At 38.0% G+C, this 144179-nt stretch overlaps 4 protein-coding genes, 1 long non-coding RNA gene and 1 pseudogene across 6 annotated transcripts in view; 4 read left to right on the forward strand and 2 right to left on the reverse strand.

Moving 5' to 3' along the window:
- LOC143037559 (uncharacterized) overlaps positions 1-1171 on the reverse strand; it is a 7034-nt gene extending 5863 nt beyond the window's left edge. Inside the window, exons 1-2 of the mRNA XM_076205982.1 lie at positions 1040-1171; positions 1-739 (exon numbers count right to left, since the gene is read on the reverse strand). The exon at positions 1-739 is cut by the window's left edge and continues 5863 nt beyond it. Of these exons, the coding sequence (XP_076062097.1) occupies positions 1-722 (722 nt within the window). The 5' untranslated portion in view covers positions 723-739; positions 1040-1171. The remainder of the gene's footprint in view (positions 740-1039) is intronic.
- Positions 1172-6094: 4923 nt separating this feature from the next.
- Positions 6095-33051, reverse strand: LOC143037558 (uncharacterized). Its single transcript, XM_076205981.1, has 2 exons — positions 32910-33051; positions 6095-11337 (listed from the first exon to the last, which is right to left on the reverse strand). The coding sequence occupies exon 2, from the start codon at positions 11331-11333 to the stop codon at positions 7590-7592; it is 3744 nt and encodes a 1247-aa protein (XP_076062096.1). The 5' UTR covers positions 11334-11337; positions 32910-33051; the 3' UTR covers positions 6095-7589.
- A 413-nt stretch (positions 33052-33464) lies between these two features.
- LOC143037560 (uncharacterized) lies at positions 33465-43978 on the forward strand. The gene is made up of 2 exons (XM_076205983.1): positions 33465-33680; positions 41305-43978. The coding sequence occupies exons 1-2, from the start codon at positions 33675-33677 to the stop codon at positions 42967-42969; spliced, it is 1671 nt and encodes a 556-aa protein (XP_076062098.1). The 5' UTR covers positions 33465-33674; the 3' UTR covers positions 42970-43978.
- A 7009-nt stretch (positions 43979-50987) lies between these two features.
- On the forward strand, positions 50988-68577 carry LOC143037561 (uncharacterized). Of its 2 annotated transcripts, XM_076205985.1 has the most exons (3): positions 50988-51690; positions 51957-52257; positions 66069-68577. In XM_076205985.1, the coding sequence occupies exons 2-3, from the start codon at positions 52252-52254 to the stop codon at positions 67731-67733; spliced, it is 1671 nt and encodes a 556-aa protein (XP_076062100.1). In that variant the 5' UTR covers positions 50988-51690; positions 51957-52251; the 3' UTR covers positions 67734-68577. The 2 variants fall into 2 exon arrangements, with proteins under 2 accessions (XP_076062100.1, XP_076062101.1); XM_076205986.1 differs by having other exon boundaries at positions 50988-52257.
- Positions 68578-92988: 24411 nt separating this feature from the next.
- Positions 92989-118830, forward strand: LOC143037376 (uncharacterized; annotated as a pseudogene).
- Positions 118831-138649: 19819 nt separating this feature from the next.
- Positions 138650-144179, forward strand: part of LOC143037563 (uncharacterized) — a 6284-nt gene continuing 754 nt past the window's right edge. Inside the window, exon 1 of the long non-coding RNA XR_012967479.1 lies at positions 138650-138728. This is a non-coding gene — a long non-coding RNA (uncharacterized LOC143037563). The remainder of the gene's footprint in view (positions 138729-144179) is intronic.

A 144179-nucleotide genomic window follows, 5' to 3' on the forward strand; every position in this document is an offset into this window, starting at 1 on the left:
AGACCATTGGAGAACAAACAGTCTTTTACTGAACTATCTAGATCACGATGTTGATAATTATTATGGACGCGGGGGATTTCATGGTCTTTTTGAGTACCACAGACTCTGCTTGGAAAGCTTCCAGAGGAGATTTCCTTTTGTTGTGGAAACGGACCTTGTTGTAATATTGGTGTACACATGGCAACGTTGTGGGCAATGTCCACACTTCGTCTTAAGAGGCAAAAAGATTCCTGAAGGTCACGACATATAATACTATTTTCTCCAAAGAAAACAGTCTTTTTGAAGTTTTTGGAAATATCATGGCCATACTCAATCAACTGGTTTTCCTTACCACATCGGAAACTCTCTATTAGCCTTTTCTCTACAGTATTCATCTCACCCGGGTTCGTAAAGAAATAAGCCCTTAACAAGAGGTGACCCACAAATCCATGGACATTTTGAACCACACCGCTTTCTGTTTCAACTGTATCTATTTTGACCGGTTTTAGATAACTCATCATAATCACATTGTCAACAACCGGACTTGGGATATTGGTGAACCATGGCGCTCTCATCAGCTCAGGGTTGTAGCAAATCATTTTCTTTATTTCATGATTCCGGTAGACTTGAAATTGAGAACCACTGTTTTCAGTCAATTTGGGCAATTGTGGGATCCGTTCCCAATGGGTGTTGAGAATCTTGTCATGTGCCATCTTTTGATTGGATAATAGGAAGACCTCCATGCTTGCAGGAGACAGGCCTGAAAATGATATAAGAGAATTAGACGTAAGTTCAAGGACGATCTCGAAAAATGACACCCACCACTGGGCGACTATTTGACACACACACACACAAACACACGCAAGCAATACTGGGTAATCCTCGACTCCCAAATCGAATATTGGAACGACGGTATGTGCGATATTTATAATTTAAAAAATATATTTCAAGGTGAACGCTTTCACCTTCCTTCCCACGGGGCAGGTGATAGCTGCATATATTAACATCTAAGCACGAACCAACCCAAACGATTGATTGGTACCAAAGTCGAATCACTCACGCGACGCGGAAGTATTATGTCGACCGCGAAAACATCACGGGAGTTATCTTGGGTAGTTTGGCCAACTGCGTCTTCATGAGGCTTGGATATATCCCCAAGTAGTCTGGAGGCTTGGATATATCCCCAGGTAGTCTGGAGGAAATACTAAACAGAATAATGCGAAAGTGGCGGTTTGTTTTCGTCCGCGCGGTCAGGAGGTGTACTTACTGAGAAGTGGTGATCGCCCGCCTCAGGGTGAAAATTTTGGGTTAAGTATATCAGTTTCTATTATTGTGGACAAATTCGCGCCGCTGTTGTGGAACGTGCTCACTTTTACAAATATGGATGTTGGAGGGGCATAGAGATAATGTGTGTGTGTGCGTGTGTATATATATATATATATATGGAGATAAACTCTCCTACTGGGATTCGAACCCTTGCCTGGGCGGCTTGCTTTTTACAAGACGAAGGTCGTACCATCGTGCTACCACGACCCTACAAAAAGGAACGACTTAGGGTCGTGGTAGCACAATGGTACGTCCTTCGTCTTATAAAAGGCAAACCGCTCAGGCGAAGGTTCGAATCCCAGTGGGAGAGTTTACCTCCAAATGTCATGACACAAAAACAAATATACATATATATATATATATATATATATATAAACTATAACAAAATGGGGAGGTTCATGCCATTCTCCTTCAGTAGCTGTCTCGTTGCGGATCAAGAAAACAAAGATATAACATAAAATAGATTACTTTTGGTTATCGGCAAATGGTTTTACCGATATTCTCTTCCCCCACGCTGCTGCGACCAACGTGACATCTAAGTTCTTTACTTCCAAGAACTCTTATCGAGGACCTTATCTTCCTTATCGAGTTGGTGTACAAGTATGCCCGCGACTTTATTTTTTTTTTAACTTGTGTGCCTCCTTTCGACTCCACCACCTCCCCCAAGCTGATTAAACTCAGGTTGTTACATGGTCGCGTCACCGAATTGAACACAGTAACTACCTTCACTTCGGCGACTCTTCTTACGCAGTACTTGTAGTCCACAAGCCTGACACGCCTCACCCATTACCCCCTTTTGATACCGAAGGAGGCCTTATCTCCCCTCCCATACCATTTGGTACTTGATCTTTCACACTGGCTGACCGCCAGGTTACTTTATTCACCTTGGCGACACCTCTTTTAATAGCGGTTAGGATAATTTACCTTCGTCAACTGTCGTCAGATCATCTAGTCATGAACACGTCATGTGAATTCTGCTGAAATCAGGCGCTTTGCCTTGCGCATAGTCATCAACTGGTGGTCTATGCTAGTTCAATAAAGCGCGATCCGAACTGATTTGACAGTGCAGTGGTACCTCTTTAGACTACTAATTCAGCTGTCCGAGTTCGAATCTCGCCCAGGGCTAAAAGTTGATCAATTTCTAAATAGCCCAAACTACGATAGACTGAGGTCGAAACAAGTCAAATTAGAGATAAATAATTATTTCTACCGTCCCCTGGTTATGTATGGAAACTGCATACTTGAAATAATATCATAGATTAGAATTCTTAAACTAGCAAACCGCAAGGCCCTGTTCACACTAGCGGTTTCAACCGCCGCGGTTCAATTACATTGTAACCAAATGGAGTCGTTCACACAACTGCGCAGTTTTTCCCTGACTATGCGGTACCGCAGCCGCGGTTCAAACCGCTAGTGTGAATAGGCCTTAGTCACAGTTTCCCATAACTGAAGTATATTTTCATTTCCCTTTTTTTCTAATCTATTTCAACCTATAGTAAAGTAACATTTTCAAACATCGATAAACATCTCGAGGCCGTCGTTCATATGCCCAAAAAAGTGCTGAGGACACATTATCTTGTTCTATACCCTATGCACTGAGATCTGGCCGTTAGGGCGGACCACTGGGAGTTCCCCTGTGGTGCCACATATGATTATCTTATAGTTTTATTTTATTATATAATTCTATTTTATAATTTTATAATGTTGCCTCATATGATTATATTATAATTTTTTGTCACACACCACCACTGAGATAAAAATCAAAGGTTTCGTTTCTTTCAGTGTAGATATGGCATATGTGCATGCGAGAGCGACGTTGCCACTACATCTAATCTCTGGCCCCGCCCCCCTCACACTGCATTCAGAAAACATTGCATCCACACGCACGTTTTCGCCATGGATGCCCATATGTGGCAACACCGGGAAATATCCTAGCCACGCCTTAATGGCCAATTCTCCTTGCGCTGACTATAGTAATTTACCTAATTCTATAAACCTAATGTCTGGCATGATGAAACTTGGATCTTCTCTTGCATAATTCCTCATCTTAAATTAAGCTTTCTGCTACCTCTCCTTCCTCTGGAACTAATTAAGATAATTAACTATATACTAGGTACCCTTTTGATAACAAAGTGATTTGGTCTAGTTTTGGTACGGTTAATCCATCTGCATCCCCTTTCATACTAAGTGGTACTTAAACTTCTATACAGACACCCCAACATCAATGGCTAAGTGTGTGTGTACCTACGATCATAGTTTAAACAAATTGTATACTGTCAGTGTACCTATGTATCGTTAATCTTTTGTTATCATTTACATATAGGGTTGCCAACCTTCCTTTATTTCAAAGGACAGTCCTTTATTCAGCACTGTTTGTCCCTGTCCTTTATTGAAATGACACTTTTTGTCCTTTATTTTGAAATTGTTGGATGGTAGTTCAATTTCCTGCTCTCAAAATGTGATGATTGCAAAAGCATTTACTTCTTGTAAGAGTGCAGACTCTGTCAACTCTGGATTCTGCACAATACAAAATGCACAGAGCAACAGACTGCAGACCAGGGTGTAAAATTAGCCTCATTTTATGTATAACTCAATTTTCCATTAAAAGAAAAGGCACTCATTTTGGGAAAACCATAAAATAGTAAACTATGTTACTAAATATGAGAAAAAAGAAAAGAAAAACAATAGAGAAAGAAAGGAGGTGCTATTGGACGTTTAGAAAGGCAATACGCCTATCAACTGAACTTAAGAACCAAAACAAATATGGTGTATTATACAACAATGTAATGATGAGACCCTTCACAAAATCGAGCCAAAATTTGTTATAAACACCAGAAGAATAGTGAAATCTATGAGAAAACATGTAATAGTAGTGCCAATATTTCATGTTATTAACAGATATTTGAAAAACAGAATAGATTTCGATGAAATTCAACATTTGGCAAATTATCAAATCCTTCTTAAGCCATTCATTTCCCAAATTTTCAGAAATTTGTTGTAGTAGAACATTTGAAGCTAGAAGAAAAGCTTAAAGATGGATGAACTTGTTGATGAAGTAGTATTAATTCAAGGACACTTTAACACTATCAAAAGCTCTGAACCCTTCATAAGCTCAAAAACAACAACCAGAAAATGGTATTTTATTTTTAAATCTATGGACTGTAAATGTATCAATGTTTTCAAAATAGTTTCTTTTGTACTATAAATTCCTGGAACATCATCTTATTGTGAGACTTTTTAGTTTAATGTCATTTAAATGGCGATATGATAGGAAATGATGCTCTGTTGAATTAAGAATGAGCTTCTCATACATTTTAACATAAAAGATAGTTGTTTGGAATTTGCTAAAAACTGCAAAGATGATACAAATTTTCTGAAGGCAGCAAAAAGCCAGGGCAATTATAGTTTTAAAGATTAGAATCCTTTGATCAAGGTAAAATGTCTTCTCATTCTTGTTTTTGTATTTTCATTTAGGTAATAGAAATGTAATTTTGAACTGCATTTAATATTGGCATCTATTAGGATCTATAGCCACTTAAATAAATATATAAATATCAAAAAAGTTTTTATGCCCTATTGTAGCTTAACAGAGTTGGCAACCCTATTTCCTCTGGTTCTCTCGCCCAGGATGATTACAACTGTTGAACTGCCGCAAGAGATCCTGTTCAATATGAGATAAACTATCGCGCAGTATGATGATTCAATGATGCATCACAATACTCGCGTTATAAAATACAGTTACAGCTGTATTACTCGTTCTCTTTCACTCTGTATATTAATAATCACCGAAAATATTATCAAGCCAGTTCACGGATTAAGGGGATCACTCAGCTACAAAATATAATCAAGATGACGACGCTGGCATCCTTACATACATTTGCGCCTCATGACGTCATCATATGGAAGGGGTTAAGGTGGGGGGGGGGGGGCTTCCTCTGTCGGTTTTGGGCGATTCACCAAGGTTACCATCTATTTCATTGACAATTTTGTCTGCCTCTTAGAATTTAGTTAATTTAAGGTTACATCTCAAACTTCAACGAAAGTTCATTTTCTTTATTAATTGGAAAATTTAGTATACAGTACAAAATAATAATCACATCAAGAAATACAAAAACAGCAGTTTCTATGTGCTTGTGTTTACCCAGAGAAAATTTTGATGAACTGTAAGGACCATATTTAAATTTTCAAAGCACCTCTATGGATGAGTGAATAGACACACAATATTAATGTTATACATTTTTGCTGCAGGAACAGTGGCACAAAAAAAAAAAAAAAAAAAAAAAAAAAAAAAAAAAAAAAATGAAAAGTTACATGATGACAAGTTGGCCAACTTCAAATATCTGTTTCCCTTCTACAATCCTTGAGACTCCAATGATGGACATTGGCCCCTGAGTCCAGCAACTCCTCACTATTAAACGACAATAATGGAACTTGTGTATACAAAAATAACTGAACATGCTAGTGTCCTTCAACTGTTATGGAGGAAAACTGTTGTATACAATACTACCAATTATCACTGCAATTATTAATAAGATATGAAAACTGAGTTGATGCAAAGAAACGGAATGGCTTTCAAACGAGACTGAAATTAGTTCCTTAAAATTACCAAGTTTGAGCATCGGGTCCTGGAATTTATTCCACCAAATTTCTGCTGTTACAAACACAATCCCACCAAATGGGGACCTTACTAGATCTATGGTGATTATGCATAAAAATTAAAACAATGATATAATTATGATAAAATAAATGAAAACACAGGCCTGAAAGACTTCCAAGTGTAGTATTGAAGAGAGAGAGAGAGAGAGAGAGAGAGAGAGAGAGAGAGAGAGAGAGAGAGAGAGAGAGAGAGAAAGAGAGAGGAAAAAAAAAAATAAATACATTATTACAATCTCAAGATACCCACCCTAAACTGGCAATCCCACATGATTATTGATAAAATAATAATGGTATACTGCAATGAAGTGTTTGGAATGTTTAGATAACATATTGTCATAGGAAATTACAAGCCAACTCTTATCCGACAACAGTATGTCTCCAACATCTACACTATAAATGTGATGTCATCTTATCCTAATAATGATGGCACTTCTGCCTTAGTTCCTTCATTAATACCACAGCTCTTTTTTATTATTTATATACCAAGGGCCCCCTTTGTATGGGAGGTATCCAACCCTCATAGTACATCCACAGCATGGCTAAACTTCATTGGCTCCCCTCTCCCCTCTTGTGCGTAACTAAAATTCACTGATAATAAAATCTTTCCCCAAATACTGTTAGGCAGACTCCAGATACCCTATAATGACATCTATAGAATCTTTGGTAAAGTATGGAGTCATACGGGGCAAGGATAGGACCGATTGTATGTATATCCATGCAAGGGATCCTTGGAATGAAATGCACAGCACAGGACGAGAAAACAGATCTAAGACACCACACGGAACAGTAACACTGATGCATATTTACATATCAATGCACTTCCTTTTGTACATTGGTAAAATCAATGTTACCGGTATTAATAAGGCACCCCTGTGTACTATAATAATGATAATTGACTACTTATATATATATATATATATATATATATATATATATATATATATATCCAGCTAGAGAAAAAACCCATTTAGATTTGGGCAACAGCTGACAGTCATCAAGAACTAAACTTATTGATACATACAGCACCCTGGAAGTATATGGTTATATATTAGGTGAAGTACATGCTAAACTAAACAGTTGTGTTCAAAAATGGTTAAGTTTTTGACTTGTACACACTAAATCACAACTTAATAATCACATTTTGAATATTACAAATGCATGAAAAGAAAGATTTAATTCATGCTTGATATCACCACTATTTGAATGGTTACCAATTTTTTTCTATCATTTGAATGTATACACAAAATGCACACTCTTAATTCATCGTCCACACAAATTATTATTTTCTAATAAAGAAAACTTTTGGCAAGCAATCTTGTACTGCAATGTGTGCAAGTTCATAAAACCCATTCAAAAGAGGTTCTTGACCAAGCACATAATGCATATTCATATAAAAATTACTCAGTCCTTCTAGTCTTCTCCATGAGTATGCACAACTACCAAGGCATTTTTGGTATTCCTATACCTATCACTTGATAATGGTTTGCAGGTTGAATCAGTGACAATTAGTGTGTAGATAGCAAGGAACACATGCAGTTGACTATGTAACTGTGATTATTTCCCTGATGAGCATTTACATTTATGTACTGACACAATTTTGTGGCTGACTGCAACAAATTACTTAGTGCTCATCTTTGTTGTGAATGTTTTGAATATACTAAATAATCACACACTATCTTGATTATATCACACAATTTGGGTTCCACCTCATTTGTAAGACAGTTCAGATACTCCACAACCCCCAGGCTGGAGTTGCTAATGTGGTCATTTACCAAGTTTTCAATAGCTTTGGCAGTATTGATTGTTAAAAGATTCTTGGCTTTGGGAAATGCACCTTCATATTCCCGTTTTGTGGAGAAGAGAATATCTTTAATATTTTGATTCTTTATTTTACCTGCAATATTACTTCTTGCAATGGCTTCCATTCCTTCCAAATTGTTCTTAAGTATATAATTATTCACTAGCAAGGCTACAACTGCATCTTTAAGCTGCATGGGAGAACCTGCCAATAAGAATTCAACCATTTCTTTGGACTGTTCATCTCTACCATTAACCTCACAGACTGCATTTTCAATAAGACACCAAAAAGAGGGATAGGTTATGGAGTCTGTTGTTTCAAGAATCTGGTGGACCACACGAGCCTTATCCCAAACCCGCTGACGTCTTTCTTCGATCTGTTCATTGTAAGGGCCTTTGTAGATCTTCTGAAGGGCTTTCATCTCCTCTTGCAGCTCCTGTACTGCACTAGCTTTCACATTGGCCACATAGAGTTCTTTCTGGATGGACTTCATGACATTGGTTTTGAGGGGGCCTAGGTCTTTGACAACCTTCCAACACTTCTTCCAACTCTTGTGGCTCGTCTTCCAATACACACGGTCAAGTTCCTTCTCACTCTCATCTGACAGCCCACAAAAGACAGAATTATTGAACTTCATGCAGTGCCTGGTGCTAATGCCATACTGGTTGAGGGCCTCAACCACAGGCGGCTTGCTCTGGTTGTCGGCAAATGTGATCAAGTTGACCACATGATCTGATACATCCTGGCCAAAGAGTGTCTTCAGGTGGTCCATGAGCAAGCGCTCTGAGGATGTCAGTCGCACCAGATGGGCTTGAACCACCAGGGCAATGGCGTGAATTTCAAGCTTCTTGTGTGCTGCATTGGCCAGGAATGTCTTGAGGGACTCCACATGGTCACGCACTTCGTTACCTGAAGAGTCATTCAACCCGGGAGTGTCGATCAGTGTCAGGGCTAGGTCCTCACTCTCCTTTTCCTTGATTACAAAGGAGTAGCCAGTGATATTCTCTGTGCTCTTGAAACCTCCAGTCTCAATAGCCTCATCAGACACCATCCACTTCTCCGAGTTGCTGTCGTCACCCTTAATGAAGTTGGCCACAGCGTTGACAAGACATGTCTTCCCGCTGCCCTTGGCCCCCAACAGCAAAACAGTTTTGTTTCTAATGGCAGCCGGAAATTCCCCGAAGCGCTTCCTCTTTATGCCACAGTTGTCATCCTTGGCTCTGCAACAGCTCGTTGGGGGTAGAGGCTTCAGAAACTTTACACTGCGCACTCTTTTGTTGTCTTGAGATGATTTAGGTTTCTTCTTGGATTGGGCTGAGCTGGTAGTTTGCAAAGCCTCCATCAAGGCAACACTTTGGTCTCGTGATGAATTGGCAGTCTTCTTGTCTGGAAGGGTCCTGTCAGTTTTGATACCCTGAGTTGGGTCAACAATCTCGGCAGCTTTGTCGTGAGATGAATTAGCTGCTTTCTTGTCTCCTGGAGTAGCTTCCATCAAGGCAACACTTTTGTCTTGTGATGAATTGGCAGTCTTCTTGTCTTGAAGAGTCCTCTCAGTTTTGATACCCTGAGTTGGGTCAACAATCTTGGCAGCTTTGTCGTGAGATGAATTGGCTGCTTTCTTGTCTCCTGGAGTCCTGTCAGTTTCATGAGTTCCTATCTTGTCATTTTTGTCTCGACATGAATCGGCTGTTTTCTTGTCCTGGGGAGTCCTGTCAGATCTGCTATCATGAGTTGAGTCAACAATCTTGGCAGTTTTGTCTTGATATGAACTGACTGTCTTATTGTCCTGGGGAGTTCTGTCAGTTTTGGTATTTTGAGTTGTGTCGACAGTCTTGGTATCCTGTGACAAGGTGACAGGTCTGGTGCCCTGGGCTGACATGGTAGTTTTTGTGTCCTCACCTGTGGTGGCATTTCTGTCATTTTGCTTTGATTGTGCAGTTTTGGTGTTTTGTGTTGAAGAGGTCTGCTTGATGAAATCTATGGTTGTATTTCTAGCCCTTGGAGTTGATGGGATAGTCTTGCATTGTGCTGATTTATCATCTCCAGTGTCAACTATCATGTTCTGGGGCACATTGGTGGCTTTTATGCTTGAAGATGAAATGGAGGGTTTGATATTCTGAGATGAAGTGCTGGTTTCAGTGTCTGTTTGTGTTCCCGGAGTTGTGGTGGCAGTTTGAATGTCTAAGGCTGAGGAACTAAGTGTACTGTAGTGCTGTGGCATGCCCGGAGAGGGGAGTGGACTCTTGGTGTCGGAGATTGTTTCAGTGAATGTGCCAGTCTTGGTGGGGTTTTGCAAAGGTTCACTGTTCTCATTTCTGTTGATGGGTGCTGGGATTCCCTTTGTGTCATTGTTAAAGGGTGTCGAGATAGAAATGACAGTGCTACATATTGTGGCTGAAATGAAGTGGGATGTAGCAGTGCTGACATTGTAGTGGGAACTGGAGTTGGGGCCATCTGGAATACTGTTGAAAACATGTTTGTTGTTGTGGACAACTGCTTCACTGGAAGGCTTTTCGAAAGATCTGTGGACAGCATCACTGGTTCCTAACTTTTCACGAAAATCTGTACCGGTTGCACAGGGGCTTTGTGACACTGGAGACATGCTCGCCTGTGGGTTCTGCAAGCCAGCAGAAGTGCCCTCTGCACTATTAGATTGGTCTTGTAGTTGGGTGTATTTGCAATACTGTGATAAACCAGAGCTTGTAGATCTTGAGGAGTAACCTGCTGCAGGCATTTGTTCATTAGTCCCTGTGGCATGCTTGGTATGATGGGATGGCTGAGAACTACTTCTAATAATTTCTGAACCTGATTCCTGCTGTTTTGTTTGAGTACCAGTAACAGGCTTCCCTGAATTTGGGTCTCCTTTAGATTGGGAACGTGTTACGGGACCTTCACGTGTCCGCTTGTCTGGATCATCTGAGATTTTCGGTCTCTTGGGAACTTGTAAATCTTTGAGGTGATCTCTGCAAATGGAGTTTGTCTCCGAGGTAACTGGGGGTCGTGTAATACGAGCTAAAATAGGCTCACAGTTGCTGTCATCTAAAATCCACTCCATTACACACTTAAAGGATTTACTCGTTATACATTTCTTCGTTACTTCTTTAAAAAAAATATACTTAGCAAAGTCATTATAATCATATAATGTTTCATAAATATGATACTTTTCCACTCTGGCAAATCTACTTTCAAGGCACTCTCTAACTGTTGAATTTGTTCTTCTGCCCCTATTGTGGACATGTGGAACAAAGAGTAAATATGCTGCAGGTCCAATAAGAACTTCATGAATGCGTGAATCAGCCTCAATTCCGATTCTTCTTTCTGTTACACGATAAACCAGCAACAACAGGAACTCATCCCTTGTCACATCCGGTATACTTTTAAACCATGGTGCCCTCCGAAGATCTGGGTTGAGACTTATCATTTCCTGCAGCTCTTTACTTCGAAAGCAGTGGAACTTCCTTTTTCCTTCGCCCTTCTCCGGTTTCCACTTGACATTGCCGGAATCCTGGAGACCTTCCAATCCACAGACCCATCCAGGCTCCACCTTCTGATCAGCCACCAGCAGAAGATCCATGATTCTACAAACCAAAAACACCCATGTTACTCATCCAAACAGGTTATTGTTTCAATCAAGACAAATGAATCTTTAGTCAAATAAATTTTCCTCCACTAGTAGCCTGTCATCATCATAAACTGTGAGTTCAATGTATAAAAGCAAATGAATTAAAAAAACAATGGAGAATTGTTGTGTTGTGTGGGTTTAAATTTCAAAACTGAAGATGAACACAGCCATAAGAAACATTATGAATTATGAAGATGAACAAATCATGCAAAGTGTATATGTTGTTTCATCATGGTCTTGTGATTGCCAAATATAGCCCTCCCAAATAAAAGTTCAAGCCCAAATCTATTAGCAATGCCTCTCACTCTTTCATACACACAAACTAGTTCAAGGTGGACTGTAATGGCATAAAGTATTGTGAAATTTTCCCAACCTGAGTGAGGTGAGAACTGGTATATGCAGTGATGGCAGTCCTTGATGCTAACCACTACCCTATGATGTGTAATTCTACCAATCTTAATATTTCCCCACTATCTTTCCCTGGAGATCTTGGGGGTCTTAAAAATAATAAATAAATAAATATATAAATATATAAATAAAATAAATAAATATTCCCACTGTAACCGATCATTTCAGTTATATGCACCCACACAACTGCACGAGTTGAGCATGTATGATCTTTATCTTATCAGTACAAGATGACACATTCTAATCTGCTAATGGTTTTCACTCACAGTAAGACAATGATTCGAGATTTAGGGATCATTTCCAACCTCTATCATCCCTGTCAAAATAAACATTATGTGTGAAGACGGAGGCTTTAAGGGTGCAAAGTTTTGCTGTTACATTTTTACCAAGTACATGGACTAAGGACTACCTAGCAGAAGCCACCTCCTAATGCGGGATAGTGTTTTTTTTTTTTTTAAGGGAACAACTGTAGTAGGAAAACAAAAATATTGTTGTGTATAAACAAGTGCTATTGCCACCAAGTATGCTTTTTCTAGGGGCTTAGGAGGAATGGGCAGGAGACTTAGCAGATTTTTCCACATATACCAATAAAAAACGGGGGAAATGGTCAGAGATACAGTGGTAGAGAAAGGCAGAAACACGGAACTTTTTTTTTCTTTTCGAGGAAGATAAATTTATATAAGATGTAATATGAGAAAATTAGCGAGGAAGCGATTTTCGGTTGAAGATGCATATGTGTTTGTGTACGGAGGCGTGATTTTGGTCGTGGAAGGAACAAATCCTACATGATGATAAATTCACTTCCTGTTGTGCTTGCTCCCTACATCGTAAAGGGAGAAGATGGGAGAAAAGAAAGCTTATGGTGAATATCATGGGCTATTGAGTGCATAGTCATAATAATGATAATACATAAGGATAGTTAGTATGAAGGGGAAGGGGTGAAGGGGGTGGGGGATAGGTGATGTGGCAAGAGTATGAATTGAGGGAATACCCGTGGTACACATATCTGAAAATAAATAGGAAGATCCAGGGGAATGGGTTACTGTAGCCTGAAGGTAATGTAATGAGGGAGCATTTGTCGACTCATCATCAACCCCACCCTCACACTTTTACCTTTTGTCCCTAAAGACAGAAACGCTGGTTATCAGGGAAAGATGTTACGCTCATACGAGGTTGCTTTTTTTTTTTCTTCTTCTATTTATCAAAATTTGATTTAGATTTGTTAGTGGTTTAGCTAGGTCATGTTCTCAATCAGGTGTGGTCAACCGATTGCTTGTCAACATCGGCCTATCTTCAATGCAAAAAGTTTCTCACATGCCACCCAAAATTGTTGGTAACATTGTTATTTATTATCTATTTAAGTACTGGAAGAACCTTATGTACAATACATACATACATACACACACACTTATGTCGGACAGACGGCGAGGATTGACGTCCTGAAGAAAAAATGAAATTTTCGTGGATCTCAACGCAAAGGAAGTACCTATTGTATTTGTAGGGAAGGGGATTGCTTGTGGTGTAGTGGGAAAGTGAGGAAAAAGGAGAAGGGGAACGATTACTGAGGGAAATGGAAGGAAATGAGGAAGGAGAGGACTTGGTCCAGGCAGGCAGACGCCATGACAACAAGCGCAGGCCAGAGCAATTTAGTGACGATGAAGGGACTAACAAAAATGTAAAGATTAGAAACATAGATAAGAGCAGCACAATAGAAGGCGAGGATAATAATTTCCATGGATTTAATGAGGAAGGAGAGGACTTGGTCCAGGTAGGCAGACGCCATGAAAACAAGCGCAGGCCAGAGCAATTTAGTGACAATGAAGGGACTAACAAAAATGTAAAGATTAGAAACATAGATAAGAGCAGCACAATAGAAGGCGAGGATAATAATTTCCATGGATTTAATGAGGGGGGGCGGCGGATACCAACCTCCCCCGACTGGCAAGACTAGAGGAAAAACTTGAACAAATGACCGAACATTGGGAGATTAGATTCGGTAGAATGTCAAACATTGCGCAAAGGGTTGAAAGATTGGAAGAACTAGAAAAGGCGAACAAAATCTTCACTAAATAGAAGAATTAAAAAGACAGTTAAAAGAAGTAAAAGAGGAGAATGAAGAGTTAAAGAGGAATAATAAAGACAACAAAGAGGCCATAGCTAAAGTGGCTAAGAGTTGGAGGACAATCCAAGAAAAATGTAAAGTTGCATGTACTGACATAATCAAACAGCAAATGAAAGAACAAACTGAAGACTCTATTAAAGTGATGAGACAGAAGGAGAATATAGTAAGAGACTTTGCAGATAAAAAGAAATGAATAATTATATTAGGAATGGAAGAGAAACACAACCCAGATAGAACCACAAGAATCAATGAGGAAAAAGTAAGCTGATTACTAGAATTAGTTCAGGAAGATGAACCTGAAATCATGAAACAAATTGAAGAGAAGTTTAGACTCGGAAAGTATAGTACAGATATGACCAGACCAATTAAGATTAAATTCAGGTCACAAACGATGGCAGAGAATATATTATCCAAAACAGGGAAAGTAGCAGCAAGTGAATCAATATAAAAAGGTATGGATAAAAAGGGAAATGAATAAAGAGGAGAGGAAAAAAATGAAGACAACAAGCTAAAGCAAAAAAATGAGAACAGAACAGTCAGAAAAAAAAAAGAGATTCTATTGAAGAGTATTGAATAAAATGAAAAAGTAAGGAAATTCGACATACAAGAGAAAAACAAAAGGGAAACAGAGAACACAATGGAAGTAACAGAAAACTAAGAGTGTTTTACACAAATATAGATGGATTAATAACAGGATTGAATGAGCTGAATGATTATCTGAAGGAAAAAGAACCGGACATAATGAGAATTGTAGAGACAAAATTAAAAGGTCCACTACCACCCAACAGTGGACATGATGCATATAATTATTGTATTAAAAACAGAGAGACAAAGCAAGGGGGTGGAGTTATGTTCCTGACTAAGAAGGATATAAATGTGAAGAGTGTCACATATGGAAAGAATACAGTAGAGATGAACATGATTATAGTGGAAGACAGAGATAAGAACAAAGTTTGTGATAAATTATATGCCTCCAAAACGTCTCGTGGGAAGAGTGAACATAAAAGTATGTTAGAGGACACAAAGATAACATTCAATAAGATAATGGAAGATGGAGGAAGAATAGTTATGATGGGCGACTTTTATTGCAAAGAAGTCTGCTGGGAAGAGATGACAGTAAAGGGTGGTGACGCCTTATGGGGAAATGTTCTACTAGAGATGATTATTGACCATACAATGACGCAGTGGATACAGGAGAACACTAGGTATAGAAATGAAGAACCATTGAGATTAGACCTAATAATCACATCTGACCCTAGAATAGTACAAAAGATTGAATATTAATCACCAATAAGTAAAAGTGACCATATACTGATTGAACTGGAACTGAGGAAAAATACATGAAAATAAATGAACAATATAGAAAAAGGAGGAATGATGTATGAAGAAAAAAACTTTGATAGATTAAGAGAATTCGTTCAAAAAGAAAACTGGGAAGGAATATACAAAGAAGAAACAACAGTGGAAGAGAAATGGAATATTTTGACAAAAAATTATAATAAAAAAAGGAGTGGAAAAGTATGTCCCAAGACAAAAACAAGAAAAAGAATATGTAAAGTGCTGGTACAACAAAAATAGGGAGTTAAAAGACAAAAGAGACAAAGCTTGGACCAAATTGAAGAGAGACAGAAGACCTGAAAAATGGAAAATATATACTTGTTATAAAAAATGAATATGTACAAGCATATATAATTTAATGTAGTTCCAACAGAAACTTTCGTTTATGGTTGCTGACCAGCAGGCATCACCATTTCTTTTATATAACGTTTTTTATGCTGTTACAAAAAGCGCGAGAAATTCCAATAAATGCTTTTGTTGGTGACATTTGTATAAAGGTTTAAGTTTTAATTCGTATAGCTGAACGTATATTTTGTTCACCAATGATATCATTATTTACGAAACATGAAAGAATATTTGAAATCATGGCTGAGGATTCACGTCACGTCGGTTTGTGTACTCTGTTGTACCAGTACTACTAGTGCATTCTGTGTCGTTGAAATACGGTCACAAGACTGAGTGAAACACAGTGGAGCGTTTCCTTTGTATTCACAATGTTTCGTACACTACGTACATTTTCATGTGACTTGGATACGAAAAGCAAGTTAATATATTGGTGACAAATATTGGGGGAGAGAGAAATGGAATGGGAGAGAAATATCAGTGCACTCAAGCCAACGTTTCCCAACATTTTCAGACACCACCTGTAGTCAGGTCTAAGCACTCCCCCTGATATCTTATCACTTGATGGACAAAGGAACGCATTTGTATGTACAGCTTCCTAGCAAACCCTATTATTGATTTCAGTACCCCAGTTTGGGAAACGCTGCTCTCAGCTATGATCGAGAATATCAACGAAGGATAAACACGTTTTTCAACCGAATATTCTAACGGGAATCTGCTGCCTACACACAAACACACACATTTATTCCAACAGCCAGAACCTTAGATTCAGCTTTAATAATTGCTTAACTATCCTTGTGTGTGTGTGTTGCACACTGCGACCTTGTGTGTGTGTGTGTGTGTGTGTGTGTGTGTGTTGCACAATGCGAGAAGTAAGTCTTACTTGGCAAGTTATAGATAAAGAATTCTGTGTATGTTGTATCATCCAATTTCCAAGAATCGAACCCTATCACCTACTTCAACAGGTTAATTCGCTCAAACATTCCATTACAACAAGGCTGATTTGGAGATAATGATGGCAAGGCTAATTTGGAGATAATATGCAACACAACAAGGTTATGTTGCATCGATGCGATGTGCATACAGTACACATACCACAAGTCTGCAGACGTTCCCAAAGCCTTGAATATTTGTATAATTAACGATTACACGATCATTTAAGGTGGCAAAGGGGGGATGAGGGAGGGAGGGGTGATGGGAGTGGAGTGGATGAGGAAGGATGTGGTAACTTTGGCTACTTCAATTGTAAGGGGGGCCTTCGGTATATCTATGTATTGTTTCTTCTTTTTTAAGTTTAAGCTGTCAACTCAATAGATAAATATATAAAAACAAGCAAAACGTAACACACAAATAGGCAAGCAGATAAACAAGTAAATGTAAATTATAAACAAAATTTCCGGTTGGCAACTGTTGACTCACCGACTAACGCTAACCAACGCTTGAAAACGTATTCGCATTTCGCACGAACCTCCCGTGTCTGAACTCGACTATACAATTTTTGGTGCTCTCAATTCACAATACATATCCACAGTAACAAATAATGACTCAACAAACTAAATTAACATACTTGTCCTTACCCATTTATAGAATAATAAAATTGCAGTAATGTGTGTGTGTGTGTATATATATATATATATATATATATATATATATATATATACATATATATATATATATACTCACATATATATATACATACATATACATATATATATATATATAATATATATATATATATACATACACACTGAATGGTCCCCAGTGCAAATACTAATATTTTTTTCAACCACATTAACTTTTACTTTTAATTCCATGTCATCACGAACGAGACTGACAATGCGCTCGTCGGAGACAGGCTTTACTTCGTATTTCCGTATGTCTCCGACGAGCGCATTGTCAGTCTCGTTCGTGATGCCATGGAATTAAAAGTGTTAATGTGGTAGAAAGAAAAAAAGAAAGAAAAAAAAAATATATATACATATATGTATGTATATATATATATTACATATACTCGAACGTATTGAATTGCGTCAAAGTCACGACCAAACACATCTTTAGTTTATGGCTCGTGGTTTTCCATTTGCTTATTCGGAGGAACTCGGGATGAATATACTTGCTGGACCAACTTTACATTTCTTTTTCCCGACTGAGAGAGAGAGCACTTTCATGTACCAGTCAATATTTCTACAAAATTTAAATTATTAAATCTATGCCACCACAATATTAACTTTTACATACTACACACACACACACACACACTTTCAACGAACGGACGGCTTGAAGAACGTTCTGAAGAAAAGTGCCGATTGTGGATCCCAACGCAAAGAGAAGTACCTTTTTGTATTTGCAGGGTGGGGGGAAATTGCTCGTGGGGCAGTAGGTAAGTAGGAAAAGAGGAGAAGGGGAGGGATTGCTGGGGAAATGGAAGGAAATGAGGATGTGGAGGACTTGGCCCAGGCAGACGGGCGTAAGGTCAACATGAAACGACCACCGGACCAGCTCAGTGATGACGAAATGGCAAATAAAAATGTAAAGATTAGAAGTATAGAGAGGAGCAATACAGTAGAAAGTGACGAGAATATGTTCCAGGGATTTAAAGAGGGTGGGGGGGACACAACCCCCCCCCCCGACTGATAAGACTAGAGGAGAGAGTTGATAAGGTGATCGAGGACTTGGAACGTAAGTTAGGTAATGTAGACTCCATTTTCCAGAGAATTGAAAGGTTGGAACAACTAGAGAAGGCTAACAGAAACTTAACTGAAGAAGTAGAGGACCTAAAAAGACAGTTAGGAAATGTAAAGGAGGAGAATGAGAAATTGAAGAAGAATAGTAATAAAAAAAAAGAGAAAATAGCTACAGAAGTTAAAAATTGGAGAATAACTCAAGAAGGGAATAAGGTTTCATTCACTGACATAGTCAAACAGCAATTGAAAGAACATAATGAAGACTCAGTTATTAAAGTGATGAGACAGAAGGAGAATATAGTAAGAGAATTAGCTGACAAAAAGAAATGTATAATTATATTAGGAATGGAAGAGAAACATAACCCAGATAGAACCGCAAGAATCAAGGAGGAAAATGAAAGAGTAAGCAGTTTATTAAAATTAGTCCAGGAAGATGAACCAGAAATTATAAAGGAAATTGAGGAAAAATTCAGACTCGGAAAATATAGTACAGATAAGACCAGACCAATTAAGATTAAATTCAGGTCACAAACAACAGCAGAGAAAATTATATCCAAGACAGGGAAACTAGCAACAAATGATCAATATAAAAAGGTATGGATAAAAAGAGAAATGAATAAGGAGGAAAGAGAGGCAGAAAAGCAGAAAAGAAGTGAAGCTAAGGCAAAAAACGAGGAAAGAACGGAGTCAGAGAAAGAGAGATTCTATTGGAGAGTAGTGAACATGAAAATAAAGCAGTTCGACATACTAAAGAAAAACATAAGGGAAACAGAGAACACAATGGAAGTGGCAGAAAACTAAGAGTGTCTTACACAAATATAGATGGATTGATAACAGGATTGAATGAACTGAATGATTATTTGAAAGAAAAAGAACCGGACATAATGGGAATTGTAGAAACAAAATTAAAAGGCCCACTACCACCCAACAGTGTAGGACATGATACATACAATTATTGGATTAGAAACAGAGAGAAAAAACAAGGGGGTGGAGTTGTGTTCCTGACTAAGAAGGATATAAACGTGAAAGGTGTCATATATGGAAAGAATACAGTAGAGATGATTATGATAGAAGTGGAAGACCGAGATAAGAAGAGCAGAAAATTTGTGATCAATTATGTGCCTCCGAAAACAGCCTCATGGGAAGAGAGTGAACATAAAAGTATGTTAGAGGACACAAAGATAGCATTAACTAAAATAATGGAAGACGGAGGAAGAATAGTTATGATGGGCGACTTTAATTGCAAAGAAATCTGCTGGGAAGAAATGACAGTAAAGAGTGGTGATGACTCATGGGGAAATGCTCTACTTGAGATGATTACTGACCATTCAATGATACAATGGATACAAGAGAACACTAGGTATAGAAATGAAGAACCATCGAGGCTAGACTTAATAATTACATCTGAACCTAGAATAGTGGACAAGATTGAATATAAAACACCAATAGGTAAAAGTGACCACATATTGATTGAACTGGAACTTAATGAAGAAAAATATATGAAAAGAAATGAACAATATAGAAAAGGAAGAATGATGTATGAAAAAACAAACTTTGATAAAATAAGAGAATTCTTCCAACAAGAAAACTGGGAAGAAATATACAAAGAAGAAACATCAGTGGAAGAGAAATGGAATATTTTGACAAAAATTTACAAAAAAGGAGTGGAAAAGTATGTCCCAAGACAAAAACAAGAAAAAGAATATGTAAAATGCTGGTACAACAAAAGTTGTAGGGAGTTAAAAGACAAAAGAGACAAAGCCTGGACCAGATGGAAAAAAAGACAGAAGACCTGAAAAATGGAAAATATATACTGGTTATAGAAATGAATATGTACTAAAGTGCAGAGAGGAAAAAAGAAAATATGAAAAAGATGTTATAGAAAAGTGTAAAGATCAACCAAAACTATTCTACAGATTTGTAAACAATAAACTGAAAAACAAACAAGACTTGGAGAAATTAAGACAAGGAGGAGTTGAATACACTGAGGAAATGGAAATGGCAGAAATTATGAACATTTTAAATCAGTGTTTACAAGGGAAAATATACAACCTGAAGAGATTGAGTGGAAGGAAAAAGTCCCCCCTATGGAAGAAATAGAAGTAACAAAGAATGAAATATTGACACACTTGGGTAATTTTGATGTCAGAAAATCGCATGGGCCAGATGAAATAGCAAACTGGATTCTGAAAGAATGCAGGAATGAACTGGCAGACAAAATACATAGCATAATAAGCAGTTCCTTAAAAGAAGGAAAAGTTCCAGAAGATTGGAAAAAAGCAAATATAGTACCTATATATAAAGGAGGAAATAAAGAAGAACCTACCATCTATAGACCAGTCTCTCTAACAAGTACAATAGCAAAAATATGTGAAAGAATTATCAAAAGTAGATGGGTAAAATACTTGGAAAAAAACAACGTACTAAATCCAAGGCAATTTGGATTCAGACAAGGACGATCATGCGTCACCAATTTAATATGTTTCTATTCAAGGCTAATAGATATAATACAAGAAAGAGATGGATGGGCTGATTGTGCATTTCTAGACCTAAAAAAAGCTTTTGACAAAGTACCACATAAGAAGTTGCTTAAGAAATTAGAATATGAAGGAGGAATACAAGGTAAATTGCTAAATTGGATGGAAGACTTTTAGCAAGAAAGAAAAATGAGAGTAGTGATAAGAGATCAGCACTCAAAATGGAATGAAGTAATAAGCGGTGTCCCGCAGGGAACAGTTCTGGCCCCAATAATGTTTGCTATATATATTAATGATATGGATGAAGGAATTGAAAGCTATATGAGCTTCTTTGCAGATGATGCAAAATTACTGAAAAGAGTGAAAACTGAAGAAGATTGTGAATCACTACAGAGAGATCTAAATAAAGTACAAGAATGGAGTAGGAAGTGGGAGATGAAGTTCAATACAAAAAAGTGTAGTATAATGGAATTTGGAAAAAGCAAAAACAGAATAACAGGATCATATAATTTGGGAGAAGAAGGAATAAAAAGAGTAGAAAATGAGAAGGACCTGGGAGTCATTGTTATGAATAATATGTCACCTGAGAAACATATAAATAAGATTTTTGGAGAAACTTATAATTTAGTAAGAACAATCAAAGTGGCATTTACATACCTGGATGAAGAAATGGTGAGGAAAATCCTAATCACCCTGATAAGACCAAGATTGGAATATGCAGCAACGATATGGTCACCAAGTACAAAAAAATGTATAAAAAAACTTGAAAGAATACAAAGAGCAATTACAAAACTGGCACCAACACTCTCAAAACTATCATATGAAGAGAGACTACAAAAACTTAAACTACAGACACTAGAGCAAAGAAGAGAGAGAGGAGATTTGATAGCTATTTACAGAATCATGAAAGGCATAGAAATTACTGATAGAGAGAATCTGATAAAATGGGATGACAGAAATACAAGAGGACACGGAAAGAAAATAAAAAAAAGACAACTATAGAAGAGATTTGAAAAAGAACAGCTTTCCTCACAGAGCAATAGACAGTTGGAACAAGTTAGATGAGAAAGTGGTGTGTGCAAAAACAATACATGAATTTAAAAATAGTTTAGATAAAATGAGATATGAAGACGGGACCCCACGAGCATAGCTCCCCTTCCCGTAAAATACAACTAGGTAAATACAACTAGGTAAATACATGGACGGAAACAAGAAATGAAATTGCAATATGGGAGTGAATGGACTCGTACACTATATACTGTATATATATATATATATATATATATATATATGTATATTTATGTGTGTATTTACCTAGTTGTACTTACCTAGTTGTATTTTACGGGAAGGGGAGCTATGCTCGTGGGGTCCCGTCTTCATATCTCATTTTATCTAAACTATTTTTAAATTCATGTATTGATTTTGCACACACCACTTTCTCATCTAACTTGTTCCAACTGTCTATTGCTCTGTGAGGAAAGCTGTTCTTTTTAAAATCTCTTCTATAGCTGTCTTTTTTTATTTTCTTTCCGTGTCCTCTTGTATTTCTGTCATCCCATTTTATCAGATTCTCTCTATCAGTAATTTCTATGCCTTTCATGATTCTGTAAATAGCTATCAAATCTCCTCTCTTTGCTCTAGTGTCTGTAGTTTAAGTTTTTGTAGTCTCTCTTCATATGATAGTTTTGAGAGTGTTGGTGCCAGTTTTGTAATTGCTCTTTGTATTCTTTCAAGTTTTTTTATACATTTTTTTGTACTTGGTGACCATATCGTTGCTGCATATTCCAATCTTGGTCTTATCAGGGTGATTAGGATTTTCCTCACCATTTCTTCATCCAGGTATGTAAATGCCACTTTGATTGTTCTTATTAAATTATAAGTTTCTCCAAAAATCTTATTTATCCCAGGTCCTTCTCATTTTCTACTTTTTTTATTCCTTCTTCTCCCAAATTATATGATCCTGTTATTCTGTTTTTGCTTTTTCCAAATTCCATTATACTACACTTTTTTGTATTGAACTCCATCTCCCACTTCCTACTCCATTCTTGTACTTTATTTAGATCTCTCTGTAGTGATTCACAATCTTCTTCAGTTTTCACTCTTTTCAGTAATTTTGCATCATCTGCAAAGAAGCTCATATAGCTTTCAATTCCTTCATCCATATCATTAATATATATAGCAAACATTATTGGGGCCAGAACTGTTCCCTGCGGGACACCGCTTATTACTTCATTCCATTTTGAGTGCTGATCTCTTATCACTACTCTCATTTGTCTTTCTTGCAAAAAGTCTTCCATCCAATTTAGCAATTTACCTTGTATTCCTCCTTCATATTCTAATTTCTTAAGCAACTTCTTATGTGGTACTTTGTCAAAAGCTTTTTTTAGGTCTAGAAATGCACAATCAGCCCATCCATCTCTTTCTTGTATTATATCTATTAGCCTTGAATAGAAACATATTAAATTGGTGACGCATGATCGTCCTTGTCTGAATCCAAATTGCCTTGGGTTTAGTACGTTGTTTTTTTCCAAGTATTTTTACCCATCTACTTTTGATAATTCTTTCACATATTTTTGCTATTGTACTTGTTAGAGAGACTGGTCTATAGTTGGTAGGTTCTTCTTTATTTCCTCCTTTATATATAGGTACTATATTTGCTTTTTTCCAATCTTCTGGAACTTTTCCTTCTTTTAAGGAACTGCTTATTATGCTATGTATTTTGTCTGCCAGTTCATTCCTGCATTCTTTCAGAATCCAGTTTGCTATTTCATCTGGCCCATGCGATTTTCTGACATCAAAATTACCCAAGTGTGTCAATATTTCATTCTTTGTTACTTCTATTTCTTCCATAGGGGGACTTTTTCCTTCCACTCAATCTCTTCAGGTTGTATATTTTCCCTTGTAAACACTGATTTAAAATGTTTGTTCATAATTTCTGCCATTTCCATTTCCTCAGTGTATTCAACTCCTCCTTGTCTTAATTTCTCTAAGTCTTGTTTGTTTTTCAGTTTATTGTTTACAAATCTGTAGAATAGTTTTGGTTGATCTTTACACTTTTCTATAACATCTTTTTCATATTTTCTTTTTTCCTCTCTGCACTTTTGTACATATTCATTTCTATAACCAGTATATATTTTCCATTTTTCAGGTCTTCTGTCTTTTTTCCATCTGTTCCAGGCTTTGTCTCTATTGTCCTTTAACTCCCTACAACTTTTGTTGTACCAGCATTTTACATATTCTTTTTCTTGTTTTTGTCTTGGGACATACTTTTCCACTCCTTTTTTGTAAATTTTTGTCAAAATATTCCATTTCTCTTCCACTGTTGTCTCTTCTTTGTATATTTCTTCCCAGTTTTCTTGTTGGAAGAATTCTCTTATTTTATCAAAGTTTGTTTTTTCATACATCATTCTTCCTTTTCTATATTGTTCATTTCTTTTCATATATTTTTCATTAAGTTCCAGTTCAATCAATATGTGGTCACTTTTACCTATTGGTGTTTATATTCAATCTTATATATTCTATTCTAGGGATGTAATTATTAAGTCTAGCCTCGATGGTTCTTCTTCATTTCTATACCTAGTGTTCTCTTGTATCCATTGTGTCATTGAATGGTCAGTAATCATCTCAAGTAGAGCATTTCCCCATGAGTCATCACCACTCTTTACTGTCATTTCTTCCCACAGATTTCTTTGCAATTAAAGTCGCCCATCATAACTATTCTTCCTCCGTCTTCCATTATTTTAGTTAATGCTATCTTTGTGTCCTCTAACATACTTTTATGTTCACTCTCCTCCCATGAGGCTGTTTTCGGAGGCACATAATTGATCACAAATTTTCTGCTCTTCTTATCTCGGTCTTCCACTTCTATCATAATCATCTCTACTGTATTCTTTCCATATATGACACCTTTCACGTTTATATCCCTCTTAGTCAGGAACATAACTCCACCCCCTTGTTTTTTCTCTCTGTTTCTAATCCAATAATTGTATGTATCATGTCCTACACTGTTGGGTGGTAGTGGGCCTTTTAATTTTGATTCTACAATTCCCATTATGTCCGGTTCTTTTTCTTTCAAATAATCATTCAGTTCATTCAATCCTGTTATCAATCCATCTATATTTGTGTAAGACACTCTTAGTTTTCTGCCACTTCCATTGTATTCTCTGTTTCCCTTATGTTTTTCTTTAGTATGTCGAACTGCTTTATTTTCATGTTCACTACTCTCCAATAGAATCTCTCTTTCTCTGACTCCGTTCTTTCCTCGTTTTTTGCCTTAGCTTCAATTCTTTTCTTCTTTTCTGCCTCTCTTTCCTCCTTATTCATTTCTCTTTTTATCCATACCTTTTTATATTGATCATTTGTTGCTAGTTTCCCTGTCTTGGATATAATTTTCTCTGCTGTTGTTTGTGACCTGAATTTAATCTTAATTGGTCTGGTCTTATCTGTACTATATTTTCCGAGTCTGAATTTTTCCTCAATTTCCTTTATAATTTCTGGTTCATCTTCCTGGACTAATTTTAATAAACTGCTTACTCTTTCATTTTCCTCCTTGATTCTTGCGGTTCTATCTGGGTTATGTTTCTCTTCCATTCCTAATATAATTATACATTTCTTTTTGTCAGCTAATTCTCTTACTATATTCTCCTTCTGTCTCATCACTTTAATAACTGAGTCTTCATTATGTTCTTTCAATTGTTTGACTATGTCAGTGAATGAAACCTTATTCCCTTCTTGAGTTATTCTCCAATTTTTAGCTTCTGTAGCTATTTTCTCTTTGTTTTCATTACTATTCTTCTTCAATTTCTCATTCTCCTCCTTTACATTTCCTAACTGTCTTTTTAGGTCCTCTATTTCTTCAGTTAAGTTTCTGTTAGCCTTCTCTAGTTGTTCCAACCTTTCAATTCTTTGAAAAATGGAGTCTACGTTACCTAACTTACGCTCCAAGTCCTCGATCACCTTATCAACTCTCTCCTCTAGTCTTATCAGTCGGGGGGGGGGGGGTTGTGTCCCCCCCACCCTCTTTAAATCCCTGGAACATATTCTCGTCACTTTCTTCTGTATTGCTCCTCTCTATACTTCTAATCTTTACATTTTTATTTGACATTTCGTCATCACTGAGCTGGTCCGGTGGTCTTTTCATGTTTACCTTACGCCCGTCTGCCTGGGCCAAGTCCACCACATCCTCATTTCCTTCCATTTCCCCAGCAATGCCTGCCCCGCTGGTCTTTCCTTACTTTCCCACGACCTCACGAGCAATTTCCCCCCCCCCGGCAAATACAAAAAGGCACTTCTCTTTGCGTTGTTATCAAAAATCATCACTTTTATTCACAGCGCTCTGCAAGCCGACCGTTCGCAGAAAGGGAGAATGTGTGTGTGTGTGGTTGTGTGTGTGTACACCATCATTCAATACACAACATATTTCACCAGAAACACATAAGCCACATCTCAAAATCATTGGTTGGGTGAAATGATAAATTGTCATATATATATATATATATATATATATATATATATATATATGTGTGTGTGTGTGTGTGTGTGTGTGTGTGTGTGCGTAAGAATCCTAGAGGTAAATGGATTAGGAAAAAATTGAGGATTTGAGGGAAGAAGAAAGCTTTGAGAGGACAATCTGGAGAAGTGTGGCCCGACTGACAGGCTGAAAGACCTATCTAGGAGCAGTATATATATATATATATATATATATATATATATATATATACACACACACACACATATATATATATATATATACACATATATATACATACATAAATATATATACATACACACATGCACACACACACTTTCAACGAACGGACGGCTTGAAGAACGTTCTGAAGAAAAGTGCCGATTGTGGATCCCAACGCAAAGAGAAGTACCTTTTTGTATTTACAGGGTGGGGGAAATTGCTCGTGGGGCAGTAGGTAAGTAGGAAAAGAGGAGAAGGGGAGGGATTGCTGGGGAAATGGAAGGAAATGAGGATGTGGAGGACTTGGCCCAAGCAGACAAGCGTAAGGTCAACATGAAACGACCACCGGACCAGCTCAGTGATGACGAAATGGCTAATAAAAATGTAAAGATTAGAAGTATAGAGAGGAGCAATACAGTAGAAAGTGACGAGAATATGTTCCAGGGATTTAAAGACTAGAGGAGAGAGTTGATAAGGTGATCGAGGACTTGGAACGTAAGTTAGGTAATGTTGACAGTATGATACGAAGAATTGAAAAATTGGAAGAACTAGAGAGTGCGAACAAAAACTTAACTAAGGAAATTGAAGAATTAAAACAACAGTTAAAAGAAGTAAAAGATGAGAATAAAGTCTTAAAGGAGAATAATATGGAGAACAAGGAGGGTTGGAAAAAAATTCATGAAAATAGCAAGGTTGCATTCACTGACATAATCAGACAGCAAATGAATGAACAAACTGAAAACTCAGTTATTAAAGTGATGAGACAGAAGGAGAATATAGTAAGAGACTTAGCAGACAAAAAGAAATGTATAATTATATTAGGAATGGAAGAGAAACATAACCCAGATAGAACCACAAGAATTAAAGAGGACAATGAAAAAGTAAGAAATTTACTAGAATTAGTTCAGGAAGATGAACCAGAAATAATGAAACAAATCAAAGAGAAATTCAGGCTAGGGAAATATAGTACAGACAAGACCAGACCAATCAAGATTAAATTCAGGTCACAAACTACGGCTGAGAATATCTTATCCAAAACAGGGAAACTAGCAACAAGTGAACAATATAAAAAGGTATGGATAAAAAGGGAAATGAATAAAGAGGAAAGAGAGGAAGAAAAACAGAAAAGACTTGAAGCAAAGGAAAAAAACGAGATAAGAACGGAGTCAGAAAAAGAGAGATTCTATTGGAGAGTAGTGAATATGAAACTGAGGAAAGTCGACATACAAGAGAAAAACAAAAGGGAAACAGAGAACACAATGGAAGTGACAGAAAACTAAGAGTGTCTTACACAAATATAGATGGATTAATAACAGGATTGAATGAACTGAATGATTATTTGAAAGAAAAAGAACCAGACATAATGGGAATTGTAGAAACAAAATTAAAAGGTCCACTACCACCCAACAGTGTAGGACATGATGCATATAATTATTGGATTAGAAACAGAGTGAAAAAGGAAGGGGGTGGAGTTATGTTCCTGACTAAGAAGGATATAAACGTGAAGGGTGTCACATATGGAAAGAATACAGTAGAAATGATAATGATGGAAGTAGAAGACAGAGATAAGAAGAACAGAAAGTTTGTGATAAATTATGTGCCCCCAAAAACAGCCTCATGGGAAGAGAGTGAACATAAAAGTATGTTAGAGGACACAAAGATAACATTAAACAAGATAATGGAAGAGGGAGGAAAAATAGTTATGATGGGCGACTTTAATTGCAAAGAAATCTGCTGGGAAGAAATGACAGTAAAGGGTGGAGACGGCTCATGGGGAAACGCTCTACTCGAGATGGTTACTGACCATACAATGACACAATGGATACAGGAGAACACTAGGTATAGAAATGAAGAAGAGCCATCGAAACTAGACCTAGTAATTACATCCGAACCTAGAATAGTGGACAAAATTGAATATAAAAACACCAATAAGTAAAAGTGACCACGTATTGATTGAACTGGAACTTAATGAAGAAAAATATATGAAAAGAAATGAACAATACAGAAAAGGAAGAATGATGTATGAAAAAACAAACTTTGATAAAATAAGAGAATTCTTTCAACAAGAAAACTGGGAAGAAATATACAAAGAAGAAACAACAGTAGAAGAGAAATGGAATATTTTGACAAAAATTTACAAAAAAGGAGTGGAAAAGTATGTCCCAAGACAAAAACAAGAAAAAGAATATGTAAAATGCTGGTACAACAAAAGCTGTAGGGAGTTAAAAGACAAAAGAGACAAAGCCTGGACCAGATGGAAAAAAGACAGAAGACCTGAAAAATGGAATATATATACCTGCTATAGAAATGAATATGTACAAATGTGCAGAGAAGAAAAGAGAAAATATGAAAAAGATATCATAGAAAAGTGTAAAGATCAACCGAAACTATTCTACAGATTTGTAAACAATAAACTGAAAAACAAACAAGACTTGGAGAAATTAAGACAGGAGGGAGTTGAATACACTGAGGAAATGGAAATGGCGGAAATTATGAACAAACATTTTAAATCAGTGTTTACAAGGGAGAACATACAACCTGAAGAGAACGAATGGAAAGAGAAAGTCCCCCCTATGGAAGAAATAAAAGTAACAAAGAATGAAATATTAACACACTTGAGTAATCTTGATGTCAGAAAATCGCATGGACCAGATGAAATAGCAAACTGGATACTAAAAGAATGCAGGAATGAACTGGCAGACAAAATACATAGCATACTAAATAGTTCCTTGAAAGAAGGAAAAGTTCCAGAAGACTGGAAAAAAGCAAACATAGTACCTATATACAAAGGAGGAAATAAAGAAGAACCTACCAACTATAGACCAGTCTCTCTAACAAGTACAATAGCAAAACTTTGTGAAAGAATTATCAAAAGTAGATGGGTAAAATGTTTAGAAAAAAAAAAGAAAAAAAAGTGTTAAATCCAAGGCAATTTGGATTCAGACAAGGACGATCATGCGTCACCAATTTAATATGTTTCTATTCAAGACTAATAGATATAATACAGGAAAGAGATGGATGGGCGGACTGTGCATTTTTAGATCTAAAGAAAGCTTTTGACAAAGTACCACATAAGAAGTTGCTTAAGAAATTAGAAACTGAAGGAGGAATACAGGGCAAGCTACTAAATTGGATGGAGGACTTTTTGCAAGAAAGAAAAATGAGAGTAGTGATAAGAAACCAGCACTCAAAATGGGATGAAGTAATAAGCGGTGTTCCGCAGGGAACAGTTCTGGCCCCAATAATGTTTGCTATATATATTAATGATATGGATGAAGGAATAGAAAGCTATATGAGCTTCTTTGCAGATGATGCAAAACTACTGAAAAGAGTGAAAACTGAAGAGGATTGTGAATCACTACAGAGAGATCTAAATAAAGTACAAGTATGGAGTAGGAAATGGGAGATGGAGTTCAATACAAAAAAGTGTAGTATAATGGAATTTGGAAAAAGCAAAAACAGAATAACAGGAGCATATAAATTGGGAGAAGAAGGAATAAAAAAAGTAGAAAATGAGAAGGACCTGGGAGTCATTGTTATGAATAATATGTCACCTGAGAAACATATAAATAAGATTTTTGGAGAGACTTATAATCTAATAAGAACGATCAAAGTTGCATTTACATACCTGGATGAAGAAATGGTGAAGAAAATCCTAATCACCCTGATAAGACCAAGATTGGAATATGCAGCAACGATATGGTCACCAAGTACAAAAAAATTTATAAAAAAACTTGAAAGAATACAAAGAGCAATTACAAAACTGGCACCAACACTCTCAAAACTATCATATGAAGAGAGACTAGAAAAACTTGAACTACAGACACTAGAGCAAAGAAGAGAGAGAGGAGATTTGATAGCTATTTACAGAATCATGAAAGGCATAGAAATTACTGATAGAGAGAATCTGATAAAATGGGATGACAGAAATACAAGAGGACACGGAAAGAAAATAAAAAAAGAAAGCTATAGAAGAGATTTGAAAAAGAACAGCTTTCCTCACAGAGTAATAGACAGTTGGAACAAGTTAGATGAGAAAGTGGTGTGTGCAAAAACAATACATGAATTTAAAAATAGTTTAGATAAAATGAGATATGAAGACGGGACCCCACGAGCAGAGCTCCCCTTCCCGTAAAATACGACTAGGTAAATACACACACACATATATATATATACACATAAACATATACATATATATATACATATATGTATACATATATATATATACACATCCGTCGAATGTGTATGCGGGAGGGTTTGTTGTCACATAATGAATTTGTGGTGGTAAGCCAGCCTCAACTGTCGCGCCTTGCTGCGGAGCTATGCCTCACTGCATTACGTCTGACCCAAGGAGTGTGTTTGGAATGACCCAGCTAAAATAGAAGGACAAGGAAATGATGAGCGTAATGATTTGACTCGGCCACCCTACCAAGAGGAGGAAAATGCGGGGCTACATTGGATTGAATACAATCGACCGACAGCGTACTATTCCAATAAGATAGATTTCTGCCGTGCAGCTCGGTACGGTTGGTATTCCTGCAGACTCCTGCTCCATACAGGCACAGCAAGTGTTCATATGTAAACTTCTCAAAGAGTAGTCATTCTACAACTTTAACAAGTATGTCAAAACTCGATAGGGTAAGAAAGTAATCACGTGGAACTGAAATAAAGGGAAATAAAATATCGGTTTATACATCCATAATCGATGTTTACAGCTGTTATAAAAAAAATATATATATTAAATACGCGTTCTCCTACACAACTTACACGATGATGCATTCCGATTTCACATAGAAAGACACAAATTAAATATTTTCTCAATATTTTGCGCCATGACGCTCGTTGCCGCTCCTTACAACTTATTCATTATTTACTTTGTTATGAGAAAGTATTCGTTTTACATCATTCTTACCAGAGATTATTTTTATGTAACGTGATTTTATAAATAATTTGTAGAGACTAGATTATTTGAGTGTACTCAAAAAGACAAGGAAAACTGATATATTTGTAAAACGAATCAATTATCATATTAATTAAATGATTAATAAGTTGGGATGGGTGGAAGGGGAAGGGGAAGGGGAGGGGGAGGGGGAGGAGGAGGAGCAAAGGAGCAAGCATCATCCCTCCCTCTCTCGCGTCAAGCGCAGACGCCACATTTGTTTAAAACTTTATATTTCATAATTGTCTTTCTATGTAAAATCTGAACGCACCATAGTGTTCAGGAGTTGTTTATCTAGAAGACACCTTGTTCTATTCTACCTTGAGTACTATAATTGCTGTAAATATAGATTACAAGTAAAGCTATGTATAAACCGATAATTTCTTTTATTGACTTCAACTCCACATTATTACTCAATCTCTTACTCTATCGATTTTGTAAATTTTTGTTAAAGTTGTAGAACGACTGCTCTTTCTAATGATTGGAACAAATATTCCCTATCTTATTAACAAAGTAGAGAAATATAAAATTTTCATAGGGTGATGAATTCGCGTATCGCTGGTGTGAGGAGTCATCTGCAGGGCTACCAACTGTAAAGAGCAGCACGGCAGAATTGAGTATAACTTCTTATTTGGATGGAGTTCAATGAATGTGAGCGAGATGTTTTGTATGAAAAAAAAATCGTCTGGTGGCAGTACACAAACAAATACTTGCATATGCAACACAAATTACAATATTTGTACTAAAATAGAACCACAGAAATCGAGACGGAGAACCAAGCGTTTTAGTCTATTACATTAAGATCTCGTAACCTTTTCAACGCTGTGACGTATTTCCCGGACGTGATTCCTCCCATATGTCAGAAACATGCAAACCTCGACACCGAATTGAAAATTGTGAGCATAAGGCAAGAGCGCGAGAAAGACGGGAAGAACAGAGGGTCAGGAAACGCAGTGGTGGATAAAGCACACAATGTATGAACATATACATACATACATATACATATATATATATACATACACACACACACACACACACACATATATATATATATATATATATATATATATATATATATATATATATATATATATATATATATATATATACACACATTACCACTGAGCCATCCTGTGTGTGTGTGTGTGTGTGTGTAAATAGTAACTCACGAAGATAATGTATACAACAAAAACATGAGATACATTATGACATGACAGGATATTTCGTATCACTTCATTTATCAAATTTCCTGTGGTTTTGTCGCGCGCGCACGCGCTCACACACAAAATGTGTAAATATAAATATGCCTGAAAACAACCCAAGATACTCCTCCCTTATCTATCATATCCCATTTTCGTCGATGTCTACTCATCCGAGCCTGTACCGCCAGATGCAGTGTCAAATACCAAGGTGATTATAAAATCGCCTGACGGCAGTCCACTGATACACTCTCTCTGGACACTTTCTGAATATCAATATCTTAATTTCTGGGCTTAACAATATTTAATACCTGTCAATATCAAACTTACTGTGAGCAGAAACTGATACGGGTTGTGCAGTAACAACAGATGAATGAGCACTGGCTCTACTGGTGACGTCAGTTGATTCTGACGTCCACACAAGGTAGAAATTTTTCGTACGAATGGTTGCTGCCTCCCCCTTCGATGTCTTTTGGAGCACTGATTGTGAATATGTGATTGTTTCCATGGTACGATTTCAGTTCGTCCAAAACGTTTTCGCTTGGCAAGTGTAGCCTCGCTCGGGGACCCGATGACTTCGCCTCCGCCAAGCATCCTGCGTTAGCCAATCAGGAGCGTGGACCGTATCGCCTGAGAACGTACAACGTACAGACGACGAGCACGACAGCCCTGAAACGAACAATATAGTCAAGCGTTTTGTAGATAAATAACATTTCCTTCTTACACAGTGTTTGTTTAAATGTGTTAATTGATTTGTTTGTTCATTAGATTATTTATCTATTCTATCAAAGACTTCGGGTCCAACGCTTTTCCGCTGACATGTGAGTGACGTCATGTCTGGCTCGACGTTTTGCAAAGCTCTACTTTTTGATTGGCTGAGCGGCGAGTAGCCGAACCAATCATGATCACGTTGGGAAGACAAACATGACGTTGTCCCGTCGTGTAGAACGAAAAGGACGTATTGTGGATTTGGGCCGGTGATATCCCGCTTCTGGAGTGTTAGAAAGCATTCGTTAAGAAGCCACGGTTCAGAACGGTTGGCATCATAGACTACAATTTGCCTACAATTGCGTTATTTGCTAAACTGTAAGCACCATGCCGGTAAGTCAATATTTATCATGTTAGTAGTGACGCAAATGTAACGCTGTGATACAATGTATTTTAACTTCGTGTAGTACGTTGACAATAGACCAACATTGTGAAACGTCTGTATTATAATTATTGTAGTGAACGTAAGGTAACTTAAATGAATTAAACATTTTGTCTGAGACTGAGAACACCAGCTTGGGAGAGATGCCTAGAGGTTGTGGAGTGATTAGATAGTGTATAAGAGAAAAGTAACGGTATTATAATCGTATAGTCTCAATAAATGCTACGTAACTGATTCGTAAGGGTATTAAGGTCTGAAAATTGATGATTATAAAATATTTGCATCAATCTAAAAAAAAGGAGGGGGAGGGAAAGCTCCCATACACACCCGTTCTGTTGCTTCGGTCCCCTCGCAACACGCGCACGCACGCACACAAACGGAAAAGTCTGAAATAAATGTTTATATGATATGTGTGTGTGTGTGTATCGCAAAAAATTCCCGTTGGACCATTGTTACTACTTGCAGTAGCACTACCAAAACGTTTTGGATGACAAAAAAAAAAAATTGTAGGTGTCGAAATTAATATAAGAGTATGTGGTAGTTCTTATGTTGAAAAGGTAGGGATATATATATTCGCGTGCACACAGTAAAAGCTTCACTTGCTAATTATTACGAGTTCGAGTCCCCGCCCAAAACTCATTATAACACTGCAAATACTCCGATCCTGTGGGCCATGATGTCTGTGAAGTTTGCAGGAGTGACATGGCAGACATTGGCGCAGTCATATGAATCGTGGAATGCAATGAACGAGGACTTGGGATGATGTATTATATAACATTATTTTGTTTCCGCCCGCCCTTAGCGTTTCATTGTAGGGCCGTCTGCATACCATCGGATAGATTAAAACACAAGTCAATTTGCTACAGCAATATGGAGAAATAGGGATTTCGCTCGTAAATTTCTACAGGGTTTTTCCATGCGATTTTTTATTGAAAAAAAGTATGTAAGAATGTGGCATATATTTTGCGTGTGTGTACAGTATATAATGCAATATTAAGCCTAAACGTTCACGTCTCCGTGATTATTTAGATATTAAATGTAAAGTAAGAACGTTTGGAAGGTGAAGAAAGCATAAACTTGGACGTCGTGCAGATGACGTCAGTTGTATATATCACGCGTGCCAACTGAAATTGTTGGAACGAGAAATCCCTTATACTAGGTGGATAAGGGAATCATATCACTTAAAATAAAGATAATGGAAATTTGTCAATTAAAATAAAGGGATAAAGGTCTGGGCAAAGATTTTTCCCCAAGCTGAAAAAGTATAGGCTCGTAAATGTCACTCAAAAACAACGTGCCGTTTCTGATTGATTACGCACTAGTTGTAACATCTATATGAACTATATGAAGTTAACCAATGAAAAAACTGCTGCCACACGAACAGTATAGTAGCTTCCTTCACAATCTTTATTTTATATATATATATATATGTGTGTGTGTGTATGTATATATATGTGTATATACATATATGTGTGTATATATATATATATGTATATACATATATATATGTGTGTGTGTGTGTGTGTATATATAATTTTCAGACTACTCAAATTCTTGATGTATATCATGTGTGTTCTTATGTATGTGTGGTACAGTTGCATTTGTGGCTGACATTCCCATTCTTATTTTGTTTAATTTTGTTTTACATAGAATTGTAACACCGCCTCAATCACATCTCCATTGTTATTAATGTCCACTAAATATGTTTTTTTCTCAGCAGAATGTCTCAGTCAAGTAAAGTGTTTGACAAATATTTTTCTCCCAAAACTATTAATTGTAATCTGTGCACTTGCAGTTGTCAAAGAAATTACAAAGGATTCCAAAATCGGAGCATGCAGACAGGAGACCTTTTGGTCCATATCTAGGTTGGATGCGGAAAAAATCATAATAAATGAATAGATAAAAACTAAAATGTAAATAAGACATATGAACGCATAGGCATAGTTGAATAATAAACAGGTAAATAGAAAATAATAAGTTGACATATAATTAAAAATAAATGAGAAACAGACAAATGATAACTAAATAAAAACAAATAAAATGAAATAGAGGAGAGTTAAAGTTTCACTCAACCAATGATTTTCTTATGTGGCTTATGTGTTTCTGGTGAGATATGTGTTGTACTGATTGATTGTGTACATCATTTTGTGTTGTTGTTGATAATAGACCTGTTTTGCAATGCGCATTACTCGATATAATGCTCCCCACAGGTCCCCCAAGGTCGTTGGGGAGGAGATGTAGCCATAATTTAATATATTACTTGAAAACTACGCATTTGTGAAGGGAATGATGTGCACCATCAATCAATACACAACATATCTCACCAGAAAGACATAGCCACATCAGAAATCATTCCAGAATCTTGCTTAGGTGTTTATCTTAATGATTCTTAAAGCTTCGAATTGAATTACATAACACTGCCTATGCAGGAAGTTTATTCCATTCATTAACTACATGGCAAAGTTGTTTCTACCCACTTCCAAATTTAATCAATTTTCGGATAGTTTGAGACCATTGTTTCTTGTCAGATTCTCATTCAATGTGAAAATTTTGTCACTTTAGATGTCAATTCCCTTTAGAATTTAAAAACCTGTATCAAGTCACCTCTGAGTCTACGCTTTTTTAGGGAAAACAGATTCATATGTTTTAGTTGATTTTTGTATGATTTATTTTTGATATTTGGAATCAGTTTTGTGGCTCGCCGTTGTACTTTTTCCAGTCTGTCAATGTCTTTAATGAGATTCGGTGACCATACGGAAAAAGCATATTTTAGTCACGCAAAAATGTTTCCTTCTGAATCCATTCTGGCTATCATTTATCAAACGGTTACTTTCTAAATGATGTTAGATAGCATCTCTGATAATAATTTCCATTAATTTTCCTATGATTGAAGTCGGACTTATAGGCCAATAGTTATTTGGTTTCATTTTGTCACCTTTTTTTAATATGGGAGTAACGTTAGTTAGCTTCCATTCTCTTGGGACATATCCGGATATGATGGATTTCTTGAAAATAATTATTTAATGGAACAACAATCTTATTTTTAATTTCCTTTAAGATTCTTGGATGCCAACCGTCAGGCCCAGGAGTTGTATTAACTTTGAGTTTCTCTATACACCTTTTAATTTTTTCTTTTGTTATATTTACCGTAGTGAGTATGTTTACCCTAGACTTTTAACAGGTTTCAGTTTGGAGTTAACTTTGTACAGAACCACACGTGTGTGTATATAAATGTATATATATGGAGGGAAATTTATATACCCTAAGTAGCTGTCCCATTGGACAAGTAGTTTGCGCATGGAATTGTGAGATTAAGTCAAGGTTTGAGTCCTGGTGAGGGAAGTCGTTTAGTAGCATGACGTGTGTTAACTTATGTCAAGCATTTCTTACCCATCCTTAAGTATGATTTTGGTTATAAATAATCAGTAATTCAGGAGAGTACCTCATAAGGACTTAAACTGAGATATTACATAATATTTTTTTGATATTTGGCTAGTGATTTTCAGATAGTTGAACAGTACTACATGAGATCACCCTTACTCCTTTTACTGACTGCGCAGTGAATGAAGTTTTCTGTAGGTCATTATTTGCCCATTATTAGTATGGTAAAGGAGCAATGATTGTTGGGTCCTATCTCCTATACTCTAAAAAATGCAAACTCTTCAGTACTCCTTACAATAGGAGGTAAGGAGTACCTCAGGTAAAATTACATTTATCCTACCACGCCTGAAGTTCATGGGTTTGAACTTGATTATATCCTTGATTTCTAGTTATATTTAGATTTGAACTCTTGTATTGTCTGAGCTTAAGCAATATCACTCCTAAAGTATTCTAGATATGCATTTATATGGAAAAAAAAAATTCTGCACATCCTTTAGACATGTCTTTAATTTGCTCCCATAACCTTTTACAAAGGCGGAGCATGCCGACAGGAGACCTTTTGATCCATATCTAGGTCGGATGCGAAAAAAAAATCATAATGATAAAATAATAAATAAAAATTATGATAATGTAAATAACAAATAAAATACATAAATAAATGCATAGGTATAGTTAAACAATAAACAAAGAGGTAAATAGTAAATAATAATAAATTGACATATAACTAATAATAAATAAAAATCAGACAGACAAATGATAACAAAACAAAAACAAATAATATAAGATAAATTATAATCATTACAGCATCTTACTTAGGTATTTATCTAAATGATTCTTAAAGCTTCGAATTGAACTACATTGCACTACCTGTGCAGGAAGTTTATTCCATTCATTAACTACACGGTTGGCAAAGTTGTTTCTACCTACTTCCAAATTAAATCTATTTCCGGACAGTTTGAGACCATTGTTTCTTGTCTGATTCTCATTCAATGTAAAAATTTGGTCACTTTTGATGTGGTCAATTCCCTTTAGAATTTTAAAAACCTGTATCAAGTCAACTCTGAGTCTACGCTTTTTTAGAGAAAACAGATTCATATGTTTTAGTCGATTTGATTTCGTATGATTTATTTTTGATATTTGGAATCAGTTTTGTGGCTCGCCGTTGTACTCTTTCCAATCTGTCAATGTCTTTAATGAGATTCGGTGACCATACGGAAACAGCATATTCCAAATGTGGACGAACTAACAATTTATATAGCTTGTTAATGAGTGATGGACTTTTGACATCAAAAGATCGCGCAATCAGTCCTAGAATCTTATTTGCTTTCTCAGAGGCTGAAATACACTGCTTGGATGATTTGAGGTCATTACTGATAATTACGCCGAGATCTTTTTCACTATCCGCTTTATTTAACGAATTTCCAAATAACTTGTAATCGTACTTACTGTTATTTTTACCTATGTGCATTACCTTGCATTTACTTGTGTTAAATTTCATTAGCCACTTCTCAGACCATTGCTGTAATTGATCTAAATCTTCTTGAATATCTAATTGGTTTGAGTGATCATTTGCCACTCCGCACAGTTTTGTATCATCAGCAAATTTTGAAACAGTAGATTTTTGTCCATGGTCTATATCATTTATATATACTATGAATAGAAGTGGCCCAAGAACGGAACCCTGAGGAACTCCACTTGCAACACTTTTCCATCCAGAAGTTTTCCCATTTAAAACAACTCTCTGTTTTCGACCCTTCAACCAATTACTAGTCCAACCCAATAGGCTACCACCTATTCCATGCAAAGCTAATTTAGTAAGTAGTCTTTCGTGTGGGACGGTATCAAAAGCTTTTGCAAAGTCTAGATATACTAAATCTATATTGTTTCTTTTGTCATAATTCAAGATAACTTGTGTTGTAGAATTCGAGTAAGTTAGTCACGCAAGAACGTTTTCGTCTGAAACCATGCTGGCTATCATTTATCAAACGGTTACTTTCTAAATTATGTTCCATAGCCTATCCCCAACTGAATGCTGTAATCGTATCACCTCTTTCTCTTCGATCTTTCAAAGTTGGCATACCCAGTGCTTTTAGTCTCTCCCCTAATGTACCTGTCTGGCTGCTGCCCTTTGCATTCTCTCGGTCTTGCTTATATTCTTTCCGCAATCTGGGAACCATACCATAGATGCATATTCCAGTCTTGGACGGATCAGGGTTTCGATTTCCCTCATATTTTCATCCATATAGTGAAATGCCACTTTGATCTTTTGCAGTAGTCTGCATATCTCGCAATGTTGTTGATTATCTATCAGGTGCCAGACATATTAACACTGAAATCTTTCTCTTGCTTTTGTAAATAATCTTCCCAAGGAGCAGATTATTTTACTTTATTTTCTTTTGTATATATATTGTATGCAAAACCAGTGTCTAGACCTTTTTGCAATTGTTTATGTCCCCATTTCTTCTCATGATTTTTTAAATAGTCAGTAAAATGTTGGCATAGCTTCTCCCTTCCATCATGCCAATGACAGACAAGAAACATTTGTGGAAGCACTGAACCTTGTGGTACTCTGCACAGCACTGCATTCCATATTGACATATCTTTAACTAATGTCCTCGCTTTCTCCATTTCTTCTCGTGATTTTTGCATCATCTGCAAACATATTGGCATAGCTTGTCCCTTCCATCATGCCAATAACAGACAAGAAACGTTGGTGCAAGCGCTGAACCCTGTGGTACTCTGCTAGTCACTGCATTCCATATTGACATATCCTTAACTACTGTCCTTGCTTTCTCTCCTTCCCTCAAATCTCTCACTATGTTAAGCGAGTCCTGTTTGTGTTTCCACCCACAAGTCTTTGGCACATGTTTGTTCACTCCTAGGTTGTTAATGTCGAGTAAATTTTCCCTTTTCCTCCCTGTGGTATTCATGAATTCCTACCAGTTTGCTTCTTCAAAGGATCTTTTCAACCCTAAGTAATTGCTTTCCTTAAACTGAGTCTCCCATATCTGTGTGATTCATTCCTTCACTTTATTTCCTCATCCATCCTGCTATTGCATGGTCACTTTTTCCCTATGGGGCAAAGGAAGTTCAATGAACTGATAATGTGTATTCTCCATTGTTATATTTAACATGGTATTTCCCGCCAGGAAACTGCTTTGCTGCCTGCTTTCTATTCCTCCCAATTAACCTCACTGCAATTAAGATATCCAATAAACATTTTTCTTTTGGAAAAGACTGTATGCATTAAGATTTAATGATATTCTGCTTCATTCCAATTTCTTGTCTTGGGGGGGTTACATGTGCCACCATGAAGTCTTTTATTCTGCCCTCTAGTGCAAAATTTTAGGTGAATTGCTTCAGTGTTGCCGTTACTCAGATTCGCTTCTTCCACCTTAGTCACTTCCCTCCACAAACATTACCCCTCCACCCAATTTATCTTTGTCACTTCCCTATAGTCCCAACTGTAGGTCAACATTTCTTTGGATTTTGTTTCCACAGACACAAAAAATGAAGGCTCTATCTTCAACCTAGTCAATAGTAAACCATCAACATTGGCATATACTACTCCATTTGATTTTTTTTTTTTTTTTTTTTTTTTTTTTTTTTTTTTTTTTTTTTTTTTTTTTTTTTTTTTTTTTTTTTTTTTTTTTTTTTTTTCCTTTTCTGTACTCCCATAATTTTTGTTTTAGTTTCTTGTGTTTGTATTTGGTGTGGGTGATTATAAATTTACCCCAATACGATGACGCCTACGTAGGCGTCATGAGGAACGCATATACAAGGATGCGGGAGTCTGCGTCTCACTATTTTGTAGTTGAATCACCCTCATATTCTGTGAACTGGTATGACCAAGTTTTCTGTGGTTCTTAATATTAAGAGTGAAAGAGAACAAGTAATACAGCTGTAACTACAAATTTTATAATGCTAGTATTGGGATGCATCTTCGGATCATCGTACATCAGACAGCTGATGCTAAAGCGAGAATTTGACTCCTATTGAAGAGGTTAATGTTATGACCCCATTAAAGAGAGCCCACATGCACTCTTGTTGCTTAATTTTATTCTTATCAGTTCTCTCCTTCAGTTTCATATATTGACTTACCTGAAAGAGAGCATTTCTTCATTCATTTGATTATTTCCCATTTCTATCCCTAGGTTTAAGTGTTTAATTTATTCAGGTATTCGTCTTTTACAGATATCAAGATCTATCGCCTCGGACCTTAAGGAGAAGGCTTGCCAAGAGTACACTGTGCCCTATGGAGAAATTGAGGGACTGGATATCCTAAAGTTGGAGATGAGGACGGATCACAAGGATGACAAACACAAAGTACAAAAGCTGTCACTCGGACATCCAAGCAACCGACCCACAAAGGTCATCCTTCTTGTGGGGGCCACTGGAACAGGCAAGACGACTCTAATCAATGCAATGGTCAACTACATCTTTGGGGTGGACTTCAGAGACAACTTCCGGTTTATTCTCATCGACGACAAGGATTCTCCCAAGAGGTCCCAGGCCGAGAGCCAGACAGACTTCATCACTGCCTACATTTTCCATCACCAGCCGGGGATGCCCTTTGATTACAGCTATGTCCTGATAGACAGCCCGGGGTTCGGGGACACCCGCGGGATCCAGCGAGATCGGGATATGATGCGACAGCTACAGACCTTCCTGGAGGAGGACTACGGCATCGATCAGGTCGATGGCATCGGCTTTGTCACGCCTTCGTCTGCTGCAAGACTAACGCAAACGCAGAGGTACGTCTTCGACGGCCTCTCCTCAATGTTTGGGAAGAATGTGAAGAGCAACATCTACGTTATGGCCACCTTTGCTGATGCCAAGAATCCACCAGTCCTGGAGGCCCTTAAGGAAGCTAAAGTGGAATACGAGGGCTTCTACAAGTTCAACAACAGTGCCGTGTATGCCGACAACAATGTCCACGGGTCGGATTCCGACGAAGACTCTGATTCTGATGACGAAGATTCTGGCTACATCAGCAAACTTTTCTGGGAAATGGGCATTCGTAGTATGAACAACTTCTTCATCAAGCTGGGAAAAACGTCCCCAGTCAGTCTTCAAATGACCAAAGACGTTCTGGAAGAGAGGAATCGGCTGCAGATGTGCGTTGTGGGTCTTCAAAACCAGATTCATCTGGGTTTGGGCAAATTGGCTAACCTGGAGCAGGAGAGGGACATGATGGCGCGTCTCGATGACGACATGACTGGCAGCAAGGACTATGAGGAGGAGATCGAAGTCCCCAAAATACACAAGATTGACTTAAGTAAGAGAGAACACGTCACGAACTGCATCAAGTGTAACATGACGTGCCACTACCCTTGTTACATCCCAGAAGACAGTAACAAGATGAACTGTGCGGCCATGAGAGACGGCTCTTGTACTGTCTGCCCCTCCAATTGTCACTGGGATGTTCACAAGAACATGGGATTTCGCTTTGAGACAACTTATGTGAAAGAGAAGAGGACCGTCCAAGAACTCCTGGACCGCTACGAGAAAGCCAAGTCTGGGAAGCAGAGCAAACAACAAGTAATCGCTGCCATCGAAACCGACATGGAAAACCTAGGGAAGAAACTCCTCCAGCTCATACGAGACGCTCAACAACATGTGGAGAAGTTGGAGGCCATTGCCCTCAAACCCAACCCGCTGTCCACGAAGGAGTACATCGACCTCATGATCGAGTCTGAGAAGTTGCAGAAGAAGTCCAAATGGGAAAAGAGGGTGGAAATGTTGACACATCTTAAAGAGGAAGTCGGGGTGCTCCAAGGACTTCGAGGAAAAGGTGCGGCCGCATCTGGTTCAGGGGAAGGGCTTATTCGCTTCTTCAAAGATCTCATGCACAATTAGCCATGTGGCAAATTCCATATCGAGTAATATTGTATACACGCCACCAACTCTGAGAACCCATGCACCAGCTGCATTTGTAGACTGCATAGAAGTGTTGATATGGTCTCGGTAGTGTTGGAGACGACCTTATCTGGGATTGAAGCTCACCGAAATTGAAATTCAAGTTCTGCAGAATGATTGGTCAAGTTGAAGGCATTTGTTTTGGAGAGCTTTGGACGACTAAGGTTGAAAATTTTTGTAAACGTAAACACATTAGGACATGGGAAGGTGGATCTGATAACACTGTTTTAGTGATACGACTTGTAACGTTGCTGAGTTCAATCATATCAAAATATTTTGAAAAATGTAATTGAAGTAACGCCATGAGTGCTACAAAAATGTTTATGTGTATAATCCGTACTCGCAGTCTCGTTGCTGTTCATCCAGGGAACAAAGTGTGTAGTTGGTGTGCAGTTCAGTTTCAGAATTGGTTGGGAAGTGTGTCTGATGGTGATCACTTTCGAAGGTTATCAAAAGTGGGCAGCCCTTACTATGCCAACTGTTTTCAATAGGCTGTGACACGCTTGGTGTGAGTAAAGATTGTGCTGTTCACTTTGAAAGAAAAAAATAAATAAAACGGGGAGAAAGAGAGAACACAAAAGAGGCCTGTCTCTAATGTCGGCCGCAGTGACTTTGATGCTGAGTTGGCCCAGCCTACAAGCCAGCATGTCTTTTACAGAGCATGTAAAATTTCAGTGGGTCCAATTGTTAGGATTATATAATATCAACATTGTAATCTTTGTTGTCAATTGTGATTGCTTTCACCGCCAAAACTAACCATTATTATCAACCTGATCCAGTCACCATTGTGAAGAAAGTGGTAGAATGTTAATTTGTCTTGTGTAAATTTTGGTAGAATGTTAGTTTGTCTTGTGTAAATTTTATAAAAAAAAAAAAATCTTTGGGCCTGTTTAGACAATATGTATTATACTATGTGATATGATTTATCAAAGATATAGGTTTATAAGAATTCTTGTATTATTGACCCCTCACCCAAGAAAAAAGGTATAAATCTAATTTCTTTATGAAGAATATGGTACAAGAAGGACGTGCTAATATGAAATTGGTAAAAGAAGAGGAAGAAACGATTGAGGTGATGAATGGATTATCTAAGAGATTGTGAATGCTGGCATGATAGGACAGCAACCAACACTGGTCCCCAGCCTGACAGATAATAAACCATAATTATGCGAAAAGACCAAAAGCACTGGGTACTTTAAAGACCTAAGAGAAAGAGGAGCTATGACATTAGTCAGGTTACAAAAGAGGATAGGTTGTATAGACAGAAGCACTGGGTACAGTAAAGACCTAAGAGAAAGAGGAGCTATGACATTACAAAAGAGGATAGGTTGTATAGACAAGTGATTTGATTATGGATGAAAGGGTTAGAAGTCATGAGAACAATTTTAAAAAGGCCAATTGTCTAAAGTATATGAAGATATGCAGTTTTCTATACAGATACATAAATAATATGGGGGGGGGGTCAAATAGCCCCTAGTGGAACAATACATGAATTCAAGTCTAGATATGATGACTGAAATTAAAGGATATAGTAAGTTGGAACTACATAAAGTTGCGGATAGGTATGGTAAAAAATGGAGAATAGACATTTAGTGCAGCGGTGAAGGACCACAATTTGTCAGGATTATGCACTTCACAAAAACATGAAATTTGGTACAGTTGTGGTCCATGGTATCTATATTAATTCTAAGATAGGTAACCAATGCTATCACCATGTCATAGTCGCCATCTTTGATTTTAGTTGGCCTCTCAAAATATGAGATTTGCAATAACTTTGCTCATAGGTATAAAGGCATGATCTTAGTGTCCTAACACATTTCAGTACATTGGAATGTATTAAATAAAGCATGCATTTTACCAAAATTAACCATGAATAACTGGAATTAGTTTCTGAAATTAAAGGAAAAAATACACAAAACAATATCATGCATTGGTAATACCAGAGCTAGGAGCAGGCAACGTTCCTGTTTTCTAAAAGGGAGATAAATCGTCTATATACAACTACAGGCCAATCTGACATCAGTTATAGGTGAAATGCTTGAATCCATAATAGCTAATAGAATCAGATCATATCGAGAGAGATTTTGATTTGTGACTCACAGCATGGTATCTCCAAGGGTAAGTCGTGTGTGATTAATCTGCTGACTTTTTACACTAAAGTATACAAGGTGTCGGATTACAATGATATTTACGATGTTATTGTACTTGACTTTAGCAAAGCGTTCAACAAGGTACCCCACCAGAGACTAAATAAAGTCAAAGCCCATGGCATAGCAGGAAAAATGTTTGAATGGATTAGAGCTTCGATCAGTGACAGAAAACAGTGGGTCACCATAAATGGTGTAAAATCCAAATGGGGAGTGTTTCTAGTGGAGTTCCCCAGGGTTCGGTTTTAGGTCCCTTATTGCTCATTATTTACATAAACGACTTGGACAATGGGGTTAATAGTGATGTTAGTCATTTTGGGGACGACTCTAAAATAGGACGCCTAATTAGGTCAGGAGAAGACGCCGAGATTCTGCAGGAAGATCTTAACATATTATTCACATGGTCGGTGAAATGGCAAATGTACTTCAATATCTCAAAGTGCAGCGAGTTAAACGTAGGGCTACACAACCCCGAAAGCAGATATAGCTTAGATAACACGTTTTTAGAGAAAAGTGAGTGCGAGGGAGTTCTAATGAGTCCCGACCTTAATCCAGGAAACCGTACATTAGAGCCAGTAATAAAGCTAACAGATCATTAGGTTTCATTGCTAGGACGGTTACGGTTAGACCCATGCTTGACTATGCGGTACAGTTTTGGTCTTCGTCCTATAGAATGGACATCGATTCACTAGAATCAGTACAGAGGAGAATGACCAAATTGATACATGAGCTCAGAAATTTATCTTACGAGGAGAGGCTTAGGCACTTTAACTTACGCTCTCTGGAAAGACGCAGAGTGCGGGAGTGATCTAATAGAGGTGTTGAAGTGGATTAAAGGCTTTAACAAGGACGCAAACAAGGTAATCATATTAAGACAACAGAGCAGGACTTGTTACAGTAATGAATTTAAATTGGACACATTTATATTTAAGATGGAAATGGGTGAGAACTTGTTTAGTAATAGGATGGTCAACGAATGCAATAAACTTAGTAACCATGTAGTAGTGAGCTCTGAAACTATCGGTTGTTTCAAGAAACGGTTAGACAACTATGGATGGAGATGACAGGTGGTAATGGGCATGGAAGTGCCAAGTGTAGGCCTTATTGTCTCTTGTAGTCTCCTTCATTTTTATGTTAACTTAATCTATATCCTTTATTTCCAATGATCACATTTAGATTTGCATTGTTTGAGCTTGGGCTATATCACCTAAGCTATATAGAGCTTGGGCTATATCACCACATATTAATGCATATATATGGAAAACAGTATTTCTGCACATCTTTTAGGCATGTGGTCTTAATTTACTTCCATCATTTCTTAAAATCCTCCCATCTTTAATCAGATCTCTTCTGTCAGTGCAATATATCCCCATTAATGACCTGAACACTATAATCATATCACCTCTTTCCCTTCGCTCCTTCAAAGTTGACAGACCTACTGCTTTTAGTCTCTCCTCGTATGATTTATCTTCTAGGCTGTGGATCAGTTTGGTTGCTGCCCTTTGTATTCTCTCGATCTTCCTTACATCTTTCATTCCGTGTGGGGACTATACTACTGACGTATTCCAGTTTTAAACGAATCGGGGTCTCGTTGAGTTTTTTTCATCATCCCTTCATCCATATAGTGTAGGGACGGGCAACCTTTTCGGAGTGAGGGCCAGATGAGACTTTTGGATGGAGGCCACGAGCCGGAGTGAAAAACGAAATCCCCAGAATTACTCTATTTTGTACAATACATTGAATACAATGAAAAAATTATACAAGAATTGCATTGAACACCCTACAAATCTATGAGACTGCTGGTGCTCTTTGTCATAAAGAAGTATTTCCATGTCTGGCTCGATAGTTGAGGTAGACAACAGAAGAATGTCATTGAGGTGGCGGTCTGAGAGTTGGGAGCGAAGGTGAGACTTCGCTTACTTCATTTTGGAGAAGAGCTGTTCGCAACAGTAGGTGCTGCCGAACATGGCCACAATACATTAAACATGCGCAATGTATTTTTGAAATTTGTTAGAAGGGAGGACGGTGTCGCGGAAGAAGGACAACGGAGAAGAGGTGCGGAACTTCGTCTTCATTTCATCGGTGCACTACAACTCCACCAACTCCATCTGCAGGGAGGCAGGGGCATCTTCCACGGGGAATTCAAAGGGAGCAGTGAAAAGCTTCAAGTCCGCAGCCAGCACCCTGATTCCTGCAAAACGGGAAGCAAATTCCTCACGCAGAGAGGTGACGACACTAACGCAAGTGTCCAGGTCCACGTCGTGAGGGGCGCAAGCAGCAAGGCGAGGAAAATGCACAAACTGACCAGAAGCCAACTGAGCCTTCCACAAGCGCAGCTTAACCTCGAAGGCAGTGATATGCGCGTACATGATCTGTCACGAGAATATCTTTGCCATGCAGCATCATGTTGAGGGCGCTCACGTGCGCCGCGATGTCGGTGAGCAGGGCCAGGCGAGCTACACCGCGGATCAGAGAATTGATCAGCGTAGGGAAGGTTCTTCTGACGTAGGAAGATTCAAATCTCCTGCTGTAGGTCGCACGAACGAGACAGCATGGCCCCACGACTCAGCCAGCGTACCTCACTGAAGTAGAGCAGGTCGTTGTAGTGCACGTTCACCTCGCCCGTCAGTACCTGGAACTGATGGTGGTTAAGGCTGCTGGAGAGGATGGATTTAATGACCTTTACCACGACAGACATGGCATCAACGAGGTTGGCAGACATGGCGCACAGGGACTCTTGGTGGATGATGCAGCGCATCATGTTATTGGCCTGAGTGTACCCGGCGGCTTCACAGTGGCGCACTAGCAGTGAAGCGGCGCCCTTCTTCTCCCCACCCATCGCCGGGGCATCGTCGGTCGTCACGCATACAAGACGGGAGAGGTCCAGGGAGTGCTGATCAACATGGCGTCGCAGAAGTCTTGCCCAGTGGGGTGCCGCGCAGCGGGACAAGCTGGAGTAATTCCTCACACACCTGGAGGTCAGTGGTAACGCCGCGGATGAAAACGGCCAGCTGGGCCGTGTCCTTTGTGTCGGTGCTCTCATCCAGAGTGAGGGAAAGGGCGACTAAGTTCGAGCTGCGTGTTTTGAGTGAGTCGTGCACGTTGTCCGACATATCCTCGATGCGGCGACGAACGGTGCGGGACAGACGGAGTCCGCTACAGCGAGGAGGCATTCCTTGATGAAGTCCCCTTCCGCGAATGACTTCATTCGGCGTGCAAATATGCGGGAGACTTAATAACTGGCGCGCGTCGCCTTTCGGCCTCAGTATTCTGCTTGCGGAAGAGCGAAGTTTGTTTCTACAGGTTGCCTGATAGTCTAACGATGGCGTCCCTTCCTCTCGGCGGCAAGCAGCGGCGCAAAGTTTGACGATCGGTGCTCTGTCTCCCGTTGGCGGCGCACGTTGTACTCTTTTAGGACAGCCACAGTCTTCAAGCATATGAGGCACTGGACCTGTCCAAAGCACTCGATGAAGAAGTACTTCTCCCACTCAGGGTTGAAGGTCCAATGCTCGAGGTCCACTTTTCTCTTTTTAACACGCTGGGCCACAGACATGATGAACTGAAAAGGAAGAAAATGAGGTATATCAATAATGAATAAGCGAAATAATGGTGCATTGATTGTAAACGTAAGTCATCTAATTTAAATATAATTAATTAGTAGCTACATAATTTTAGTAGTTGTAATTGATTTTTTATAATAACTGTAATTGATCTGTACTGACCAAAAGGCTTACGTACCTTGTATCTATCTGAAAGTCTAGCGGACACTGACCGCTAGTGTCTGACTCTGGCTGCTCTGGCAGTGGTAGGATCATAGACCGTGCAGCGATGGGCATAGTTGCCAAAACAGTATCTGCTAGCGGATGTTGTTTGGCAAATTTTAATTACACGATTGTCCGACCTGAACGAACTGGAGACACCACACAGAGGGTTTGTGAAAATTTGAGTTGACAAATGACGACTTGAACTGGATTTGAAGCTTGAATTCGTTGATACACGGTTGACGAGTGATGAATATGGCAGTTGACTTTGAACTCGATTTGAAGAATGGAATTTGACGATTGCTGACGACAGAATATTCTCAAGAACAATAATGTTGAAAGTTGACTTTATATATCCAACATTTCCAACAACTGCCGAATGTTTTTTTTTTCTCGAACCTTCCATCTCTTCCAGTGAAGCCAGTTTGATATGTCAGACAAGACAATCATGGTTAATAAATAGAGTTAATTTGTTGACTGTATTTAATCAAATATTCAAATTCTAACATTTCATATTCAAATAAATTTGTTTGCAAATTTAAAATTCCCCATTAAAAGTTTAGCATAATTTAGCATAATTTAGTGTAAACTTTAGCTTTTCTAGTACTTCTCTAATCTGATCTAGCTTAAATTTGTACATACTACTACTACTACTCCATATTATTACAGTTTTCATGTTTTATTTTCGTACATCTACTACTATTACTACTACTACTGCTACTACTACTACTATTACTACTGTTACGAACGAAATATAAAGTAATTCAATAATCAAATGTATTTATTTGAAAACATTATTTACTGAATTTTTTCTCTCCTTTTGCTGGGAGTTCCGTGGGCCGGATTCCAATAATAATGCCTAGCAGGGTGGCGGGCCGGAGGTTGCCCCCCCCCCCCTTTTATAGTGGAACGTTATTTTAATAGTGTGCAGCAGTCTGTATGTCTCTGCCACAATCCTGCTGATATGTATGTCCGTTCACAGGTTCACAGGCTCAGCGGTTACATAGCGTGGACCACGTCGTCTGAGAACGTACAGCATACAGCCTACTCCGATCACAACAGAATGGTTGAATAGATAGATAGACTTTATTTGGCAAGGGACCAATATACATGAAGTGCAGATAATGACAAGAACACATAGTTCGAAATAGTAGTTGCAAATTGCCGGGGATAACACAAAAAGCATGTACGCTTATTTCCATCGTGATCCTCATTAGATTGTTATTCTACACTAAGTCACACAGACAACATACGTATGGGGTTAAGGAGACCAGAGACAATCATGAGTAATGCCAGTCAGTACACATATGACACATAAACATTGCTATATTTTTGCTAATATTACTAAAATGTTCGTAACACATAGGATATTGAGACCAAAAATTGAGCACTATCACAATAAGGAACATTGCATAAGCAAAGGAACAGCAAAATAATGTTAAATTGTAACAAAACAGTATGATTGAGTACTATATGAGAGTAGTACCATTAATGATATACTACAGTATTCTACAGCTGTATCAACATGTTGTTATAGTGAATGCTACATTGCAGCTAGGGTCACCTATTAATTAATTATAAAATTTTATCTGAATCTCAGGACGGAGGGGGCACTTTGTATGAGCACTAGGAAGACATTATAACCTGAAGCACCAGAAGTAGGGTACAGGGGACCGGTACTCGTATGAGTAAAACAACAAGGAGAACGAGGATAAAGTCCAATTACCTCATTGCCTGGTGCCCTGATTCACCAGGCTTGTATTATGGTAAAATCATAACTGTTCTAGGACCCCACTTGAAGTATATGACTAGCAAAACGAAGGTGGAAACCAATTTGTAACATCAAACATTGTTATACTAAACTAAACTTCTGAAGGACAAAAACAAAAAAGGGGGGGAGAGGGAAGTCAGAACAGTTATGAGTGAACGCAGATTTGGATGGTATTACATAAAAATTGGGAATAAATCCCGACAGAGTAATTTTTTAAAGTAAATTAGATATTATCACAAATTAATATAGACATTAGTGTTTACGGCCTCAGGTAATTTAGTGGATTGATAGCTGTATAATTCGCATTAAGATTAAAAATACAGCAATTAAACATATCAAGCTGTAAGAAATCTGTGTTATAAAATGAAAAGAATGCATAACAAATTATACAAATCTACTTTTCCAATTAGATAGAGTGGCCTATCATTTTTATTTATATATACGAAAACATTATATAAAAAAAATCTGTAAGAGGCTCGACGCCATGAGACCAAGTATAGTTGACTCTAAGGAATGTCGAGTTGCCGATATATCATTTTCATTATTAATCTTTTTATTGACCTCTTGGTGACTTCTACGTTTTGAGTATTGTTGCAGGTATTTTACCCACCTCTAATTTCCATGTATTGTGCAACATTTTCACATCAGTTAAGATGAAGTTGTACCTCCCAACCTTTGGCAACGAGAGGTCAAAGTTCACTAGGCGTTCGGAGCGACGTCGAATCCCTGGTCACGCAGTCCAGGACAAGAGTTGATACCAAGCAGAACGTGATTGGGAAGTGATATGAAATTTACCCCAATCCCAGACCTCATATAAACCCAATAGTGTGAAGTGTAAGTGCGACAAACGGTGTAACCAATGGGAGGGGACGCGTTCTGTGAGAGAGCCAGTCTCCCCTCAACGCATACCTTCACAAAGACACATGATGCTTTGTGGTGTCATTGTAATTTTCAGGGTTCAATGAGTCCCTGCCGATCTCAGGTATGTAGTTTTAAGCTTTCAATGTAAATGCTTTAATTCACACAAAGTACCCCAGAATTAACTTGGTGGGGCGGTCACCTAAATTAGCCTACAGATGGAGTCAGCATCACATGTTAAAATTTGTCGGAAGTCATAATATTCTCCACATATTATACCGAATAATGTATTCAACCGTTCTGTAGATAGATGAATATTTTTCCTACACAGTGTTTGCATTAATGTATTTATTGTTTTGTTTATCTAATTACTTCTTTATTCTATGAAAGACTTCGGGGCCAACGCCTTTGTGGCGACTTGTGAGTGACGTCATATCCTGTTTGACGTATTGTACAGCTCTAGATTTTGATTGGCTAAACGGTGTGTGGCCTAACCAATCATGATCACGTTGGGAAGAAAGACATGACGTACTGTCGTTGTATGGAGCGAAAAACGTATTGGGGAATACGTATCTCCCCTGCAAAAGGTTAAGCTGTAGTGGACGAGAATCTCCGATACGAAGCAGAGTGACAAAGGAATTCGCTTTGCCTTCAATTGAGTTACTTGCTAAACTTCGCAAACACAATGCCGGTAAGTATTTATAATTCATTAGTAACGCTAATCTAACGCTGTGATACAATATATTTCATTATTACGTGTAGTACGGTAACAATAGACCAACATGGTGAAAATTCTGCATCATGCAACCGAAAGGTAACAATATTCTTAAAGTATTTAGAATTTTGTCTGAGATGACCAGCTTTTCTGTACTTGGGAGAGGTTGTAAAGGAGTGATTGGATAGTGTTTGAGAAAAGTAACGTTACTATATTCGTAGAGAAAAGGAGTGGAAAAGTATGTCCCAAGACAAAAACAAGAAAAAGAGTATGTAAAGTGCTGGTACAACAAAAGTTGTAGAGAGTTAAAAGACAAAAGAGATAAAATTGGCCAAATAGAAGAAAGACAAAAGACCTGAAAAATGGAAAATATATACTAGGTATAGAAGTGAATATGTGCAAGCGTGCAGAGAGGAAAAGAGAAAAAATGAAAAAGATGTCATAGAAAAATATAAAGATCAACCAAAACTATTCTACAGATTTGTAAACAACAAACTGAAAAACAAACAAGATTTGGAGAAATTAAGACAAGAAGTTGAATACACAGAGGAAGTAGAAATGGCGGAAATTATGAACAAGCATTTTAAATCAGTGTTTACGAGGGAGAACATACAACCTGAAGATATCGAATGGAAAGAGAAAGTCCCCCTATGACAGAAATAGAAGTAACAAAGAATGAAATAATGAAACACTCGAGTAATCTTGATGTCAGAAAATCGCATGGACCAGATGAAATAGCAAACTGGATTCTGTAAGAATGCAGGAATAAACTGGCCGACAAAATACATAGCATTATAAACAGTTCTTTGAAAGAAGGAAAAGTTCCAAAAGATTGGATAAAAGCAAATATAGTACCTACATATAAAGGGGGAAATAAAGAAGACCCTACCAACTATAGACCAGTCTCTCTAACAAGTACAATAGCAAAAATTTGTGAAAGAATTGTCAAAAGTAGATGGGTAAAATATTTAGAAAAAAAAAAAACCGTGCTAAATCCAAGGCAATTTGGATTCAGACAAGGACGGTCATGCGTCACCAATTTAGTATGTTTCTATTCAAGGCTGATAGATATAATACAAGAAAGAGATGGATGGGCTGATTGTGCATTTCTAGACCTAAAAAAAGCTTTTGGCAAAGTACCACATAAGAAGTTGCTTAAGAAATTAGAAACCGAAGGAGGAATACAGGGCAAACTGCTTAAATGGATGGAAGACTTTTTGCGAGAAAGAAAAATGAGAGTAGTGATAAGAGACAAACACTCAAATTGGGATGAAGTAATAAGTGGTGTTCCACAAGGAACAGTTCTGGCCCCAATAATGTTTGCTATACTTATTAATGATATGGATGAAGAAATTGAGCTTCTTTGCAGATGATGTAAAACTATTAAAAAAAGTGAACACGGAAGAAGATTGTGAGTCACTACAGAGTGATCAAAATAAAGTATGGGAATGGAGTAGGAAGTGGGAGATGGAGTTCAACACTAAAAGTGTAGTATGATGGAATTTGGAAAAAGCAAAAACAGAATAACAGGATCATATAAATTGGGAGAAGGAATAAAAAAAGTAGAAAATGAGAAGGACCTGGGAGTCATTGTTATGAATAATATGTCACCTGAGAAACATATAAATAAGATTTCTGATGAAACTTATAATTTAATAAGAACAATCAAAGTGGCATTTACATGCTTGGATGAAGAAATGGTGAAGAAAATCCTAATCACTCTGATAAGACCAAGATTGGAATATGCAACAACGATGTGGTCACCAAGTACAAAAAAATGTATAAAAAATTGAAAGAATACAAAGAGCAATTACAAAATTGGCACCAACACTCTCAAAACTATCATATGAAGAGAGACTAGCCGAATTTGAGCTACAGACACTAGAGCAGGGGTGCTCAAACTTTTTCTCGTTAGTACCCCCTGAGTTATAAGATCATCTTCCCGAACCCCCAACAATCTGACAATGAGGAGAATGGTAATTTATTGACTAACTCACACACACACACACACACACACACACACACACACACACACACACACACACACACACACACACACACACACACACTTCAACGAATGGACGGCTTAGAAGACGTTCTGAAGAAAAGTGAAGTCTGTGGATCCCAACGCAAAGAGAAGTGCCTAGTGTTTTTGCAGGGTGGGGGGGAAATTGCTCGTGGAGTAGTAGGAACGTAGGGAAAGAGGAAAAGGGGAGGGATTACTGAGGGAAATGGAAGGAAATGAGGAGGGAGTAGACTTTGACCAGCCAGACAAGCGGAAGGTAAACAAAAGACTTAGCGAGGATCAAATGTCTAATAAAAATGTAAAGATTAGAAGTATAGAGAGGAGCAATACAGAAGAAAGTGACGAGAATATGTTCCAGGGATTTAAAGAGGGTGGGGGGGACACAACCCCCCCCCCCCGACTGATAAGACTAGAGGAGAGAGTTGATAAGGTGATCGAGGACTTGGAGCGTAAGTTAGGTAACGTAGACTCCATCTTCCAAAGAATTGAAAGGTTGGAACAACTAGAGAAGGCTAACAGAAACTTAACTGAAGAAATAGAGGACCTAAAAAGACAGTTAGGAAATGTAAAGGAGGAGAATGAGAAATTGAAGAAGAATAGTAATGAAAACAGAGAGAAAATAGCTACAGAAGTTAAAAATTGGAGAATAACTCAAGAAGGGAATAAGGTTTCATTCACTGACATAGTCAAACAGCAATTGAAAGAACATAATGAAGACTCAGTTATTAAAGTGATGAGACAGAAGGAGAATATAGTAAGAGAATTAGCTGACAAAAAGAAATGTATAATTATATTAGGAATGGAAGAGAAACATAACCCAGATAGAACTGCAAGAATCAAGGAGGAAAATGAAAGAGTAAGCAGTTTATTAAAATTAGTCCAGGAAGATGAACCAGAAATTATAAAGGAAATTGAGGAAAAATTCAGACTCGGAAAATATAGTACAGATAAGACCAGACCAATTAAGATTAAATTCAGGTCACAAACAACAGCAGAGAAAATTCTATCCAAGACAGGGAAACTAGCAACAAATGATCAATATAAAAAGGTATGGATAAAAAGAGAAATGAATAAGGAGGAAAGAGAGGCAGAAAAGCAGAAAAGAATTGAAGCTAAGGCAAAAAACGAGGAAAGAACGGAGTCAGAGAAAGAGAGATTCTATTGGAGAGTAGTGAACATGAAAATAAAGCAGTTCGACATACTAAAGAAAAACATAAGGGAAACAGAGAATACAATGGAAGTGGCAGAAAACTAAGAGTGTCTTACACAAATATAGATGGATTGATAACAGGATTGAATGAACTGAATGATTATTTGAAAGAAAAAGAACCGGACATAATGGGAATTGTAGAAACAAAATTAAAAGGCCCACTACCACCCAACAGTGTAGGACATGATACATACAATTATTGGATTAGAAACAGAGAGAAAAAACAAGGGGATGGAGTTATGTTCCTGACTAAGAAGGATATAAACGTGAAAGGTGTCATATATGGAAAGAATACAGTAGAGATGATTATGATAGAAGTGGAAGACCGAGATAAGAAGAGCAGAAAATTTGTGATCAATTATGTGCCTCCGAAAACAGCCTCATGGGAGGAGAGTGAACATAAAAGTATGTTAGAGGACACAAAGATAGCATTAACTAAAATAATGGAAGACGGAGGAAGAATAGTTATGATGGGCGACTTTAATTGCAAAGAAATCTGCTGGGAAGAAATGACAGTAAAGAGTGGTGATGACTCATGGGGAAATGCTCTACTTGAGATGATTACTGACCATTCAATGACACAATGGATACAAGAGAACACTAGGTATAGAAATGAAGAAGAACCATCGAGGCTAGACTTAATAATTACATCTGAACCTAGAATAGTGGACAAGATTGAATATAAAACACCAATAGGTAAAAGTGACCACATATTGATTGAACTGGAACTTAATGAAGAAAAATATATGAAAAGAAATGAACAATATAGAAAAGGAAGAATGATGTATGAAAAAACAAACTTTGATAAAATAAGAGAATTCTTCCAACAAGAAAACTGGGAAGAAATATACAAAGAAGAAACAACAGTGGAAGAGAAATGGAATATTTTGACAAAAATTTACAAAAAAGGAGTGGAAAAGTATGTCCCAAGACAAAAACAAGAAAAAGAATATGTAAAATGCTGGTACAACAAAAGTTGTAGGGAGTTAAAGGACAAAAGAGACAAAGCCTGGAACAGATGGAAAAAAGACAGAAGACCTGAAAAATGGAAAATATATACTGGTTATAGAAATGAATATGTACAAAAGTGCAGAGAGGAAAAAAGAAAATATGAAAAAGATGTTATAGAAAAGTGTAAAGATCAACCAAAACTATTCTACAGATTTGTAAACAATAAACTGAAAAACAAACAAGACTTAGAGAAATTAAGACAAAGAGGAGTTGAATACACTGAGGAAATGGAAATGGCAGAAATTATGAACAAACATTTTAAATCAGTGTTTACAAGGGAAAATATACAACCTGAAGAGATTGAGTGGAAGGAAAAAGTCCCCCCTATGGAAGAAATAGAAGTAACAAAGAATGAAATATTGACACACTTGGGTAATTTTGATGTCAGAAAATCGCATGGGCCAGATGAAATAGCAAACTGGATTCTGAAAGAATGCAGGAATGAACTGGCAGACAAAATACATAGCATAATAAGCAGTTCCTTAAAAGAAGGAAAAGTTCCAGAAGATTGGAAAAAAGCAAATATAGTACCTATATATAAAGGAGGAAATAAAGAAGAACCTACCAACTATAGACCAGTCTCTCTAACAAGTACAATAGCAAAAATATGTGAAAGAATTATCAAAAGTAGATGGGTAAAATACTTGGAAAAAAACAACGTACTAAATCCAAGGCAATTTGGATTCAGACAAGGACGATCATGCGTCACCAATTTAATATGTTTCTATTCAAGGCTAATAGATATAATACAAGAAAGAGATGGATGGGCTGATTGTGCATTTCTAGACCTAAAAAAAGCTTTTGACAAAGTACCACATAAGAAGTTGCTTAAGAAATTAGAATATGAAGGAGGAATACAAGGTAAATTGCTAAATTGGATGGAAGACTTTTTGCAAGAAAGAAAAATGAGAGTAGTGATAAGAGATCAGCACTCAAAATGGAATGAAGTAATAAGTGGTGTCCCGCAGGGAACAGTTCTGGCCCCAATAATGTTTGCTATATATATTAATGATATGGATGAAGGAATTGAAAGCTATATGAGCTTCTTTGCAGATGATGCAAAATTACTGAAAAGAGTGAAAACTGAAGAAGATTGTGAATCACTACAGAGAGATCTAAATAAAGTACAAGAATGGAGTAGGAAGTGGGAGATGGAGTTCAATACAAAAAAGTGTAGTATAATGGAATTTGGAAAAAGCAAAAACAGAATAACAGGATCATATAATTTGGGAAAAGAAGGAATAAAAAAAGTAGAAAATGAGAAGGACCTGGGAGTCATTGTTATGAATAATATGTCACCTGAGAAACATATAAATAAGATTTTTGGAGAAACTTATAATTTAATAAGAACAATCAAAGTGGCATTTACATACCTGGATGAAGAAATGGTGAGGAAAATCCTAATCACCCTGATAAGACCAAGATTGGAATATGCAGCAACGATATGGTCACCAAGTACAAAAAAATGTATAAAAAAACTTGAAAGAATACAAAGAGCAATTACAAAACTGGCACCAACACTCTCAAAACTATCATATGAAGAGAGACTACAAAAACTTAAACTACAGACACTAGAGCAAAGAAGAGAGAGAGGAGATTTGATAGCTATTTACAGAATCATGAAAGGCATAGAAATTACTGATAGAGAGAATCTGATAAAATGGGATGACAGAAATACAAGAGGACACGGAAAGAAAATAAAAAAAGACAGCTATAGAAGAGATTTTAAAAAGAACAGCTTTCCTCACAGAGCAATAGACAGTTGGAACAAGTTAGATGAGAAAGTGGTGTGTGCAAAAACAATACATGAATTTAAAAATAGTTTAGATAAAATGAGATATGAAGACGGGACCTCACGAGCATAGCTCCCCTTCCCGTAAAATACAACTAGGTAAATACAACTAGGTAAATACATCAGATTCAACTATTGGTAATCAACAATGTTAATTTAGAAACCAGCGTAGAACAGTGAGATTGAAGGAACACACACGGTTAGCACGGAATTTCATAATCCACAACTACCACTATTTAAAATACGTTTTTCGTCAGCCATCTAAGTATCCCTAGAAATCTTCTTGTGAACCCCTGGGGGTTCGCGAACCCTAGTTTGAGTACCTCTGCACTAGAGCAAAGAAGAGAGAGAGGAGATTTGATAGTTGTTTAGAGAATCATGAAAGGCCTAGAAATGATTGATAGAGAGGATCTAATAAAATGGGATGATAGAAATACAAGAGGACACGGAAAGACAATCAAGAAAGACAGCTATAGAAGAGATCTGAAAAAGAACAGCTTTCCTCACAGAGTAATAGACAGTTGGAACAAGTTAGATGAGAAAGTAGTGTGTGCAAAAACAATACATGAATTTAAAAATAGTTTAGATAAAATGAGATATGAAGACGGAACACCACCAGCATAGGTCCCCTTCCCGTAAAATACAATTAGGTAAATACACACACACGCGCGCGCGCGACTCGGTAGCGCGGTTGGTAGAGTCCCCGACTGTCACTACGGCGGTCCAGGTTCGAATCCTGCCCAGGGCTGAAATAATTTCAGTATCGCTGCGCTGTGAGTCGTTACTCCAACTCTCGTGGGTGGGGAGTTGGCTGTGTATGTGCATGTAAGGTCACGGCATTACCCATAGATCGGTCATACGAGCTCTGAGCTCTCCTCTGGGAAGGAAATAGCTATCGTTCACGGGTCCAACACGTGATCCAAAGACCAAGGTGAATACACACACACACACACACACACACACACACTTTCAACGAACGGACGGCTTGACGAACGCTCTGAAGAAAAGTGCAGATTGTGGATACCAACGCAAAGAGAAGTGCCTTTTTGTGTTTGCAGGGGGGGGGGGGAAATTGCTCGTGAGGCAGTAGGTAAGTAGGAAAAGAGGAGAAGGGGAGGGATTGCTGGGGAAATGGAAGGAAATGAGGATGTGGAGGACTTGGCCCAGGCAGACGGGCGTAAGGTCAACATGAAACGACCACCGGATGACGAAATGGCAAATAAAAATGTAAAGATTAGAAGTATAGAGAGGAGAAATACAGTAGAAAGTGACGAGAATATGTTCCAGGGATTTAAAGAGGGTGGGTGGGACACAACCCCCCCCCCCCCCGACTGATAAGACTAGAGGAGAGAGTTGATAAGGTGATCGAGGACTTGGAACGTAAGTTAGGTAAGGTAGACTCCATCTTCCAGAGAATTGAAAGATTGGAACAACTAGAGAAGGCTAACAGAAACTTAACTGAAGAAGTAGAGGACCTAAAAAGACAGTTAGGAAATGTAAAGGAGGAGAATGAGAAATTGAAGAAGAATAGTAATGAAAACAGTGAGAAAATAGCTACAGAAGCTAAAAATTGGAGAATAACTCAAGAAGGGAATAAGGTTTCATTCACTGACATAGTCAAACAGCAATTGAAAGAACATAATGAAGACTCAGTTATTAAAGTGATGAGACAGAAGGAGAATATAGTAAGAGAATTAGCTGACAAAAAGAAATGTATAATTATATTAGGAATGGAAGAGAAACATAACCCAGATAGAACCGCAAGAATCAAGGAGGAAAATGAAAGGGTAAGCAGTTTATTAAAATTAGTCCAGGAAGATGAACCAGAAATTATAAAGGAAATTGAGGAAAAATTCAGACTCGGAAAATATAGTACAGATAAGACCAGACCAATTAAGATTAAATTCAGGTCACAAACAACGGCAGAGAAAATTCTATCCAAGACAGGGAAACTAGCAACAAATGATCAATATAAAAAGGTATGGATAAAAAGAGAAATGAATAAGGAGGAAAGAGAGGCAGAAAAGCAGAAAAGAATTGAAGCTAAGGCAAAAAACGAGGAAAGAACGGAGTCAGAGAAAGAGAGATTCTATTGGAGAGTAGTGAACATGAAAATAAAGCAGTTCGACATACTAAAGAAAAACATAAGGGAAACAGAGAACACAATGGAAGTGGCAGAAAACTAAGAGTGTCTTACACAAATATAGATGGATTGATAACAGGATTGAATGAACTGAATGATTATTTGAAAGAAAAAGAACCGGACATAATGGGAATTGTAGAAACAAAATTAAAAGGCCCACTACCACCCAACAGTGTAGGACATGATACATACAATTATTGGATTAGAAACAGAGAGAAAAAACAAGGGGGTGGAGTTATGTTCCTGACAAAGAAGGATATAAACGTGAAAGGTGTCATATATGGAAAGAATACAGTAGAGATGATTATGATAGAAGTGGAAGACCGAGATAAGAAGAGCAGAAAATTTGTGATCAATTATGTGCCTCCGAAAACAGCCTCATGGGAGGAGAGTGAACATAAAAGTATGTTAGAGGACACAAAGATAGCATTAACTAAAATAATGGAAGACGGAGGAAGAATAGTTATGATGGGCGACTTTAATTGCAAAGAAATCTGCTGGGAAGAAATGACAGTAAAGAGTGGTGATGACTCATGGGGAAATGCTCTACTTGAGATGATTACTGACCATTCAATGACACAATGGATACAAGAGAACACTAGGTATAGAAATGAAGAAGAACCATCGAGGCTAGACTTAATAATTACAACTGAACCTAGAATAGTGGGCAAGATTGAATATAAAATACCAATAGGTAAAAGTGACCACATATTGATTGAACTGGAACTTAATGAAGAAAAATATATGAAAAGAAATGAACAATATAGAAAAGGAAGAATGATGTATGAAAAAACAAACTTTGATAAAATAAGAGAATTCTTCCAACAAGAAAACTGGGAAGAAATATACAAAGAAGAAACATCAGTGGAAGAGAAATGGAATATTTTGACAAAAATTTACAAAGGAGTGGAAAAGTATGTCCCAAGACAAAAACAAGAAAAAGAATATGTAAAATGCTGGTACAACAAAAGTTGTAGGGAGTTAAAAGACAAAAGAGACAAAGCCTGGACCGGATGGAAAAAAGACAGAAGACCTGAAAAATGGAAAATATATACTGGTTATAGAAATGAATATGTACAAAAGTGCAGAGAGGAAAAAAGAAAATATGAAAAAGATGTTATAGAAAAGTGTAAAGATCAACCAAAACTATTCTACAGATTTGTAAACAATAAACTGAAAAACAAACAAGACTTGGAGAAATTAAGACAAGGAGGAGTTGAATACACTGAGGAAATGGAAATGGCAGAAATTATGAACAAACATTTTAAATCAGTGTTTACAAGGGAAAATATACAACCTGAAGAGATTGAGTGGAAGGAAAAAGTCCCCCCTATGGAAGAAATAGAAGTAACGAAGAATGAAATATTGACACACTTGGGTAATTTTGATGTCAGAAAATCGCATGGGCCAGATGAAATAGCAAACTGGATTCTGAAAGAATGTAGGAATGAACTGGCAGACAAAATACATAGCATAATAAGCAGTTCCTTAAAAGAAGGAAAAGTTCCAGAAGATTGGAAAAAAGCAAATATAGTACCTATATATAAAGGAGGAAATAAAGAAGAACCTACCAACTATAGACCAGTCTCTCTAACAAGTACAATAGCAAAAATATGTGAAAGAATGATCAAAAGTAGATGGGTAAAATACTTGGAAAAAAAACAACGTACTAAATCCAAGGCAATTTGGATTCAGACAAGGACGATCATGCGTCACCAATTTAATATGTTTCTATTCAAGACTAATAGATATAATACAAGAAAGAGATGGATGGGCTGATTGTGCATTTCTAGACCTAAAAAAAGCTTTTGACAAAGTACCACATAAGAAGTTGCTTAAGAAATTAGAATATGAAGGAGGAATACAAGGTAAATTGCTAAATTGGATGGAAGACTTTTTGCAAGAAAGAAAAATGAGAGTAGTGATAAGAGATCAGCACTCAAAATGGAATGAAGTAATAAGCGGTGTCCCGCAGGGAACAGTTCTGGCCCCAATAATGTTTGCTATATATATTAATGATATGGATGAAGGAATTGAAAGCTATATGAGCTTCTTTGCAGATGATGCAAAATTACTGAAAAGAGTGAAAACTGAAGAGGATTGTGAATCACTACAGAGAGATCTAAATAAAGTACAAGAATGGAGTAGGAAGTGGGAGATGGAGTTCAATACAAAAAAGTGTAGTATATAATGGAATTTGGAAAAAGCAAAAACAGAATAACAGGATCATATAATTTGGGAGAAGAAGGAATAAAAAGAGTAGAAAATGAGAGGGACCTGGGAGTCATTGTTATGAATAATATGTCACCTGAGAAACATATAAATAAGATTTTTGGAGAAACTTATAATTTAATAAGAACAATCAAAGTGGCATTTACATACCTGGATGAAGAAATGGTGAGGAAAATCCTAATCACCCTGATAAGACCAAGATTGGAATATGCAGCAACGATATGGTCACCAAGTACAAAAAAATGTATAAAAAAACTTGAAAGAATACAAAGAGCAATTACTAAACTGGCACCAACACTCTCAAAACTATCATATGAAGAGAGACTACAAAAACTTAAACTACAGACACTAGAGCAAAGAAGAGAGAGAGGAGATTTGATAGCTATTTACAGAATCATGAAAGGCATAGAAATTACTGATAGAGAGAATCTGATAAAATGGGATGACAGAAATACAAGAGGACACGGAAAGAAAATAAAAAAAGACAACTATAGAAGAGATTTGAAAAAGAACAGCTTTCCTCACAGAGCAATAGACAGTTGGAACAAGTTAGATGAGAAAGTGGTGTGTGCAAAAACAATACATGAATTTAAAAATAGTTTAGATAAAATGAGATATGAAGACGGGACCTCACGAGCATAGCTCCCCTTCCCGTAAAATACAACTAGGTAAATACAACTAGGTAAATACACACACACACACACACACACACACACACACACACACACACACACACACACACACACATATATATATATATATATATATATATATATGTATATATATATATATATATATATATATGTTCATCTTTTCATCCATATAATGAAACGCCACTTCTATCCTTGCAGTAGTCCATATTTCTCTCTCACAATCTTGTTGATATGTCTGTTAGGTAGCAGACATATCAACACTGAAATTTTTCCCCTTCTGCTTTTGTAAAGGTTTCATTTCCCAAGGAGTATTTTCTTTATTTATTTTATTACCATTATAGTTGTTTTATTTATAAAACTTGGTTTTCCATTCTTGGTTTCATGCAAAAATAGTGTCTAGATCTTTTCGCAATAGTCTACCGTCCCAATTTCTTCTCATGAATTTTGCATCATTTGCAAACATGTTGGCATAGCTTGTTCTATCCATCATGCCAATGACGTAGACAAGAGACATGGGTGCAAACACTGAACCTTGTGGTACTCTGCTCATCACTGCTCTCCATCTTGATATATCCTTTACTACTGTCCTGTTTTTTTTTTTCATTCTAGTAGATTGTTTCTATTTTTATCCAATCTAGTAGTTTGCCTTTCTTTTCATCCATTCTAGTAGTTTGCCGCTCAGTCCTCCAACATGCTACAGTTTCCAATTAGTCGACTGTGAGGTACTTTCTCAAATGCCTTCTCTATGTCGATGTACACACAATCCACCCATCTCTCTCCAGATTTAAAACCAGACTGACTGTCAGAATGTTCATCTTTTCAAGATATTTGGTGTATCGATCTTTCACGATCCTTTCACATAATTTCACTTGTGCTGGTGTCTCCTCATTTCTACCTTTGTGAATAGGCACCACATTTACCCTTTTCCAACCAGGCGGCAATATGAGTGATCCTAGGAGGTTGACTACTTCCCTCAATTCCACATTTATGTCTTCTAAAAAAAATTTCCTCCTCCCATCATTCTCCAAAAAAAGTATTTTCTTTTGTGAAGACCAATTGGAAACTTTCATTATTTCTGCCTAAACTGAGGCTTCTTAATAAAAATCACAACCCACTATTAATTTGGTGATTACTTCCGTGTCTTAAATTGGCTACAAACCTGTAAAACAGTTTCGGATCATCTTTGCATTCATCTACCACGCTTCTTTCAATTTTCCCCTTTCCTCCCAGCGAATTCTTGTATAGTCATTTCTAGATTGTTTTGTATTTTTTTCTATTGCTCCTTGTCCTTCCTGTCCCCCAAGCCACATCCATGGCATTTTTTTTTTTTTTTTTTTTTTTTTTTTTTTTTTTTTTTTAAATATTTCACCTTATGTGAAACGAGTCCTCTTGCGCTTCCTCCCACTAGTCTTTGGCACATGTTTGTTCACTCCTTGGTTGTAAATGTCTAGAAAGATTTCCCATTTCCTCCTTCCCGTGGTGTTCCTGAATTCATCCCAGTTTGCTTCTTCAAAGGATCTTTTCAACCCTAAGTAATCTGCTTTCCTTAAACTGAGTCTCCCTTGTCTGTGTGATTCATTCTTTGGCTTTATTTCCTAATCCTCCTGCTGAAACTTGGTTGTTACATGGTCACTTTTCCCTATGGGGCAAAGGTAGTTCAGTGAGCTGATAATGACTGGCTCTTTGCTTAATAACACGTTTAATCTTGTGGGAATGTCATCTTTTACCTGGGTCACTTCCATTACCCATTGGGTCATTGTATTTTCCATTGCTATACTTCTCAGGAAACTGATTTGCAGTTTGCTTCCTATCCCCCCCCAGTTTACATCACTGCAATTAAAATCTCAAATAAGGACTACATTGCTACTTTGTTAAATGTTTTTCTTTAGGAAAAGGGCTGTATCCAATCAAATTTAATGATATTCTGATTCATTCCAATTTCTTGTCTTGGGGGATACATATGCCACCATGAAGACTCTTATTCTGCCCTCTAGTGCAAAATTTTAGGTGAATTGCTTCAGTGTTGCCTTTACTAAGATTAGCTTCTTCCACCTCAGTCACTTCTCTCCACAAACATTACCCCTTCACCCACGTTATCTTTCCTTTCTCTTCCCCAAGAGGTGTATCTATTATTCCCCAACCGTAGGTCAAATTTTTTTGGGAGTTTGTTTCCACTAGTTACAAAAAATGAATGTCCGTATATCCTTATGTAGTTATTAATTTTCAACCTAGCCTATAGTAAACCAACAACATTAGCATATGCTACTCCAAGTTTCCTTTTATAGATATTTTTTCTTCCTCTTCCGTCTTCCCATTATTTTTGGTTTTGACTTCTTGTTGGGTTCGTATTCGGTGTGGGGGGGAATGATAAAAAAAAAAATCCTTAAAGAGAGAGCAACTCCCCATAAGCTTTGTTTCTCGCTCTCCCTTTTCAACTACTAATTTTGTAAAAGAAAAAAAAATTGTATATATGTATGTCTAAATTGTATTTCATATTGTTGAATAAACCTTAACTAACTAACTAAAATGTTGTGACCCCCTGAAAGAGAGCCCACCTGTACCTTATTCTTGTGGCTTAATTTTATTCTTTCCAGTTCTCTTCTTCAGTTTCACATGTTAACTGACCTGAAAGAGAGTATTTCTTCATTCATTTGCTTCTTTCCAGTTCTTTCCCTAGTTTCAAGTGTTTAATTTATTCAGGTATTCATCGTCTTTTATAGGTATCAAGGTCTATCGCCTCAGGCCTGAAGGAGAGGGTTTGCCAAGAGTACACTGTGCCCTATGGAGAAATTGAGGGACTGGATATCCTAAAGCTGGAGCTGAGGACGGATCACAGGGACGACAAACACCAAGTACAAAAGCTGTCACTCGGACATCCAAGCAACCGACCCACAAAGGTCATCCTTCTTGTGGGGGCCACTGGAACAGGCAAGACGACTCTAATCAATGCAATGGTCAACTACATCTTCGGGGTGGACTTCAGAGACAACTTCCGGTTTATTCTCATCGACGACAAGGATTCTCCCAAGAGGTCCCAGGCCGAGAGCCAGACGGACTTCATCACTGCCTACATTTTCCATCACCAGCCGGGGATGCCCTTCGATTACAGCTACGTCCTGATCGACAGCCCGGGGTTCGGGGACACCCGCGGGATCCAGCGAGATCGGGAAATGATGCGACAGCTACAGAGCTTCCTGGAGGAGGACTACGGCATTGATCAGGTCGATGGCATCGGCTTCGTCACGCCTTCGTCTGCTGCAAGACTAACGCAAACGCAGAGGTACGTCTTCGACGGCCTCTCCTCAATGTTCGGGAAGAATGTGAAGAACAACATCTACGTTATGGCCACCTTTGCTGATGCCAAGAATCCCCCAGTCCTGGAGGCCCTTAAGGAAGCCAATGTGGAATACGAGGGCTTCTACAAGTTCAACAACAGCGCCGTGTATGCCGACAACAAGGTCCACGAGTCGGATTCCGACGAAGACTCTGATTCTGACGACGAAAATTCTGGCTACATCAGCAAACTTTTCTGGGAAATGGGCATTCGGAGTATGGACAAATTCTTCACCAAGCTGGGAAAAACGTACCCAGTCAGTCTTCAAATGACCAAGGACGTTCTGGAAGAGAGGAGTCGGCTGCAGATGTGCGTTGTGGGTCTTCAGAACCAGATTCATCTGGGTTTGGGCAAATTGGCTAACCTGGAGCAGGAGAGGGACATGATGGCGCGTCTCGATGACGACATGACTGGCAGCAAGGACTATGAGGAGGAGATCGAAGTCCCCAAAATAAACAAGATTGACTTAAATAAGAGAGAATACGTCACGAACTGCATCAAGTGTAACATGACGTGCCATTACCCTTGTTACATCCCAGAAGACAGTGACAAGATGAACTGTTGGGCTATGAATGGCGGCTCTTGTCGTATCTGCCCCTCCAATTGTCACTGGGATGTTCACAAGAACATGGGATTTCGCTTTGAGACGACTTATGTGAAAGAGAAGAGGACTGTCCAGGAACTCCTGGACCGCTACGAGAAAGCCAAGTCTGGGAAGCAGAGCAAACAACAAGTAATCGCCACCATCGAAGCGGACATGGAAAACCTAGGGAAGAAACTCCTCCAGCTCATACGAGACGCTCAACAACACGTGGAGATGTTGGAGGCCATTGCCCTCAAACCCAACCCGCTGTCCACGAAGGAGTACATCGACCTTATGATCGAGTCTGAGAAGTTGCAGAAGAAGCCCAAATGGGAAAAGAGGGTGGGAATGTTGACACATCTTAGAGAGGAAGCCGGGGTGCTACAAGGACTTCGAGGAAAAGGTGCAACCTCATCTGGTACAGGAGAAAGGCTTCTTCGCTTCTTCAAAGATCTCATGCACAAGTAGCCATGTGGCAGATTCCATATCGAGTCATGTTGTGTACTCGCCACCTCGGAGAACCCATGCACTAGCTGCATGTATTGACTGTATAGAAGTATTGATATGGTCTCATAAACATATTAGGACATGGGAAAGTTGATCTGATGACACAGTGATGTGACTTGCAATGTTGCCTTGAGTTCAATTTTATCAAAATATTTCGAAAATGTAATCGAAGTAACGCCATGCGTGTTACGAAGATGTTAATGTGTATAACCCATACTCGTCGTCTCATTGCTGTTCATCCTGGGAATAAAGTGCTGTAGCTGGATTTAACTAGACATTCCAGTTCAATTTCAGAATGGGTTGGGAAGTGTATTGCTGTCTGATGATGAACACTTTCGAAGGTTATCAAAAGTGGGGAGTCCTTACTATGGCAACTGTTTTCAGTAGGCTGTGACACACCTGGTGTGAATAAAGATTGTGCTGTTCATTTGAAAAGAGGGAGAGAGAGAACAAAAGAAGCCTCTGTCTCTAATGTCGGCCGCAGTGACTTTGGTGCTGAGTCGGCCCAGCCTACAAGCCTACTAATAATATCTCCTAGAAAGAGTATGTCAAATTTCAATGGGCCCAATTGTTAGGATTATATACGAGCAACATTGTAATCTTTATTGTTGTCAATTGTGATTGCTTTCAACCCCAATCTAACCATTGCTATCAACCTGATCCAGTCATCATTGTGAAGGAAATAATCGGATGTAAGTTTGTCATGTGTAAATTCAATCAAAAATTTTTTTAGGGGGCCTGCTTCGACAGCATGTAATATACCATGTAATATAATTTATCAAAGATATATAATATGTTTATAACATTTTTGTATTATTGGCCTCCACCCAAGAAATAACGTATAAATCTATTTTGTTTATGAAGAACATATTTCAAGAAGGACGTGGTAGAATATTATGAAATTGGGATAAGAAGAAGAGGAAACAAGCGAGGCTATGAATGACTTATCGAACAGATTTGGAATGCTGTGGCGTGATAGGGCAGCAACCAAACTGGTCCCCAGCCTGATAGATAAACCTTTATGCGGAGAGACTAAAAGCACTGGGTATACCAACTTAAAAGACCAAAGAGAAAGAGGAGATATAATGAGTCGTCGGATTTCAAAAGAGGATAGGTTGTATAGACAGAATTTGTCAGGATTGTGCACCTGGTGACAAAAACAATGGAAATTGGTACACTTATGGTCCATGGTATCTATATTGATTCTGATATAGGTAACCAGTGCTATCACCATGCCATGGTCGCCATCTTAGATTTTAAGTTGGCCTCTCAAAATATCTGAGATTTGCAATGTCTTGGCTCATAGGTGACATAAAGGCATGATCCTAGTGTCCTGACACATTTCAGTACACTGGAATGTATTTTTTAAATTAAAAAATAATACACGACATAGAATCATAGCATGCATTTTACCAGAATGGGCCATGTATAACTGGAATTAGTTCCTGAGGTTAAAAGAAAATACACTAAACAATAACATGCATTGGTAATACCAGAACTAGGAGCAGGCAACGTTCCTGTTTTCTAAAAGGGAGATAAATCGTCTACATGCAACTACAGGCCAATCTGTTTGACATCAGTTAGTAAAATGCTTGAATCAATAATAGCTAATAGAATCAGAGATCGCATCGAGAGAGATAATTTGATTCGTGACTCGCATCATGGTTTCTCCAAGGGTAAGTCACGTGTGATTAATCTATTTTTTTACACTAAAGTATACAAGGCGTCGGATTACAATGATATTTACGATGTTATTTAACTTGACTTTAGCAAAGCGTTCGACAAGGTGCCCCACCAGAGACTAGATAAAGTCAAAGCCCATGGCATAGCAGGAAAAATGTTTGAATGGATTAGAGCTTGGATCAGTGACAGAAAACAGCGGGTCACCATAAATGGTGTAAAATCCAAATGGGGAGTGTTTCTAGTGGAGTTCCCCAGGGTTCGGTTTTAGGTCCCTTATTGCTCATTATTTACATAAATGACTTGGACAATGGAATTAATAGTGTTGTTAGTAATTTTGGGGATAACACTAAAATAGGACGCCTAATTAGGTCAGGAGAAGACGCCGAGATTCTGCAGGAAGATCTTAACATATTGTTCACATGGTCGGTGAAATGGCAAATGGACTTCAATATCTCAAAGTGCAGCGTGTTAAACGTAGGGCTACACAACCCCGAAAGCAGATATAGCTTAGATAACACGTTTTTAGAGAAAAGTGTGTGCGAGGGAGTTCTAGTGAGTCCTGTCCTTAAATCCAGGAAACAGTACATTAGAGCCAGTAATAAAGCTTACAGAGCATTAGGTTTCATTGCTAGGACGGTTACGGTTAGACCCATGCTTGACTATGCGGTACAGTTTTGGTCTTCGTCCTATAGAATGGACATCGATTCACTAGAATCAGTACAGAGGAGAATGACCAAAATGATACATGGGCTCAGAAATTTATCTTACGAGGAGAGGCTTAGGCACTTTAACTTACGCTCTCTGGAAAGATGCAGAGTGCGGGGGTGATCTAATAGAGGTGTTCAAGTGGATTAAAGGCTTTAACAAGGACGCAAACAAGGCAATCATATTAAGACAACAGGACAGGACTTGTTGCATTAATGAATTTAAATTGGACAAATTTATATTTAAGAAGGAAATGGGTAAGAACTTGTTTAGTAATAGGATGGTCAACGAATGCAATAAACTTAGTAACCATGTAGTGAGTTCTGAAACTATCGGTTGTTTCAAGAAACGGTTTGACAGCTTTATGGATGGAGATGACAGGTGGTAATGGACATGGAAGTGCCTAGTACACTAATATATGGAATAGCTTAGAAGGTGATACAGCCTAAACTCTTATAAAGTAAGAGCTTGGGCTATATTGCCTCCTAAGCTATTCCACATATTAATGCATCTATATGGAAAACGTTATTTCTGCACATTTTTCAGACTTGTGGTCTTATTCTACTCCCATTATTTCTTAAAACCTTCCCATCTTTAATCGGGAGATCTCTTCTGTCAGTGCAATCTATTCCCACTAGTGACCTTGTAACATTACGTGAATGTTACTTGCGCTTAGGTGCCGAGGGAGTGAAGGAGACTCCGGTGAGTTTGGTTGCTTTATTCTGGTTAGTGCAAGTGTCGACTTAGACTGGGTCGACGCGGGCAGGGCACGGAGCCCTGCCCTAAACCACAAAAGTGACCGCGAGCCTCGGTCGGGCACTGCTGGGTACAAGTACTGAAAGGAACTGGCCTGGGACACCAAACTTAGCATCTTTATATAGGCCTCATGCGTACGTTAAAGTAGCACACGACCCATCCTGACCGAAACATGGCTCGGCAGGGCTTAGGTTGTGCTTTCAAGAGGATACAAATGCATGTAGTACAGGCGTACTATAGACTTAACTTACACACAATTAATATAAGGCCGAAGGCCAGCTACTTCTACACAGTCTATCCATTCCTGGTCCATCCTATTTCTGCGCGGCGATGCTATAAGCCAAAATACCGCGTCGAAGCACATGTGGGGGGCTTGTCCACCACAACCTGAACACTATGATCAAATCACCTCTTTCCCTTCGCTCCTTCAAAGTTGGCAGACCTACTGCTTTTAGTCTTTCTTTGTATGGTTTATCTTCCAGGTTGTGGACCAGTTTCATTACTGCCCTTTGTATTATCTCGATCTTGCTCATGTCTTTCATTCCGTGTGGGGACTATACTCATAGACGAATCAGGATTTCAATGAGTTTTTTCGTCATCACTTCATCCATGTAAAGGAACGTCACTTTAATGGTGTGCATCAGTCTGTATGTCTCTGCCACAATCCTCCTGATATGTATGTCCATTGACAGGTTGTCTTTTATTTTATCAACACTCCTAAGTTTTTCTGCCCTTATGCTTTTGTAACGGGTTACTTTCCATAGAAGAGTTTAAGAATAGTCTGATTTTATACACTTCTCTCGGGGCTCTAGGGTTGCCAACGCTGTTAAGCTACAATAAAGACATAAAAACTTTATTGATATCTATTTAAGTGACTACAGATCATAATAGATGCCAATATTAAATGCAGTTCAAAATTACATTTCTCTTACCTAAATGAAAATACGAAAACAAGAATGAGAAGACATTTATTTTACCTTCATCAGAGGATTCTAATACTTAAAATTATATTTACCCTGGCTTTTTGCTGCCCTCAGAAAATTTGTATCATCATTGCTGTTTTTAGCAAATTCCAAACAACTATCTTTTATGTTAAAATGTATGAGAAGTTCATTTTTAATTAATTCAACAGAGTATCAATTCCTTTCATCTCACCATTAAACCAAGAACTCTCTCACAATAAGATCATATTCCAGGAATTGATGGTACAAAATAAACTATTTTGAAAACATTGATACATTTAAAGTGCGTAGATTTAAAACTAAAATACCACTTTCAGGTTGTTGTTTTTGAGTTTATGAAGAGTTCAGAGCTTTGGCTAGTGTCGAAGTTTCTTTGAATTAATACCGCTTTATCAAAAAGTTCATCCATCTTCAATTTAAGCTTCCCTTCTAGCTTCAAATGTTCTACTACTTCTACAAATTTCTGAAACTTTGAGAAATGATTGGCCTAAGAAGCTTAGGTTTGATAATTTGCCGAGTGTTGAATTTCATCGAAATCTATTCCGTTTTTCCAAATATCTGTTAATAACATGAAATATTGGCACTACTATTACAACTTTTCTCTCATAGATTTCACTGTTCTTCTGGAATTTACAACAAATTACGGCTCGAGTTTGTGAAGGGTCTCATCATCACATTGTTGTATAAATTCGACATGTCTGTTTTGGTTCTTCGTGAGTTCATTTGATAAGCGGAAGTATTGCCTTTCCAAACGTTCAACGGCACCTCCTTTCTTTCTCTATTGTTTTTCTTTTCTTTTTTCTTGGTGGTAGTTCTCATATTTTGTAACATAGTTTACGAATTTCTGGTTTTTCCCAATATGAGTGCCTTTTCTTTTAATGGAAAATTGAGTTATACATAAAATGAGGCTCTCTGAAGAAAATAGTTTATATGTTTAATTTACACTTCTTATAATCCTAATTTACACTTCGTATAACCTAGCTTTTCTATGATAATCCTTTCCTAGTTGTAATATGAGGACCACAGTGGAAATAAGTCTTTTGACTTTCTGTGCCATCCTCGGATGTACAATTATATATACTATGTATAATATTGAGTCTTATATATATTGTACTTATTGTATGTATGATTGTATCCGAATAAAATTCAATTCAATTCAATTCAATCATCACATCTTGAGAGCAGGAAATTGAACTACCAGTCAAAACGATTTCATAATAAAGGACAAATAGTGTAATTTCAAAGCTAAATAAAGGACAAGGACAAATAGAGCTGAATAAAGGACTGTCCTTTGAAATAAAGGACGGTTGGCAACCCTACGGGACCCCGACGACGTCGTCTGCACCATGCACAGGGTTGCCAGGTGTTGCCAAATTCTTATGGCACTTTTGTAGTTTTGCCATAAAAATGCAAAATTTTGAGAACATCAGGATAATTGATTGGAGAGCACATGATGTTGATCTCAATGACATGAATGCCTTGTGGTGTTATATATGCAATCACACAAATGCCATTAGCTCAACTTGCTTTCGAGATCTTGCAACTTTAGTTTTGTCTGCTTTGTCTTTGCCTATATCAAATGCATTTGTAGAAAGAATGTTCAGCCATGTCACAATTGTGAAAAGTAAATTAAGAAACAAAATTAGCTGTGACCTTTTGAACAGCATTCTGATGATAAAATCTCATTTGATAACAAATAACTCATGTTGCAGAAATCTCAGTGACAGACGACATGCTACAAAACTTTAATGTAAGTATGTATAATAAGCCACAAGATCAAACACAAGAAGAACAGGTAGAAGGAATACTTGACCACTTTGAAATGGATGATGATAATTTTATGCTCTAAAGGTGACTATGTAAAGCAGACAAAGAGGTTATTTCTATAATACATTTTAGTTCAGTGTCTTATGAAATGTTTTGAAAAATTTTGCTACATAATGGAAGGAATCAAACTTTATTTATTTTATATAATATATTTTTGTTAAAATACCAAATAGTATGAGTCAATTTTTGTTCCAGTGTCTTATGCAACATTTTTTTTTTTTTTTTTATAAATTTTGCTGGATAATGGAAGGAACCAAGCTTTATTTTCTATGATATACCTAGATACAATACATGTAGGCCAGTCAATAGAGGAGTAAAAAAGGCGAATAAGGAAAAAAATCAGGGAAAGCTGCAATAAGCTTTAATGTGTTTATAATACCTTACTTAATAACATATCAATTTTGCACCCCTCTACCCCCACGGATTTGGCCGCCATCTTGAAAAAATGGCGACCAAAAACAGTTTTTTCCAAATATCTCACTAGAAACTAATTTTAACGAAAAATGTATCGAAACAAAATTTATTCTACATAAAATTTTCTACAAAAGTTATTTTATTCAATTTTGTGATATACCTCACTGTTTTTGCGCTAAATGTGCGAAAAGATTGTGTTTATCTTTATTTGATACCTACAGTGCACAAAGATCATATAATGATTTCCTTTGTATGCTATACTGAATAAAATATCTAAGTTCCTAACTTGATTATAGTCTTTCTTTTGTTTCAGAACTATTAAAATAGATAGTTAAAGCTTCAGTGAAACCCCAGGCAGTTGTTGGTGCAAAATGTCTTCATTGGGGAAATGTTTAATATGCGATGGACAGCTTTCTGTGGGTGAGACTAGAGAAGTTAAAGAGAAAGAAATAAAGACACTGATTGATTATAGCATTAAGTGGAAAGACGGAAAACATTCTCTGTTAGACGGACTAAAAAGTGTGAAAGTGCATGAAAAATGTAGAAATTGAACAAACACTGATGAGGTCAATGAAGAGTTCTGGTGGACTGACACATGGTAGAGGAATGACAGACTCGATGCTAACCAAATGGGTCCTTGGAATGCCTATAAATCTCAGGGTCACAGAGAAAATTGAGGAATATTGTGATGTTGCTTACAGTACAGGAGAACAGCATGTGGATGCCAGAAAGGCTCGCATCTGAAGAGACAATCAAGATATTCAGCACTTTGCAGACGGGTTCTTATCCCACTCACCATTTCCAGATATTGATAACATTATGTCGATCAGCACAGGAGTAACGGGAGATGTAGAAACCAATCCACATAATGCATATGATGTTGGAATTAACTCAATGTTTAATATGATCGGTAGCAACTTTGGCGCAGTCAAGTTCCAAAGAAAGAAAATGGTCATACCCTTGGGAGCTGCCATGACAGGAATGAAAATAAGAGATGATGTATGTGCAGTTGAGCCTGAGATGTTATTCAGGAGGATACCATTCACAAAGAACTCACATGAACTATTCAAGCTTAATTTTGTTTATGAGCTAGCCCCATACCCTGTGTCTCCTTTTGATGAATCAGGAATGCGTAAGACAAAGAAATCCATGATGTATGAAGTATTTGCACCACTCAGTGACACAGGAATTGTTGGAGATACAGAATATGTTATTGACGGAGGATTTCTGATGCATCGAGTTGTTTGGCAAAAGGGGGAGATATTCTCAGAAATTTTAAACAGGTACACTGAGTATGTAAAGAAGCATTACAAGAAAAGTTCCATTATTGTATTTGATGGTTATCCAGAAAACCTAGCGGAAAAAAGCACAAAATGTGCTGAACGTGCTCGACGAATGATTACTTGCACCAGAGATATCATGTTTGATGAAACAATGTCAGCAATATTAAGCCAAAGTAAGTTTCTTCTAAATGAAAGAAATAAGAGCCGACTTATTGCAATGCTTAGCACTAAATTGACCAACGAGGGGTTTACTGTCAAACAAGCAATTGAAGATGCAGACACACTGATTGTTGCAACTGCTATTGAAGAGTCAACCAAAGCTAAATCTGTAACAATAGTTGGAGAAGATGTAGACCTCTTAATTATCCTTACAGCCTTGGGTGAATCAAACACAAATGTCTATATGTTAAAACCAGGTAAAGGAAATATAGAAAGTAAACTCTACACACCATCTTCCATGAAATTTGGTTCAGTTATAAAGGACAACATCCTTTTCTTACATGCATTTAGTGGGACTGATACTACTTCAGCCTTCTTCAGACAGGGTAAACTGAAGTTCATAAAGCTATTGGAAAAACGGGGACAACTGCAAGATCTTGTTGGTAAATTTAGAGACCCATCTGCTGTACCTGAACAGATTGCTGAAGTAGGCGAGGCTTTCATTATTCAGCTATACGGAGCTAATGATGCTAATCCCTTTGTGATGCACGATATCAGTGTTTTGTCCAGGCGCTAAACAAAATAAATTTCTCTTTGGCTTCTTTACCTCCAACAGATGCAGCAGCCAGATTTCATTCCTTACGTACTTATCACCAAGTGCAGAAGTGGATGGGAAATGACTTGCCACCTACGCAGTGGGGATGGAAGGCTACTTCAAAAGGACTGGTACCAGTCACTACAGATAAAGACCCTGCTCCACCAGAACTGATAAATATTGTATCTTGCAAGTGCCACAAAGGTTGTGGGACCACCTCCTGCAGCTGTAGAAAGGCAGGCTTAAAATGTTCCATGATATGTGCTTCTTGTAAGGGCCTGTCATGTTCAAATGTTGACATCATCGTTCATGAAGATGACTGTGATGATCCTCTTGATGCCATGTTAGAAAACTTCCTAAGGCCAGAAAGTGAAACAGCTCATTGAATCAGAAAAAAATATATTGTAAGACAACAGTCAATTTCCTTGTTGTTGTAATTCTACAAAATAACAAGCAAAAAAGTACTAGCAAACAAGACAATTGCTATAAAATTGATAACTGATATAGGCTAGCAATAACTATAATTGATAACTTCACATTTTGGGTGGATGGTTGGGTGTAAGGGTGGTAACTCCGCCAGTGAGCAATCACTGTCTGTCCTAAGCCAGAATCAAGGAGGAAGGACACCCTTGGGAGAAGATATTCGAGACTAAACTCGGAAATGGAAAGTATAAAATATTATATGTGAATCTTTCCACAGCTCTAGCGCAAAAACGGTGCAACCTATGGAAAACATGACAGGGACAAATATTATAGGAAATTTTATGTAGATTATTTTTTGTTTCGACTACTTTCTGAGTAAAATGCATTTCAAGCGAGATATTTGGAAAAAACCGTTTTTTTCCCGCTTTTTTCAAAATGGCGGCTAAATCCGGGAAGGTAGAGGGGTGCAAAATTAATACATTATTAAGAACCACATTAGGAAGAAAATAAAGCATATTGCAGCTTTCCTTAATTTTTTTCCTTATTCTACCCCCTATTGACTAGCCTAAAGAGTCAATTTTAGTAAGTGTCTTATGAAATGTCTTGATAAATTTTGCTGGATAATAGAAGGAATCAAACTTTTATTTTCTATTATATATCTTAGTTAAAATACCAAATAGTATGGGTCAATTTTTGTTCCATTGTCTTTTGAGATAAGATGTCTTTGATAAATTTTGCTGGATAATGGAAGGAATCAAACTTTATTTATACAGATTATTTTATGTTAGTGTATGTATGAATAACCTAGTTTTGATGTGGATGAAGATGGTAAGAGGTTTCATATTGATGGAGAAATTGCCTAATTCCTGGAATACAAAAAGAAACTTGTTTAGTTTTGTACCTGTTTCTGTATTTCCTCCTGCCTATGACTTTATCGTTTTCAAAAAATGTGTCTGGACACATGTCTAGACTTTATCCCTTATTTTTAATTACTGGTGTGTAGTTACTTATCTCCAATTTACTGGTTTTACATTGATAAAAATTCTTGGTTTTCATAGAGATGAAGTAGAAGAATATTCTTCCATTTTCAAGTAACTACTCCACTCTCTCTATCTCTCTCTGTGTATGTGTATATATATATATATATATATATATATTATATATATATATATATATATATATATATATATATTATTCTATTGCCAAAATAATTGCCAAATTGGGCATTAGCGTTGCCAAAAAATGCCAAAATTCACACAAATTAATGCCACAAAATGTTGGAGCCACCTGGCAAACCTGACTACCCTGCCTCAGCGGTTGAACGTAGACCGTGTCGTCCGAGAACGTACAACATAGCGGTACATTCTCCAAGGTCAGGTCTAGATCAGCGCTGCCAGAATTCCGGGTTTTGACTATCCGTGCTTTGCTCTGATTGGTCAAGTTGTCGGACCACTCAGTGCACAGTTGTAAGCTATGACGTCATGCATTTTCTTTGTCAGTTTGCATGGGTAACTAAGGAAATGTTGGATATCTTAAATGCAGAGGAATTAACGTGATTGTTTACGGTGTTGTTTATAATAACATATTTGATAGTTTCGTGGGTATACAATAGAAGTACTTCATTATCTCATAACGCATTTTAATGAGTACATTGTAATTCTACCCCAAAATTAACCATACAAGTTTATAACAATAGGAATTAACCATACAAGTTTATAACAATAGGAATTAACCATACAAGTTTATAACAATAGGAATTAACCATACAAGTTTATAACAACAGGCCTATGATAACATTTAAAAGTACAAAATTACAACATATTTATTTTACAATTTCTAACAGAAAGTCTGATGGCTTATACTTATAACAGCCACCCATCATATTTACTTCCTCTGAAATATATATCAATGAAGAGATTGACTGACATGAGAGGGAGTTTCTGGTTTTCGTTATTACATTATTCAGCTTGGAAAATGTTCTCTCAGCATCAGCATTAGAGGTTGGTATGGAGAGAATATATAGAGCTAATGTGGCAATGTTCCCAAATTGGTTTTTATCGTCACAGTGGACATATGATTTTAATTTCAAATAAAAACTCACAATATCAGATCTCGAGTTTCTGATCTCATCAGGGATTTTAATACAATCAAGGCTCCTCCACTCATTATCAATCACTTGAGGGTCACAACTAGATAGCCTCAGGATCATTGTAATAATGTTTCCAAAAGAGGGAACGGCAGATCTGGATTTAGGATCTAAGAATTCATCTGGAGCAATGAAGGAGGCCGTGTACCAAAGTTTGTTACGCAAATCAAATCGTTTTTTTCTTATTTGAACACAGAGAATTATGAGAAACTGCTGGCATCTAGTACGCACATTACACCGAAGTTGGGGATTATTGACTATATCTTTGTTAGAAGTGAACAGTAGTGGTGGGCAGCTACCGGTAAAGTTACCGGTTTTATCGGTAACAGCCTTGACGGTAGCTTACCGGCAATAATTCTGCTACCGTTAAGGTTCCGTTAACCGATAAGCTATACCAAGGTCTAAGTAAACAGGTCTAACCGCTGGAGCAGTTCTGCGCAGCTTCTGACGTCGTTTGGATGCGTCCATTTTCTCTTTGTGATACACTGAAGAAAACTGTGAAACGCCAAGGAAGACAGGAACTATAATATTTTATATATTATATATATATATATTATATATTCATATATATGGACAGGAACTATAATATTTTATATATATATTTTATATAATATTTGTCAGAATATAACTAATTGAGTGGAGCGGGGCGAGCGAAGGCGACGTCATTTTCGAACGACGGACCAACTTCAACTGACAGCTAGTGCTGGGTAAATACCGCTAATTTCAATACCGGAATTACCGGTAAACAACAATGCCGCTAACCCCACTTTGAACAGCCAGGTGACGTTCACGGGCTCGCTGCGCCAACTCCCTCGAAATTCGGTCGGAAGTGGTTAGACCTTATATTCTTAGATCTTGAGCTATACCAAACACTCGTGGAGCGGTAAGCACGTCTCGGCTTGGTGGTACTGAGTGACGGTAGTGGTGGGCAGCTACCGGTAGTTACGGGTTTTATCGGTAACAACCTTGACGGTAGCTTACCAGCAAAAAATCTCCTACCGTTTAGGCTCCGTTAACCGATAAGCTATCCCATAATACTCAGAGAGCGGTAAGCACGTTTCGGCTTGGTGGTACTGAGTGACAGTACTGACGGCCCTACGTAGGATGAAAATGAACAGGAACGTACTCAACGTGCTAGATCGTCCTGCTCCCTTCTCGGCCCACAGATGCACAGTACGAAATGTACGTATTCGAATATGAAAATTAACAGACGTGCTAGATCGTTTTGTTCGCATCTCGGCCCGCAGAGGTTCAGTGCAAAATGTACGTATTCGATTAGTCAGCCTATGTGATCTAGAAATGAAGAGGTGGTCAAACTACTCGAAAACTTTTCAGTCTGCCTGGTTAAAGGATCCCCTGTTTAAAAAATAGTTAGCGGAAGTGAAAGAGGATGGAAATAAGGCACGTTGTAAAGTTTGTAGAACGGACATGAAAGCTCACAGAACGGGGAGAGTGGAGAGACACTGTTTCCACACTTACCAGATCTTCATATTTAACTTTATATTTAATGTTTATTAATATATGCATATTTACATAAATGTACGCAGTTGCTCATGAAAGACACCATCTGCATGTTACAATCTATTTGTACTGTACTTGTATTGGAGTTAATCACAAACAAGTTCACAAATACACTTATCAGACTCGCACGAGTGATGACTGACAAGGATATATATATAAGCTATGGGTTGGGGCAGGGAATACAGTTTAACACAACAGACTCAAGGAAAGCAGAGACAAGAACAAGCGGGCAGAGACGATCAAAGGTTCTGGTGGATTAACACTGTGCCCATTGAAGTGGCCTCTACGACGCAAGGTAACGTGTTATTCAAAAATCATATTATTTTAGTGATACGCATGTAATTATTAATCGCGTAGTCTTAAGTAACTAATATTTGCGAGCCTTACCCTAGATTGGTGGAGGTGGCGCGCGCTGGCGATTCCGGTGGTCATGTATCCAAATGGATACACAGAATAAAAAATTAAAATAAAATATATGCGTGTGTTTTTTGTCCATTTAAAAGTACTATAATATAAATATAGGGATCGTAGAGTCCTGCTAATACAAAATTAACGTAATTCCAATATAAAAAATGACAACTATGAACAATTGAAAAAACTTTGACAGAAATTCAAAGGGTTGAGATTATGTGTTCCTGAGCCTAATATAAGAGGAACTTGGTAAAAAAAAAAAACATTATGAAAATGACCTACATATGTCAATTCATCTCACACAAAACCTTTAAAACCTCAATTGTACAAAAAAACTTTGTCCTGACTAAATGAAAAATGGGTGATTTTGGAAATGAAATTTTGTGTAATGTGTAAAAATGATGCATGTAATTATTTTTCTTTTATGAAATTGTGTTTCTATGTGAAAAATATATTCTTTGTATGAAATTGCACTTACATAGAGACGGAAGTGGAGTGTGAGAGGGGGAGGGGGGATTGGTGCGTAGGCCTATGCACTGAGGGAGAGGAGGTAATGCTGTGACCTTACACGCACCCCGTCCCTACTCCCCGCCCACGAGAGTTGGAGTAACGACTCGGAGCGCAGAATTTTTACAGTGACGACGTTACAAAACTTGAGTTGTGACTACACAACATAGTAGGATGAAATTTGTTTAGATTTAAGTCATAAAGGCGACTCGAACTTGGGACGTCATTACTACCTCACGAGTCTTTTACCGGTAAATTACCGGTAATTCCGGTGACGGCATTGTTGTTTACCGTTAATTCCGGTATTGAAATTAGCGGTATTTGCCCAGCACTAGTGAACAGGTTACCAACCGCATGACCTAAGTATATTTGGTGTAATGTCCGTTTAAATCTACAAACACCGTCTAAATGCCATAAAACTAGATTTACCAAATGAAGAATTAGTGACAGACTGAATCAGTGAGTTCATATCAGCCGCGAAGTTAACTAAATCAACGTCAATTCATTTTGTTATAATGCTCAAATGTGAACCTAACATATAATAAAACAAGCTAAACAATATTTACAAACTTGAAATCACGTACAACTCGTTGAATTGCAAAATATAAATAATTTCCGTGTTTTCCGTGCAGGGAATCGTGACGTCACAGTTTATCCGTGTACGTCATCACTCGTCAGGTTCATCCGTGGATAGCAAGGGAAATTCCGTGAATGGCAGCCCTGGTCTAGATTCCATAGTCGCTAGTAGATGACGTCACGGGATCATATGCAAGGATGTATACGTCATCAATTCCTGTGCTGTGTGTGAAGGCATTGATTCTTTGTCAGTAACATTTGATGTTAGTAAAAGGGATATTTCACCATGTTTCCACATAAAAACTCAATAAAGCTAGATTGCCACAAAATGAGAGGTATGAAACTATCACCAAATATTGTAAGTGTCATGTCTATCGTCCTGGAAAACTGATGATAGAGTGCAGCTCTTGTAAACAATGGTATCATAACAACTGTATAAATCTGCCTGTGCATGATGTCAGGGAAATGTGCACAGATGACACTTACACTTGCCCTCAATGTAGGAATGATTGAGAATTGTGCTGCAAATAAGAATAAAGTGTTTTTACCAGTAGAGATTTTCCACCTACATGTATTTTAATTGTGCTGCTTTAAATAAGAATAAGTGATTTTCCACATACATGTATTTTAATATTGAGATTTTCCAAATACATGTATTTTAATATTGTTCTGCTGTAAATAAAAATAAGACAAATTTTCTATAAAAAAAATTCAAGTCTCTTGTCTATTCCTAGAAGTTCAAACTTTTTTTTAATGTAAAAAACGTCCACCCAGTAATAGTAATATATTTATATATTATATAATTCATCATTCCACGTGAAAAAATGTTATAAAGTTTTGATATTTTAATTTTCTTCCATAAAAGAAGCTTGAAGTCTAATATTGCGTTTTATTTGGGCCTCTGAATGTCCTCCGTCACATCGGCCTTCGGAAACTTCCGAAAATACCCGACATGGAACCTAGACCTGACCATTCTCCAATCGCAACAGAACGGTTGAACATATTATACCGAATAATATATTCAACCAGTCTGTAGATGAATAAAATGTAGTTTTAATGTGTTCATTGTTTTGTTTATTTATCTAATTACTCATCTATTCTATCAAAGACATCGGGGCCAGCTCCTTTGTGCCAACTTGTGAGTGACGTCATATCTTACTTGGAATTTTGTACAGATCTAGATTTTGATTGGCTTAACGGCGAGTGGCCGAACCAATCACGATTACGTTGGGAAGCCAGACATGACGTGTAGTCGGATACCACGAAAAGAACGTATTGGGGAGTACATGTTTCCCCAACTAAAAACGTAGTGAGCAATTGACGAGAAGTACCCATACGTAGCAGTAGTGAACACTTTGCCTTCTTTTGTGTAATTTACTAAAATCCGCAAAAACAATGGAGGTAAGTCGATACTTATCTTTTTATCTAGCTTAGTGAGGGATACCTGAATCCATGAGTAATACCATCCATATCTGCGTTCACTCATAACTGTTTCTGACCTCCCCTCCCCCCCTTTTTTCAGAAGTTTAGTTAAGCATAACAATGATTGATGTTTACAAATTGGTTTCCACCTTTGTTTTGCCAGTCATAATATGGCATATGCCTCAGGTAGGTTCCGAGAACAGTTATGATCTGACCTCTTTCCTCATTCTCCTTGTTGTTTTACTCATTCGAGTACTGGTCCCCTGTACCCTACCTCTGGTGCTTCAGGTTATAATGTACTACTCATAGTAATTGCCCACTCCGTCCTGAGATTCAGGTAAAATGTTAGATTTAATTAATAGGTAACCCTAGCTGCAGTGTAGGATTCACTATAACTACATGTTGTTACAGATGTTGAATATTGTAGTATATCATTAATGGTCCTACTCTGATATAGTACTCACTCATACATGTTGATACAGATGTAGAAAAATGCAATATATTATTAATGGTACTACTCCGATATAGTACTCACTCATACTGTTTTGTTACAGTTTAACATTATTTTGTTGTTCCTTTGCTTAATGCAAGGTTCCTTTTGGATGGTGCTCAAATATTCGGACTCAATGTTCCTATGTGTACAAACATTTCAGTAATATTAGCAAATCTATAACAATGTTTACGTGTCATATGTGTACTGACTGGTATTACTCTGGTCCCCTCAACCCCCTATGTATATTTGTCCGTGTGACTTAAAAAAATTACCTGATGAGGACCACAATGGGAATAAGCGTTCATGCTTTTTGTGTTATCCTCGGCAATTTACATTTATTATTTCGAACTATGTGTTCTTGTCATTATTTGCACTTCATGTACATTGATTTATTGCCAAATAAAGTCTATCTATCTAACATTATTTCAGTGTTACTTGTAGTTGTATTCACAGTACGGTGCCAATAGACAACAGGGTGAATACGTGACTGGTCCGTAAGGATGGAACTAAAGTATGGAAATAGTAAATATAAAACATGGTTGAGTAGGGTTTGCTAAATAAGGGCATATATATGTGTATGGGCATGTGTATCATACATTATATAGATAATGTGTGCATATATCAAATGTGAAGTGAAGTAAAAAATATTTGTAAAAAAAGAAGTTCTCAATATTTTTTGTTCAAACTTCCAGGTTTTCTTTAAAATTTAGACGTTGATGTTTTGCCAAAATAAGAACTTGTTGTGTTATGACGTCATACCGATGTTAAGACTTCATAAGCAAATGAAAATCGTAATATTTGTCCCAGAGACCCCAGCTTTTGCATGGTAATACTTAAATAACATATAAACATCCTGTAGTTTTGTTTTTGTTAAAAATTTCCATACGTCGCAAGAAATTGCTGTCGCAAATATGTGTATATATTTTTTTTCATGACATCCGTATTTTTCGTCAATTAAACGCTCCCAAGGCTTAACTTTGCACTTTATAAAAAAAAAGCAAAACTACACGATGTACACACACCCAAATTGTATAACTATGAGAATTTTCAAGAAGCTCTAAATGTTTCTCTTTTCTTAGTGAATTTTTAAAAGCGTATTTTTCTCATTTTGAGAAAAAGAGATTTAAAAGTTTCAGTGTCATGTATCTTGGGTAATTATCGTATGATTTGTATTATTTTCACACACTTGATTGTATTACACATAGTGAATACAATTAGCCAAAATCAACTTTTACTACGAGAAAGTGTCGTAAAAGTAGGGTCACGAGGGATCATTTCACCTGATGTTGACAGCAGTGAGGTCTCCTCCAACTCATGTTGCCTCCCAATCAGGGCTGCCAGAATTCCGTGTTTTGACCAAAGACTATATAAGAAAGACAGGAAGGGTTCGTAAGGTGTATAGCAAAAATATGTAGCCAGAATTGATGCCAAATACTGCTAGATTACTGTGGTTTCAACGCCATCTATTGAGCGGTTGAAAAATTAATAATCGAAGCGATAGCCATTGTTGCCATTTTATTGTATTTTATATATTTTTAAAATTATATATTGATTGATATTTTCGGCCTTGTATATGATTATTGTTTTAGCTCAATACTTTTTTTTTTACTTCAATTGTAACCATTACTGTGAAAATAGTATTTGCTTTCACATACTTGACATTTGACAATATCTCATTTGTATAATATTTTTCATACCTCTGAAATTTTCATAAAATATAAAGAAAAAATTATATATACACACACACATATATATATGTATATATATATTATATACATATATATACACACACACATATATATATACATACTGTTACGGGACGGGCTGGTTAGTGAAGAGACGTTACGTATAACGGATAAGTGCTTAAGAACCAGCTCACTTCTCGAAGCCACTGTAGGACTGAACTATCTGGTCAGGGCCTAGATAATTCGTAAGACTAGAAGTAAAGGTAACAAAGAAGATTCCAGGAAAGGAATATTAAACTAGCGATAAAACTAGTAAACGAAATTATTAATATGGAAAATATTTACAGGCAATCAACACAAAAGAGAATGGGCAGTAGGGTCAATGGGACCGTTACACGATTATAAGAATATGGAAATTATCGTTCAAATAAGAAACACAAGATACGTATACAATATGGTACTATCTAAGTACAAAGAGATCAGGAACATGCATCAGAATAAGTAATAAGTAGAAATATAAGTATAAAGTAATGCAATGTATATCAGACACGTAATGTAGGCAAAAAGGGTGATCACTTCACACCAATCGTCTCATGAGTCTAAACTTCCAGTTTTTATCAAGAGATAAGATATGCGAGAAAATGACGAGGAGTGAGCGATTTCCACCGCTTATATACCATTGGACCGGAAGCGGGATACTTCCGGGTGAATGAAAGAGGGGGAGGAGGGTAAGTTAACACACGTCAACATGGGTAGTTTTACGACCCTCGACTCACTTGAACAATCTACTTATTTAGTAACTGTCAAATCTGTGCGCTCCGAACTATTCAGGATTTCGCTTGTCTGTTTGTTCTACAAGAGTGCGCACCTTTCTCCGCACGTAGGCAAGATTACATATAGTGGACGGGCGTTACTGCTTAACATTGTTACAATACATACATAGACAAGAAATATGAACATAGTTATGTAATACAAAGGAACACAATTCTATAACATAATTACACATATGACGTAATATCTAATATTACGTTACAATACACACACACATATATATGTATATATATATTATATACACATATACATATATATATACATACACACACACACACACATAATATATATATATATAATTCTCTTATTTGATTTATGTACATTTGAATTTCTTTATCATTAGTCTTCATGGGTATCATATGTGGTAATATGGGCAAATGAAAGCTTAGGTTTTATTTCATAATTTTATTAATTCCAAAGAACACATATTTAAAACTTAACATAAAGGTTTATTTACCTCTAACTTGCAAAGATACAAGAGAACAGAGCACAGAAAATTAAAACAACCAACATATATCAAAGAGCAAGTCATGCAAAAGCAAGCAAACAAAACAACAACTTAACAAAAAACAAAAACAAAGCATAAATTAAATGATAACATCATATCTATAATAAACGTAAAATGAATCATGCATGGTCACATATTTGAAAATTAATTATACACTTGTATAAGCACCAGTCCAGAGAGCAGAAATTCATGCATTGTAAATGAAATAATTGTGCAAATAAAATAATCATTATCAATAATAGAATGACACATAATAAAGCAAACCTATTCAGTAAAAATAAAAAGCAAAAACGTGCATGGCTAAAACATTTACCAAAGCTTAACATGCCTTCATAAATAAAAACAGATAAAGTACTACATCTGTGATTGTGAAGAGAGTAGTGTTTTACATATAAGTAATTGCAAACAGTATATTTCAATGTTTTGCTTAATAAGAAAATATATGTTATTTCCTTACAGGTTGGGGGGATGCAAATACAAGAAAAATGCTTTTGTGAGAAGTATGAAGTATTAAAGAACATCTATACAGACTAGTAGATATTAACTTTGTAGGTAATGAGAAATAAAGAGAAAGTAAAGAAATATCAACACTACCATACTGAACTATGATTTTACTTACTCTTATTAGCATTTGAGGTAAGAGGGGTTGCAGAATAATTTTGAGGATCACCTTCCCAACTTTTGTTTGGCAGCAATCTTCATCTATTCAATGATGAAAGAACATTATAGTGAGGCACTGATAGTGTCTTTTTAATTGGATTAAATATTTTGCAAGTACAATTAGTAAACACAATCATTCTTACTTAAGAAATAATATTATACTTTAACTTTCTTTTGTTTACGACTAGCATTATCTTAAATATGAGTTTTCACCTACCAGTGTTGGATATGACTTCCTCTACTTCCTCTTCCACAGTATCTGCAAATACAGTTTTGTCTGACATCTCACCTGCAAAAAATGAAAAAAATATATATCCCTTTCCTAAATGCACTATGGTAGTATTTGTTGATGTTAGCAAAACAGCAATATGATAGTAATGATATAAAATGCATAGTTTCATACTTTAAAGAAAGGGAAATAGCAAATTTGTTCTTTACCAGAACAGGACAAGACTTCTCTAACTTGCTCCAAAACATGTCTTGCTTGTGATGTATCTGCTGTAATTTCAATGGCCAAACATTAAAAACTAATAAGAAATTTTGTAAATAATGTATAGTACTCTTGTAAATAAATTATTTTAAAAATTACTGAGAGGACTCAATTCCCAATGATTGTAAGTTGGAGTTAGGGGACTTTGATTGAGGTAAATGCCGTCCTCTTGGTAACTTTTACCTAAAGTATCCATTTTTTCCAAGTGCACATGTTGGTAGCAGAAAAACGTACTTGATTTTGATAATAAATAATATGACTTTAATAGGAAATAAATATGTGGAATAAAGAATGTGGATATACCTACCATTTACTGATTGTTGAGCTGATGAGGAAAAATGCAATGCTGTAGATGTTCTCAAAGTACCTGTTAATTGGTGAATTTATGTCATTATACTGCATATGCCAATGTCAGCGCCAGACAATCTACATGATCTACATTATATGCCAATCAGCAGCATTTTCTTTATTACTTTTGCATCTTTCACATTAACAGCGCATTATGAAGAAATATTTGTGGAATGTGAAATACTCTAATTAGAATATATCCTACAGGTTGATGGGGGCTACATCTCCAATACCCCCATGACACATTGCATCCAACTCACATTCATGTAAGAGAGCATGTGGAATAAATCTAAAACTGAGTTATAACTTCATTCATATATGTTTATTAAATATTACTAAGTAATTTTATAAGAGATGACTTTATCTTCCTTAGACTACATCCAAAACTCCAGCAATCTCTCTCTACCTGAGAGGAGTGTTGATGAGTGTATGCCATCCCCCAGCACCTACCAGAACAATTTCTATTCTTATCACATTATCACATATATGCCAAGAGTGTGAAACAGGTCTATAAAACATCTATATAACTGTGGACTCAATTGTGGTACTAATATCTGTTGTTGCAATTTGACATATGTTGCTTACTTTTTTATGATTTACAGGCCATCTCTTATAGAATTATGCAATGCTAATAAATGGTCAGTACTAACCAAAGTTCTCATCCAATGAACTTGACAAGATTTCCATTTCAATTTGCTGGTGATGCAAAGTACTTGCAGTATCCAAGTGCAGGTCAATATCTGTAAAATAATATATGTGATGTTTTGTACTGTTATAAACAGATAATGTATGTAAGGTATCTATGCTCAGAATTTAGTTTGTAATTTCAAGTTGAAATATGTTTTGTGCAAATACAAAAATTAGCTAATGGCAATGAAAGAATATTCTAAATAATGTTCAACTTTAAAGTAATACAGAAATATATAATATATAGAGACAAGCAATGTTTTGTTTCAAATGCAATGTGCTAATAAAATAAAGTAATTTCAATTAATCTCAGAACTGTGCTATACTATTTTCACATTGATCAAGCACTTACCTGCATCCATACTGGTTATTTCTGGCTCATCTGGGTGTGCTGGATGTGATAGATAATAGAATGCATAATGAAAATCATTACTTCTTACCAATGTTAATTATGGTAGCTAGGTCAATATGAAAATGGAATTCCTGATATTTGAGCTGAAGTAGTTCTCATGGGATGGAAAAAGTCGCTATGAGTATAATGCAATTTGATTTATCCATCTAGCTGTCCTAGTTCTCGAGATATTGCATTTTGAATGGAATTAAATCGGGCCTATTTTGTCCGAGGAAATCGGGCCGAAACGTGCGGTCTGACTGATCGCCGATCAAACGTAAACAATGACGGTTTTTACCGACAGGCACAATTTTATATAAAAAATTAGCATATGGTTGCATTATTTGACCTATTTTCTATAAGATGTGTGATTTCCATGTAATTTGATCATATAATTACGTTTTTATCCTCTGCAAAATTACCCACCACAGCTACGAATACCGTAAAATTACATGAAAATCACACATTTTAAAGAAAATAATTTGAATAATCCAATTATATGCAAGGTATTACGCTAATAACCCAATAGTAATAAACTTAATAGTGTAGTTTGAACCATACCACCAGTGATCATAGATAGCGGGCTGGACGAATCGTAGCTGTGGTCCGTAATATTACGGAGGATGAAAACGTAACTTCTCTTCGATCAAATTACATGAAAATCACACATTTTAAAGGAAATATTTAAAATAATTCAACTATAAGTCTATTACACTAATAACATAATAGTAAGAAACTTAATAGAGTGAAGTTTGGTCCATATCACCAGTGATAGATAAGATGGCGGGATGGATGTTGATGTTGTTATCCGATAATCCGACCCGATAGAAAAAAAAACTAATTTTAACTACCAATTTCTCAGCTCTACCGTAACATACTGACTTTATTTTGGTATTAGAATAATCCACGATACTAGTAGTTTTGGTTAATTATGGTCAGTTGCCCGCACAATAAATTTGTTAGCTCATTTTTTACGTTGAAACATATACCAATTTTTGATCTACTGCTGAATGCAGGCCGCCATGTTTATCTAATGTTTTTATTGACCGACATGTAACTGATGATGTGAATGTTTGAAATTTATTACGATCGTAGTAAATACACTCACGCAACATTTTTATTAATTAAATTTCCCGCGGTATATAAATTTGGCCGTTTGAACGGCGTGCGCATAAAATGACGCGCTATTGTGCTCGTCATCGACGGTGGCGCCTCTGGTGGTGTTTGACCTACCTAATTATTGTAATCTTATGATAATGGATATATAAAACTGCATTGAATCACCAGGCAAATTTTGATCTGGGTATGCATTGGGGCACAAACGGGTTGATGATGCATATTGCCGTTGAGAAAAATGATGGCTACATATCCTTTGACTTTTATTTAATTGTGTAGGTGTTTTCTTTCTTAATGTTGATATACCGGTTACTTGTATCCACTTTGAACATCTATCAAAAAGAAGAGAATGTTGATTTACATTTTTACTTAATCAATAAAATGACACTTATATGTCTATAATACTTAATGTTGGCAGTATAATATACACTTACTTTTGTGGTTCTTTAGGAAACCGATGGTACATGAATTCAGGATGAGAACTTTTGGACCGTTTGAACTAACCTTGTGTTCCAAGTGACAGATGGCTGAAATGTAAACATGCAGACGATTCAAAAAGCCCGCTAATCCTTTCCGAATGAAGCACAGCAATCTCTAGCGTTGATTGAAGTAACTAAACTCATGAGTAATCAGTTAGGCTATTTATACACTTTTCCGTCCCTTCCAGTCTTTCGTATATAGTCTTTGGTTTTGACTATCCGTGCTTTGCTCTGATTGGTCAAGTTGTCGGACCACTCAGTGCACAGTTGTAAGCTATGACGTCATGCCATTTTCTTTGTCAGTTTGCATGGGTAACTAAGGAAATGTTGGATATCTTAAATGCAGAGGAATTAACGTGATTGTTTACGGTGTTGTTTATAATAACATATTTGATAGTTTCGTGGATATACAATAGAAGTACTTCATTATCTCATAACGCATTTTAATGAGTACATTGTAATTCTACCCCAAAATTAACCATACAAGTTTATAACAATAGGAATTAACCATACAAGTTCATAACAATGGGAAATAACCATACAAGTTTATAACAACAGGCCTATGATAACAACATTTAAAAGTACAAAATTACAACATAGTTATTTTACAATTTCTAACAGAAAGTCTGATGGCTTGTACTTATAACAGCCACCCATCATATTTACTTCCTCTGAAATATATATCAATGAAGAGATTGACTGACATGAGAGGGAGTTTCTGGTTTTCGTTTTTACATTATTCAGCTTGGAAAATGTTCTCTCAGCATCAGCATTAGAGGTTGGTATGGAGAGAATATATAGAGCTAATGTGGCAATGTTCCCAAATTTGTTTTTATCGTCACAGTGGAAATATGGCTTTGGTTTCAAATAAAAACTCACCATATCAGATCTCGAGTTTCTGATCTCATCAGGGATTTTAGTACAATCAAGGCTCCTCCACTCATTGTCAATCACTTGAGGGTTTATCTGTTATGCTGGGGACCAATCTGGTTGCTGCCCTTTATATTTTCTCGATCTTGATATCCTTCACCCTGTGGAGACCATACTACTGACGCATATGATTTTTCAAAGTTGGTAGGCCCAGTGTTCTTAGTCTTTTCTCGTATAGTTTATCTGTCAGGCTGGAGACCAGTTTGGTTGCTGCCCTTTGTATGCTCTCGATCTTGCTTATATCCTTCACTCTGTGTGGAAATCACACAACTGATGCATATTCCAGTCTTGGACAAATCAGGATTTCGATGAGTTTTCCCTTCATCTCTTCATCCACAGAGTGAAACGCCATGTTGATCTTCTGCAGTAATCCGTATGTCTCTCCCACAATCTCGTCTTTTATCAACACTCCCAAATCTTTCTCCTCTTTTGCTTTGGTAATGGGTTCACTTTCCAAGGAGTTCTTTAAGGATGGTCTTTTGCCACCACTGCCCATTCCTAGTACCTTGCATTTTTTTTTTTTTTTTTTTTTTATTATTAAACTTCATTTCTCTTTCTTGGTTCCGTAAAAAAATAGTGTCTAGATAATTTAGCAATAGTCTACCGTCCTCCTTATTTTCACTTTTCTCGTGATTTTTGCATCACCTGCAAAGATGTTGGCATAGCTTGTTCTTTCCATCATATCACTGACATAGACAAGAAACATTATTGGCTCAAGCACTGAACCTTGTGGTACTCCGCTCGTTACTCCTATCCATCTTGACCTTTTTTACTACGGTCTTCACGTATCTTTCCTTAATTTTTTTTCCATCCATTCTAGCAGTTTGCCTCAGTCCTCCAACATGCTCCAATTTCCACACAAGTCGACTGTGAAGTAGTAAGCCATTAACTTTAGCATATGCTACTCCAAGAGTGGTGTTTCCTTTGCAATACTGCCTTACTTTTTTTTTTTTTTTTAACAATTTCTTCATCTGATTGACAAATTGAAAAAAAAAAACTCTTTTTCCTCTTCCGTCCTACCATCAAAATTTTTGGCTTTGGCATCTTCTTGTTGAGTTCGTATTCGGTGTGGGAGAAATGATCCAAATTAATATTATGATCCCTTGAAAGAGACCCCACCTGGACCTTATTATTGCTGCTTAATTTTATTCTATCCAATTATCTCCTTGAGTTTCTGATGTCAACTGACGACATGAAAGCGAGTATATTTTGTTCACTCATTTGATTCTCTCCGGTTCTTTCCTTAGTTTCAATTGTTCATGTAGGAGAGTATTACTTGTTTGCGTATTAAACTTATTCAGGTATTCATCGTCTTTTATGGGCATCAAGGTCTCTTGCCTCAGACCTGAAGGAGAGGGTTTGCCAAGAGTACACTGTGCCCAGTGGAAAAATTGAAGGACTTGAATTCTAAAGTTGGAGATGAGGACGGATCACAGGGACGACAAACACAAATTACAAAAGCTGTCTCTTGGACATCCAACCAAACGAACCAGTAAGGTCATCCTTTTTGTGGGGACTACTGGAACAGGCAAGACGACTCTAATCAATGCAGTGGTCAACTACATCTTCGGGGGTGGACTTCAGAGACAACTTCCGGTTCATCCTCATCGACGAATCCGATTCTCCCAATAGGTCCCCGGCCGAGAGCCAGACGGACTTCATCACGGCCTACATCTTCTATCACCAGCCGGGGATGCCCTCCTCCCACAACTGCATCCTGATCGACAGCCCGGAATTCGGGGACACCCGCGGGATCCAGCGAGATCGGGAAATTGTGCGACAGCTGCAGACCTTCCTGGAGAACTGCGGCATCGCTGAAGTTGACGGCATCTGCTTCGCCACGCATTTCGTTTACTGCAAGACTAACGCAGAGGTACGTCTTCGACGGCCTCTCCTCGATGTTTGGGAAGAATGTGAAGAGCAACATCTACGTTATGGCCACCTTTGCTGATGCCAAGAATCCCCCAGTCCTGGAGGCCCTTAAGGAAGCTAAAGTGGAATACGAGGGCTTCTACAAGTTCAACAACAGTGCCGTGTATGCCGACAACAATGTCCACGGGTCAGATTCCGACGAAGACTCTGATTCTGACGACGAAGATTCTGGCTACATCAGCAAACTTTTCTGGGAAATGGGCATTCGTAGTATGAACAACTTCTTCATCAAGCTGGGAAAAACGTCCCCAGTCAGTCTTCAAATGACCAAAGACGTTCTGGAAGAGAGGAATCGGCTGCAACTGTGCGTTGTAGGTCTTCAGAACCAGATTCATCTGGGTTTGGGCAAATTGGCTAACCTGGAGCAGGAGAGGGACATGATGGCGCGTCTCGATGACGACATGACTGGCAGCAAGGACTATGAGGAGGAGATCGAAGTCCCCAAAATAAACAAGATTGACTTAAATAAGAGAGAACACGTCACGAACTGCATCAAGTGTAACATGACGTGCCACTACCCTTGTTACATCCCAGAAGACAGCAACAAGATGAACTGTTGGGCCATGACTGACGGCACTTGTCGTATCTGCTCCTCCAATTGTCACTGGGATGTTCACAAGAACATGGGATTTCGCTTTGAGACAATTTATGTGAAAGAGAAGAGGACTGTCCAGGAACTCCTGGACCGCTATGAGAAAGCCAAGTCTGGGAAGCAGAGCAAACAACAAGTAATCGCCGCCATCGAAACGGACATGGAAAACCTAGGGAAGAAACTCCTCCAGCTCATACGAGAAGCTCAACAACACGTGGAGAAGTTGGAGGCCATTGCCCTCAAACCCAACCCACTGTCCACGAAGGAGTACATCGACCTCATGATCGAGTCTGAGAAGTTGCAGAAGAAGCCCAAATGGGAAAAGAGGGTGGAAATGTTGACACATCTTAAAGAGGAAGTCGGGGTGCTCCCAGGACTTCGAGGAAAAGGTGCGGCCTCATCTGGTTCAGGGGAAGGGCTTATTCGCTTCTTCAAAGATCTCATGCACAATTAGCCATGTGGCAAATTCCATATCGAGTAATATTGTATACACGCCACCAACTCTGAGAACCCATGCACCAGCTGCATTTGTAGACTGCATAGAAGTGTTGATATGGTCTCGGTACTGTTGGAGACGACCTTATCTGGGATTGAAGCTCACCGAAATTGAAATTCAAGTTCTGCAGAATGATTGGTCAAGTTGAAGGCATTTGTTTTGGAGAGCTTTGGACGACTAAGGTTGAAAATTTTTGTAAACGTAAGCACATTAGGACATGGGAAGGTGGATCTGATAACACTGTTGTAGTGATACGACTTGTAACGTTGCTGAGTTCAATCATATCAAAATATTTTGAAAAATGTAATTGAAGTAACGCCATGAGTGCTACAAAAATGTTTGTGTATAACCCGTACTCGCAGTCTCATTGCTGTTCAACCAGGGAACAAAGTGTGTAGTTGGTGTGCAGTTCAGTTTCAGAATTGGTTGGGAAGTGTATTGTCTGATGGTGATCACTTTCGAAGGTTATCAAAAGTGGGCAGCCCTTACTATGCCAACTGTTTTCAATAGGCTGTGACACGCTTGGTGTGAATAAAGATTGTGCTGTTCACTTTGAAAGAAAAAAAAAGAAAACGGGGAGAAAGAGAGAACACAAAAGAGGCCTGTCTCTAATGTCGGCCGCAGTGACTTTGATGCTGAGTTGGCCCAGCCTACAAGCCAGCATGTCTCTTACAGAGCATGTAAAATTTCAGTGGGTCCAATTGTTAGGATTATATGATATCAACATTGTAATCTTTGTTGTCAATTGTGATTGCTTTCACCGCCAAAACTAACCATTATTATCAACCTGATCCAGTCACCATTGTGAAGAAAGTGGTAGAATGTTAATTTGTCTTGTGTAAATTTTGGTAGAATGTTAGTTTGCCTTGTTTGCAGACTTGAAGCTTTTCACTGCTCCCTTTGAATTCCCCGTGGAAGATGCCCCTGCCTCCCTGCAGATGGAGTTGGTGGAGTTGTAGTGCACCGATGAAATGAAGACGAAGTTCCGCACCTCTTCTCCGTTGTCCTTCTTCCGCGACACCGTCCTCCCTTCTAACAAATTTCAAAAATTCATTGCGCATGTTTAATGTATTGTGGCCATGTTCGGCAGCACCTACTGTTGCGAACAGCTCTTCTCCAAAATGAAGTAAGCGAAGTCTCACCTTCGCTCCCAACTCTCAGACCGCCACCTCAATGACATTCTTCTGTTGTCTACCTCAACTATCGTGCCAGACATGGAAATACTTCTTTATGACAAAGAGCACCAGCAGTCTCATAGATTTGTAGGGTGTTCAATGCAATTCTTGTATAATTTTTTCATTGTATTCAATGTATTGTACAAAATAGAGTAATTCTGGGGATTTCGTTTTTCACTCCGGCTCGTGGCCTCCATCCAAAAGTCTCATCTGGCCCTCACTCTGAAACGGTTGCCCGTCCCTACACTATATGGATGAAGGGATGATGAAAAAAACTCAACGAGACCCTGATTCGTTTAAAACTGGAATACGTCAGTAGTATAGTCCCCACACGGAATGAAAGATGTAAGGAAGATCGAGAGAATACAAAGGGCAGCAACCAAACTGATCCACAGCCTAGAAGATAAATCATACGAGGAGAGACTAAAAGCAGTAGGTCTGTCAACTTTGAAGGAGCGAAGGGAAAGAGGTGATATGAGTATAGTGTTCAGGTCATTAATGGGGATATATTGCACTGACAGAAGAGATCTGATTAAAGATGGGAGGATTTTAAGAAATGATGGAAGTAAATTAAGACCACATGCCTAAAAGATGTGCAGAAATACTGTTTTCCATATATATGCATTAATATGTGGTGATATAGCCCAAGCTCTATATAGCTTAGGTGATATAGCCCAAGCTCAAACAATGCAAATCTAAATGTGATCATTGGAAATAAAGGATATAGATTAAGTTAACATAAAAATGAAGGAGACTACAAGAGACACTTCCATGTCCATTACCACCTGTCATCTCCATCCATAGTTGTCTAACCGTTTCTTGAAACAACCGATAGTTTCAGAGCTCACTACTACATGGTTACTAAGTTTATTGCATTCGTTGACCATCCTATTACTAAACAAGTTCTCACCCATTTCCATCTTAAATATAAATGTGTCCAATTTAAATTCATTACTGTAACAAGTCCTGCTCTGTTGTCTTAATATGATTACCTTGTTTGCGTCCTTGTCAAAGCCTTTAATCCACTTGAACACCTCTATTAGATCACCCCCGCAGTCTGCGTCTTTCCAGAGAGCGTAAGTTAAATTGCCTAAGCCTCTCCTCGTAAGATAAATTTCTGAGCTCATGTATCAATTTGGTCATTCTCCTCTGTACTGATTCTAGTGAATCGATGCCCATTCTATAGGACGAAGACCAAAACTGTACCGCATAGTCAAGCATGGGTCTAACCGTAACCGTCCTAGCAATGAAACCTAATGATCTGTTAGCTTTATTACTGGCTCTAATGTACGGTTTCCTGGATTAAGGTCAGGACTCATTAGAACTCCCTCGCACTCACTTTTCTCTAAAAACGTGTTATCTAAGCTATATCTGCTTTCGGGGTTGTGTAGCCCTACGTTTAACTCGCTGCACTTTGAGATATTGAAGTACATTTGCCATTTCACCGACCATGTGAATAATATGTTAAGATCTTCCTGCAGAATCTCGGCGTCTTCTCCTGACCTAATTAGGCGTCCTATTTTAGAGTCGTCCCCAAAATGACTAACATCACTATTAACCCCATTGTCCAAGTCGTTTATGTAAATAATGAGCAATAAGGGACCTAAAACCGAACCCTGGGGAACTCCACTAGAAACACTCCCCATTTGGATTTGGGAAGCAAATTCCTCACGCAGAGGGGCGCAAGCAGCAAGGCGAGGAAAATGCACAAACTGACCAGAAGCCAACTGAGCCTTCCACAAGCGCAGCTTAACCTCGAAGGCAGTGATATGCGCGTACATGATCTGTCACGAGAATATCTTTGCCATGCAGCATCATGTTGAGGGCGCTCACGTGCGCCGCGATGTCGGTGAGCAGGGCCAGGCGAGCTACACCGCGGATCAGAGAATTGATCAGCGTAGGGAAGGTTCTTCTGACGTAGGAAGATTCAAATCTCCTGCTGTAGGTCGCACGAACGAGACAGCATGGCCCCACGACTCAGCCAGCGTACCTCACTGAAGTAGAGCAGGTCGTTGTAGTGCACGTTCACCTCGCCCGTCAGTACCTGGAACTGATGGTGGTTAAGGCTGCTGGAGAGGATGGATTTAATGACCTTTACCACGACAGACATGACATCAACGAGGTTGGCAGACATGGCGCACAGGGACTCTTGGTGGATGATGCAGCGCATCATGTTATTGGCCTGAGTGTACCCGGCGGCTTCACAGTGGCGCACTAGCAGTGAAGCGGCGCCCTTCTTCTCCCCAGCCATCGCCGGGGCATCGTCGGTCGTCACGCATACAAGACGGGAGAGGTCCAGGGAGTGCTGATCAACATGGCGTCGCAGAAGTCTTGCCCAGTGGGGTGCCGCGCAGCGGGACAAGCTGGAGTAATTCCTCACACACCTGGAGGTCAGTGGTAACGCCGCGGATGAAAACGGCCAGCTGGGCCGTGTCCTTTGTGTCGGTGCTCTCATCCAGAGTGAGGGAAAGGGCGACTAAGTTCGAGCTGCGTGTTTTGAGTGAGTCGTGCACGTTGTCCGACATATCCTCGATGCGGCGACGAACGGTGCGGGACAGACGGAGTCCGCTACAGCGAGGAGGCATTCCTTGATGAAGTCCCCTTCCGCGAATGACTTCATTCGGCGTGCAAATATGCGGGAGACTTCATAACTGGCGCGCGTCGCCTTTCGGCCTCAGTATTCTGCTTGCGGAAGAGCGAAGTTTGTTTCTACAGGTTGCCTGATAGTCTAACGATGGCGTCCCTTCCTCTCGGCGGCAAGCAGCGGCGCAAAGTTTGACGATCGGTGCTCTGTCTCCCGTTGGCGGCGCACGTTGTACTCTTTTAGGACAGCCACAGTCTTCAAGCATATGAGGCACTGGACCTGTCCAAAGCACTCGATGAAGAAGTACTTCTCCCACTCAGGGTTGAAGGTCCGATGCTCGAGGTCCACTTTCCTCTTCTTAACACGCTGGGTCGCAGACATGATGAACTGAAAAGGAAGAAAATGGGGTATATCAACAATGAATAAGCGAAATAATGGTGCATTGATTGTTAATGTACGTCATCTAATTTAAATATAATTAATTAGTAGCTACATCATTTTAGTAGTTGTAATTGATTTTTTATAATAACTGTAATTGATCTGTACTGACCAAAAGGCTTACGTACCTTGTATCTATCTGAAAGTCTAGCGGACACTGACCGCTAGTGTCTGACTCTGGCTGCTCTGGCAGTGGTAGGATCATAGACCGTGCAGCGATGGGCATAGTTGCCAAAACAGTATCTGCTAGCGGATGTTGTTTGGCAAATTTTAATTACACGATTGTCCGACCTGAACGAACTGGAGACACCACACAGAGGGTTTGTGAAAATTTGAGTTGACAAATGACGACTTGAACTGGATTTGAAGCTTGAATTCGTTGATACACGGTTGACGAGTGATGAATATGGCAGTTGACTTTGAACTCGATTTGAAGAATGGAATTTGACGATTGCTGACGACAGAATATTCTCAAGAACAATAATGTTGAAAGTTGACTTTATAAATCCAACATTTCCAACAACTGCCGAATGTTTTTTTTTTTTTTCTCGAACCTTCCATCTCTTCCAGTGAAGCCAGTTTGATATGTCAGACAAGACAATCATGGTTAGTAAATAAAGTTAATTTGTTGACTGTATTTAATCAGATATTCAAATTCTAACATTTCATATTCAAATAAATTTGTTTGCAAATTTAAAATTCCCCATTAAAAGTTTAGCATAATTTAGTGTAAACTTTAGCTTTTCTATTACTTCTCTAATCTGATCTAGCTTAAATTTGTACATACTACTACTACTACTCCATATTATTACAGTTTTCATGTTTTATTTTCGTACTACTACTACTATTACTACTACTACTGCTACTACTACTACTATTACTACTGTTACGAACGAAATATAAAGTAATTCAATAATCAAATGTATTTATTTGAAAACATTATTTACTGAATTTTTTCTCTCCTTTTGCTGGGAGTTCCGTGGGCCGGATTCCAATAATAATGCCTAGCAGGGTGGCGGGCCGGAGGTTGCCCCCCCCCCCTTTATAGTGGAACGTTATTTTAATAGTGTGCAGCAGTCTGTATGTCTCTGCCACAATCCTGCTGATATGTATGTCCGTTCACAGGTTCACAGGCTCAGCGGTTACATAGCGTGGACCACGTCGTCTGAGAACGTACAGCATACAGCCTACTCCGATCACAACAGAATGGTTGAATAGATAGATAGACTTTATTTGGCAAGGGACCAATATACATGAAGTGCAGATAATGACAAGAACACATAGTTCGAAATAGTAGTTGCAAATTGCCGGGGATAACACAAAAAGCATGTACGCTTATTTCCATCGTGATCCTCATTAGATTGTTATTCTACACTAAGTCACACAGACAACATACGTATGGGGTTAAGGAGACCAGAGACAATCATGAGTAATGCCAGTCAGTACACATATGACACATAAACATTGCTATATTTTTGCTAATATTACTAAAATGTTCGTAACACATAGGATATTGAGACCAAAAATTGAGCACTATCACAATAAGGAACATTGCATAAGCAAAGGAACAGCAAAATAATGTTAAATTGTAACAAAACAGTATGATTGAGTACTATATGAGAGTAGTACCATTAATGATATACTACAGTATTCTACAGCTGTATCAACATGTTGTTATAGTGAATGCTACATTGCAGCTAGGGTCACCTATTAATTAATTATAAAATTTTATCTGAATCTCAGGACGGAGGGGGCACTTTGTATGAGCACTAGGAAGACATTATAACCTGAAGCACCAGAAGTAGGGTACAGGGGACCGGTACTCGTATGAGTAAAACAACAAGGAGAACGAGGATAAAGTCCAATTACCTCATTGCCTGGTGCCCTGATTCACCAGGCTTGTATTATGGTAAAATCATAACTGTTCTAGGACCCCACTTGAGGCATATGACTAGCAAAACGAAGGTGGAAACCAATTTGTAACATCAAACATCGTTATACTAAACTAAACTTCTGAAGGACAAAAAAAAAAAAAAGGGGGGGGGGAGAGGGAGGTCAGAACAGTTATGAGTGAACGCAGATTTGGATGGTATTACTCATGGAGTCAGGTATCCCTCACTAAGCTAGTAGTACATAAAAATTGGGAATAAATCCCGACAGAGTAATTTTTTAAAGTAAATTAGATATTATTACAAATTAATATAGACATTAGTGTTTACGGCCTCAGGTAATTTAGTGGATTGATAGCTGTATAATTCGCATTAAGATTAAAAATACAGCAATTAAACATATCAAGCTGTAAGAAATCTGTGTTCTAAAATGAAAAGAATGCATAACAAATCATACAAATCTACTTTTCCAATTAGATAGAGTGGCCTATCATTTTTATTTATATATACGAAAACATTATATAAAAAAATCTGTAAGAGGCTCGACGCCATGAGACCAAGTATAGTTGACTCTAAGGAATGTCGAGTTGCCGATATATCATTTTCATTATTAATCTTTTTATTGACCTCTTGGTGACTTCTACGTTTTGAGTATTGTTGCAGGTATTTTACCCACCTCTAATTTCCATGTATTGTGCAACATTTTCACATCAGTTAAGATGAAGTTGTACCTCCCAACCTTTGGCAACGAGAGGTCAAAGTTCACTAGGCGTTCGGAGCGACGTCGAATCCCTGGTCACGCAGTCCAGGACAAGAGTTGATACCAAGCAGAACGTGATTGGGAAGTGATATGAAATTTACCCCAATCCCAGACCTCATATAAACCCAATAGTGTGAAGTGTAAGTGCGACAAACGGTGTAACCAATGGGAGGGGACGCGTTCTGTGAGAGAGCCAGTCTCCCCTCAACGCATACCTTCACAAAGACACATGATGCTTTGTGGTGTCATTGTAATTTTCAGGGTTCAATGAGTCCCTGCCGATCTCAGGTATGTAGTTTTAAGTTTTCAATGTAAATGCTTTAATTCACACAAAGTACCCCAGAATTAACTTGGTGGGGCGGTCACCTAAATTAGCCTACAGATGTAGTCAGCATCACATGTTAAAATTTGTCGGAAGTCATAATATTCTCCACATATTATACCGAATAATGTATTCAACCGTTCTGTAGATAGATGAATATTTTTCCTACACAGTGTTTGCATTAATGTATTTATTGTTTTGTTTATCTAATTACTTCTTTATTCTATGAAAGACTTCGGGGCCAACGCCTTTGTGGCGACTTGTGAGTGACGTCATATCCTGTTTGACGTATTGTACAGCTCTAGATTTTGATTGGCTAAACGGTGTGTGGCCTAACCAATCATGATCACGTTGGGAAGAAAGACATGACGTACTGTCGTTGTATGGAGCGAAAAACGTATTGGGGAATACGTATCTCCCCTGCAAAAGGTTAAGCTGTAGTGGACGAGAATCTCCGATACGAAGCAGAGTGACAAAGGAATTCGCTTTGCCTTCAATTGAGTTACTTGCTAAACTTCGCAAACACAATGCCGGTAAGTATCTATAATTCATTAGTAACGCTAATCTAACGCTGTGATACAATATATTTCATTATTACGTGTAGTACGGTAACAATAGACCAACATGGTGAAAATTCTGCATCATGCAACCGAAAGGTAACAATATTCTTAAAGTATTTAGAATTTTGTCTGAGATGACCAGCTTTTCTGTACTTGGGAGAGGTTGTAAAGGAGTGATTGGATAGTGTTTGAGAAAAGTAACGTTACCATATTCGTAGAGAAAAGGAGTGGAAAAGTATGTCCCAAGACAAAAACAAGAAAAAGAGTATGTAAAGTGCTGGTACAACAAAAGTTGTAGAGAGTTAAAAGACAAAAGAGATAAAATTGGCCAAATAGAAGAAAGACAAAAGACCTGAAAAATGGAAAATATATACTAGTTATAGAAGTGAATATGTGCAAGCGTGCAGAGAGGAAAAGAGAAAAAATGAAAAAGATGTCATAGAAAATATAAAGATCAACCAAAACTATTCTACAGATTTGTAAACAACAAACTGAAAAACAAACAAGATTTGGAGAAATTAAGACAAGGAGTTGAATACACAGAGGAAGTAGAAATGGCGGAAATTATGAACAAGCATTTTAAATCAGTGTTTACGAGGGAGAACATACAACCTGAAGATATCGAATGGAAAGAGAAAGTCCCCCTATGACAGAAATAGAAGTAACAAAGAATGAAATAATGAAACACTCGAGTAATCTTGATGTCAGAAAATCGCATGGACCAGATGAAATAGCAAACTGGATTCTGTAAGAATGCAGGAATAAACTGGCCGACAAAATACATAGCATTATAAACAGTTCTTTGAAAGAAGGAAAAGTTCCAAAAGATTGGATAAAAGCAAATATAGTACCTACATATAAAGGGGGAAATAAAGAAGACCCTACCAACTATAGACCAGTCTCTCTAACAAGTACAATAGCAAAAATTTGTGAAAGAATTGTCAAAAGTAGATGGGTAAAATATTTAGAAAAAAAAAAAAACCGTGCTAAATCCAAGGCAATTTGGATTCAGACAAGGACGGTCATGCGTCACCAATTTAGTATGTTTCTATTCAAGGCTGATAGATATAATACAAGAAAGAGATGGATGGGCTGATTGTGCATTTCTAGACCTAAAAAAAGCTTTTGGCAAAGTACCACATAAGAAGTTGCTTAAGAAATTAGAAACCGAAGGAGGAATACAGGGCAAACTGCTTAAATGGATGGAAGACTTTTTGCAAGAAAGAAAAATGAGAGTAGTGATAAGAGACAAACACTCAAATTGGGATGAAGTAATAAGTGGTGTTCCACAAGGAACAGTTCTGGCCCCAATAATGTTTGCTATATTTATTAGTGATATGGATGAAGAAATTGAGCTTCTTTGCAGATGATGTAAAACCATTAAAAAAAGTGAACACGGAAGAAGATTGCGAGTCACTACAGAGTGATCAAAATAAAGTATGGGAATGGAGTAGGAAGTGGGAGATGGAGTTCAACACTAAAAGTGTAGTATAATGGAATTTGGAAAAAGCAAAAACAGAATAACAGGATCATATAAATTGGGAGAAGAAGGAATAAAAAAAGTAGAAAATGAGAAGGACCTGGGAGTCATTGTTATGAATAATATGTCACCTGAGAAACATATAAATAAGATTTCTGATGAAACTTATAATTTAATAAGAACAATCAAAGTGGCATTTACATGCTTGGATGAAGAAATGGTGAAGAAAATCCTAATCACTCTGATAAGACCAAGATTGGAATATGCAACAACGATGTGGTCACCAAGTACAAAAAAATGTATAAAAAAAATGAAAGAATACAAAGAGCAATTACAAAACTGGCACCAACACTCTCAGAACTATCATATGAAGAGAGACTAGCCGAATTTGAGCTACAGACACTAGAGCAGGGGTGCTCAAACTTTTTCTCGTCAAGTACCCCCTGAGTTATAAGATCATCTTCCCGAACCCCCAACAATCTGACAATGAGGAGAATGGTAATTCATTGACTAACTCACACACACACACACACACACACACACACACACACACACACACACACACACACACACACACACACACACACACACACACACACACACTTCAACGAATGGACGGCTTAGAAGACGTTCTGAAGAAAAGTGAAGTCTGTGGATCCCAACGCAAAGAGAAGTGCCTAGTGTTTTTGCAGGGTGGGGGGGAAATTGCTCGTGGAGTAGTGGGAACGTAGGGAAAGAGGAAAAGGGGAGGGATTACTGAGGGAAATGGAAGGAAATGAGGAGGGAGTAGACTTTGACCAGCCAGACAAGCGGAAGGTAAACAAAAGACTTAGCGAGGATCAAATGTCTAATAAAAATGTAAAGATTAGAAGTATAGAGAGGAGCAATACAGAAGAAAGTGACGAGAATATGTTCCAGGGATTTAAAGAGGGTGGGGGGGACACAACCCCCCCCCCCCCCGACTGATAAGACTAGAGGAGAGAGTTGATAAGGTGATCGAGGACTTGGAGCGTAAGTTAGGTAACGTAGACTCCATTTTTCAAAGAATTGAAAGGTTGGAACAACTAGAGAAGGCTAACAGAAACTTAACTGAAGAAATAGAGGACCTAAAAAGACAGTTAGGAAATGTAAAGGAGGAGAATGAGAAATTGAAGAAGAATAGTAATGAAAACAGAGAGAAACTAGCTACAGAAGCTAAAAATTGGAGAATAACTCAAGAAGGGAATAAGGTTTCATTCACTGACATAGTCAAACAGCAATTGAAAGAACATAATGAAGACTCAGTTATTAAAGTGATGAGACAGAAGGAGAATATAGTAAGAGAATTAGCTGACAAAAAGAAATGTATAATTATATTAGGAATGGAAGAGAAACATAACCCAGATAGAACTGCAAGAATCAAGGAGGAAAATGAAAGAGTAAGCAGTTTATTAAAATTAGTCCAGGAAGATGAACCAGAAATTATAAAGGAAATTGAGGAAAAATTCAGACTCGGAAAATATAGTACAGATAAGACCAGACCAATTAAGATTAAATTCAGGTCACAAACAACAGCAGAGAAAATTCTATCCAAGACAGGGAAACTAGCAACAAATGATCAATATAAAAAGGTATGGATAAAAAGAGAAATGAATAAGGAGGAAAGAGAGGCAGAAAAGCAGAAAAGAATTGAAGCTAAGGCAAAAAACGAGGAAAGAACGGAGTCAGAGAAAGAGAGATTCTATTGGAGAGTAGTGAACATGAAAATAAAGCAGTTCGACATACTAAAGAAAAACATAAGGGAAACAGAGAATACAATGGAAGTGGCAGAAAACTAAGAGTGTCTTACACAAATATAGATGGATTGATAACAGGATTGAATGAACTGAATGATTATTTGAAAGAAAAAGAACCAGACATAATGGGAATTGTAGAAACAAAATTAAAAGGCCCACTACCACCCAACAGTGTAGGACATGATACATACAATTATTGGATTAGAAACAGAGAGAAAAAACAAGGGGGTGGAGTTATGTTCCTGACTAAGAAGGATATAAACGTGAAAGGTGTCATATATGGAAAGAATACAGTAGAGATGATTATGATAGAAGTGGAAGACCGAGATAAGAAGAGCAGAAAATTTGTGATCAATTATGTGCCTCCGAAAACAGCCTCATGGGAGGAGAGTGAACATAAAAGTATGTTAGAGGACACAAAGATAGCATTAACTAAAATAATGGAAGACGGAGGAAGAATAGTTATGATGGGCGACTTTAATTGCAAAGAAATCTGCTGGGAAGAAATGACAGTAAAGAGTGGTGATGACTCATGGGGAAATGCTCTACTTGAGATGATTACTGACCATTCAATGACACAATGGATACAAGAGAACACTAGGTATAGAAATGAAGAAGAACCATCGAGGCTAGACTTAATAATTACATCTGAACCTAGAATAGTGGACAAGATTGAATATAAAACACCAATAGGTAAAAGTGACCACATATTGATTGAACTGGAACTTAATGAAGAAAAATATATGAAAAGAAATGAACAATATAGAAAAGGAAGAATGATGTATGAAAAAACAAACTTTGATAAAATAAGAGAATTCTTCCAACAAGAAAACTGGGAAGAAATATACAAAGAAGAAACAACAGTGGAAGAGAAATGGAATATTTTGACAAAAATTTACAAAAAAGGAGTGGAAAAGTATGTCCCAAGACAAAAACAAGAAAAAGAATATGTAAAATGCTGGTACAACAAAAGTTGTAGGGAGTTAAAGGACAAAAGAGACAAAGCCTGGAACAGATGGAAAAAAGACAGAAGACCTGAAAAATGGAAAATATATACTGGTTATAGAAATGAATATGTACAAAAGTGCAGAGAGAAAAAAAGAAAATATGAAAAAGATGTTATAGAAAAGTGTAAAGATCAACCAAAACTATTCTACAGATTTGTAAACAATAAACTGAAAAACAAACAAGACTTAGAGAAATTAAGACAAGGAGGAGTTGAATACACTGAGGAAATGGAAATGGCAGAAATTATGAACAAACATTTTAAATCAGTGTTTACAAGGGAAAATATACAACCTGAAGAGATTGAGTGGAAGGAAAAAGTCCCCCCTATGGAAGAAATAGAAGTAACAAAGAATGAAATATTGACACACTTGGGTAATTTTGATGTCAGAAAATCGCATGGGCCAGATGAAATAGCAAACTGGATTCTGAAAGAATGCAGGAATGAACTGGCAGACAAAATACATAGCATAATAAGCAGTTCCTTAAAAGAAGGAAAAGTTCCAGAAGATTGGAAAAAAGCAAATATAGTACCTATATATAAAGGAGGAAATAAAGAAGAACCTACCAACTATAGACCAGTCTCTCTAACAAGTACAATAGCAAAAATATGTGAAAGAATTATCAAAAGTAGATGGGTAAAATACTTGGAAAAAAACAACGTACTAAATCCAAGGCAATTTGGATTCAGACAAGGACGATCATGCGTCACCAATTTAATATGTTTCTATTCAAGGCTAATAGATATAATACAAGAAAGAGATGGATGGGCTGATTGTGCATTTCTAGACCTAAAAAAAGCTTTTGACAAAGTACCACATAAGAAGTTGCTTAAGAAATTAGAATATGAAGGAGGAATACAAGGTAAATTGCTAAATTGGATGGAAGACTTTTTGCAAGAAAGAAAAATGAGAGTAGTGATAAGAGATCAGCACTCAAAATGGAATGAAGTAATAAGCGGTGTCCCGCAGGGAACAGTTCTGGCCCCAATAATGTTTGCTATATATATTAATGATATGGATGAAGGAATTGAAAGCTATATGAGCTTCTTTGCAGATGATGCAAAATTACTGAAAAGAGTGAAAACTGAAGAAGATTGTGAATCACTACAGAGAGATCTAAATAAAGTACAAGAATGGAGTAGGAAGTGGGAGATGGAGTTCAATACAAAAAAGTGTAGTATAATGGAATTTGGAAAAAGCAAAAACAGAATAACAGGATCATATAATTTGGGAAAAGAAGGAATAAAAAAAGTAGAAAATGAGAAGGACCTGGGAGTCATTGTTATGAATAATATGTCACCTGAGAAACATATAAATAAGATTTTTGGAGAAACTTATAATTTAATAAGAACAATCAAAGTGGCATTTACATACCTGGATGAAGAAATGGTGAGGAAAATCCTAATCACCCTGATAAGACCAAGATTGGAATATGCAGCAACAATATGGTCACCAAGTACAAAAAAATGTATAAAAAAACTTGAAAGAATACAAAGAGCAATTACAAAACTGGCACCAACACTCTCAAAACTATCATATGAAGAGAGACTACAAAAACTTAAACTACAGACACTAGAGCAAAGAAGAGAGAGAGGAGATTTGATAGCTATTTACAGAATCATGAAAGGCATAGAAATTACTGATAGAGAGAATCTGATAAAATGGGATGACAGAAATACAAGAGGACACGGAAAGAAAATAAAAAAAGACAGCTATAGAAGAGATTTTAAAAAGAACAGCTTTCCTCACAGAGCAATAGACAGTTGGAACAAGTTAGATGAGAAAGTGGTGTGTGCAAAAACAATACATGAATTTAAAAATAGTTTAGATAAAATGAGATATGAAGACGGGACCCCACGAGCATAGCTCCCCTTCCCGTAAAATACAACTAGGTAAACTAGGTAAATACACACACACACCAGATTCAACTATTGGTAATCAACATTGTTAATTTAGAAACCAGCATAGAACAGTGAGATTGAAGGAACACACACTGTTAGCACAGAATTTCATAATCCACAACTACCACTATTTAAAATACGTTTTTCGTCAGCCATCTAAGTACCCCTAGAAATCTTCTTGTGAACCCCTGGGGGTTTGCGAACCCCAGTTTGAGTACCTCTGCACTAGAGCAAAGAAGAGAGAGAGGAGATTTGATAGTTGTTTAGAGAATCATGAAAGGCCTAGAAATGATTGATAGAGAGGATCTAATAAAATGGGATGATAGAAATACAAGAGGACACGGAAAGACAATCAAGAAAGACAGCTATAGAAGAGATCTGAAAAAGAACAGCTTTCCTCACAGAGTAATAGACAGTTGGAACAAGTTAGATGAGAAAGTAGTGTGTGCAAAAACAATACATGAATTTAAAAATAGTTTAGATAAAATGAGATATGAAGACGGAACACCACCAGCATAGGTCCCCTTCCCGTAAAATACAATTAGGTAAATACACACACACGCGCGCGCGCGACTCGGTAGCGCGGTTGGTAGAGTCCCCGACTGTCACTACGGCGGTCCAGGTTCGAATCCTGCCCAGGGCTGAAATAATTTCAGTATCGCTGCGCTGTGAGTCGTTACTCCAACTCTCGTGGGTGGGGAGTTGGCTGTGTATGTGCATGTAAGGTCACGGCATTACCCATAGATCGGTCATACGAGCTCTGAGCTCTCCTCTGGGAAGGAAATAGCTATCGTTCACGGGTCCAACACGTGATCCAAAGACCAAGGTGAATACACACACACACACACACACACACACACACTTTCAACGAACGGACGGCTTGACGAACGCTCTGAAGAAAAGTGCAGATTGTGGATACCAACGCAAAGAGAAGTGCCTTTTTGTGTTTGCAGGGGGGGGGGGGAAATTGCTCGTGAGGCAGTAGGTAAGTAGGAAAAGAGGAGAAGGGGAGGGATTGCTGGGGAAATGGAAGGAAATGAGGATGTGGAGGACTTGGCCCAGGCAGACGGGCGTAAGGTCAACATGAAACGACCACCGGATGACGAAATGGCAAATAAAAATGTAAAGATTAGAAGTATAGAGAGGAGAAATACAGTAGAAAGTGACGAGAATATGTTCCAGGGATTTAAAGAGGGTGGGGGGGACACACCCCCCCCCCCCCCCCCCCCGACTGATAAGACTAGAGGAGAGAGTTGATAAGGTGATCGAGGACTTGGAACGTAAGTTAGGTAAGGTAGACTCCATCTTCCAGAGAATTGAAAGATTGGAACAACTAGAGAAGGCTAACAGAAACTTAACTGAAGAAGTAGAGGACCTAAAAAGACAGTTAGGAAATGTAAAGGAGGAGAATGAGAAATTGAAGAAGAATAGTAATGAAAACAGTGAGAAAATAGCTACAGAAGCTAAAAATTGGAGAATAACTCAAGAAGGGAATAAGGTTTCATTCACTGACATAGTCAAACAGCAATTGAAAGAACATAATGAAGACTCAGTTATTAAAGTGATGAGACAGAAGGAGAATATAGTAAGAGAATTAGCTGACAAAAAGAAATGTATAATTATATTAGGAATGGAAGAGAAACATAACCCAGATAGAACCGCAAGAATCAAGGAGGAAAATGAAAGGGTAAGCAGTTTATTAAAATTAGTCCAGGAAGATGAACCAGAAATTATAAAGGAAATTGAGGAAAAATTCAGACTCGGAAAATATAGTACAGATAAGACCAGACCAATTAAGATTAAATTCAGGTCACAAACAACGGCAGAGAAAATTCTATCCAAGACAGGGAAACTAGCAACAAATGATCAATATAAAAAGGTATGGATAAAAAGATAAATGAATAAGGAGGAAAGAGAGGCAGAAAAGCAGAAAAGAATTGAAGCTAAGGCAAAAAACGAGGAAAGAACGGAGTCAGAGAAAGAGAGATTCTATTGGAGAGTAGTGAACATGAAAATAAAGCAGTTCGACATACTAAAGAAAAACATAAGGGAAACAGAGAACACAATGGAAGTGGCAGAAAACTAAGAGTGTCTTACACAAATATAGATGGATTGATAACAGGATTGAATGAACTGAATGATTATTTGAAAGAAAAAGAACCGGACATAATGGGAATTGTAGAAACAAAATTAAAAGGCCCACTACCACCCAACAGTGTAGGACATGATACATACAATTATTGGATTAGAAACAGAGAGAAAAAACAAGGGGGTGGAGTTATGTTCCTGACAAAGAAGGATATAAACGTGAAAGGTGTCATATATGGAAAGAATACAGTAGAGATGATTATGATAGAAGTGGAAGACCGAGATAAGAAGAGCAGAAAATTTGTGATCAATTATGTGCCTCCGAAAACAGCCTCATGGGAGGAGAGTGAACATAAAAGTATGTTAGAGGACACAAAGATAGCATTAACTAAAATAATGGAAGACGGAGGAAGAATAGTTATGATGGGCGACTTTAATTGCAAAGAAATCTGCTGGGAAGAAATGACAGTAAAGAGTGGTGATGACTCATGGGGAAATGCTCTACTTGAGATGATTACTGACCATTCAATGACACAATGGATACAAGAGAACACTAGGTATAGAAATGAAGAAGAACCATCGAGGCTAGACTTAATAATTACAACTGAACCTAGAATAGTGGGCAAGATTGAATATAAAATACCAATAGGTAAAAGTGACCACATATTGATTGAACTGGAACTTAATGAAGAAAAATATATGAAAAGAAATGAACAATATAGAAAAGGAAGAATGATGTATGAAAAAACAAACTTTGATAAAATAAGAGAATTCTTCCAACAAGAAAACTGGGAAGAAATATACAAAGAAGAAACATCAGTGGAAGAGAAATGGAATATTTTGACAAAAATTTACAAAGGAGTGGAAAAGTATGTCCCAAGACAAAAACAAGAAAAAGAATATGTAAAATGCTGGTACAACAAAAGTTGTAGGGAGTTAAAAGACAAAAGAGACAAAGCCTGGACCGGATGGAAAAAAGACAGAAGACCTGAAAAATGGAAAATATATACTGGTTATAGAAATGAATATGTACAAAAGTGCAGAGAGGAAAAAAGAAAATATGAAAAAGATGTTATAGAAAAGTGTAAAGATCAACCAAAACTATTCTACAGATTTGTAAACAATAAACTGAAAAACAAACAAGACTTGGAGAAATTAAGACAAGGAGGAGTTGAATACACTGAGGAAATGGAAATGGCAGAAATTATGAACAAACATTTTAAATCAGTGTTTACAAGGGAAAATATACAACCTGAAGAGATTGAGTGGAAGGAAAAAGTCCCCCCTATGGAAGAAATAGAAGTAACGAAGAATGAAATATTGACACACTTGGGTAATTTTGATGTCAGAAAATCGCATGGGCCAGATGAAATAGCAAACTGGATTCTGAAAGAATGTAGGAATGAACTGGCCGACAAAATACATAGCATAATAAGCAGTTCCTTAAAAGAAGGAAAAGTTCCAGAAGATTGGAAAAAAGCAAATATAGTACCTATATATAAAGGAGGAAATAAAGAAGAACCTACCAACTATAGACCAGTCTCTCTAACAAGTACAATAGCAAAAATATGTGAAAGAATGATCAAAAGTAGATGGGTAAAATACTTGGAAAAAAACAACGTACTAAATCCAAGGCAATTTGGATTCAGACAAGGACGATCATGCGTCACCAATTTAATATGTTTCTATTCAAGACTAATAGATATAATACAAGAAAGAGATGGATGGGCTGATTGTGCATTTCTAGACCTAAAAAAAGCTTTTGACAAAGTACCACATAAGAAGTTGCTTAAGAAATTAGAATATGAAGGAGGAATACAAGGTAAATTGCTAAATTGGATGGAAGACTTTTTGCAAGAAAGAAAAATGAGAGTAGTGATAAGAGATCAGCACTCAAAATGGAATGAAGTAATAAGCGGTGTCCCGCAGGGAACAGTTCTGGCCCCAATAATGTTTGCTATATATATCAATGATATGGATGAAGGAATTGAAAGCTATATGAGCTTCTTTGCAGATGATGCAAAATTACTGAAAAGAGTGAAAACTGAAGAGGATTGTGAATCACTACAGAGAGATCTAAATAAAGTACAAGAATGGAGTAGGAAGTGGGAGATGGAGTTCAATACAAAAAAGTGTAGTATAATGGAATTTGGAAAAAGCAAAAACAGAATAACAGGATCATATAATTTGGGAGAAGAAGGAATAAAAAGAGTAGAAAATGAGAGGGACCTGGGAGTCATTGTTATGAATAATATGTCACCTGAGAAACATATAAATAAGATTTTTGGAGAAACTTATAATTTAATAAGAACAATCAAAGTGGCATTTACATACCTGGATGAAGAAATGGTGAGGAAAATCCTAATCACCCTGATAAGACCAAGATTGGAATATGCAGCAACGATATGGTCACCAAGTACAAAAAAATGTATAAAAAAACTTGAAAGAATACAAAGAGCAATTACTAAACTGGCACCAACACTCTCAAAACTATCATATGAAGAGAGACTACAAAAACTTAAACTACAGACACTAGAGCAAAGAAGAGAGAGAGGAGATTTGATAGCTATTTACAGAATCATGAAAGGCATAGAAATTACTGATAGAGAGAATCTGATAAAATGGGATGACAGAAATACAAGAGGACACGGAAAGAAAATAAAAAAAGACAACTATAGAAGAGATTTGAAAAAGAACAGCTTTCCTCACAGAGCAATAGACAGTTGGAACAAGTTAGATGAGAAAGTGGTGTGTGCAAAAACAATACATGAATTTAAAAATAGTTTAGATAAAATGAGATATGAAGACGGGACCTCACGAGCATAGCTCCCCTTCCCGTAAAATACAACTAGGTAAATACAACTAGGTAAATACACACACACACACACACACACACACACACACACACACACACACACACACACACATATATATATATATATATATATATATATATATATATATATATATATATATATATATATATATATATATATGTTCATCTTTTCATCCATATAATGAAACGCCACTTCTATCCTTGCAGTAGTCCATATATCTCTCTCACAATGTTGTTGATATGTCTGTTAGGTAGCAGACATATCAACACTGAAATTTTTCCCCTTCTGCTTTTGTAAAGGTTTCATTTCCCAAGGAGTATTTTCTTTATTTATTTTATTACCATTATAGTTGTTTTATTCATAAAACTTGGTTTTCCATTCTTGGTTTCATGCAAAAATAGTGTCTAGATCTTTTCGCAATAGTCTACCGTCCCAATTTCTTCTCATGAATTTTGCATCATTTGCAAACATGTTGGCATAGCTTGTTCCTTTCATCATGCCAATGACGTAGACAAGAGACATGGGTGCAAACACTGAACCTTGTGGTACTCTGCTCATCACTGCTCTCCATCTTGATATATCCTTTACTACTGTCCTGTTTTTTTTTTTCATTCTAGTAGATTGTTTCTATTTTTATCCAATCTAGTAGTTTGCCTTTCTTTTCATCCATTCTAGTAGTTTGCCGCTCAGTCCTCCAACATGCTACAGTTTCCAATTAGTCGACTGTGAGGTACTTTCTCAAATGCCTTCTCTATGTCGATGTACACACAATCCACCCATCTCTCTCCAGATTTAAAACCAGACTGACTGTCAGAATGTTCATCTTTTCAAGATATTCGGTCTATCGATCTTTCACGATCCTTTCATATAATTTCACTTGTGCTGGTGTCTCCTCATTTCTACCTTTGTGAATAGGCACCACATTTACCCTTTTCCAATCAGGCGGCAATATGAGTGATCCTAGGAGGTTGACTACTTCCCTCAATTCCACATTTATGTCTTCTAAAAAAAATGTCCTCCTCCCATCATTCTCCAAAAAAGTATTTTCTTTTGTGAAGACCAATTGGAAACTTTCATTATTTCTGCCTAAACTGAGGCTTCTTAATAGAAATCACAACCCACTATTAATTTGGTGATTACTTCCGTGTCTTAAATTGGCTACAAACCTGTAAAACAGTTTCGGATCATCTTTGCATTCATCTACCACGCTTCTTTCAATTTTCCCCTTTCCTCCCAGCGAATTCTTGTATAGTCATTTCTAGATTGTTTTGTATTTTTTTCTATTGCTCCTTGTCCTTCCTGTCCCCCAAGCCACATCCATGTATTTTTTTTTTTTTTTTTTTTTTTTTTTTTTTATTTTTTTTAATATTTCACCTTATGTGAAACGAGTCCTCTTGCGCTTCCTCCCACTAGTCTTTGGCACATGTTTGTTCACTCCTTGGTTGTAAATGTCTAGAAAGATTTCCCATTTCCTCCTTCCCGTGGTGTTCCTGAATTTATCCCAGTTTGCTTCTTCAAAGGATCTTTTCAACCCTAAGTAATCTGCTTTCCTTAAACTGAGTCTCCCTTGTCTGTGTGATTCATTCTTTGGCTTTATTTCCTAATCCTCCTGCTGAAACTTGGTTGTTACATGGTCACTTTTCCCTATGGGGCAAAGGTAGTTCAGTGAGCTGATAATGACTGGCTCTTTGCTTAATAACACGTCTAATCTTGTGGGAATGTCATCTTTTACCTGGGTCACTTCCATTACCCATTGGGTCATTGTATTTTCCATTGCTATACTTCTCAGGAAACTGATTTGCAGTTTGCTTCCTATCCCCCCCCCCCAGTTTACATCACTGCAATTAAAATCTCAAATAAGGACTACATTGCTACTTTGTTAAATGTTTTTCTTTAGGAAAAGGGCTGTATCCAATAAAATTTAATGATATTCTGATTCATTCCAATTTCTTGTCTTGGGGGATACATATGCCACCATGAAGACTCTTATTCTGCCCTCTAGTGCAAAATTTTAGGTGAATTGCTTCAGTGTTGCCTTTACTAAGATTAGCTTCTTCCACCTCAGTCACTTCTCTCCACAAACATTACCCCTTCACCCACGTTATCTTTCCTTTCTCTTCCCCAAGAGGTGTATCTATTATTCCCCAACCGTAGGTCAAATTTTTTTGGGAGTTTGTTTCCACTAGTTACAAAAAATGAATGTCCGTATATCCTTATGTAGTTATTAATTTTCAACCTAGCCTATAGTAAACCAACAACATTAGCATATGCTACTCCAAGTTTCCTTTTATAGATATTTTTTCTTCCTCTTCCGTCTTCCCATTATTTTTGGTTTTGACTTCTTGTTGGGTTCGTATTCGGTGTGGGGGGGAATGATAAAAAAAAAATCCTTAAAGAGAGAGCAACTCCCCATAAGCTTTGTTTCTCGCTCTCCCTTTTCAACTACTAATTTTGTAAAAGAAAAAAAAATTGTATATATGTATGTCTAAATTGTATTTCATATTGTTGAATAAACCTTAACTAACTAACTAAAATGTTGTGACCCCCTGAAAGAGAGCCCACCTGTACCTTATTCTTGTGGCTTAATTTTATTCTTTCCAGTTCTCTTCTTCAGTTTCACATGTTAACTGACCTGAAAGAGAGTATTTCTTCATTCATTTGCTTCTTTCCAGTTCTTTCCCTAGTTTCAAGTGTTTAATTTATTCAGGTATTCATCGTCTTTTATAGGTATCAAGGTCTATCGCCTCAGGCCTGAAGGAGAGGGTTTGCCAAGAGTACACTGTGCCCTATGGAGAAATTGAGGGACTGGATATCCTAAAGCTGGAGCTGAGGACGGATCACAGGGACGACAAACACCAAGTACAAAAGCTGTCACTCGGACATCCAAGTAACCGACCCACAAAGGTCATCCTTCTTGTGGGGGCCACTGGAACAGGCAAGACGACTCTAATCAATGCAATGGTCAACTACATCTTCGGGGTGGACTTCAGAGACAACTTCCGGTTTATTCTCATCGACGACAAGGATTCTCCCAAGAGGTCCCAGGCCGAGAGCCAGACGGACTTCATCACTGCCTACATTTTCCATCACCAGCCGGGGATGCCCTTCGATTACAGCTACGTCCTGATCGACAGCCCGGGGTTCGGGGACACCCGCGGGATCCAGCGAGATCGGGAAATGATGCGACAGCTACAGAGCTTCCTGGAGGAGGACTACGGCATTGATCAGGTCGATGGCATCGGCTACGTCACGCCTTCGTCTGCTGCAAGACTAACGCAAACGCAGAGGTACGTCTTCGACGGCCTCTCCTCAATGTTCGGGAAGAATGTGAAGAGCAACATCTACGTTATGGCCACCTTTGCTGATGCCAAGAATCCACCAGTCCTAGAGGCCCTTAAGGAAGCCAATGTGGAATACGAGGGCTTCTACAGGTTCAACAACAGCGCCGTGTATGCCGACAACAAGGTCCACGGGTCGGATTCCGACGAAGACTCTGATTCTGACGACGAAAATTCTGGCTACATCAGCAAACTTTTCTGGGAAATGGGCATTCGGAGTATGGACAAATTCTTCACCAAGCTGGGAAAAACGTCCCCAGTCAGTCTTCAAATGACCAAGGACGTTCTGGAAGAGAGGAGTCGGCTGCAGATGTGCGTTGTGGGTCTTCAGAACCAGATTCATCTGGGTTTGGGCAAATTGGCTAACCTGGAGCAGGAGAGGGACATGATGGCGCGTCTCGATGACGACATGACTGGCAGCAAGGACTATGAGGAGGAGATCGAAGTCCCCAAAATAAACAAGATTGACTTAAATAAGAGAGAATACGTCACGAACTGCATCAAGTGTAACATGACGTGCCATTACCCTTGTTACATCCCAGAAGACAGTGACAAGATGAACTGTTGGGCTATGAATGGCGGCTCTTGTCGTATCTGCCCCTCCAATTGTCACTGGGATGTTCACAAGAACATGGGATTTCGCTTTGAGACGACTTATGTGAAAGAGAAGAGGACTGTCCAGGAACTCCTGGACCGCTACGAGAAAGCCAAGTCTGGGAAGCAGAGCAAACAACAAGTAATCGCCACCATCGAAGCGGACATGGAAAACCTAGGGAAGAAACTCCTCCAGCTCATACGAGACGCTCAACAACACGTGGAGATGTTGGAGGCCATTGCCCTCAAACCCAACCCGCTGTCCACGAAGGAGTACATCGACCTTATGATCGAGTCTGAGAAGTTGCAGAAGAAGCCCAAATGGGAAAAGAGGGTGGGAATGTTGACACATCTTAGAGAGGAAGCCGGGGTGCTACAAGGACTTCGAGGAAAAGGTGCAACCTCATCTGGTACAGGAGAAAGGCTTCTTCGCTTCTTCAAAGATCTCATGCACAAGTAGCCATGTGGCAGATTCCATATCGAGTCATGTTGTGTACTCGCCACCTCGGAGAACCCATGCACTAGCTGCATGTATTGACTGTATAGAAGTATTGATATGGTCTCATAAACATATTAGGACATGGGAAAGTTGATCTGATGACACAGTGATGTGACTTGCAATGTTGCCTTGAGTTCAATTTTATCAAAATATTTCGAAAATGTAATCGAAGTAACGCCATGCGTGTTACGAAGATGTTAATGTGTATAACCCATACTCGTCGTCTCATTGCTGTTCATCCTGGGAATAAAGTGCTGTAGCTGGATTTAACTAGACATTCCAGTTCAATTTCAGAATGGGTTGGGAAGTGTATTGCTGTCTGATGATGAACACTTTCGAAGGTTATCAAAAGTGGGGAGTCCTTACTATGGCAACTGTTTTCAGTAGGCTGTGACACACCTGGTGTGAATAAAGATTGTGCTGTTCATTTGAAAAGAGGGAGAGAGAGAACAAAAGAAGCCTCTGTCTCTAATGTCGGCCGCAGTGACTTTGGTGCTGAGTCGGCCCAGCCTACAAGCCTACTAATAATATCTCCTAGAAAGAGTATGTCAAATTTCAATGGGCCCAATTGTTAGGATTATATACGAGCAACATTGTAATCTTTATTGTTGTCAATTGTGATTGCTTTCAACCCCAATCTAACCATTGCTATCAACCTGATCCAGTCATCATTGTGAAGGAAATAATCGGATGTAAGTTTGTCATGTGTAAATTCAATCAAAAATTTTTTTAGGGGGCCTGCTTCGACAGCATGTAATATACCATGTAATATAATTTATCAAAGATATATAATATGTTTATAACATTTTTGTATTATTGGCCTCCACCCAAGAAATAACGTATAAATCTATTTTGTTTATGAAGAACATATTTCAAGAAGGACGTGGTAGAATATTATGAAATTGGGATAAGAAGAAGAGGAAACAAGCGAGGCTATGAATGACTTATCGAACAGATTTGGAATGCTGTGGCGTGATAGGGCAGCAACCAAACTGGTCCCCAGCCTGATAGATAAACCTTTATGCGGAGAGACTAAAAGCACTGGGTATACCAACTTAAAAGACCAAAGAGAAAGAGGAGATATAATGAGTCGTCGGATTTCAAAAGAGGATAGGTTGTATAGACAGAATTTGTCAGGATTGTGCACCTGGTGACAAAAACAATGGAAATTGGTACACTTATGGTCCATGGTATCTATATTGATTCTGATATAGGTAACCAGTGCTATCACCATGCCATGGTCGCCATCTTAGATTTTAAGTTGGCCTCTCAAAATATCTGAGATTTGCAATGTCTTGGCTCATAGGTGACATAAAGGCATGATCCTAGTGTCCTGACACATTTCAGTACACTGGAATGTATTTTTTAAATTAAAAAATAATACACGACATAGAATCATAGCATGCATTTTACCAGAATGGGCCATGTATAACTGGAATTAGTTCCTGAGGTTAAAAGAAAATACACTAAACAATAACATGCATTGGTAATACCAGAACTAGGAGCAGGCAACGTTCCTGTTTTCTAAAAGGGAGATAAATCGTCTACATGCAACTACAGGCCAATCTGTTTGACATCAGTTAGTAAAATGCTTGAATCAATAATAGCTAATAGAATCAGAGATCGCATCGAGAGAGATAATTTGATTCGTGACTCGCATCATGGTTTCTCCAAGGGTAAGTCACGTGTGATTAATCTATTTTTTTACACTGAAGTATACAAGGCGTCAGATAACAATGATAGTTACAATGTTATTTACCTTGACTTTAGCAAAGCATTCGACAAGGTGCCCCACCAGAGACTACTAGATAAAGTCAAAGCCCATGCCATAGGAGGAAAAGTGTTTGAATGGATAAGAGTTTGGATCAGTGACAGAAAACAGTGGGTCACCATTAATGGTGTCAAATCCAAATGGGCAAGTGTTTCTAGTTTAGTTCCCCAGGGTTCGGTTTTGGGTCCCTTATTGTTCATTATATACATAAATGGCTTGGACAATGGAATTGATAGTGATTTTAGTAAATTTGTGGACAACACCAAAATAGGACGCCTAATTAGGTCAGGAGACGACGCCGAGATTCTGTAGGATGATCTTAACAAATTATTCACATGGTCGGTGAAATGGCAAATGGACTTCAATATCTCAAAGTGCAGCGTGTTAAACGTAGGGCTACACAACCCCGAAAGCAGATATAGCTTAGATAACACGTTTTTAGAGAAAATTGAGTGCGAGTTCTAGTGAGTCCTGACCTTAAATCCAGGAAACAGTGCATTAGCGCCAGGAATAAAGCTAACAGAGCATTAGGTTTCATTGCTTGGACGATTACGAATAGCGTTAGACCCATCCTTGACTATGCGGTACAGTTTTGGTCTCCGTCCTATAGAATGGACATCAATTCACTAGAATCAGTACAGAGGAGAATGACCAAAATGATACATGGGCTCAGAAATTTATCTTACGAGGAGAGGCTTAGGCACCTTAACTTACACTCTCTGGAAAGATGCAGAGTGCAGGGTCATCTAATAGAGGTGTTCAAGTGGATCAAAGGCTTTAACAAGGACGCAAACAAGGCAATCATATTAAGACAACAGGACAGGACTTGTTGCATTAATGAATTCAGATTGGACAAATTTATATTTAAGAAGGAAATGGGTAAGAACTTGTTTAGTAATAGGATGGTCAACGAATGCAATAAACTTAGTAACCATGTAGTGAGTTCTGAAACTATCGGTTGTTTCAAGAAACGGTTTGACAGCTTTATGGATGGAGATGACAGGTGGTAATGGACATGGAAGTGCCTAGTACACTAATATATGGAATAGCTTAGAAGGTGATACAGCCTAAACTCTTATAAAGTAAGAGCTTGGGCTATATTGCCTCCTAAGCTATTCCACATATTAATGCATCTATATGGAAAACGTTATTTCTGCACATTTTTCAGACTTGTGGTCTTATTCTACTCCCATTATTTCTTAAAACCTTCCCATCTTTAATCGGGAGATCTCTTCTGTCAGTGCAATCTATTCCCACTATACCCGTTGCACTGAGATCTGGCCGTTAGGGCGGAGCACTGGGAGTTCCCCTGTGGTGTGGCCACATATAATTATTCTATAATTTCATTTTATTTTGTAATTCTATTTTATAATTTTATATAATGTTGCCTCATATGATTATTATTATAATTTTTGTCACACACCACCACTGAGGTAAAAATCAAAGCAATGTTTTCTATACAAAGGTTTCGTTTTCCTTAAGTCTAGATATGGCATATGTGCATGAAGAGCGACGTTGCCGCTACAACTAATCTATTGCCCCGCCCCCCCTCACACTGCATTCAGAAAACATTACATCCACATGCACGTTCTCGCCATGGATACCCACATGTGGCAACACCGGGAAATCTCCTAGCCCCGCCTTATCGGTCATTTCTCCTTGCGCTGACTATAGTGACCTTGTAACATTACGTGAATGTTACTTGCGCTTAGGTGCCGAGGGAGTGAAGGAGACTGGTGAGTTTGGTTGCTTTATTCTGGTTAGCGCGAGTGTCGACCTAGGCTGGGTCGACGCGGGCAGGGCTCAGAGCCCTGCCCTAAACCACAAAGGTGACCGCGAGCCTCGGTCGGGCACTGCTGGGTACAAGTGCTGAAAGGAACTGGCCTGGGACACCAAACCTGGCATCTTTATATAGGCCTCATGCGTACGCTAAAGTAGCACACGACCCAATCCTGACCGAAACATGGCTCGGCAGGGCTTAGGTTGTGCTTTCAAGAGGATACAAATGCATGTAGTACAGGCGTACTATAGACTTAACTTACACACAATTAATATAAGGCCGAAGGCCAGCTACATCTACACATTATATCCTTTCCTGGTCCATCCCATTTCTGCGGCGGCGATGCTATAAGCCAAAATACCGCGTCGAAGCACATGTGGGGGGCTTGTCCACCACAACCTGAACACTATGATCAAATCACCTCTTTCCCTTCGCTCCTTCAAAGTTGGCAGACCTACTGCTTTTAGTCTTTCTTTGTATGGTTTATCTTCCAGGTTGTGGACCAGTTTCATTACTGCCCTTTGTATTATCTCGATCTTGCTCATGTCTTTCATTCCGTGTGGGGACTATACTCATAGACGAATCAGGATTTCAATGAGTTTTTTCGTCATCACTTCATCCATGTAAAGGAACGTCACTTTAATGGTGTGCATCAGTCTGTATGTCTCTGCCACAATCCTCCTGATATGTATGTCCATTGACAGGTTGTCTTTTATTTTATCAACACTCCTAAGTTTTTCTGCCCTTATGCTTTTGTAACGGGTTACTTTCCATAGAAGAGGTTAAGAATAGTCTGATTTTATACACTTCTCTCGGGGCTCTAGGGTTGCCAACGCTGTTAAGCTACAATAAAGACATAAAAACTTTATTGATATCTATTTAAGTGACTACAGATCATAATAGATGCCAATATTAAATGCAGTTCAAAATTACATTTCTCTTACCTAAATGAAAATACGAAAACAAGAATGAGAAGACATTTATTTTACCTTCATCAGAGGATTCTAATACTTAAAACTATATTTACCCTGGCTTTTTGCTGCCCTCAGAAAATTTGTATCATCTTTGCTGTTTTTAGCAAATTCCAAACAACTATCTTTTATGTTAAAATGTATGAGAAGTTCATTTTTAATTAATTCAACAGAGTATCAATTCCTTTCATCTCACCATTAAACCAAGAACTCTCTCACAATAAGATCATATTCCAGGAATTGATGGTACAAAATAAAACTATTTTGAAAACATTGATACATTTAAAGTGCGTAGATTTAAAACTAAAATACCACTTTCAGGTTGTTGTTTTTGAGTTTATGAAGAGTTCAGAGCTTTGGCTAGTGTCGAAGTTTCTTTGAATTAATACCGCTTTATCAAAAAGTTCATCCATCTTCAATTTAAGCTTTCCTTCTAGCTTCAAATGTTCTACTACTTCTACAAATTTCTGAAACTTTGAGAAATGATTGGCCTAAGAAGCTTAGGTTTGATAATTTGCCGAGTGTTGAATTTCATCGAAATCTATTCCGTTTTTCCAAATATCTGTTAATAACATGAAATATTGGCACTACTATTACAACTTTTCTCTCATAGATTTCACTGTTCTTCTGGAATTTACAAACAAATTACGGCTCGAGTTTGTGAAGGGTCTCATCATCACATTGTTGTATAAATTCGACATGTCTGTTTTGGTTCTTCGTGAGTTCATTTGATAAGCGGAAGTATTGCCTTTCCAAACGTTCAACGGCACCTCCTTTCTTTCTCTATTGTTTTTCTTTTCTTTTTTCTTGGTGGTAGTTCTCATATTTTGTAACATAGTTTACGAATTTCTGGTTTTTTCCCAATATGAGTGCCTTTTCTTTTAATGGAAAATTGAGTTATACATATGTGGTGTGAGCGTGAGTGTGTATGGCGCGGATGGGGACGGACGGTTGGCACCCCCTCCCCCTCTCTGGGAGGGGGGGAGAAGGGGTCAAAGGGCATGAGCGCTGGTACCCCCTTCCCACCCGAATGCGGGGGGGGGGGGGGCCTCGCGTTGGCTTGGGTGGCACAGTGCCGAACAAGGACCGCGCGTGGGTGGTGGTGAATGCGAGTGTGAGTGGAGTGTACAGTACCCGGAAAGGGGGATACGATAAGCTAGCATTAATGGTTAGGAGGTAGGGAATTAGGCTAGAGAAGTGGAGAGTTAAGTGCCGCAAAGGAATGTAAGGGCCCACCCAGGAGCGACTGAAACCGAAGACGTCATCGACGCACAAGTAAGTACTTTGAATCACAAGCTATCTAGGCACCGCAAAAATGACTACGGCCGCAAGTGGAAACGGGCCGTCAATGTCCGGACCTGAGAGTGAAAAAGAACCGTTCAAGGTGAATAGTGTCACCTTAAGGCCGTTTGACGGGACAGGAGATGTCTCCGTGTGGCTAACAAAGGCAGCCTTGGTCGCGCGGCTAACGGGAGTGAGGGATGTGGCGAGTTACATCGCGCTAAATTTAGAGGGCGCGGCTTTATCCGTCTACATGGAGATGACAACCGAAGATCAAAAGGAAGTGGAAAAGGTGAAGGAGAGGTTACAGGGAGTTTTTGGCGAGAGTCCCTTCGAAGCATACTGCAAACTACGGCGAATGCGGTGGACGGGAGAACAGGTTGACGTGTTCGCAAATGACATTAGGCGATTGGCAGGCCTAATTAATCTCGAAGGCAACTCCCTGGAGATGGTAGTGAGGATGGCTTTCGTGAATGGGTTTCCGGATTACATATCGACTGGGCTGCAGGCGATGGAAAATGCAGCAAAGGCAAACATGAGCGAACTTATAGCCCGCGCCAGGCTCCTGACCAAGGCTAAGGATGAAGGGCCGATGGTGGCCGTGGCCAACGAACAGACACAAAGAGAAGGCGCGCGGGTGAGAGAGGCCACGAACCGAGAAGGGAGAACGGGTGAGCTCGGGGGTGACTACAACAGATGGCGCGGGCTGTCGAGGGTCCGTTGTTACGAGTGCCGGAGACTGGGTCACCTGGCAAGGGACTGTAAGGAGGTAGAGCTTATCTGTTACTCGTGCAATCAGCCAGGGCACATGGCCCGAAATTGCAGTCAGGGAAACGGGACATCGGCGGCCACTATGCGAGGGGCCGCCGAGGAAGTGTAAGGACACCGTTCAGTCGTATGCCGATCGTGGATATTTGGGTGCGAGGGAGACGCGCGAGGGCACTGATAGACTCCGGCTGTTCAACCACGATTGTGAGGACCGATATAGTTCAAGAGTTCAGACGGGGAGATGTGGCCCTGACAACAGTCGACGGGAGAGAGACGATATGCGATGGCGACCAGGAAATTGAAATGATGGTGGAGGGTATCCCGATACGACTAAGAGTGCTCGTCATTAGAACGATTCTGGAGGGAATTGATGTGGTGCTGGGAATGGACGGAATTACCCAGCTTGGAGAAGTCACGTTCATCGGTGGGCTCGTACGGATTGGAATGAGGCAGGACTCGGAAGAGAGGAAGAAGAACCGACCGAGGCCGGGTGAGGACGTAGGAATGGCAATGGGAGCCGCGGAGGGCGGTGCTGGCCCGAAGCTCGACCCTGAGGAGAGGGCGACGCCGTGCACGATTGAGGACGAGGACTTCCGGGCGGAATTTGACGGCCGGAAGTGGGAAGTAGAGTGGTATCCGAAGGAAAGCTCGCCCGTCTTGAAGAATAAAGTCGACTGCTACACACGGACCCTCAGAGAGGGGGTGAGGGAGGACTTTGACCTCGAAGTGGAGCGATGGATCGAGGAAGGAATCTTGAGTCCCTGGGAGGAACCGGTGGAAGGCGGAATCCTGCCCTTGATGGCGGTAGTGCAGCCAACCAAGAGAAAGGTACGACCGGTGCTGGACTTCCGAGAGCTGAACCAGTTCGTGAAGTGTCATACTGGCGACGATTTTGTAGATGTATGTAGTGAGACCCTACGCAGGTGGCGCCGAAGGAGGGGGGCGTCCGCCGTTGTAGACTTGCGGGCGGCTTACTTGCAAATTCACGTGACTAAGAAGTTATGGAAGTACCAGCTAGTAAAATACAAAGGGAGAATTTACTGCTTGACCAGACTTGGTTTTGGGCTCAGCTCGGCCCCGAGGATCATGACGAGAATCCTGAAGACGGTACTGGGGAAGACTGAAGCGATGAAGAAGGGCACTGACTCGTACCTAGACGACATACTCGTGGACGATGGCATAGTATCGACGTCGAACGTGGTGGAAACATCTGGCTCGATACGGATTGACAGCTAAGGAACCGGAGCCGTTGGAGGGAGGAGCGGTGTTGGGACTGCGACTGGAAAGGAACGCGGCAGGAACGCTGATGTTCAAAGCGAGGGAACGAGATCCCAAAGGTGACGGACGAAATGTGTAAACGAGAACTTTTCTCCCTGTGTGGCAAATTAGTGGGCCACTACCCGATCGCCGGATGGCTTCGTACGGCATGTAGCTACATTAAGAGGAGGGCGGGATCGAAAGATTGGGGAGAGAAGGTTGATGAGGACACGCTAACCATGATGCACGACGTTGTCCAGAGGACGATGCACGATGATCCTGTGAGAGGACAATGGAACGCGCCCCAGCAGAACCATGGCGTAGTATGGTGCGACGCGAGTAGTATCGCAACCGGCGCCGTCTTGGAGATAGGGAACGTAATAGTCGAAGATGGAGCGTGGCAGCGGAAGAAGGACGACTACCACCATATTAACGTGTCAGAGTTGGACGCGGTCATAAAAGGAACAAATTTGGCGCTGAAATGGGGGCTGCGTGAGATCGAGATCAGGACGGACTCAGCCACGGTAGCGGGGTGGATGAACTCGGTGCTGACGGCTGAAAAGAGAGTACGCACGAAAGGAGCTGCAGAGATCCTGGTGAAGCGCCGCCCTCGGGATCCTGAGAGAGTTAATCGACGAGTTCGGCATGAAGATAAGGGTGAGGAAGGTATCCTCGGAGGCGAACAAAGCGGACGCGCTTACCAGAGTAAAGAGGAGCTGGCTGAAAGCGAAGGAAGAACAGGAAGAGGAGCTCGAGATGTGCGCCGCTGGGTCCTTTCGTGCGAAAGAGTTGCACGAAACGCATCATCTAGGGGTCGATAGGTCATTGTTCCTGGCAAGGAAGGTTAACCCGAACATATCAAGGGAAGAGGTGCGGCATGCGGTGAGGGCGTGTGCCCGCTGTCAGTCCATAAACCCAGCCCCCAGACCGCATTCAGCGGGGCAGCTCTGCGTGGAAGAGAATTGGGGGCGGCTGGCAATTGACGTAACCCACTATCAAGGCACCAGATACTTATCGATGGTCGACTGCGGCCCAGGGCGGTTCGGCATTTGGCGAGAACTGAAGGCGGAGACTGGAGAAGAGATTGCGCGGGTGATGGACGAGGTATTTTTGGAGCGGGGCCCAGTGGATGAAGTCCTGATGGACAACGGCACGGCGTTTCGGTCGGAGGCACTGAAAGGTACATTGGACAAGTGGAACACAAGACGCTTCTTCCGGGCAGCGTACCGGCCGAGCGGAAATGGGATAGTAGAACGACACCATCGTACAATTAAGGCCATAGCTGAGAGGGCGCGAATACCGCCGACGGAGGCAGTTTTCTGGTATAATATCTCCCCCAGGTCAGGCCAAGACGACCGCTCGGTTCCGCAAAAGGCTGTGTTCAAATATGATTGGCGCCATCCGCTGCAGGGACCGAAACTGCCGGCCAACGCTGAAGAAGGCCCCGCCTCAGTGCAGGTGGGGGACGAGGTATGGGTGAGACCAAAGGACAGGAAGTGCACGTCACAGTGGACGAGAGGGACAGTGACGGAGGTGAACTCCCGGAACAATGTTTCTGTTGAGGGAGTGCCGCGACATATCTTGGATATACGGCGGGTAGTGAGTGAAGGAGAAGATGAGGAGGAAGGCCACGGGGCGACAACAGAAGAGGATGGGGTGTCTCAGAGACCCCAGCGCGAAAGACGCCCGCCAAGGTGGCTACAGGACTACGATGTAGAGGAAGGAGAAGACGAGGAGTAGGGTGATCTCTAGATCAAGGGGGGGTGTGGTGTGAGCGTGAGTGTGTATGGCGCGGATGGGGACGGACGGTTGGCACCCCCTCCCCCTCTCTGGGAGGGGGGGAGAAGGGGTCAAAGGGCATGAGCGCTGGTACCCCCTTCCCACCCGAATGCGGGGGGGGGGCCTCGCGTTGGCTTGGGTGGCACAGTGCCGAACAAGGACCGCGCGTGGGTGGTGGTGAATGCGAGTGTGAGTGGAGTGTACAGTACCCGGAAAGGGGGATACGATAAGCTAGCATTAATGGTTAGGAGGTAGGGAATTAGGCTAGAGAAGTGGAGAGTTAAGTGCCGCAAAGGAATGTAAGGGCCCACCCAGGAGCGACTGAAACCGAAGACGTCATCGACGCACAAGTAAGTACTTTGAATCACAACATAAAATGAGGCTCTCTGAAGAAAATAGTTTATATGTTTAATTTACACTTCTTATAATCCTAATTTACACTTCGTATAACCTAGCTTTTCTATGATAATCCTTTCCTAGTTGTAATATGAGGACCGCAGTGGAAATAAGTCTTTTGACTTTCTGTGCCATCCTCGGATGTACAATTATATATACTATGTATAATATTGAGTCTTATATATATTGTACTTATTGTATGTATGATTGTATCCGAATAAAATTCAATTCAATTCAATTCAATCATCACATCTTGAGAGCAGGAAATTGAACTACCAGTCAAAACGATTTCATAATAAAGGACAAATAGTGTAATTTCAAAGCTAAATAAAGGACAAGGACAAATAGAGCTGAATAAAGGACTGTCCTTTGAAATAAAGGACGGTTGGCAACCCTACGGGACCCCGACGACGTCGTCTGCACCATGCACAGGGTTGCCAGGTGTTGCCAAATTCTTATGGCACTTTTGTAGTTTTGCCATAAAAATGCAAAATTTTGAGAACATCAGGATAATTGATTGGAGAGCACATGATGTTGATCTCAATGACATGAATGCCTTGTGGTGTTATATATGCAATCACACAAATGCCATTAGCTCAACTTGCTTTCGAGATCTTGCAACTTTAGTTTTGTCTGCTTTGTCTTTGCCTATATCAAATGCATTTGTAGAAAGAATGTTCAGCCATGTCACAATTGTGAAAAGTAAATTAAGAAACAAAATTAGCTGTGACCTTTTGAACAGCATTCTGATGATAAAATCTCATTTGATAACAAATAACTCATGTTGCAGAAATCTCAGTGACAGACGACATGCTACAAAACTTTAATGTAAGTATGTATAATAAGCCACAAGATCAAACACAAGAAGAACAGGTAGAAGGAATACTTGACCACTTTGAAATGGATGATGATAATTTTATGCTCTAAAGGTGACTATGTAAAGCAGACAAAGAGGTTATTTCTATAATACATTTTAGTTCAGTGTCCTTATGAAAATGTTTTGAAAAATGTTGCTACATAATGGAAGGAATCAAACTTTATTTATTTTATATAATATATTTTTGTTAAAATACCAAATAGTATGAGGTCAATTTTTGTTCCAGTGTCTTATGCAACATTTTTTTTTTTTTTTTTTTTTATAAATTTTGCTGGATAATGGAAGGAACCAAGCTTTATTTTCTATGATATACCTAGATACAATACATGTAGGCCAGTCAATAGAGGAGTAAAAAAAGGCTCATAAGGAAAAAAACCCGGGAAAGCTGCAAAAAGCTTTAATGTGTTTATACAACCTTACTTAATAACCTATAAATTTTGCACCCCTCTACCCCCCCCCCCCGGATTTGGCCGCCATCTTGAAAAAATGGCGACCAAAAAACAGTTTTTTCCAAATATCTCACTAGAAACTAATTTTAACGAAAAATGTATCGAAACAAAATTTATTCTACATAAAATTTTCTACAAAAGTTATTTTATTCAATTTTGTGATATACCTCACTGTTTTTGCGCTAAATGTGCGAAAAGATTGTGTTTATCTTTATTTGATACCTACAGTGCACAAAGATCATATAATAATTTCCTTTGTATGCTATACTGAATAAAATATCTAAGTTCCTAACTTGATTATAGTCTTTCTTTTGTTTCAGAACTATTAAAATAGATAGTTAAAGCTTCAGTGAAACCCCAGGCAGTTGTTGGTGCAAAATGTTTTCATTGGGGAAATGTTTAATATGCGATGGACAGCTTTCTGTGGGTGAGACTAGAGAAGTTAAAGAGAAAGGAATAAAGACACTGATTGATTATAGCATTAAGTGGAAAGACGGAAAACATTCTCTGTTAGAAGGACTAAAAAGTGTGAAAGTGCATGAAAAATGTAGAAATTGAACAAACACTGATGAGGTCAAGGAAGAGTTCTGGTGGGACTGACACATGGTAGAGGAATGACAGACTCGATGCTAACCAAATGGGTCCTTGGAATGCCTATAAATCTCAGGGTCACAGAGAAAATTGAGGAATATTGTGATGTTGCTTACAGTACAGGAGAACAGCATGTGGATGCCAGAAAGGCTCGCATCTTAAGAGACAATCAAGATATTCAGCACTTTGCAGACTGGTTCTTATCCCACTCACCATTTCCAGATATTGATAACATTATGTCGATCAGCACAGAAGTAACGGGAGATGTAGAAACCAATCCACATAATGCATATGATGCTGGAATTAACTCAATGTTTAATATGATCGGTAGCAACTTTGGCGCAGTCAAGTTCCAAAGAAAGAAAATGGTCATACCCTTGGAAGCTGCCATGACAGGAATGAAAATAAGAGATGATGTATGTGCAGTTGAGCCTGAGATGTTATTCAGGAGGATACCATTCACAAAGAACTCACATGAACTATTCAAGCTTAATTTTGTTTATGAGCTAGCCCCATACCCTGTGTCTCCTTTTGATGAATCAGGAATGCGTAAGACAAAGAAATCCATGATGTATGAAGTATTTTGCACCACTCAGTGACACAGGAATTGTTGGAGATACAGAATATGTTATTGACGGAGGATTTCCGATGCATCGAGTTGTTTGGCAAAAGGGGGAGATATTCTCAGAAATTTTAAACAGGTACACTGAGTATGTAAAGAAGCATTACAAGAAAAGTTAACATTATTGTATTTGATGGTTATCCAGAAAACCTAGCGGAAAAAAGTACAAAATGTGCTGAACGTGCTCGACGAATGATTACTTGCACCAGAGAAAACATGTTTGATGAAACAATGTCAGCAATATTAAGCCAAAGTAAGTTTCTTCTAAATGAAAGAAATAAGAGCCGACTTATTGCAATGCTTAGCACTAAATTGACCAACGAGGGGTTTACTGTCAAACAAGCAATTGAAGATGCAGACACACTGATTGTTGCAACTGCTATTGAAGAGTCAACCAAAGCTAAATCTGTAACAATAGTTGGAGAAGATGTAGACCTCTTAATTATCCTTACAGCCTTGGGTGAATCAAACACAAATATCTATATTTTAAAACCAGGTAAAGGAAATATAGAAAGTAAACTCTACACACCATCTTCCATGAAATTTGGTTCAGTTATCAAGGACAACATCCTTTTCTTACATGCATTTAGTGGGGCTGATACTACTTCAGCCTTCTTCAGACAGGGTAAACTGAAGTTCATAAAACTATTGGAAAAACGGGGACTGCAAGATCTTGTTGGTAAATTTAGAGACCCATCTGCTGTACCTGAACAGATTGCTGAAGTAGGCGAGGCTTTCATTATTCAGCTATACGGAGCTAATGAATGCAAATCCCTTTGTGATGCACGATATCAGTGTTTTGTCCAGGCGCTAAACAAAATAAATTTCTCTTTGGCTTCTTTACCTCCAACATATGCAGCAGCCAGATTACAATCCTTACGTACTTAACACCAATTGCAGAAGAGGATGGGAAATGACTTGCCACCAACGCAGTGCGGATGGAATGCTACTTCATAAGGACTGGTACCAGTCACTACAGATAAAGACCCTGCTCCACCAGAACTGATAAATATTGTATCTTGCAAGTGCCACAAAGGTTGTGGGACCACCTCCTGCAGCTGTAGAAAGGCAGGCTTAAAATGTTCCATGATATGTGCTTCTTGCAAGGGCCTGTCATGTTCAAATGTTGACATCATCGTTCATGAAGATGACTGTGATGATCCTCTTGATGCCATGTTAGAAAATTTCCTTATGCCAGAAAGTGAAACAGCTCATTGAATCAGAAAAAAAATATATTGTAAGACAACAGTCAATTTCCTTGTTGTTGTAATTCTACAAAATAACAAGCAAAAAAGTACTAGCAAACAAGACAATTGCTATAAAATTGATAACTGATATAGGCTAGCAATAACTATAATTGATAACTTCACATTTTGGGTGGATGGTTGGGTGTAAGGGTGGTAACTCCGCCAGTGAGCAATCACTGTCTGTCCTAAGCCAGAATCAAGGAGGAAGGACACCCTTGGGAGAAGATATTCGAGACTAAACTCGGAAATGGAAAGTATAAAATATTATATGTGAATCTTTCCACAGCTCTAGCGCAAAAACGGTGCAACCTATGGAAAACATGACAGGGACAAATATTATAGGAAATTTTATGTAGATTATTTTTTGTTTCGACTTTTTTCTCTGTAAAATGCATTTCAAGCGAGATATTTGGAGAAAAACCGTTTTTTTCCCGCATTTTTTTCAAAATGGCGGCTAAATCCGGGAAGGTAGAGGGGTGCAAAATTAATACATTATTAAGAACCACATTAGGAAGAAAATAAAGCATATTGCAGCTTTCCTTAATTTTTTTCCTTATTCTACCCCCTATTGACTAGCCTAATGAGTCAATTTTAGTAAGTGTCTTATGAAATGTCTTGATAAATTTTGCTGGATAATAGAAGGAATCAAACTTTTATTTTCTATTATATATCTTAGTTAAAATACCAAATAGTATGGGTCAATTTTTGTTCCATTGCCTTTTGAGATAAGATGTCTTTGATAAATTTTGCTGGATAATGGAAGGAATCAAACTTTATTCATACAGATTATTTTATGTTAGTATATGTATGAATAACCTAGTTTTGATGTGGATGAAGATGGTAAGAGGTTTCATATTGATGGAGAAATTGCCTAAGTCCTGGAATAAAAGAAAACTTGTTTAGTTTTGTACCTGTTTCTGTATTTCCTCCTGCCTATGACTTTATCGTTTTCAAAAAATGTGTCTGGACACATGTCTAGACTTTATCCCTTATTTTTAATCACTGGTGTGTAGTTACTTATTTCCAATTTACTGGTTTTACATTGATAAAAATTCTTGGTTTTCATAGAGATGAAGTAGAAGAATATTCTTCCATTTTCAAGTAACTACTCCACTCTCTCTATCTCTCTCTGTATATATATATATATATATATATATATATATATATATATATATATATATATATATATATATATATATATATATTATTCTATTGCCAAAATAATTGCCAAATTGGGCATTAGCGTTGCCAAAAAAAAAGCCAAAATTCACACAAATTAATGCCACAAAATGTTGGAGCCACCTGGCAACCTTGCCTCAGCGGTTGAACGTAGACCGTGTCGTCCGAGAACGTACAACATAGCGGTACATTCTCCAAGGTCAGGTCTACATCAGGGCTGCCAGAATTCCGTGTCTTGACTATCCGTGCTTTGCTCTGATTGGTCAAGTTGTCGGACCACTCAGTGCACAGTTGTAAGCTATGACGTCATGCCATTTTCTTTGTCAGTTTGCATGGGTAACTAAGGAAATGTTGGATATCTTAAATGCAGAGGAATTAACGTGATTGTTTACGGTGTTGTTTATAATAACATATTTGGTAGTTTCGTGGATATACAATAGAAGTAGTTCATTATCTCATAACGCATTTTAATGAGTACATTGTAATTCTACCCCAAAATTAACCATACAAGTTTATAACAATAGGAATTAACCATACAAGTTTATAACAATAGGAATTAACCATACAAGTTTATAAGAATGGGAAATAACCATACAAGTTTATAACAACAGGCCTATGATAACATTTAAAAGTACAAAATTACAACATAGTTATTTTACAATTTCTAACAGAAAGTCTGATGGCTTGTATTTATAACAGCCACCCATCATATTTACTTCCTCTAGAATATATATCAATGAAGAGATTGACATGAGAGGGAGTTTCTGGTTTTCGTTTTTACATTATTCAGCTTGGAAAATGTTCTCTCAGCATCAGCATTAGAGGTTGGTGTCGTCACAGTGGACATATGACTTTAATTTGAAATAAAAACTCACAATATCAGATCTCGAGTTTCTGATCTCATCAGGGATTTTAATACAATCGAGGCTCCTCCACTCATTGCCAATCACTTGAGGGTCACAACTAGATAGCCTCGGGACCAATGTAATAATGTTTCCAAAAGAGGGAACGGCAGATCTGGATTTAGGATCTAAGAATTTATCTGGAGCAATGAAGGAGGCCGTGTACCAAAGTTTGTTACGCAAATCAAATAAAAAAAATTTTTTTTATTTGAACACAGAGAGTTATGAGAAACTGCTGGCATCTAGTACGCACATTACACCGAAGTTGGGGATTATTGACTATATCTTTGTTAGAAGTGAACAGTAGTGGTGGGCAGCTACCGGTCGTTACGAGTATTATCGGTAATAACCTTGACGGTAGCTTACCGGCAAAAATTCTGCTACTATTCAGGCTCCGTTAACCGATAAGCTATACCAAGGTCTAAGTAAACAGGTCTAACCGCTGGAGCAGTTCTGCGCAGCTTCTGACGTCGTTTGGATGCGTCCATTTTCTCTTTGTGATACACTGAAGAAAACTGTGAAACGCCAAGGAAGACAGGAACTATAATATTTTATATATTATATATATATATATATATTATATATTCATATATATAGACAGGAACTATAATATTTTATATATATATTTTATATAATATTTGTCAGAATATAACTAATTGAGTGGAGCGGTGCGAGCGAAGGCGACGTCATTTTCGAACGACGGACCAACTTCAACTGACAGCTATAGGACCCGCTAACCCCACTTTGAACAGCCAGGTGACGTTCACGGGCTCGCTGCGCCAACTCCCTCGAAATTCGGTCGGAAGTGGTTAGACCTTATATTCTTAGATCTTGGTACTGAGTGACGGTAGTGGTGGGCAGCTACCGGTAGTTACGGGTTTTATCGGTAACAACCTTGACGGTAGCTTACCAGCAAAAAATCTGCTACCGTTTAGGCTCCGTTAACCGATAAGCTATCCCATAATACTCAGAGAGCGGTAAGCACGTTTCGGCTTGGTGGTACTGAGTGACAGTACTGACGGCCCTACGTAGGATGAAAATTAACAGGAACGTACTCAACGTGCTAGATCGTCCTGCTCCCTTCTCGGCCCACAGATGCACAGTACGAAATGTACGTATTCGAATATGAAAATTAACAGACGTGCTAGATCGTTTTGTTCGCATCTCGGCCCGCAGAGGTTCAGTGCAAAATGTACGTATTCGATTAGTCAGCCTATGTGATCTAGAAATGAAGAGGTGGTCAAACTACTCGAAAACTTTTCAGTCTGCCTGGTTAAAGGATCCCCTGTTTAAAAAATAGTTAGCGGAAGTGAAAGAGGATGGAAATAAGGCACGTTGTAAAGTTTGTAGAGCGGACATGAAAGCTCACAGAACGGGGAGAGTGGAGAGACACTGTTTCCACACTTACCAGATCTTCATATTTAACTTTATATTTAATGTTTATTAATATATGCATATTTACATAAATGTACGCAGTTGCTCATGAAAGACACCATCTGCATGTTACAATCTATTTGTACTGTACTTGTATTGGAGTTAATCACAAACAAGTTCACAAATACACTTATCAGACTCGCACGAGTGATGACTGACAAGGATATATATATAAGCTATGGGTTGGGGCAGGGAATACAGTTTAACACAACAGACTCAAGGAAAGCAGAGACAAGAACAAGCGGGCAGAGACGATCAAAGGTTCTGGTGGATTAACACTGTGCCCATTGAAGTGGCCTCTACGACGCAAGGTAACGTGTTATTCAAAAATCATATTATTTTAGTGATACGCATGTAATTATTATTCGCGTAGTCTTAAGTAACTAATATTTGCGAGCCTTACCCTAGATTGGTGGAGGTGGCGCGCGCTGGCGATTCCGGTGGGCATGTATCCAAATGGATACACAGAATAAAAAATTAAAATAAAATATATGCGTGTGTTTTTTGTCCATTTAAAGGTACTATAATATAAATATAGGGATCGTAGAGTCCTGCTAATACAAAATTAACGTAATTCCAATATAAAAAATGACAACTATGAACAATTGAAAAAACTTTGACAGAAATTCAAAGGGTTGAGATTATGTGTTCCTGAGCCTAATATAAGAGGAACTTGGTAAAAAAAAAAAAAAAAACATTATGAAAATGACCTACATATGTCAATTCATCTCACACAAAACCTTTAAAACCTCAATTGTACAAAAAAAACTTTGTCCTGACTAAATGAAAAATGGGTGATTTTGGAAATGAATTTTTAATAGTAAATATAAAAAATTATGCATGTAATTATTTATATTTTATTAAATTGTGTTTCTATGTTAAAAATATATTCTTTGTTTGAATTTGCACTTACATTCAGTTGGATGTGGTGTGTGAGAGGGGGAGGGGGGGATTGGTGCGTAGGCCTATGCACTGAGGGAGAGGAGGTAATGCTGTGACCTTACACGCACCCCGTCCCTACTCCCCGCCCACGAGAGTTGGAGTAACGACTCGGAGCGCAGAATTTTTATAGTGACGACGTTACAAAACTTGAGTTGTGACTACACAACATAGTAGGATGAAATTTGTTTAGATTTAAGTCATAAAGGCGACTCGAACTTGGGACGTCATTACTACCTCACGAGTCTTTTACCGGTAAATTACCGGTAATTCCGGTGACGGCATTGTTGTTTACCGGTAATTCCGGTATTGAAATTAGCGGTATTTGCCCAGCACTAGTGAACAGGTTACCAACCGCATGACCTAAGTATATTTGGTGTAATGTCCGTTTAAATCTACAAACACCGTCTAAATGCCATAAAACTAGACTTACCAAATGAAGAATTAGTGACAGACTGAACCAGTGAGTTCATATCAGCCGCGAAGTTAACTAAATCAACGTCAATTCATTTTGTTATAATGCTTAAATGTGAACCTAACATAAAATAAAACAAGCTAAAAAATATTTACAAACTTGAAATCACGTACAACTCGTTGAATTGCAAAATATAAATAATTTCCGTGTTTTCCGTGCAGGGAATCGTGACGTCACACTTTATCCGTGTACGTCATCACTCGTCAGGTTCATCCGTGGATAGCAGGGGAAATTCCGTGAATGGCAGCCCTGGTCTAGACTCCATAGTCGCTAGTAGATGACGTCACGGGACCATATGCAAGGATGTATACATCATCAGTTCCTGTGCTGTGTGTGGAGGCATTGATCCTTTGTCAGTAACATTTGATGTTAGTAAAAGGGATATTTCACCATGTTTCCACATAAAAACTCAATAAAGCTAGATTGCCACAAAATGAGAGGTATGAAACTATCACCAAATATTGTAAGTGTCATGTCTATCGTCCTGGAAAACTGATGATAGAGTGCAGCTCTTGTAAACAATGGTATCATAACAACTGTATAAATCTGCCTGTGCATGATGTCAGGGAAATGTGCACAGGTGGCACTTACACTTGCCCTCAATGTAGGAATGATTGAGCATTGTGCTGCAAATAAGAATAAAGTGTTTTTACCAGTAGAGATTTTCCGCCTACATGTACAGGCCTACATGTATTTTAATTGGGCTGCTTTAAATAAGAATAAGTGATTTTTCACATACATGTATTTTAATATTGAGATTTTCCACATACATGTATTTTAATATTGCTCTGCTGTAAATAAAAATAAGACAATTTTTCTAAATAAAAAAAATTCAAGTCTCTTGTCTTTTCCTAGAAGTTCAAACTTTTTTTTTTTAATGTAAAAAACGTCCACCCAGTAATAGTAATATATTTATATATTATATAATTCATCATTCCACGTGAAAAAAGGTTATGAAGTTTTGATATTTTAATTTTTCTTCCATAAAAGAAGCTTGAAGTCTAATATTGCGTTTTATTTGGGCCTCTGAATGTCTTCCGTCACATCGGCCTTCGGAAACTTCCGAAAATACCCGACATGGCATCTAGACCAAGGTCTAAGTAAAGAGGTCTAATCGCTGGAGTAGTTCTGACGTCATTTAGATGCGTCCATTTTCTCTTTGTGATACATTGAAGAAAACTGTGAAACGCCAAGGATGACAGGAACTATAATATTTTATATATTATATATATATATTATATATCATATATATTATATATTCATATATATAGACAGGAACTATAATATTTTATATATATTATATATATATATTTTATATAATATTTGTCAGAATATAAATAATTGAGTGGAGCGGTGCGAGCGAAGGCGACGTCATTTTCGAACGACGGACCAACTTCAACTGACAGCTATAGGACCCGCTAACCCCACTTTGAACAGCCAAGTGACGTTCACGGGCTCGCTGCGCCAACTCCCTCGAAATTCGGTCGGAAGTGGTTAGACCTTATATTCTTAGATCTTGATCTAGACCTGACCATTCTCCAATCGCAACAGAACGGTTGAACATATTATACCGAATAATATATTCAACCAGTCTGTAGATGAATAAAATGTAGTTTTAATGTGTTCATTGTTTTGTTTATTTATCTAATTACTCATCTATTCTATCAAAGACATCGGGGCCAGCTCCTTTGTGCCAACTTGTGAGTGACGTCATATCTTACTTGGAATTTTGTACAGATCTAGATTTTGATTGGCTTAACGGCGAGTGGCCGAACCAATCACGATTACGTTGGGAAGCCAGACATGACGTGTAGTCGGATACCACGAAAAGAACGTATTGGGGAGTACATGTTTTCCCCAACTAAAAACGTAGTAAGCAATTGCCGAGAAGTCCCATACGTAGCAGTAGTGAACACTTTGCCTTCATTTGTGTAATTTACTAAAATCCGCAAAAACAATGGAGGTAAGTCGATACTTATCTTTTTATCTAGCTTAGTGAGGGATACCTGAATCCATGAGTAATACCATCCATATCTGCGTTCACTCATAACTGTTTCTGACCTCCCCTCCCCCCCTTTTTTCAGAAGTTTAGTTAAGCATAACAATGATTGATGTTTACAAATTGGTTTCCACCTTTGTTTTGCCAGTCATAATATGGCATATGCCTCAGGTAGGTTCCGAGAACAGTTATGATCTGACCTCTTTCCTCATTCTCCTTGTTTGTTTACTCATTCGAGTACTGGTCCCCTGTACCCTACCCCTGGTGCTTCAGGTTATAATGTACTACTCATAGTAATTGCCCACTCCGTCCAGAGATTCAGGTAAAATGTTAGATTTAATTAATAGGTAACCCTAGCTGCAGTGTAGGATTCACTATAACTACATGTTGTTACAGATGTTGAATATTGTAGTATATCATTAATGGTCCTACTCTGATATAGTACTCACTCATACATGTTGATACAGATGTAGAAAAATGCAATATATTAATGGTACTACTACTCCGATATAGTACTCACTCATACTGTTTTGTTACAGTTTAACATTATTTTGTTGTTCCTTTGCTTAATGCAAGGTTCCTTTTGGATGGGGCTCAAATATTCGGACTCAATGTTCCTATGTGTACAAACATTTCAGTAATATTAGCAAATCTATAAACAATGTTTACGTGTCATATGTGTACTGACTGGTATTACTCTGGTCCCCTCAACCCCCTATGTATATTTGTCCGTGTGACTTAAAAAAATTACCTGATGAGGACCACAATGGGAATAAGCGTTCATGCTTTTTGTGTTATCCTCGGCAATTTACATTTATTATTTCGAACTATGTGTTCTTGTCATTATTTGCACTTCATGTACATTGATTTATTGCCAAATAAAGTCTATCTATCTAACATTATTTCAGTGTTACTTGTAGTTGTATTCACAGTACGGTGCCAATAGACAACAGGGTGAATACGTGACTGGTCCGTAAGGATGGAACTAAAGTATGGAAATAGTAAATATAAAACATGGTTGAGTAGGGTTTGCTAAATAAGGGCATATATATGTGTATGGGCATGTGTATCATACATTATATAGATAATGTGTGCATATATCACATGTGATTTTCTCATGATTAAGGGGAGGCTCCACAGGGAAGTAAAAAATATTTATAAAAAAAAAAGTTCTCAATATTTTTTGTTCAAACTTTCAGGTTTTGTTTAAAATCTAGACGCTGATGTTTTGCCAAAATAAGAACTTGTTGTGTTATGACGTCATACCGATGTTAAGACTTCATAAGTAAATGAAAATCGTAATATTTGTCCCAGAGACCCCAGCTTTTGCATGGTAATACTTAAATAACATATAAACACCCTGTAGTTTTATTTTTGTTAAAATTGTCCATACGTCGCAAGAAATTGCTGTCGCAAATATGTGTATATATATTTTTATGACGTCCGTATTTTTCGTCAATTAAACGCTCCCGAGGCTTAACTTTGCACTTTATAAAAAAAGCAAAACTACACGATGTACACACACCCAAATTGTATAACTATGAGAATTTTCAAGAAGCTCTAAATGTTTCTCTTTTTTGGGTGAATTTTTAAAAGCGTATTTTTCTCATTTTGAGAAAAAGGGATTTAAAAGTTTCAGTGTCATGTATCTTGGGTAATTATTGTATAATTTGTATTATTTTCACACACATGATTGTATAACACATAGTGAATACAATTAGCAAAAATCAACTTTTTACTACGAGAAAGTGTTGTAAAAAGTAGGGTCACGATGGATCATTTCACCAGATGTTAACGGCAGTGAGGTCTCCTCCAGTTCATGTTGCCTCCCAATCAGGGCTGCCAGAATTCCGTGTTTTGACCAAAGACTATATAAGAAAGACAGGAAGGGTTCGTAAGGTGTATAGCAAAAATATGTAGCCAGAATTTATGCCAAATACCGCTAGATTACTGTGGTTTCAACGCCATCTATTGAGCGGTTGAAAAATTAAAAATTGAAGCAATGGCTATTGTTGCCATTTCATTGTATTTTATATATTTTTAAAATTATATATTGACTGATATTTTCGGCCTTGTATATGATTATTGTTTTAGCTCAATACTTTTTTTTTTTACTTCAATTGTAACCATTACTGTGAAAATAGTATTTGCTTTCACATACTTGACATTTGACAATATCTCATATATATAATATTTTTCATACCTTTGAAATTTTCATAAAATATAAAGAAAAAATTATATATATATATATACACATATATATGTATATATATATTATATACATATATATACACACACACACATATATATATATATCACAGGTGAGAAATGTACGAACATTTGTGTTGATGATGTTTTGTCCTTTCTAGAAACTAAGCTACAACCATTCCAAGACAAATTCCCCCTTCCGGTTTCCAAAATCATTGCTCTTGTACGCACCTGCGTGTCATCTAATGTCTTTTCCTTTCAAAATCGGTTTTTCAGGCAAAAGTTTGGTTGTAGCATGGGTTCGAATCTTTCTCCTGTTCTGGCTAATCTTTACATGGAATACTTTGAGTGTTCTTCTTCCAACAAGTAAATCCCCAGATATGATTTGGTTAAGATACGTTGATGATATTTTTTTCTAGATAAACTAAATAATTTAACAACCAACATCAAGTTCAAAGTGGAATGGGAAAAAGATGACAAAATCCCCTTTTTAGACATCTTAATCATGAGGAATGGGAATAAGCTTGCCTTTACTGTTTTTAGAAAGAACACTCATTCAGGTAGTTACCTCCATTTCTTCAGTCATCACCCAGATCACATTAAAAGGAGTGTAGCTTCGGGACTTTTTCTTCGAGCCTTTAGGATTTGTAGCCCCCAATTTTTAGAACACGAATTAACTTCCATCAAGTCCCAATTAACAAAATTAGCCTACCCTCATTGGTTTCTGGATAAAGCCCTTAGTCAAGCCAGAGCAAGTTTTTTCAAACACCCTTCCACTAAGTTAAAGAAAGAGAGACAAAATCCCCTAGTCATCCCCTTCTCAGAGTCCATCAGTCAATTGTCCAAGTTTCTTCCCAAAGAGAAAGTAAATTTAATTCATAACTACCCTAATACTATTAATAAAAAAGTTGTTAATGTTCACCAGAGGTTGAAGGAAGAACATATCCCAGGTGTTTACTCCCTTCCATGTAAAGATTGTAACCTTTCTTACATTGGCCAGACGGGAAGAGACCTACCGACAAGATTAAATGAACACAAAAGGTCGATTAGATATGGCCAAATAAATTCAGCAGTGTTTCAACACGTTGATAAATTTAATCACCGGATGGACTGGGAGAAATCTGATCTCATTTACAAATCAGGGTGTGGGTTCAGAAGGAAAATGGTGGAATCAACATTAATTGATTATCTGCCCACGATGAATATTTCCAAGGGTCAATGGACCCCAGACATCATTTCAGGACTATTCATCACCAAAAATATTGTCAACAAGCTTCCTCCCCCTCCCCCTGACCCGACCTCGTGTCAGCCTCAGGTCAACTAGGGTTGGGGCAGTGATGTTCTGTATTTTCTCGTGTTCCCTTTCTTTTGTAAGAGGTTGCTACTTAAGATAGCCTCCTCCCTGCCACTTTGTACTACTGAAGAGGATTGCAGGTAGCAATCGAAATATATAGTTCCGCTTACGCAACTCTTTCTTTCGTCCGACTGTGGTGTTAGTTGTGATATATATATATATATATATACATACATATATACATACACACACACATATATATGTATATATATATTATATACACATATACATATATATATATATACATATACATACACACACACACACATAATATATATATGCATATATAATTCTCTTATTTGATTTATGTACATATGAATTTCTTTATCATTAGTCTTCATGGGTATCATATGTGGTAATATGGGCAAATGAAAGCTTAGGTTTTATTTCATAATTTTATTAATTCCAAAGAACACATATTTAAAACTTAACATAAAGGTTTATTTACCTCTAACTTGCAAAGATACAAGAGAACAGAGCACAGAAAATTAAAACAACCAACATATATCAAAGAGCAAGTCATGCAAAAGCAAGCAAACAAAACAACAACTTAACAAAAAACAAAAACAAAGCATAAATTAAATGATAACATCATATCTATAATAAACGTAAAATGAATCATGCATGGTCACGTATCTGAAAATTAATTATACACTTGTATAAGCACCAGTCCAGGGAGCAGAAATTCATGCATTGTAAAAAATAATTGTGCAAATCAAATAATCCTTATCAGTAATAGAATGACATCTTAACCAACCTAATTCGGTAAAAAAAAAACGTGCATGGCTAAAACATTTACCAAAGCTTAACATGCCTTCATAAATAAAAACAGATAAAGTACTACATCTGTGATTGTGAAGAGAGTAGTGTTTTACATATAAGTAATTGCAAACAGTATATTTCAATGTTTTGCTTAATAAGAAAATATATGTTATTTCCTTACAGGTTGGGGGGATGCAAATACAAGAAAAATGCTTTTGTGAGAAGTATGAAGTATTAAAGAACATCTATACAGACTAGTAGATATTAACTTTGTAGGTAATGAGAAATAAAGAGAAAGTAAAGAAATATCAACACTACCATACTGAACTATGATTTTACTTACTCTTATTAGCATTTGAGGTAAGAGGGGTTGCAGAATAATTTTGAGGATCACCTTCCCAACTTTTGTTTGGGAGTAATATTCATCTATTCAATGATGAAATAACATTATAATGAGGCACTGATAGTGTCTTTTTAATTGGATTAAATATTTTGCAAATACAATTAGTAAACACATTCTTACTTAAGAAATAATATTATACTTTACTTTTCTTTTGTTTATGACTAGCATTATATTAAATATGAGTTTTCACCTACCAGTGTTGGATATGACTTACCCGGTACTCTACTTCCTCTTCCACAGTAACTGCAAATACAGTTTTGTCTGACATCTCACCTGCAAAAAATGAAAAAAATATATATCCCTTTCCTAAATGCACTATGGCAGTATTTGTTGATGTTAGCAAAACAGCAATATGATAGTAATGATTCTCAATTATAAAATGCATAGTTTCATACTTTAAAGAAAGGGAAATAGCAAATTTATTCTTTACCAGAACAGGACAAGACTTCTCCAACTTGCTCCAAAACATGTCTTGCTTGTGATGTATCTGCTGTAATTTCAATGGCAAAACATTAAAAACTAATAAGAAATTTTGTAAATAATGTATAGTACTCTTGTAAATAAATTATTTAAAAAATTACTGAGAGGACTCAATTCCCAATGATTGTAAGTTGGAGTTAGGGGACTTTGATTGAGGTAAATGCCGTCCTCTTGGTAACTTTTACCTAAAGTATCCATTTTTTCCAAG

Source organism: Oratosquilla oratoria, chromosome 22 (assembly GCF_046742065.1).
Source record: "Oratosquilla oratoria isolate Oo_2021 chromosome 22, ASM4674206v1, whole genome shotgun sequence".
Taxonomy (NCBI): domain Eukaryota; kingdom Metazoa; phylum Arthropoda; class Malacostraca; order Stomatopoda; family Squillidae; genus Oratosquilla; species Oratosquilla oratoria.

What these genes read in the sequence shown, in the direction of transcription:
- LOC143037558 (XM_076205981.1), bottom strand. Translation starts at nt 11,333, where the DNA reads ATGGATCTTCTGCTGGTGGCTGATCAGAAGGTGGAGCCTGGATGGGTC.